Here is a 144,179-nt window from a genome sequence, read left to right as displayed (position 1 = left end):
CTGAGAGCTTTCTATGCCGATTGACCATTTTTGCTTTCGTATATCGTGTGGCAGGTACGATGATACTCTATGCCCAGGGGTGTCGAGAAAATTTCCAACCCGAAAAGATTCTGGACCGGTGGGATTCGAACCCACGACCCTCAGCTTGGTCTTGCTGAATAGCTGCGCGTTTGCCACTCCGGCTATCTGCCCCCCCTGGAGGTTATCAAAATCATTGATTATTAAAAATTGGCTGGAAAATTCGACAATCTATTTAAAAAAAGGCTTGTTTTAAGGAACCATTATCAATCAGAAATTTGCTCAAATATATCAAGTTATTTTTGGAGTAACAATTTTCTAGATGTCATTAAATCATTTTTACATCGACTTTTTTAGAGAAAAATATTAAAAATTTAAGTGTAACTGACATGAGTAGCATTTTAAGGTTTAAAGTGCGTCTTGAAGGAAGCAATAATATTGTATTAATATGAAAAATGACCTACGCCTTCATTAAGTTACTTATTCAGAACCCACGTCATATTTTAAACACAATAGAAAAACAAATGCTTAGAGAGCTCAGAAAATAAAAACACAAAGCCTTTTTATTTGGAAAATAAAAGAGCTGTGTGTGTTTATTTTCTTCGATTTTTCTATTTGAGAAGAGAAAACTGCTTTTTCAGTTTTGACTTTTGCACCATTTTTACTTGGGCCTCAATGCAATCGAATTTATTTTCCATGTATCATGTTCAAAATGTGTTATTCTGGGATTACCTATCAAAATATTCGGGGAAAAACAGTTACAGTTTGCTCTAGATCGATAAATATGCGTTAATGATTTTAAAAGTATGGGATTTTTAAATAAAACGACCAAAAAGAGCAAAATTTGGTACACACGGTTAAAACTCAAGAAATAGCTGTCTGTTATACAAATATAGTGACTTTAGTAATCTTAACCAATTTTTAACATGCTTTCTACTTAACTTTGTAGCTGGGAGTAAGAGGATGGTGTGTCAGCAAATTTGGCCTTAAGGAATATATCACTAAAGTGACCTTGCCTCAGAGAATGGTGGAATATTATTGATGTTTTCAAAGCTCTACCTTCAGAAGATTAGTAATGGGTACTGTTCGCGCCAACGCGAAGTTTATGATGAGTTTGTCTATGAGTCCTTCCCACCCCTGTTCCATATAACCTCGAGCCGCCGCGAGTATTTCGGCCTCTCATCCCGACAACTAACAAACATCCCAATTGACCCACACACACATGCCACAGTCGTTAGTTTTGCTTGTTTCCCTTTCCCATCCTTCCGAGCGACATGATCGAGCATGTACGCAATCCAGTCGATCAGCTATGTAAAGCGTGAAGAGCACCCCAGTGAGAAGCATCGCACTTCCACCACCACAACCATCACCAGTGAGCAGACCTAATACATAGCAGGCAGTGGAAGTTTCCATCGCAACCCCACCGCTGCATATGCAATGTTTTTGGCTACCTGTCACCTATATAAGGAGATTGCATGTGCAAGAATTTATTCAGTTTTCATTCAACCTTTGTACTATTAACATCGAAGAGAAGAAATACAGTAGTAGTTAAGTGATCAAACCGCCTTTCCCTCCACCAGTGGAAGCCAAACAGCCTTTTCCAAGGCTAGAGTTGCAAAAGCCCCCTCCAGTCGAGCTATCGGTCCTGTGCCCTGTTGCTCCCGGCAACAGGTGGACGGAAGATCAACAGATCTTTCCGTTCCCGCTCACCCGAGCCAAAGTCCCAGTTGCACGCCGCAACATATGGTCCTTCGAACCGGATAAGGAAATTCATCATATGGTCCAATCGAGCCGGATAGAGGAGCCAGTTCCTTGAAGGCTGCAACAGCAGCAGAGTCAGTCGTCAATCAACAGATTGAGACAAATCCATTCCAATTGCTATCGCCGATAGCAATCAGCTTTCCTACCAAAGGATTGCTGTTGTTCCTGCCCGGTAGCTCGACACAATAGCGAAAAGAATATTCCTGGTTTCCATTGGCGGAGAGGAGACGAAATTCCCCAAGTGAAGTGAACAGAGACAGTGAAAAAGTCCCGAAGTCCGAATCATTTCCACCCCGAAAGTAAGTCGCGCGCGTGTGAAGTGGTTCCAGAATGGCCGAAGTGAAAAGGCTGTTCGCCCAACGTAGCCTCGTCGAGGCAAAAGTGAAGCGGCTCCAGGAACAGTTGGTTGACAGGGATGGTACCAACCGACCAAGCTTTGCACGAGTGAAGCTTTATGGAAGTGAGCTCCAGTTCCTGTATCGAGAATACCAGAGAGTGTATGGCGAGTTGCTGTCTGCATTTCCAGCCGAGCGGTATGCAGATCTTGACGAGAATTATGAGCGCTTCGAGGACCTCCATTTTGATGCCTGCTTACTGGTGGAAACGTTGTTGCTATCCTTTCCGACCACCGGTAACAAGTACCAGCATAGTCGAGCGTTATCATACAACTATTTCGCTGCGACCACTGCGCCACGCTGGCGCACCCCGATTATACGAAGCCGATCACCGAATCCACCGACGGAACAGTCCGTTCCAGACGTGATGGAGAAGCCAAACACGTCGCCACCGAAAGAGTTGTCCCCAGAGCAGCTGTTCCCAGCCCAAGCGAACGAGTTGAAGGTGAGCCAGTTTGCCATCAACCCAATCCACTCCTTGCAGCCACCAAGCGCTGAAACTTCAGCCATGAAGTTAAATCCTGTGTGTGGAGCAGCCCTGATCCGTTCCGAGGGTGATCTCGCCGAGGTCATCAAGAGCAAGTCGGCACCAATGCCGATTGTCCCGCCTTCTGTTGCTCCAATAGCTCAGAAGTGCCATCGTGAAGAAGATTCCACCCACAGTGGAAAAATGCCAACGACGTGTGAAGAGGTGACAACCGTTGCCTACGAAGACGAGCCCAATCCTCCGTGCAAGCAGAGTGAGTATTCTGCTAATCCAGCAAAGACCAACCCAGAGGAATTCCATGTCGGCAATGCATCAACCCAATTTGTCAACAACGTGAACAACATTCCATCCTATGAAGTGACGAACCCGATTCCAATCAACCTGGTTGGAATCCATCCGAAGCTGACGTCGTTCCAGAGAACTACCGGATGTGGTGCGTTACCGAAGTCGTTTCTTATGCCACCCGGTTTCCATCCACCGCCCAGGTTGGCATCGATGCCAACTGACGTGCCCAAGATACTCCAGAATCCAGCAGCAAGTTCCCAGTCGTTCCAGTGCGCAACCGGTTCCCGTCCGGTGCTCCAACGGTTCCCTTGTGTGGGTGGATTCCGCACAATTCCCATCAAGTTCCCGAGTGCGATCGGATTGTGTTTCAGTCCAGCGCCGAAGCAGTCATTCCGATTGACCGGATTCCATCCAACGCCGCAGCGATTCCCGTGTGTGGCCGGATCCATTCCGGAATTGAAGCATTCCTCCAACTTGACCGAATCCAATTCGGTAGTGAAGCCTTTCCAGCGTGTGTTCCCGGATGTGGACGGATTCCCTCCGGTAATGAAGCAGCCGTCCAGTGTAATCGGATACCAGCCGGTGTCCCAGAGATTTCCAGCTGCAAGCGTGTTCCATTTGGTGGCCAAGAAGTTCCAATGTTTGGCCAGCATCCATCTGATTCGTGAGCAGCCATCTTGTGCGACCGGTCCTCGTTCGGTTCTGAAACAATTCCCGCCTAGTGTCGGATCCCATCCGGCACCAGAGAAGCCTCCAGATGTGACCGGTATCCCTCCTCCGGTTCCCAAGCCTCCAGGTGTGACCGGTATCCCTCCGGTATCCAAGCTAGCCATGCCGTCTACAGAAATGCCTGCGAGATTCAAGCCGATTCAGATGTCAGCCAGCATCCCTCCGATCAGCAAGCCAATCCTGAAGATGAGCGAGATATGTCCAGCAAAGCACCCGTGTCCAGTGTCAACCGGAAGCCATGCGGTATCCAAGTGGTTGCGGTGTTCAACCACGATTCCACCGATAGCGATGCCATTCCTAACAACAGCCGGAATCCATCCGGTAAAGGAGTCAACCCCAATGCCCACCGGAAAACGTCTGGTATTAAGCGAAGCCCGAAACCAGAGATTGACCAAGAAGATGATGCCGCCGGTCAACCCGACTGGTGATTCCAAGCAACCCCTTACCAAGTCCAGGCCGGAGAAACCACCAGATAAAGCCCCCATGCGACGTCGAGCCAGCGAAGCCATCCCGGAGTGCGTGTCCCGAGCGCATCCACCCAAAGTTGTTCATCAAGTGGTAAGCAAGCTTTCGATTTGTGGTGTGTGCCTATTCCCTATCCTGGCTCAAAGTGGTTTCCCCAGTCCACCTTTGAAGAATCCCATAGAAACATTAGTGTTGTTGAGTTTCCATTGCCAACTTGAAGTTTTGTTCCATTGAGTAAGATGTGTATCCATGTAAGATTTCCACCCACAATACAGTCCACTTGACGAGTCCTACAAGAAATGATAATTCCATCAAACGATCTTTCAAGTTTTGTGCCTTACCGAGTTTGTTTCCCTAATGTTGATTCCTTATCCTAATATGAGTATCTAGTATTGCAACAAGTAACATACGAATCCCTGTGAAGTGTTTGCCCATTAATTCCAAATTCCAAGATATGATTATTGTGATCCGTGAGTCCAAGTGAATTTTCCTCCCATTGAGTTTTTTATCGTTGAATCCTTCCCTACCAAGTTGTATGATGTATGATACCGTGCCCACTAAGAGAGTGTAGCCGATTCCCTCAAGTTACTAGTGTTCCATTTCGTGACAGTTAGATAGCGTCGTAACCAACCTTTTATCCAACCATGAATTTTACATCTGAAAGTTGTGTTCTCCTTATTTTGCCTCGATTCCTTATCCAGTGTTTGTTTAGCCCTTCCACCGAGTCAAGATAGTTCGCCAATCCTTATTGAAGCTTATGTACCCACAATGCCTAATAGTATCCAGTTATCCAAATACAGTCCACAAGTATTGATACATCCGTGTAAATCCCAACATTTGAGTTAGTATGGCAGTCTACCATAAACTGCCCACCAATGTTTTCTTCAACACCTGTGCCCTTTGTGTAATTAAAGGTTCCTTGCAGTGCCTTGAGTACAATTCCCTTTTATCTCGATTATTTCCCTTTGTGACATACAGCCACCAAAGTTGACCTATTCCAGAAGTGTGGAAAGAGTTTCTTCTGCCTCAAGTGTGTCGCCAGTTGATGATTCCGTTTTGTGATCTCCTGTGAAACAAGCAGTTCCTTCCGCATGTAAGTCCGTAGTTCCTTCCATCCCTTTGAGATTATATGTTAAATCGTAGAAAGCTATTGTTTCCACCCTGACAGTCCTTATGAGTAGAGTCCCTGAGTTCCCCATCACCGTGAATTTTTGTCGTCATACCAAGTCCTCCATTGAATCCATCCCTTTACCTCTTTTGGCCGGGGAGTATGTTCGCGCCAACGCGAAGTTTATGATGAGTTTGTCTATGAGTCCTTCCCACCCCTGTTCCATATAACCTCGAGCCGCCGCGAGTATTTCGGCCTCTCATCCCGACAACTAACAAACATCCCAATTGACCCACACACACATGCCACAGTCGTTAGTTTTGCTTGTTTCCCTTTCCCATCCTTCCGAGCGACATGATCGAGCATGTACGCAATCCAGTCGATCAGCTATGTAAAGCGTGAAGAGCACCCCAGTGAGAAGCATCGCACTTCCACCACCACAACCATCACCAGTGAGCAGACCTAATACATAGCAGGCAGTGGAAGTTTCCATCGCAACCCCACCGCTGCATATGCAATGTTTTTGGCTACCTGTCACCTATATAAGGAGATTGCATGTGCAAGAATTTATTCAGTTTTCATTCAACCTTTGTACTATTAACATCGAAGAGAAGAAATACAGTAGTAGTTAAGTGATCAAACCGCCTTTCCCTCCACCAGTGGAAGCCAAACAGCCTTTTCCAAGGCTAGAGTTGCAAAAGCCCCCTCCAGTCGAGCTATCGGTCCTGTGCCCTGTTGCTCCCGGCAACAGGTGGACGGAAGATCAACAGATCTTTCCGTTCCCGCTCACCCGAGCCAAAGTCCCAGTTGCACGCCGCAACAGGTACTATCATGCAAAATGTTAAAAAAATGGGATTTTTCATGCGAAAAATAATGCTTAACTTTGACGAACAGAGAAACTTAAAAGTAGATGGAGTACCGTGTACCTTTTAATTCCGCTCCTAAATACTTATCTTTGACAGATATGCGTATTTCGACTACCACTTGCAGTCTTCTCCAGTGTCAGTTATCACTACAGTCCAGTGGATACGAGGGGGGGGGGCAGATAGCCGTAGCGGTAAACGCGCAGCTATTCAGCAAGACTAAGCTGAGGGTCGTGGGCTCGAATCCCACAGGTCGAGGATCTTTTCGTAATGGAAATTTTCTCGACTTCCCAGGACATACAGTATCTTCGTACTTGCCACACGATATACACATGCAAAAATGGTCATTGGCATAGTAAGCTCTCAGTTAATAACTGTGGAAGTGCTCATAAGAACACTAAGCTGAGAAGCAGGCTCTGTTCCAGTGAGGACGTAACGCCAGAAAGAAGAAGAAGTATCTGTCAAAGATAAGCATTTAAGAGCGGAATTAAAAGGTACACGGTACTCCATCTACTTTTAAGTTTCTCTATTGAGATTCTGCTCAGAGGATTCGAATACATTAATAAGAGTTTGACGAACAATTTTTCTCAGGAGTTTGGAAAAACTATTTAGTTCTTAAACCAATAGCATTTTGTATGTTTTTATATTCTCGTAACATCATAGAACAATAGTTGAACGATGCACAGAAAACCGATTACGATTTTATCAATGAATAAATAAGATATAGAATAAACAAAGCGTTCACTTTATAAAATGAACAGTCCTTAATGTCAACATTCATATTCTTATTTTCAAATTTATGGGTTACAGGTTCACATAAAATCTATATTTTTTTCAATGTAAAGCAAACAATTTTTATGTTTTAACTTATAGTTACAGAAAAAAACTAAAATGTCTGCTTATATTTTGTGAAACTCAAACTACTAACTAGGTGATCGACATATAGCCTCGACACGTTATGTTTAGCTCTTAGATGCATCCCAAATAAATCTGATCAATTCATTGATTTTCTTTCACTTCAACTAAATACCATGATGGTCCTTCATATTTTAGGTTACGCCTCTAACTTCAGCAAACCGTTCAGCCAGATGTCATTGAGGTAGTAAGTAGAGATGGTCGGGTTTCACATTTTTCTAACCCGAACCCGACTTATTTTATTTCTTCAAACCCGGACCCGACCCGAACCCGAGACAATAATTGTAAAGCAAAACCGGACCCGACCCGAACCCGAAAAATTTTTGTTGTTCAAACCCGAACCCGACCCGAAACCCGAGAAAGTTTTCCAGGAAAAACCCGAATGAAACCCGAGTTCGAAAAGATGATAAATTCATGAATATGAAAGCTTTCAGGTTGTGACCAGGCTTCGAATTTATCCCTATCATTTATCATTATCACGTCTATCTTTTGATACTATCAAATGATACTATCCCTATGGGTAGTGATAGGGATACTATCACTTCTTGAAAAATGATGGATAGAAGATAGACTTTATTATCTCTATCAATTGATAGACGGGTGGAGATACTATCAGCATTTTTTCATCAATGATGGATCAAGCATATCATTATCAATTATCTTTGGGGAAAAATATACTATCAGCAAATTTCCATAGCTATCCCTATCTATCCTATCATTGAAACAAAAAAAACCAAACCAAAATCTTGCGCATAATGGGAAAAAGCTAATAGAAATAACTCAAAATATGTTCTCATGGGTATTTTCGGAACGGACGCGACGAGGGCATGACGAAAATCGATGTCCGACGCCATTTTGAAATCCAAGATGGCGGCCTCCGGAGTAGTAAAATCATTGAAAACCCATGCAATATGGGTATTTTCGGAACGGGCACGATGAGGGGATGACGGAAATCGATGTCCGACGCCATTTTGAAATCCAAGATGGCGGCCTCCGGAGTAGTAAAATCATTGAAAACCCATGCAATATGGGTATTTTCGGAACGGGCACGATGATGGGATGACGAAAATCGATGTCCGACGCCATTTTGAAATCCAAGATGGCGGCCTCCCGAGTAGTAAAATCATTGAAAACCCATGCAATATGGGTATTTTCGGAACGGGCACGATGAAGGGATGACGGAAATCGATGTCCGACGCCATTTTGAAATCCAAGATGGCGGCCTCCGGAGTAGTAAAACCATTGAAAACCCATGCAATATGGGTATTTTCGGAACGGGCACGATGAGGGGATGACGAAAATCGATGTCCGACGCAATTTTGAAATCCAAGATGGCGGCCTCCGGAGTAGTAAAATCATTGAAAACCCATGCAATATGGGTATTTTCGGAACGGGCACGATGAGGGGATGACGAAAATCGATGTCCGACGCAATTTTGAAATCCAAGATGGCGGCCTCCTGAGTAAAATCATTGAAAACCCATGCAATATGGGTATTTTCGGAACGGGCACGATGAGGGGATGACGGAAATCGATGTCCGACGCAATTTTGAAATCCAAGATGGCGGCCTCCGGAGTAGTAAAATCATTGAAAACCCATGCAATATGGGTATTTTCGGAACGGGCACGATGAGGGGATGACGGAAATCGATGTCCGACGCCATTTTGAAATCCAAGATGGCGGCCTCCCGAGTAGTAAAATCATTGAAAACCCATGCAATATGGGTATTTTCGGAACGGGCACGATGAAGGGATGACGGAAATCGATGTCCGACGCCATTTTGAAATCCAAGATGGCGGCCTCCGGAGTAGTAAAACCATTGAAAACCCATGCAATATGGGTATTTTCGGAACGGGCACGACGATGGGATGACGGAAATCGATGTCCGACGCCATTTTGAAATCCAAGATGGCGGCCTCCGGTGTAGTAAAATCATTGAAAACCCATGCAATATGGGTATTTTCGGAACGAGCGTGCCGAGGGGATGACGAAAATCGATGTCCGACGCAATTTTGAAATCCAAGATGGCGGCCTCCGGAGTAGTAAAATCATTGAAAACCCATGCAATATGGGTATTTTCGGAACGGGCACGATGAGGGGATGACGAAAATCGATGTCCGACGCAATTTTGAAATCCAAGATGGCGGCCTCCGGAGTAGTAAAATCATTGAAAACCCATGCAATATGGGTATTTTCGGAACGGGCACGATGAGGGGATGACGAAAATCGATGTCCGACGCAATTTTGAAATCCAAGATGGCGGCCTCCGGAGTAGTAAAATCATTGAAAACCCATGCAATATGGGTATTTTCGGAACGGGCACGATGAAGGGATGGCGGAAATCGATGTCCGACGCCATTTTGAAATCCAAGATGGCGGCCTCCGGAGTAGTAAAATCATTGAAAACCCATGCAATATGGGTATTTTCGGAACGGGCACGATGAGGGGATGACGAAAATCGATGTCCGACGCAATTTTGAAATCCAAGATGGCGGCCTCCTGAGTAGTAAAATCATTGAAAACCCATGCAATATGGGTATTTTCGGAACGGGCACGATGAGGGGATGACGGAAATCGATGTCCGACGCCATTTTGAAATCCAAGATGGCGGCCTCCCGAGTAGTAAAATCATTGAAAACCCATGCAATATGGGTATTTTCGGAACGGGCACGATGAAGGGATGACGGAAATCGATGTCCGACGCCATTTTGAAATCCAAGATGGCGGCCTCCGGAGTAGTAAAACCATTGAAAACCCATGCAATATGGGTATTTTCGGAACGGGCACGACGATGGGATGACGGAAATCGATGTCCGACGCCATTTTGAAATCCAAGATGGCGGCCTCCGGTGTAGTTAAATCATTGAAAACCCATGCAATATGGGTATTTTCGGAACGAGCGTGCCGAGGGGATGACGGAAATCGATGTCCGACGCCATTTTGAAATCCTAAATGGCGGCCTCCGGAATAGTAAAATCATTGAAAACCCATGCAATATGGGTATTCTCGGAACTGGCGCGACGAGGGAATGACGGAAATCGATGTCCGACGCCATTTTGAAATCCAAGATGGCGGCCTCCGGAGTAGTAAAATCATTGAAAACCCATGCAATATGGGCATTTTCGGAACGGGCGCGACAAGGGGATGACGGAAATCTATGTCCGACGCCATATTGGAATCCAAGATGGCGGCCTCCGAATAAGTAGAATAATTGAAAACCCATGCAATATGGGTATTTTCGGAACGGGCGCAACGAGGGGATGACGGAAATCGATGTCCGACGCCATTTTAAAATCCAAGATGGCGGCCTCCGGAGTAGTAAAATCATTGAAAACCCATGCAATATGGGTATTTTCGGAAAGGGCGCGATGAGAGGATGACGGAAATCGATGTCCGACGCCATTTTGAAATCCAAGATGGCGGCCTCCGGAATAGTAAAATCATTGAAAACCCATGCAATATGGGTATTCTCGGAACTGGCGCGACGAGGGAATGACGGAAATCGATGTCCGACGCCATTTTGAAATTCAATATGGTGGCCTCCGGATTAGTAAAATCATTGGAAACCCATGCAATATGGGTATTTTCGGAACGGGCACGACGAGGGCATGACGGAAATCGATGTCCGACGCCATTTTGAAATTCAATATGGTGGCCTCCGGATTAGTAAAATCATTGGAAACCCATGCAATATGGGTATTTTCGGAACGGGCACGACGAGGGCATGACGGAAATCGATGTCCGACGCCATTTTGAAATCCTAGATGGCGGCCTCCGGGATAGTAAAATCATTGGAAACCCATGCAATATGGGTATTCTCGGAACTGGCGCGACGAGGGAATGACGGAAATCGATGTCCGACGCCATTTTGAAATTCAATATGGCGGCCTCCGGATTAGTAAAATCATTGGAAACCCATGCAATATGGGTATTTTCGGAACGGGCACGACGAGGGCATGACGGAAATCGATGTCCGACGCCATTTTGAAATCCTAGATGGCGGCCTCCGGAATAGTAAAATCATTGGAAACCCATGCAATATGGGTATTCTCGGAACTGGCGCGACGAGGGAATGACGGAAATCGATGTCCGACGCCATTTTGAAATTCAATATGGTGGCCTCCGGATTAGTAAAATCATTGGAAACCCATGCAATATGGGTATTTTCGGAACGGGCACGACGAGGGAATGACGGAAATCGATGTCCGACGCCATTTTAAAATCCAAGATGGCGGCCTCCGGAGTAGTAAAATCATTGAAAACCCATGCAATATGGGTATTTTCGGAACGAGCGTGCCGAGGGGATGACGGAAATCGATGTCCGACGCCATTTTGAAATCCAAGATGGCGGCCTCCGGAGTAGTAAAATCATTGAAAACCCATGCAATATGGGTATTTTCGGAACGAGCGTGCCGAGGGGATGACGGAAATCGATGTCCGACGCCATTTTGAAATCCAAGATGGCGGCCTCCGGAGTAGTAAAATCATTGAAAACCCATGCAATATGGGCATTTTCGAAACGGGCGCGACGAGGGGATGACGGAAATCTATGTCCGACCCCATATTGGAATCCAAGGTGGCGGCCTCCGGAGTAGTAAAATCATTGAAAACCCATGCAATATGGGTATTTTCGGAACGAGCGTGCCGAGGGGATGACGGAAATCGATGTCCGACGCCATTTTGAAATCCAAGATGGCGGCCTCCGGAGTAGTAAAATCATTGAAAACCCATGCAATATGGGTATTTTCGGAACGAGCGTGCCGAGGGGATGACGGAAATCGATGTCCGACGCCATTTTGAAATCCAAGATGGCGGCCTCCGGAGTAGTAAAATCATTGAAAACCCATGCAATATGGGCATTTTCGAAACGGGCGCGACGAGGGGATGACGGAAATCTATGTCCGACCCCATATTGGAATCCAAGGTGGCGGCCTCCGGAATAAGTAGAATCATTGAAAACCCATGCAATATGGGTATTTTCGGAACGGGCACAACGAGGGGATGACGGAAATCGATGTCCGACGCCATTTTAAAATCCAAGATGGCGGCCTCCGGAGTAGTAAAATCATTGAAAACCCATGCAATATGGGTATTTTCGGAAAGGGCGCGATGAGAGGATGACGGAAATCGATGTCCGACGCCATTTTGAAATCCAAGATGGCGGCCTCCGGAGTAGTAAAATCATTGAAAACCCATGCAATGTGGGTATTTTCGAAACGGGCACGTCAAGGTGATGAAAAAAATCGATGTCCGACGCCATTTTGAAATCCAATGTTTTTGCTTCACACCGCTCAATCGATTCTAGATCAAATTCCTCCCAAAATTTGAGCTCATTCGGATGAAAACTGAGACTGCACAAGCCCTTCAAAGTTTATATGGGAAATGCTATGAAAAAAGCAAGCAATTCATTCAATGGGTCATAGAGTTTGCCCATGTGCTCTTGAGGATTGGAACTACGTTGATACCGTGAGATACATTCATCAGCTACAACTTTACCGAAAACCGTTTTCAAATCGAACGCCTCAGTAATCAGTTTTTGATTTATATACAGTCACAAATTCTTCAGCAGTGCTCATTCAACTTCTGAACAGGCAACATTGCTGCACTTGGTGCGAAAGATAGCACGTACAAATCATGGCTACCGTGTTTTACTGCATATATCTAGTGATGCTTGCAGAACAGTTCAATAATTATAGCCAAAGTTTAACAACTCATTCAAAAATCAATTACTAATTACTGGGGTGTCCGATTGAAAAACGGTCTTCGGCAAAGTTGTAGCTGGTTATGTATCTCACAGTATCAACGTAGCTCTAATCCCCAAGAGCACATGGGCAAACACTCTGTCCGATTGAATTAATTGCTTTATTTTCCCATAGCAATTCCCATATAAATTTTAAATGGCTTGTGCAGTCTGAGTTTTCACCCGAATGGGCTCAAATTTTGAGAGGACACTCAGAATTTTATCTAGAATCGAATGCGCGGTGTGGAACAAAAACAATTTTTTGAACCACGTCTAATACTCTAATCTAGGTACGACTGTATTATTATAATAATTATTGACAACACTTTTTCTTCAAAAAATTGTAAAAAGGGAGAAAGAAGTAGATCAATTCTTGACAATACTGTTCCTCGAATCAATCAGAATTCAATCGCCCGACTACACTCTCACCTACTCGAACTAGTTTTCTCCACAAAGTGACCATAATGTGTCACCTGTGCTTCCGACATTACGTTTAACATTCAGGAAATGCACCGCCAGTAGAAAATCGAAAAGTACTATTCGGATTAATGCCAGAACGTTTATATCTATTTACCTATATATGATCCACGAGAGCTTTAATTTACGTAAATGTATTATGGATCTGGTAGAAATCAAGACAAACACTTTTTTATATTATTATATTTTCGGTCCCCGAGCATCGACTAATATCTAAATATCACGTCTCCAGTTGAAAGCCGGAATCATCGACACGCGAAAACCGATTTTTCTCTGAATCTATGCGTTGAACTTAACGTTGGGCATAGTGCGCTGGGCAGCGGATCTGTTGTGCTACACAACGCACCTTACCCGACGTAGCTCCGATCCATGGGTTTGGAGAAAATCCGTTTTTAGCGTGTCGAAAACTCAGGTTTACAACAGTGCGAATAATAGTGTTCATTAAAACCGTAAGAATGCAGCGCCATGCTAAAAATCCGGCTGCAAAACGGGGTAATTTGAAGCACGTCGCGAGTGTGTTGTGCGCTGTGTCCAGTTTGGTGGCGGTGCGATAATATTTCGTGGTGCATGTTGATCCAAATATGCTTGAGTATGAAGAATTTTTGTTTAGTGTGTGTGTGATCTGTCAGTTTTGAAATCCGTGAAACAGTTTCGCAACCGGAGTAAGAGGCTTTACGAGTTGGTGACTTCCTGTTCAATGAACACAGAACTTTTTTACGGTGTTGTGAGTCGGTTTGTGATTCGTTGATCTGCGAATTTGAGAGCAGTGTGTTTTCTGGATTTTAATTGGAAGATTGTGAATTCGCGACACAAGTTAAATACATTTCGTGTCAGTGACTTCCCGTCGGGCGTGTAAAGTGTTGCTGTTGTGCTGTCGGTTTGTATTCCGTTTAGCTTCGAAACACCGGTTTCACCAGCAGTGTGTTCCAATCAACAGTGTAATTGAAAAAACAATCGGTAAGTATTTTATTGTTGCTGATATTGTCTTCCGGTATTCGCTCCCAATACGACGATTCGTCCGGTGGGGTGTGCTGCTGTCGTCATGATGATGGTTGACGAGAGCAATGTCAAACTCATTCATGGTTTCGAAACATTCGGAACAAAATATTGATTTTCACCGCTTACTTCACTTATGTATGAAATTGAATGAGATCCAATGGTAGAGAATTCATTTATCTACCCAAAGGTATTTTTAGGGGCAGCGGAGAATGTCCCGAAGCGTGTTTTATTCAAGCGCAAAAATCGCTCAGGCGAAACTTCCAATGAAACTAACCTCACATATCCTGGTTTTCCAACCTCAAACTAGTGCTCCTACCAGCCGGATCTCAATTTTTATGAAAGTAGTGCAATAATACAAAAAACAAACGTATGTATAACATAGAGAATGGATATTCCTACCTTTTCCGCTTAACTGTTTCACTGTGAACCGTCTTATATCAGGAAAATAAAACATTTTTCCCCACACCGGCATGTGATGGATGCGTGAAAAATCAAATCTCTCATCATCTGATTAGTTGCGCTACCCAAGTATAGACGGCTAACAGTATGTTGCGTTTTGCGATTGGGAGCGTATTGTGTTTACACCGATTTGTGCGCTAGGTATTTAAACTCTCACATAAACGTATTACAGTACTGACCGGATTTTGTCTATCCCCGATTTTGTGTCAGCTTTTTGACCCGATTTTGTCAGCCTATTTTAAATGCATCAAAAAATTGTCTTCGTCATGTTTACATTCATGAGTAATTCTCGCTGAAACCAGGCCACCATCGGCACCCATAGCTAGAATTCCAATTTGATGTCACTGATCGCTAGTTTTCGTTAAAACTTAAGGGTGGTCCTTTCGGTTTTCTCAAATTGGTGGACCCCTCGTACGCCAGGGGTATTTCTTCACGTGATATGTCTCATAGCAATCTTAGTGGCATCGTATCGAGAAAGGCTATGGCTTTCATTTGAAGTTAAAAAAAATGGTGGCCATTTTGAATATGGCCGCCATCTTGATTTTTGTTAGAAAAATCGTTTTTTCACCATTAGCACACCGCTAATTTTGAATCCTGAGATCACCAACAGAAAGCTGAGAAAAAATAGCGTAAGATAGGCTATAAAAACTAATTGAGCAATGGTATTTACCCTATGAAATAAACGATTCTCTAAATCATGTTCTACGATTTTGACGTATATGACGAGTGCAATCAAAGCAAACGTCATTTTTTGTACAGCAAAGAAACAAATTTTCAATCTAAGGTGTATTATTCGAGTCAGGTGAAAAATAGAAATTTTATTTTGAGTGAAAAAATCTGGCGGCTATCTTGGATTTTGACGCCATCTTGGTTTTAAGTAGTAGAATGAGTTTTCACCTTGTTAGCACTCAACATGTTGAATTTTAATGTTACCGTTACACTTACTCTTCTTCTTGTTCTTCTTTTTCCTGACGTTACGTTCCTACTGGAACAGAGTTAGCTCCTCAGTTTAACTAGCTTTAAAAACAAATAGGACTTTTTAACGCTCATATGCTACCTGAATGATTCTTGTGCATATCTTCGAGTTGCGAAATAGTATCAATTCTTTCATTTATTTGGTCTAAAACCATTAATAGAAATGAACAATGAGTTGAACAGCTGAGATTAGATAAGATGTTTTATTTTCAACGGAGGCCTCATAATTCAACAAGATGAGCGCTAAGATTGTAAAATATTATTCTATTACTAAAAACCAAGATGGCTTCGAAATCAAGGATGGCCACCAGATTTTCAGCCTCAAAATGATACACCTGCATTTCGGCATTCCGTCCACATTAAAAAAATGCTTCTCATCTTTCAATTGCGCTATTTTTCACATGTATGTTGGGCGGTAGTGAAATGTCTGTAAATTTCTGAAATAATTCTATATAAATCTTAAAAATACTTCTGGATGAATTTTAGAATATTTTTTAGGGAAATATAAACAGAAATCTTCAGTTAAAACATTCCATGAATGATACTTAAAAGAATTCCAAGATGAGCTTCGAGGCAATTACTAATGCCATTATGAAAAAATTTCTAGAAAACGGATTTAAAAGAATTTTCATATGATTACTTTTAGGAATTTCGGTGTCCTAAGAAAAAATCTTAGAGAATTCAACGGTCATATAGAACTGGGATTCAGATTGATTTTATAGTTCATGGAAAAAGTACAGAGGGCCGGTCTTCTCCCCCTGGTAAACAAAAAACCTGGTTACGCCCATGTCCCTCGCCCCCTTAACAGTATAGGTTGTAAACGTGGTTCATAAGCAAATATTAACACGTCAAAATTTGAAAAACAGAAACAAAAAAATATGACCCGAATTTGTCAGGTTCTCCATTGTGTTAGCCTAAAATTCATCAAGGGGCTGATGAAATCGGGTCCCTACTGTATTGGCAAATCAAGAGTGTGCTAGAAAAAATGTCAAATGTAACATGATCGATTTCTCTTAATCGATTCCCTATTTTGTTCACAAGAAATGATTAAATTATATTCTGAAATTGCTGTCCATTCGGGAGAGAACTGCTTTTTTAAATTCGAAAATTTTCAAACATAAATTGAACCTTCGAAACAGCTCTTGATTTTAACGTTGCAATTAAAAAAATAACACCTCGTTAAAATGGTTAAAAAACGTGTGAGATTTATAAACCTCCCGAGGGATAGGGTAAATGTACCAATAGTGGAGGTACTATGTAAGCACGATCGAACTTCATTTAACCGCCTTTTAATGTACATGTTAATGTTGTAACGGGAAGTGACGACCATTAACTTAATGAGAAAAATTATTTCATCGTAGTAACCCACGGCATGTCAGTGAAAAATAATACCTCCACTATTGATGCCCTGTTCCTTAAGCTGTGGCATATTTTTAATTTGTTTTCCTATAGTAGTGGTATCCGTGATTTTTTTTTATGGGATCCTCCACTATAGGAACACTTTACCGCAAATATTGGTACAAGTCAGAAAAGTTTTAGCAATTTTAGTGATATTTCATCAGTTTTTAAGCAATTTGAACGCTCTTACCGACTATTATGTGTATCAACAAACCAATACGTCATATACTACAGGAGCACTAGGGCAACTACTAGAACGCGTGTACCAATAGTGGCTCAAGCGATTTTATGCCCAAAAAATGAATTTATCATTCTTTTTATATTTTTTCTCCTATAGGAGATGTTGGAATCTTTCTCTGTGTCAATACTGTTCATTTGTCGAGTAAATCCTGAGATATTTCGAAATTCCTTGGGGGACCGACGTAAAGCTATATTCACTCTTCGGAACAATACATTAATGAAAGTATGTTGTGAAAAAATGAAGCAATTTGTTAAAGCCGTCTTTGAGTAATGAGTATTAATGTGTCTGGTACCATGATGGCCAAATAAAGTTCTTAGAAACTTCAAAAAATATAATATACTAATTTTCAGATATCTCCTAGAATACTTAATCGTTTTGTATTTTTCTTTTGAGTAGCTCCTTATCACCTAGCTTTGTGTCGTCCACATTTTATTATATGATAAATTAACTTAAAACAAAATGAACGGAATATCTTTAAAACCAGATCACCAATGATAGATATCGACATAGATTCTTAACCTAGAAAAGTTTTTTGAGAACTTGTGAAAAAATTGTGCAGAAACATTGAGAAACAAGAAAACGTCTACTTAAGAAGATACAGGGAACCCAAACTATATTCATAGACTCTCAGGGTGTCGACTCAATTTTGCAAATAAAATTCCCTGACTTTCCCTGACCGCCCAATCGTTTTCCAGAAAAAAAAAAAATCCAGACCACAAAATTGATTAATTTGAACCGAAATAAGTACGATTTATACAAGAAGCTACATATCCGACAATTTGTGTTATGTTTAGTTTATTTTATAGGTTGTATGATTAAAATGAGCAAAATCTTTTACTTTACTGATATATACCTGTAACATAACATTCTTCAGCGTTCATTCAACTTGATATGATAAAACTAGGCAATTAAGTAACAATACACTTTTCAAAAATAAAATCCGATGTGATCGGCTACTGAAGTACCTCAAATATAACTTCACAAAGTTTAGACACCTTCTTGATTATGCCTGATTATAACTTTTTATAAATGACGCAACACTATAACGATCATCCACCATTTTTTTTAGTAGACGAAAGTTATCCTGAAATTTGGCTTTCCAGGTAAAATTCTAGCCATTGGCAAAAAACTATCTTGGAGTATTGCTTCAAGGAATTCCACATAAATTTCTCGGAAATTCCTTTTGAAATCCTTTAACACATTGTTCCAGATATTCCTTCAATACTTCTCTATGAACTCTTCGAAGATTTCCCTTAGAAGCTCCTCAACTCCAAGTTCCCCCAAAAAATGTCAGAGAATTTATTTTAGTTTTGAATTTTTACAAGAATAGCATTTGGAATTCCTATGTTTATTTTTGGAATACTTGTAAAGATATTTTCCAGGAATCACATAGTTTTTTCTCTCAAAATGTTTTAATTGTTTTCTTGGAATACTTTGAATAATTCACGATGATTTGTTACTGATTGTTTAGTTTAGTTAATAATTTAGAATTCAGACATGAATTTCGCCTAGGTTTTCTCCCCTAGGAATTCATCTGAATATTCTTAAGGTGATTAAAACGAAGTCAAAGTTTGAACTTTCCGGTTCACAGATTTAGTTCGAGGAACTCCTCTAGAAATTCTTATATGAGTATCTCCAAGTAATCTCACAACATGTCAATAGATTATCGAGTAGATTAAATCAAAAAATAATCCTTATATAATTAAAAAAATAGAAAGCGTCCTGTGCATACCCGTACATCTGAAACATACGTATTTTCGACACAATTTAAGATTTTTCATGTATTTTCTCATGTTGCATTTTTACATCCAATATAACAAAAGTAAAACTGTGCAAAACATTCAACCGAAAATATGTATCATCATCAGGAGCACAAATCGAGAAAACTTAACAATGTTCAGAGCTGAATGATTGTTCAATTTATCACCCCCAGCGTGTAACCATTTTTTTTTTCAGAATAAACTCATGTTTGGTTCGCTAGATTTATGCTCTTTAAATTTTCACTTAAATATGAGAATCCTCATTTATTTTTTATACATAGTTTCGCAAGTTTTTCTTTGATATTTTGAGCAAACTTGTAAATTTACGTAAAAATTGACATGATTTGATGAAGTAAACTCCATTTTTTTCAAGATTTTGAGAAAACAAAATACGCGAAACTAGGCAAATGAGTTGATCTAGGAAATATTAGAAAAAAATATGTTTGATGCATTCCACGCCAACTTCGAAGAAGTTGTTTGGTAGTGCTTTTTTTTCAGAAAATTTGATTTCTGAGGAAGCAGTAAAGTACGGTTTACTCTATTACGCATAAGAGCATTTTCTCAATGTTGAACTGCTATTTTGAAAGTTTGGTTATTTATTTTTTCGATGCGATTAATGCGTCGAAAAAATTGAATTGCGATATGAATGTTAACATCATGATTAATAACTACAGTCGAAGCGCGTTATAACGACATCGCAAGGGACCGTCGCAATAGAGAAAAGTCGTTATAGAGAATAGATATAACATTGAAAGAATTTTCATAGGACCGAAAAATGTCGCTATAGAGAGCTTTTGTCGTTATAAAAGTTGTCGTTATAACGAGCTTCGACTGTATTGTATTATTGACTTAACCTGATCGATAAATTTGCAGACAATCAACTCTTTTGATGTTGTAGTATTGATATTTTCCCTGACCTCAAATGGAATTCCCTGACATTCCCTGACATTCCAGATCAAAAATTGAATTCCCTGACATTCCCTGACATTCCAGGTTTTTCCAGGTAGTCGACGCCCTGACTCTACGGGATAGGGATGTTGTAGGGTGTGTAAGAGGATCAGCTCAATTCGACAATTTAGAGCATTGTAGATAACATATGATAATAAGATCATAAATATTAATTTTTAGTTTACCTGATATATTCGAACCATTACTGAAAGAAAAGTTTTGATTAGGAGAGAATACATAATATCACTGCAGTACGCGAACAATACACTACCACTATGCCACAGCACTACGCAAACAACGCAACTAACTCGATCAATCCTGACCGATTCACCCGCCTCCGCAGGAGCAAGCGTCGCGGTCAAAGGATCACACACTTCTGATCAAATTTGTGTTTGTTATATTTTTATCAGCAAAAAAAAAACTTAAGGCCAACAGTGACTTCAAATGCATCTAATAGGCATAAATTAGCAGATATTTGTGAGATTTATAATTGTTAGCTGTTGGGTGTGCTAAGCTGATAAAATTGTTCATTTAAACTTATTTGGTATTGATTACGTTAAAGAATAGAACAACATTTTAATTCAAATACCGAACACTGTTGTCATTCACCTTGATTCAAATTCTGAACTGCACGAATAAATCGTATTCAAATGAATAATTTAGAAAATATTTTTTTCTCAGCTAGTTTTACTGGTCTCGAACTAGAGAATTAACACTACTCCCTAGGCATAAAATAGATTGTAAGATGTTGAAATTGAAATATGAGTCTGTTCGGAATTTCAGACAAAACGGTATATTTTTTACAACTAAGTGGTCTTCAATCTAGTATACATTAATATGTTCATTGTTTCGATCTTTCCGTATCTCGATGGTCCCTTCGATATCGCGATGTGGAGAATCGATTGTAATTGCTACATTTTGCTTTAAATTCTAGCCATGCCGAAGCGTTTGGCAAAGGATGCTGAAACTGTGGCTAACAAAGTGAGAAGATTAACAAAGCGCGTAAGCGAAGGATGGAAATGTGATGCTGGTGATCCTTGTGGATACGTTCAGTATGGTGAAACTTTCAACGCATATAACTTCGCACGTCACATCAAACTCAAGCATCCTGCTTCATACAATGAACACAGTTTGGGGGCAACTATCGAAGAAGCAAGTTCTGAACCAAAATCCGAACATTCCGTCAAGGTTTTTATGACAATTGAAAAGTTTCTCGGAGGCGCAGTTAAGATGGTCACTCAGCATAAAATGCCCTACAATTGCTTCTCGTGGGAAGGCATAAGGCAATGGGCGGCACCGTACGAACGAGCATTCAAAGTAAAGGTAAACCCTTCAAATATACCGAAACTTGTAAGGTTCACGGCAGAAGAAATTCATAAGATCATCGCTGAAGAAGTCAAGAACAAAATTGTTTCCATACAATTTGACACAACTACAAAATATGGACGCTGCATAATCGGAGTAACAATGCTGTACATTCACGAATCTACAGTTGTGAAAAGGACGTTAGGTAACTTTTATTATAATAATTGAAAATTTATCAACTTCAACTATGTAAAGAATGTAACACTATTTTCTTGAAGTCTCATATGGTTTGAATTCCATTTTATTGCAACGATGTGTTAATTAGATATGGTCTGGCTTTCCATTTTACAAACCCGACCCGTACTCAACCTACTTTAATTTTCCAAACCCGGATTCGGCCCGAACCCCAGATTTTCTTCTTCCCGAACTGAAACGCAAAATCGTTAGGCAGCGTCTAAAAATATCGTAGCATTTTTCGGGCAATTTTTGACACTCCTCTATCGTAGCATATTTTCCCATACCTAATACAAAATACTTCACAAAACCGTAGATCCCCCCCCTAAAATGCTACGTCATTTATGGACGGACCCTTACCTGGCTACGACATTTGGGTTTAAGGGGACACGGGAGACCGTGTTATTTTTCCTATCTTTCGTCTCACTCTAACAATAATCATCGAAACTTTGTGGAAGCAAATCTCGAGTTTTAGTGAACTGATGAAGCTGAAAATTTATCGGGTTGTGCACTACATATATAGAATCATAGTGATACATTTTTGCATCGATATATGGAGTGGTTCTTAGGATTTGCTTCTTGAAATGGATAGGGTGATTATGATGACGTCCCGTGCGGCCTTAAAAATCCGAAACCTGACCATCTCTAATGTTAACGTGAAACACATATTGATATTATGTCACATATATGCGAATTTACAATTTAAAAAAATAAACTTCGTGAAAGCTGATAAACTGTACTTTATAAAAGTAGTAAACCCGATTTTTGAACCACATAAATGTGGTTTGTTACAGATACAGATATTTGAAGTTAGATAAATGTCTTTTAGATATTGACACATTCCACGCCAAATCAAGCAGATATTGGCAGCGTCCTCTCAGATTTCAACGAATTTTTCTGGATGTGTTGACCATGACAAACTTACACACTACACTCTTAAAAAAAGGGATTAATAGAGTTATGTTTAAGGAAAAGCTACTAGTTGCACTTGAAGTGAAGTGAAGTGTTAGAGTTCAACTAGTAGCTTTTTCTTAAAATTAGATACTTAGTTTTTTTTTTAATTTATTTGTACCATCATTTGAAAAGGGCCAAATTTTTAACCCAATTTTGCAAAGTGGCTTATTTTATGAAGATGTACGCATCCAGGAAATTTCATTGAAATCTGAGAGAAGGCTGCCATCTCGGAATAAGATTTGGGGCGAAATGGGTCTATTGAAAGAATAATTGCATTCCCATATATTGGTTTGATATTTGGCCTTAGGTGCTGTTGAGTTGAGCCAGCGTCATACTGCCTTCAATTTGAAGATGAAAGTGGAAGAGATATACGCATCCTTTGGAATCCAGTCTTGGCAAATATATGCCGTAACTGTAGATAACGCTTCAAACGTTGTCAAGGCAGTGGATATGATGGCCGAAGACCAGTATACCGAGCCGGAGGAGGAAGAAGAGGGCAATGATGAGGAGGCAGAGGAGAAAGAAGAGGAGGATAAAGACTCCACTACAGATGAGGATGTGCAGCACTTTAAGGAAGTGATAAATGAATACGAAAGTAGTCTGGGAGGGCCACGTCTCTCATTACTCCGGTGTGCCGCACACACGTTAAACCTAGTGGTTAACGATGTGCTCAAAATCGAAGACATTGACGAGGAAATGAAATGTATAATCCGAGTTGCGAAGGCGTACCGGAAAACACATTACAGAAAATTCATGAAAACACATGGTATCAAAAAACCGCCGCTGCCTGGTGTTACCCGATGGAACAGGCATCAGGAGATGCTTGTTACCATGCAGGAAAACCAGAAGAGAATCGAGAAAGCGGGTGAAGAATTTTCAGAGTTGGGTAAGAACTAGTAAAATTTCATTATACTTTGACTTTTTTTATATACTTAAAATTTCTTAGCAGCAATAAATCGTAATTTGATTTTTATTTCAGATATAGCTCAACACTGGGAATATATAACAGAGTTCACAGATGCCTTTGAGCCTATTTATATATGTTCCAAGCGAGTACAAGCGGTGGACTGTGGACTCAGTGACATGTATTGTTTCTGGATGCGAGCTGTATTCACTCTGAAAGAGCTTCCGAACAAAAACAGATTCAAAACCCCTTTACTTGATGCCATGGAAAAGCGAGAGAGAGCACTAACGAACAACATGGCGTTCAAGAATGCCATGTTTATGGACCCCCGATTTAATTATGCGGGCTCAACATATTTTAAACCAGATGAAAGCGATTCCGCAGTGGTATATTTTTAAAACCTTTTTCTAAATTGCAGCTACATATTTATATTTTTCAGAAATTTCTTATGGAGTTGGCAAAATCCATCGATCGCAGAGCGGTGACGGTGATGGAGACCGCACAATCAACACCAACGAAAACGAATCTTTCTTCGGCGTTTGCCGAAAAATTCGGAGAATGCAGTTACACTGCGACGGCGAATCCAGCAGTTCCGAAACTGGAAAAGGCAATTCGCAATATACAACTACAAATTCGAAAAGACCCCATGGACGATGCGTTCAGAATTCTGGAGTATTGGAGATCACAAAGATCCCAATACCCAGAACTGTGGTCAATTGCGAAAATCGTTTTTGCCGCACCGGCGTCCCAATGTACTGTGGAGCGTGATTTTAGCACGTACAATGAGCTCTACAAGTCGTCCCGAACGAACTTGTCGGAGGAAAATCTGAACTCCACGTTGTTTGTTGCGCTCAACAACAATCTGATCGACAGGGTTCCAATGGATCCTGCCGGTCCAATTCTTTCGGATGAGTAAGAGCTGAGAGAAAACAGGAAACGTTATCTTACGTTATAAACAGAAGAAAAAGGCAGGGCTAAAAAGTGTCAACAATGTAAGAATCAAAAAACGCATACTAAGAAGGAGTATTGCAATGAAATACAGTGCCTTCCCGATTTTGGCAACACCCGCTTTTGTCTACCCCCGAATTTAGCAACACCCGTTTATGGCAACATTTTCTTCCCGATTTTGGCAACACAATTAAAAACATTTCAAATTGATTTTTAAGTACAGAAACCTAACATTTTGAACTAAAACAAAGTTAAGATAAATCCAAATGAAAGTGGTGGTGGCCATTACGAGCTGAAAAAGTTAATGTGGAACGTACCGTAAGGACGCCATTCACCGCTCATTTAACAGCAATTCAACATGTTAAATTCTGTCAAAAATCAGTCGTTTGATATTTTTCATAACTATTGCATTAGACGCAAGATAAACCATTTGATTTTGTAGAAAAAAAGTTGAAATGTGAAAAATGAATAATGGTACCGAAAGACATGTATGCCAATGATACAGGTTTAGGACGCCATTCACCGCTCATCCTAAGTATGAGGCCCTATACACTGCACTAGTTGGAATCAATTATTTTTAAGTTAGCTGATTGTTATCTTTGTACTATAGTACGACAACATATTTAACATTAGCAGCTAAGAAGCATTTTTTGATCTGCCATAGTAAAATTATTGTTGAACTCATATTTGCCTTAAACAGACTTAAATTATTTTCTAGAAAAAATGTTTCAGATAAAACCATATAAATTTCATTCTGATACAACCCTTTTTGATATACCAATTCAGTTTGTATGGGGAAAGGCAACTAACTTCAAAATTCTCATGAACACAAACTTTTGCATGGGAGTGTAATTCACTAATTGCTATAAAAAATGCAGAATTTCCTTGGGAAATTGTCTATCCTTAGGAGTAATTCAAAGTGTTCTTAATTTTGAAATAACTCAAAAAGTAAATAACTTGTAAGAGTTTGGATTTCATATTCGGTTTCAGGGACTATGATTTTAGTTAAAAATGATATTCTAAATATAACCGAACGTTGTTTCAATGGCTGATCAATGTTACCCCATATTAGATATATAAAAATCACTTGAAACATTTTTTAGACATGCTTTAAATTTTCAGAAAACAAAATACAGTTTATAGACACGAGCAATGGGTGTCAGTACTTGTTTAAAAAATATAAAACTTGCAACATATGCTATTTCAAATTCAATTTTTAAGAAATATCCAAAAAAAATGATCAATATTACCCCGGACCACGATAACCATATACCAAACTAATTCACCATGCGTGCTAATATAGTGCTATTATAGAGGTGACATGCACTATACTGTCCATAAAGGCATAACTATGAAAAAGTAGGCATTGAGAAAAAAGCGCTCAAAGTTTGAAGATTGTTCTCTTATACAAATGTTCATAATTTTCTAGTACATTTTTGCATGCCATATTTATTCAACACAACCGTACAGATAACCCATTTTGCTCCAATTCATCAGTAAAAAAAAACTTGAACATATTTCACGTTTTGTAATTGCTATTTGGGTTGAAAGTTCATATAGAGACTGTTATGCCTTTATTTTTCAATATGGGACTGCATCAACTTCATATTTTTCCACAACATTTTCAAACATAGTGTGTCTATTTTTATATGCATAGTATACATTGAAACTTGAATATTTCAATGAAAAAAGGTGTTGGCTCGGAAATCCATATGGGACAGTTATGCTTTTATGGGCAGTATATTAGCCGTACAATAGCCCTATAAGCCTAAAAAGGAAAATTAGCGGGCTAGTGGTTACTTGGGAAATGCATTTGTACACAAATTTGTAAAAAAATCTAACGGTTTTCTTGGGAGAAAAGTTACTCAATGAAATGAATGAAATTTGGAATTTCAGTAGTAAAACTTTCAACAATTTTCACTGATAATATTTCAAAATTACTAATAATGTTGCTTTAACAACTCCAACATAGTTACTTCTTTAACATGTTTTTTTAAGAAATATCGCCCAATCTTTTGGTTATTCATTTTGCTACTCTCAGCAAAATATTTCCCGAGTCTTGAATGAGCTAGCTTGATGAGATCTTGTCATTAACTCTATTGCTGGATGCGTGGCGGTGCCAGTCTCAATAAAAAGCCTCAAAAAAGTGCCATGATCCAAAGAAAGGCATGTAGTTTTTTAACCATTACATATTTGATAGATATTTTTCATTTTCTCTGTTTCTATTCATTTCTGATATTACATTTCAACTGTGATAACATTAATTTTAACAAAGTAATTTATAAGCACTTTTTACTTTTTCAACTAAGAACCTTGTTCACTATTTTTTCATAAGACGCGTGGTAATCATGTTTTTATCATAGGAAATCCTAATAATAAATCAATGAAATAAATTGTTCTGTATTTTAAATCTGTTACTTTTGATATGGTTGTACTTTAAACTTGCACATTTGCACTCCAGAACAGCCGCAAATGGCCACTGAAGGTAATACAACACTTGTGCTGTGTACAACAAGCGTGCTTTTTATATGGTACAAATAATCAGTATATGATGTCTATGATTATTAGTCAAAATCTGATATAAAAAAGGCTCCCAGAAATTGTTCACATCATTCGTGATAGTTGCCATACATTTTCTGATACTTTTAGAGAATAAAATGATAATAAATAAAAGCATTTCAAAATTCCCGATTTTGGCAACATCCCCAATTTGGCAACATAAAAATCACGCCTTGTTGCCAAAATCGGTAAGGCACTGTATATATTTTTTGTTCTAAAAATACCCATATTGCATGGGTTTTCAATGATTTTACTACTCCGGAGGCCGCCATCTTGGATTTCAAAATGGCGTCGGACATCGATTTCCGTCATCCCTTCATCGTGCCCGTTCCGAAAATACCCATATTGCATGGGTTTTCAATGGTTTTACTACTCCGGAGGCCGCCATCTTTGATTTCAAAATGGCGTCGGACATCGATTTCCGTCATCCCTTCATCGTGCCCGTTCCGAAAATACCCATATTGCATGGGTTTTCAATGGTTTTACTACTCCGGAGGCCGCCGTCTTTGATTTCAAAATGGCGTCGGACATCGATTTCCGTCATCCCTTCATCGTGCCCGTTCCGAAAATACCCATATTGCATGGGTTTTCAATGATTTTACTACTCCGGAGGCCGCCATCTTGGATTTCAAAATGGCGTCGGACATCGATTTCCGTCACCCCATCGTCGTGCCCGTTCCGAAAATACCCATATTGCATGGGTTTTCAATGGTTTTACTACTCCGGAGGCCGCCATCTTGGATTTCAAAATGGCGTCGGACATCGATTTCCGTCATCCTCTCATCGCGCCCTTTCCGAAAATACATGCCATATTGCATATTGCATATTACAACACTTGTGCTGTGTACAACAAGCGTGCTTTTTATATGGTACAAATAATCAGTATATGATGTCTATGATTATTAGTCAAAATCTGATATAAAAAAGGCTCCCAGAAATTGTTCACATCATTCGTGATAGTTGCCATACATTTTCTGATACTTTTAGAGAATAAAATGATAATAAATAAAAGCATTTCAAAATTCCCGATTTTGGCAACATCCCCAATTTGGCAACATAAAAATCACGCCTTGTTGCCAAAATCGGTAAGGCACTGTATATATTTTTTGTTCTAAAAATACCCATATTGCATGGGTTTTCAATGGTTTTACTACTCCGGAGGCCGCCATCTTGGATTTCAAAATGGCGCCGGACATCGATTTCCGTCATACCATCGTCGTGCCCGTTCCGAAAATACCCATATTGCATGGGTTTTCAATGGTTCTACTACTCCGGAGGCCGCCATCTTGGATTTCAAAATGGCGTCGGACATCGATTTCCGTCATCCCTTCATCGTGCCCGTTCCGAAAATACCCATATTGCATGGGTTTTCAATGATTTTACTACTCCGGAGGCCGCCATCTTGGATTTCAAAATGGCGTCGGACATCGATTTCCGTCATCCAATCATCGTGCCCGTTCCGAAAATACCCATATTGCATGGGTTTTCAATGATTTTACTACTCCGGAGGCCGCCATCTTGGATTTCAAAATGGCGTCGGACATCGATTTCCGTCACCCCATCGTCGTGCCCGTTCCGAAAATACCCATATTGCATGGGTTTTCAATGGTTTTACTACTCCGGAGGCCGCCATCTTGGATTTCAAAATGGCGTCGGACATCGATTTCCTTCATCCCTTCATCGTGCCCGTTCCGAAAATACCCATATTGCATGGGTTTTCAATGATTTTACTACTCCGGAGGCCGCCATCTTGGATTTCAAAATGGCGTCGGACATCGATTTCCGTCATCCTCTCATCGCGCCCTTTCCGAAAATACCCATATTGCATGGGTTTTCAATGATTTTACTACTCCGGAGGCCGCCATCTTGGATTTCAAAATGGCGTCGGACATCGATTTCCGTCACCCCATCGTCGTGCCCGTTCCGAAAATACCCATATTGCATGGGTTTTCAATGGTTTTACTACTCCGGAGGCCGCCATCTTGGATTTCAAAATGGCGTCGGACATCGATTTCCTTCATCCCTTCATCGTGCCCGTTCCGAAAATACCCATATTGCATGGGTTTTCAATGATTTTACTACTCCGGAGGCCGCCATCTTGGATTTCAAAATGGCGTCGGACATCGATTTCCGTCATCCTCTCATCGCGCCCTTTCCGAAAATACCCATATTGCATGGGTTTTCAATGATTTTACTACTCCGGAGGCCGCCATCTTGGATTTCAAAATGGCGTCGGACATCGATTTCCGTCACCCCATCGTCGTGCCCGTTCCGAAAATACCCATATTGCATGGGTTTTCAATGGTTTTACTACTCCGGAGGCCGCCATCTTGGATTTCAAAATGGCGTCGGACATCGATTTCCTTCATCCCTTCATCGTGCCCGTTCCGAAAATACCCATATTGCATGGGTTTTCAATGATTTTACTACTCCGGAGGCCGCCATCTTGGATTTCAAAATGGCGTCGGAAATCGATTTCCGCCATCCCTTCATCGTGCCCGTTCCGAAAATACCCATATTGCATGGGTTTTCAATGATTTAACTACTCCGGATGCCGCCATCTTGGATTTCAAAATGGCGTCGGACATCGATTTCCGTCATCCCCTCGGCACGCTCGTTCCGAAAATACCCATATTGCATGGGTTTTCAATGATTTTACTACTCCGGAGGCCGCCATCTTGGATTTCAAAATGGCGCCGGACATCGATTTCCGTCATACCATCGTCGTGCCCGTTCCGAAAATACCCATATTGCATGGGTTTTCAATGGTTCTACTACTCCGGAGGCCGCCATCTTGGATTTCAAAATGGCGTCGGACATCGATTTCCGTCATCCCTTCATCGTGCCCGTTCCGAAAATACCCATATTGCATGGGTTTTCAATGGTTCTACTACTCCGGAGGCCGCCATCTTGGATTTCAAAATGGCGTCGGACATCGATTTCCGCCATCCCTTCATCGTGCCCGTTCCGAAAATACCCATATTGCATGGGTTTTCAATGATTTAACTACTCCGGATGCCGCCATCTTGGATTTCAAAATGGCGTCGGACATCGATTTCCGTCATCCCCTCGGCACGCTCGTTCCGAAAATACCCATATTGCATGGGTTTTCAATGATTTTACTACTCCGGAGGCCGCCATCTTGGATTTCAAAATGGCGCCGGACATCGATTTCCGTCATACCATCGTCGTGCCCGTTCCGAAAATACCCATATTGCATGGGTTTTCAATGGTTCTACTACTCCGGAGGCCGCCATCTTGGATTTCAAAATGGCGTCGGACATCGATTTCCGTCATCCCTTCATCGTGCCCGTTCCGAAAATACCCATATTGCATGGGTTTTCAATGATTTAACTACTCCGGATGCCGCCATCTTGGATTTCAAAATGGCGTCGGACATCGATTTCCGTCATCCCCTCGGCACGCTCGTTCCGAAAATACCCATATTGCATGGGTTTTCAATGATTTTACTACTCCGGAGGCCGCCATCTTGGATTTCAAAATGGCGTCGGACATCGATTTCCGTCATCCCTTCATCGTGCCCGTTCCGAAAATACCCATATTGCATGGGTTTTCAATGATTTTACTACTCCGGAGGCCGCCATCTTGGATTTCAAAATGGCGTCGGACATCGATTTCCGTCATCCAATCATCGTGCCCGTTCCGAAAATACCCATATTGCATGGGTTTTCAATGATTTAACTACTCCGGATGCCGCCATCTTGGATTTCAAAATGGCGTCGGACATCGATTTCCGTCATCCCCTCGGCACGCTCGTTCCGAAAATACCCATATTGCATGGGTTTTCAATGATTTTACTACTCCGGAGGCCGCCATCTTGGATTTCAAAATGGCGTCGGAAATCGATTTCCGCCATCCCTTCATCGTGCCCGTTCCGAAAATACCCATATTGCATGGGTTTTCAATGATTTAACTACTCCGGATGCCGCCATCTTGGATTTCAAAATGGCGTCGGACATCGATTTCCGTCATCCCCTCGGCACGCTCGTTCCGAAAATACCCATATTGCATGGGTTTTCAATGATTTTACTACTCCGGAGGCCGCCATCTTGGATTTCAAAATGGCGCCGGACATCGATTTCCGTCATACCATCGTCGTGCCCGTTCCGAAAATACCCATATTGCATGGGTTTTCAATGGTTCTACTACTCCGGAGGCCGCCATCTTGGATTTCAAAATGGCGTCGGACATCGATTTCCGTCATCCCTTCATCGTGCCCGTTCCGAAAATACCCATATTGCATGGGTTTTCAATGGTTCTACTACTCCGGAGGCCGCCATCTTGGATTTCAAAATGGCGTCGGACATCGATTTCCGCCATCCCTTCATCGTGCCCGTTCCGAAAATACCCATATTGCATGGGTTTTCAATGATTTAACTACTCCGGATGCCGCCATCTTGGATTTCAAAATGGCGTCGGACATCGATTTCCGTCATCCCCTCGGCACGCTCGTTCCGAAAATACCCATATTGCATGGGTTTTCAATGATTTTACTACTCCGGAGGCCGCCATCTTGGATTTCAAAATGGCGCCGGACATCGATTTCCGTCATACCATCGTCGTGCCCGTTCCGAAAATACCCATATTGCATGGGTTTTCAATGGTTCTACTACTCCGGAGGCCGCCATCTTGGATTTCAAAATGGCGTCGGACATCGATTTCCGTCATCCCTTCATCGTGCCCGTTCCGAAAATACCCATATTGCATGGGTTTTCAATGATTTAACTACTCCGGATGCCGCCATCTTGGATTTCAAAATGGCGTCGGACATCGATTTCCGTCATCCCCTCGGCACGCTCGTTCCGAAAATACCCATATTGCATGGGTTTTCAATGATTTTACTACTCCGGAGGCCGCCATCTTGGATTTCAAAATGGCGTCGGACATCGATTTCCGTCATCCCTTCATCGTGCCCGTTCCGAAAATACCCATATTGCATGGGTTTTCAATGATTTTACTACTCCGGAGGCCGCCATCTTGGATTTCAAAATGGCGTCGGACATCGATTTCCGTCATCCTCTCATCGCGCCCTTTCCGAAAATACCCATATTGCATGGGTTTTCAATGATTTTACTACTCCGGAGGCCGCCATCTTGGATTTCAAAATGGCGTCGGACATCGATTTCCGTCACCCCATCGTCGTGCCCGTTCCGAAAATACCCATATTGCATGGGTTTTCAATGGTTTTACTACTCCGGAGGCCGCCATCTTGGATTTCAAAATGGCGTCGGACATCGATTTCCTTCATCCCTTCATCGTGCCCGTTCCGAAAATACCCATATTGCATGGGTTTTCAATGATTTTACTACTCCGGAGGCCGCCATCTTGGATTTCAAAATGGCGTCGGACATCGAATTCCGTCATCCCCTCGGCACGCTCGTTCCGAAAATACCCATATTGCATGGGTTTTCAATGATTTTACTACTCCGGAGGCCGCCATCTTGGATTTCAAAATGGCGTCGGACATCGATTTCCGTCATCCTCTCATCGCGCCCTTTCCGAAAATACCCATATTGCATGGGTTTTCAATGATTTTACTACTCCGGAGGCCGCCATCTTGGATTTCAAAATGGCGTCGGACATCGATTTCCGTCACCCCATCGTCGTGCCCGTTCCGAAAATACCCATATTGCATGGGTTTTCAATGGTTTTACTACTCCGGAGGCCGCCATCTTGGATTTCAAAATGGCGTCGGACATCGATTTCCGTCACCCCATCGTCGTGCCCGTTCCGAAAATACCCATATTGCATGGGTTTTCAATGGTTTTACTACTCCGGAGGCCGCCATCTTGGATTTCAAAATGGCGTCGGACATCGATTTCCGTCATCCCTTCATCGTGCCCGTTCCGAAAATACCCATATTGCATGGGTTTTCAATGATTTTACTACTCCGGAGGCCACCATATTGAATTTCAAAATAGCGTCGGACATCGATTTCCTTCATCTCCCCATCGTGCCCGTTCCGAAAATACCCATATTGCATGGGTTTTCAATGATTTTACTACTCCGGAGGCCGCCATCTTGGATTTCAAAATGGCGTCGGACATCGATTTCCGTCATCCCCTCGGCACGCTCGTTCCGAAAATACCCATATTGCATGGGTTTTCAATGATTTTACTACTCCGGAGGCCGCCATCTTGGATTTCAAAATGGCGTCGGACATCGATTTCCGTCATACCATCGTCGTGCCCGTTCCGAAAATACCCATATTGCATGGGTTTTCAATGGTTCTACTACTCCGGAGGCCGCCATCTTGGATTTCAAAATGGCGTCGGACATCGATTTCCGTCATCCCTTCATCGTGCCCGTTCCGAAAATACCCATATTGCATGGGTTTTCAATGATTTTACTACTCCGGAGGCCGCCATCTTGGATTTCAAAATGGCGTCGGAAATCGATTTCCGTCATCCCTTCATCGTGCCCGTTCCGAAAATACCCATATTGCATGGGTTGTCAATGATTTTACTACTCCGGAGGCCGCCATCTTGGATTTCAAAATGGCGTCGGACATCGATTTCCGTCATCCTCTCATCGCGCCCTTTCCGAAAATACCCATATTGCATGGGTTTTCAATGATTTTACTACTCCGGAGGCCGCCATCTTGGATTTCAAAATGGCGTCGGACATCGATTTCCGTCATCCCTTCATCGCGCCCTTTCCGAAAATACCCATATTGCATGGGTTTTCAATGATTTTACTACTCCGGAGGCCGCCATCTTGGATTTCAAAATGGCGTCGGACATGGATTTCCTTCATCCAATCATCGTGCCCGTTCCGAAAATACCCATATTGCATGGGTTTTCAATGGTTTTACTACTCCGGAGGCCGCCATCTTGGATTTCAAAATGGCGTCGGACATCGATTTCCGTCACCCCATCGTCGTGCCCGTTCCGAAAATACCCATATTGCATGGGTTTTCAATGGTTTTACTACTCCGGAGGCCGCCATCTTGGATTTCAAAATGGCGTCGGACATCGATTTCCGTCATCCCTTCATCGCGCCCTTTCCGAAAATACCCATATTGCATGGGTTTTCAATGATTTTACTACTCCGGAGGCCGCCATCTTGGATTTCAAAATGGCGTCGGACATCGATTTCCGTCATCCCCTCATCGTGCCCGTTCCGAAAATACCCATATTGCATGGGTTTTCAATGGTTTTACTACTCCGGAGGCCGCCATCTTGGATTTCAAAATGGCGTCGGACATCGATTTCCGTCATCCCTTCATCGTGCCCGTTCCGAAAATACCCATATTGCATGGGTTTTCAATGATTTTACTACACCGGAGGCCGCCATCTTGGATTTCAAAATGGCGTCGGACATCGATTTCCGTCATCCTCTCATCGCGCCCTTTCCGAAAATACCCATATTGCATGAGTTTTCAATGATTTTACTACTCCGGAGGCCGCCATCTTGGATTTCAAAATGGCGTCGGACATCGATTTCCGTCATCCTCTCATCGCGCCCTTTCCGAAAATACCCATATTGCATGGGTTTTCAATGATTTTACTACTCCGGAGGCCGCCATCTTGGATTTCAAAATGGCGTCGGACATCGATTTCCGTCATACCATTGTCGTGCCCGTTCCGAAAATACCCATATTGCATGGGTTTTCAATGATTTTACTAGTCCGGAGGCCGCCATCTTGGATTTCAAAATGGCGTCGGACATCGATTTCCGTCATACCATCGTCGTGCCCGTTCCGAAAATACCCATATTGCATGGGTTTTCAATGGTTTTACTATTCCGGAGGCCGCCATCTTGGATTTCAAAATGGCGTCGGACATCGATTTCCGTCATCCTCTCATCGTGCCCTTTCCGAAAATACCCATATTGCATGGGTTTTCAATGATTTTACTACTCCGGAGGCCGCCATCTTGTATTTCAAAATGGCGTCGGACATCGATTTCCGTCATCCCTTCATCGTGCCCGTTCCGAAAATACCCATATTGCATGGGTTTTCAATGATTTTACTACTCCGGAGGCCACCATATTGAATTTCAAAATTGCGTCGGACATCGATTTCCGTCATCCCCTCGTCGCGCTCGTTCCGAAAATACCCATATTGCATGGATTGCTAACAATTCTTACACTCCTGGAGCCGCTAAATATGGAATTTAGTTAATTTTCTATGCCCATAGTCCAACAATTTTTATTCTATAATATTATCAATTGATAGAGATAGAACCTCTATCATTATCAATTGAGAGATGTTGTACTGATAGTATCATCATGAGAATTTTTTGGGATAGGGATACTATCTCTCTATCCTCTATCTCTGATAGAAACCGTTCTCTCAGTGATACTATCAGAGATAGACAAGAAGTGATAGTATCATCTAGCTAAACTGATAGTATCCGTTGTCTATCAGATAGATGATAGTATCATCGGCTATCTGATAATTTTGATGCCTGGTTGTGACTCTGTTCACAATTCTTGTCCAACCCGAACCAAACCCGACTTAACCCGACTTTTTTCAAGCCCGAATCCGACCCGTACCCAATTATTTTATAGCCTTCAAACCTGACCCGAACCCGAAATATTTTAAATTTTCAAACCCGAGACCCGACCATCTCTAGTAATAAGGTATTCTGGACAAACGGCATAAAGCTTCACCACTTGAATATTCTTCTAAATTCTACCTGCCACATTTCCTAGATATTATGACGATTCTCAGCATAGTAAATTTTAAATACTGAGCATATCTTTTTCAACATCAGACATGCCAATAGAAGCTGTCATCAATTTTCTTCCAACTGTAATATCTCGACTCTTGATTAATGGTCTAAACCATACATAATAGAACCACTCATTGGAAACGATAATCAAACCCTATGAATTTCTTCTGTTATACCAATAAATCTGGAAAACTTCTTTGGAAAAAGCTTTCGTGGAACAGTATATTTCGACAAACAGTTTATTCGGGGGAATTGTTCATTCGGGAAAAATTAATTCGAGGAAATGACGGACAATCACTTGAATTAGGTCCATATTATACTAAAATACAATAATAAGTCAGCGATGAATCAAAGATAATTTTTGTCAAATTAGCTATACATTTGTATCACAAAAGATCAATCCATGGTCGCAGTGCTAATATACCCAAAAAAAAGCGTAGTTGAAATATTTTCGATACTTTCCGAGAATAAATTTGCCATTTTAAGTCCTCTTATACTCTCTTACAGCATCGTTCTTTCCTTTGATGTCATTGTTAAAAAAAATAATGGTCGAAGACGTGCATCGTTGATCGAACGCGTGATTTCGTTGGAAAATCCTCGCCAATATAGACTCCCAATCTCTAGGCATTTGAAGCCTTTGCGCCGGGAAAAGATTTCGTCCTTTTATTTTGCATACAAGAAATGAAAATATTCTCCTCACAAGGAAAGTGAGCGACTCAAAAGGCGCCCAGCCAGGTGATGGCACAATAGCCGATTTGTTTCCGCCAAATGCGCACGCAACAAAGGATCCGAACGTGAATCCGTCACAATGGATTACCTCTCCCGACTCCCCGGCTAGAGAATAATAAAATGTCACGACAACGGCGAATCGACTAAACGACGAAACGACGGCGGCGACTGCTGTTCCTCAAAAGTTGAAAGTTGTTCCTTTTGTGTTTCGTCGACGGGCCGCCATTGTGTAGCTGGAAATAAAACTGAGAAGACGACAAACATCAAACAGAGTGCAGCCGTTCGGCAGAACAAATGCAAAAAGGTCACTCCACAGAAGCCAACCGGGGAGCAAACTAATAAAATCTTCAAAAGGTCATGAAATTACATAACTAGAGCACTCGAGACCTAATTGGCGGTTGACTTTGCAGCATGCTGGAACCAATTAGTAGGACGATTTCGTCCTTCTGAATTGGGATACCACTAGAACATTCAACCATCCATCCGGGAATTCACAGCCTAAAAGATGAAATTGATTCCGACAATCAACTTGCAACTGAAATTTCTTTCTAGAAAAGAAATCCGTTAAACCACTTGTGAAATTAAGATGTAAACCCATCATCTCCAGCACCGTGTCATGCAAATTTGACTCCTTTCTCTCGCTCGGCATATCCATTTCACTTCGGGATACGAATGTGCATTGAAAATTAGCGCAACAAAAGCTGCGAAAATGGGCTTGTTCATAATTGGTAGATTACAATGTACCCTGTGGGTTCCTGGTTGGTATCGGCTGGATGTTAAGTGGCCTATTTGAAGAAATGGATTTCTGATTCAAAACTTTAATGCTCTATCCAGTAATATTTTTTTATTAAGAAAGTTATAGGGTTGTAATGTACAAAATACTAATTTCTGCTCTGTAAAGTGTTAAACGCGATAAACAAACTCATAAAAACAAGGTTTTATTTTTTTGTTTTATGAATTCAGAGCAAATTACTGTTTATTTCTTAAAAAAAAAATAGAAAAACTGTTTGGATGGGCATCTAATTCTTCCGAAAGAGGTGCACTTTGCGAAAAAGGACCACATGATTATTGAGCTGAAATCGAATTCAGGTTAACTTCTGCGTTCATGAGTCCTCTCATGGCGTAGTGGTAACGCGCCCCAACTAGAGATCGGGGAGTCGTGAGTTCGATTCTCACTGAGAAGACGTGTAACTTTTTCGCAAATCTTTACATCAATTTGTCAATCTAATCCAATTGCAAATTATATGTAATGTTTAGCTTTTCGGTAGTTGTTAAACTTCCACTCGGCTGGTTGGCCGTAAACCACGATTCATAATTAAAAACAAGTAGAAAAACTATATTTAAAGCCTTGAATTACGATTTTTTAATGCTCAAAAATCATGACCAGCCCTTCCTTTCAAAAATGAATGATATCATTTCTCCAACAATATATTTTCTATTTGTAATCTAGCTTAAGCATCAAAATCAAGAATATTGAATTGGTACATTGATCATCAATACTGTAGAATGTGAATATCAATTATCGATTCACTCTCTCAGTTCAGACATTTATAAAAAGGTTTTATTTAGTCGCTGCTGAGATAGTTAGTACCAAGTGTTTATTTTTTTTTATTTATTTCAGGAAAACAATTGGATTATCAAAATATTTGCCTTATATGCTGTAATATAGGAGCTAAGTAATCTATTTGATGAAACAACTGTTTTAAAATAAGACAGAAAAAAAAAACTTTTGGAGTCCTTGACTGTAACTTATAAGAATAAAATATTATCTACCTAATTTCTTCTTTCTGTACACCGAACATGTTGATGTTGTTCACTGATGGACTTCAGAAGCTATTTAATGGAGATACACTCTGACCTCTTTTTTCGACCGTTGAGGCATATTTGACACATTGATTAAGAATTTTCAAGTTTTCAAATTCTGACTATAGATGGTAACAACTAGTGATCCTTTATAAGAGATATTCGCGGATGCTGACATTTCTGTCGAAATGTGGGCCAATCGTGCAGCGAGAGCTGTCAAAGCGTGAGCCAGATGATCATGAATTATATTTGTTTCGTGCTTTTCCTTGTGGAGGGATTCCACGGAGGCATGCAAGTCGATTCTGATCGACCACTTCAAAAATATCTGAAACTTTGCACAGTTTTTCAGTTCCATCTAAATCGTCATTTTCCGATATCAAATCTTCAAGTTGAGTCACGACTAACTTTTCAAAAGGGTGTATGTGAAAATGGTTCAAAAATATTCAAAAAGCTGCACAGCAAAAACGGTTCGTTCGATTGTTAGACAACTAAAGAAACAAAGTTAGACAACTAAATAAAGATTCCAAAAAAAATACACACAGTAAAAAAAAAATTTTGCATTAAAAAACATCATTTTTGTCACAAAAACTCAAATATCTCAAAACCCTATCGGAATACCAACGTAATTTTTCGAGGCAAAACGGTCCATTATATTAGCTATCTGCCATAAAAATTTGGTGATGGTAAGCCAATAAACAAAAAAGTAATGACATTTCAAATATTTCACAAATTTGACACTTAGTGAAAAATTTTTTTTCATTGTTATTTTTTTTTAGGACCGCAGTTTGTTGCTGAATTTTTTGTTAAGGGTACCACATGAGGTTAACAAGTTGTTTTCATGATATTTTATTTAATTATTCATAACTATTATAGCATCTATTAGAAAGTTAGACGCGATCTAGTGTTGTGATCTAAAGTCTTGATAGTGTCATATTTTTTATTGTACGTAACTGAAGAAAAATTCTCTCAATAGTGTTGAAACCTTTTGATAAAAGAAACCTATAAGAAATCTAATATTGAAGACAAAAGCTACAAAAAAAGTTTTCTATACAGGTATACGACTAGTTTACCTGCAAAAAGTTTACCTCGTAGAGAACAAGGCGGTTCTATACCCAGGTGATCTAGTATACGTGAAGCAGGCCGGTTTTCTCGGCGCTGGTTTTCTCCACAAAGTTAAAATCTGATTACATCTGGGTATAGACCCGCCTTGGTAGAAAATAGACTTTGTTAATCATATTTGGGAGAAAGCGAGTAACTTCAACAACATCAAAAACATGATAGGTACATACCATGAACATACTCACGAAAAAGCTAAAAATATACTACCACTATGGTTATAAAAGATTTAATTGTAAAATTTTTCTTCAGTCAAGCAAACGACACCAAACTAGTCAGTGAAAACTTAAAAGTGATTTTGTTTATTAAAATCTAACGAGCAACATGAGTAGTCGCTTTCTCAACTCTAGCAGGCCGTTTGCAGAAAAAAGTGTTCGAAAGAGCTACGAAATCTCACCGAAAGCACCATAGATAAACTGAAAGCGGCTGGTTATGCTCCAATGTCTACATTGAATACAAATTTACGCATTTGTACGCCCTGCCGTTTAAACGTTGACAAACGGGCAATCTGTATATCATCGGTGGATCAGGTTGCAGGAAATTCGAAACCAACAACAACTGAGGAATTACTAGATGCACCGACAACAACTGAGGAGTTACCAGAAGTACCAAGTGCAGATAGTCTTGCCACGGTACCATCAGCGACATCTGTTTCAACAAATCAATCAGAAGATGAGTGCATCCAGAAGGTCAACATCGAACGCTTCAACGAAGGGATAGCTGGAATAAAAGTGACTCCGATTAAATGGACGAAGATGGGTTACGTCAATTATCCCGAGAAAAAATACCGTGAAATCAACGAAGCTGTACGAAGAAACCTCTTCAAATTAGGACCTGAGGATGTGGAAAATACAGACTACGATGAGGTAATTATGAATATGAAGGAAAGGTTCTCGAATCTAGCCACGACAAGGAAAGAAAAATTATTGATTTTGTCGATGCTGCCAAGCTCGTGGTCTATTCAAGACGCCATTGATGAATTCAAAACCAATAAAAAAAACAGCAAAAGAGGCAAAGCAATTAAAAAATAACTGTCTTGCAACCAAAAATGCTAGGTCGAGTACTTCATTAACAGATGAGACAAAAGAAAAAATAATTCAATATTTTGAAGACTATAAAGTAAGTAGAGCTATGCCTGGCCAAAAAGATTATGTATCTGTAAAAAAAGATGGAAAGCGTCAAGCAATCCAAAAACGATCAATGATGACTACTTTGAAAGAAGCGTATACACGCTTCAAGGAAATTAACGAAAATATTAAGGTAGGTTTTTCCTCATTTGCAAGCCTTCGTCCAAGGCAATGCAAGCTTCTATCCAATTCAGGAACACATAATGTTTGTGTGTGCACAACACACGAAAATATTAACCTAATCTTACATAGTTTGAAAAGAATCAATTTATCAAAGGATATTAAAATGTTAACTGGTAGTCTTTTGTGTGAAAATACAACATCAAATTGCTATCTACGATCTTGTTCGGATTGTCCAGATTCTTCATCATTGGAAAATACTTTGTTCGCTGAGTTTGAAGAAAATTATATTGATCAGTTATCATTTGAGCAATGGGTGACCACGGATAGGTGTGACCTAGAAACTATTGTAAAACCTGTAGATGAGTTTGTGTCATTTTTTTGCTTGGAATTAGAAAGTTTAATTCCTCACGACTTTATTAAAACAGAGCAATCCCGCTTTTTAAAAAATACGAAAAATACATTACAAGTTGGTGAATTTTTAGTCATTTGTGATTTTTCTGAAAACTATAGCTTTGTATTGCAAGATGAAGTGCAGTCCCATCACTGGAACGTACAACAAGCTACAATTCATCCATTCGTTATTTATTTCAATGGAAGTACGCAAATTGAACATTTTAGTTTTATTGTAATTTCCGAAGATTTAAGACACGACTCAGTATCTGTAAATTTGTTCATTGCCAAAATGATTAACTTTTTACGCGTTGATAAGGATAAAGAAATCAGAAAGATATATTTCATGTCTGATGGAGCAGCATCGCAGTACAAAAACCGTAAGAATTTTTCGAGCCTATGTCAATTTAAATCAAAGTACGGAATTGATGCAGAATGGCATTTCTTTGCTACGTCACATGGCAAAGGTCCTTGTGATGCTATTGGAGGAACCATAAAGCGCATGGCCACAAGAGCAAGTTTAGCCAAAGAACGTGAGCATCCAATTAAAACTGCAAAAGAACTATTTGATTGGGCGAATCGCAGAAAAGAAGAAGATTTTACAAAATTATCATTTTGTTTTACTACTACTGAAGAGTACGAATTAACGGCATCAGAGCTCAGCGAGCAATATAATAACGCGAAAACGATCCAAGGAACCCAAAAATTTCACTGTTTCATTCCATTGTCAGAAAATAAAATTAAAGCAAAACTATACTCGAACTGTACTGATAATGATGCAAAAGTGTTCGATATTGTAAAAAAATTGAATAACAATAAATAAATAAATAAGTATTAATAAAATGTTTTCATGATCTCATAACGCATACCCAAATCCAAAACTTTTAAAGTTTATATATAACATTTAGAAACTCATCGATCATACTCTAAAAAAATATCCTGGTAAAAAAAAAATTATTTTCGTGTAATCTGTTAATTCATTTTAATTTATACATATATACATATACATATAATATTTATACATATACATAATATTTATACATATACATAATATTTATACATATAATATACATAATACTAATAAATACATGAAAACGACTTGTTTAATTCACGCAAGGCCCTTCAATAAAATCAGCAACAAACTGCGGTTCCCGTAATAATTTACACCGAAAAAAAAAATTTTTTTTTCTACTAAATGTGAAAATTGTGACATGTTTGAAATGTCATAACTTTTTTGTTTATTGGTTTACCATCACCAAATTTTTATGGTAGATAGCTAATATAATGGACCGTTTTCCCTGAAAAAAATATTGGTTGGTATTCCGATAGGGTTTTGAGATATTTGAGTTTTTGTGTCAAAAATTATGTTTTTTTAATGCAAAAAAAATTTTTTTTTTCTTGTGTGTATTTTTTTTTTGGAATCTTTATTTAGTTGTCTAACTTTGTTTCTTTAGTTGTCTAACAATCGAACGAACCGTTTTTGCTGTGCAGCTTTTTGAATATTTTTGAACCATTTTCACATACACCCTTTTGAAAAGTTAGTCGTGACTCAACTTGAAGATTTGTTATCGGAAAATGACGATTTAGATGGAACTGGAAACCTGTGCAAAGTTTCAGCTCAATAGAAAAAAATGAATTAAAAAATTTACCAAATTTTGGTGCTGTTGCTTGGAATCACTCTGTGGAGTAATGTAATCCGTTTGGTATTTTTATTTCGGTAAAAGTTGTTTTGCATAGCAAAAGATATTGAACTATTTGCCTTTTTAAATTTTTGTTGGTCCGATAATATGTTGTTGATTCTGTTCTGCTGTATATAAGTTTTAAAATGTAGATCAAAAATCTATGTAGAAACAAAATACATTTTATGCAATGAGAAAGTCACGTCCGTGATACATTATTATTCTCAATGCTGAGCAAACTCAGCACTGCTGATCTGTTGCCAAATCATTCGATTTTACTTTCGCTAATCTCTCATCAAAAAGGATCCTATGTAACAACGCTCGATTGTTACAAAATAGCCAATTATATGGGGGTTTTATATGCAGATACCATTAATTTTTGGAGATATCGAATGTTCGCCAAAGCTGAAAGAAGTGTTGCATGCCATAGGGGGAGATTCCCCAGTACCGGACACTTAAGCCACTATATTCATAATTCGAAAAATATTGATTTTATGGGCTCGTGTTACCCGTTTATGATAAATATTATCATTTTTATTGTGCACAAAAATAAATTTGAAAATATAAATATGAATTTTGACATAACATTTTGATGATGTATTTTAGTACCAAATTGATCGATCTTGAAAGGTGGCACCCAATACCGGACACGATCTGGAAATGCCTCGAATTCTGTAAATTTGAACATTATTGAATGTGTACACTATAGGAATAGTTCATAATTACCAATTAAATGCATTTGCAACATTTACAAGAAAAATTTGAGTTTTTCTTAGTTTGCAAGATGCCTATCAAAAACCTCTTCCATATATGATGAAAAATAGCACATTTTATGATGTTGTTCTGCATGTTCTTTCTTCTTAATTTTATTGCATTTTTTGAAACCATGATCGACGGAACCCATGAAAAATGAAAGTATTTTGAGACACTGACGCAATAATTACAAAGATATCATATAATAAATCAAGTTGTCCGAAACTGAAGGACAGGAGGTGCTTTACGAAAGTTGTAAATTGTCCATATTTAGTTCAATTATGGTACAAAAAACATTCATACTTTCAAATACGGATTATGTTCGATCATGCTTGCGTGAGCCAAAGTATTTTTTCATATTCGAAATAATTACTAAATAGGCACAACATTAAGGAGATACGTCAATTTTTTAAAGATTTTCAAACTCTTCTACTTTTTTGAACAGACATGCATATTTCAAGGATGTGTCATTCTACGCAAACATTAGTCTACATAATAGCTTTCCTTTCTACTAATACACCATCTTGATTGAACCATGATTTCTCAATATTCCGACTTTGTCCGGTATTGGGTGCTGTCCGGCACTGGGGGATCTCCCCCTACATATACTTTCGCACAAATATTCTCGTTGGTGGCAAAACTGTTTCAGAAGAATTTACCGAAAATTCAAAATCCAAAAATTACAAAAAGTTAGATAACCAAACAGATTCACTGATCAGCAAGGAACGAAAAAACTTCCAAATTTATCCAATTTTACATAAAGAATTCAAAATTATGTATTTGGTAGCTGGCAACACTGCTCAAGTAAAAAGCAGATTTCTGCAGGTTATTGAGTTCGAATTATGAGCAAAGTTGAAGTATGCATTTTACGTTCGTGAAAGCGAAACAAAATAATGTTGAAAGCAGGTAGCTCTAGTAAATCATTTACCATTATTTAGGTATGTGTTTTTTCTTGTTTCTTGTGTTGCATTCCAACTGCGATAGAGCCTGCTTCGTAATGTTCCTATGAGCACTTTCACAGTTATTAACTGAGAGGTGTATTTGTCGATAGACTATTTTTGCATGTGTCTATCGCAGTGATTCACAACCGGTGGTCCACGATTCCCTAGGAGGCCGTGACAAATTACTAGGGGCAGCAAAGCCATTGAAAATATGTGTCGTTTCGCGCATCCATTCTTTTTATATCCAGTGTGATCTTAAAAATTGAAAACTATGATTATTTCAAGAGGTATCAGTAGGAAACGGTTAAAATATTCGCGGCTAAATTCTTGGCAGATTTAGCCAGCTTGTTGACGAGATTCCTCTCAAGTTCTCCAGAACTCTGGTAGTTATTATTAAAAGCGAATTTTTTCACTGCTTCCACAAAAACCTAGACTATTTGAAATTACCATTGAGTTTGTTCAGTACAATTTTAGGCTGATATCTGTCACAGCTGCTAAGAAATCCGCTAGCAAGCCTCTTGAAATATTCAATGCAGAGCTTCCAGGCCTGATGATTTCTGGTTATATTCTTGGGAAATACCTCGATGAAATCCTCAATTGGTAATATTTTAAAAACATTTGTTGCGCGATCAGGAATGTACGAGCACAATTTTAGGTACAATATGCGTAGTTTTGAAATGCTTCTTATTAGAAAGTTTCCAACGACTCAGCCGAAAAAAAATCTCCAATGTCAAAGCAAATCGTGGAAGTACCCAAGTTCTACTTTACTTTATTACTGAAACAGCGCATAAATTTCAGACAGTTAAATCGTTACATATGTTTCAGACAATTGGATGATGAAAACATCCAATGTTAATGTGTATGGAAGTCATTCTACTTGCACTACATGATTTTTGTTGAATTTTGTCAAGATTGTTTACGGAAGTTTCTTGTCGTAGTCATGGAAAGATACTAAGTAGCTCAATTATTAGTGGACTCCTTAAAAGGATTATAGCAGAATTCTTGCACTGACTAGTTCACCATTGAGATATGTGGTATATTGCAGACGTGATTTTTAGAGTGCGTGCCGAGTATATCAGAACACTTTAGTAGCCGCGTTACTTATTTTGCACAACACAGAAAACCTCGCTTTTCGTACACATCATCAACGTATTGCTTCTGACGGTTGTCAACCACGTGAAGGCTTAAAGGTTGAATCGTTCAAAAAATTCGGTAGGTTTCCTTAAACATTTATTTCAAGATGGTCTTTAATTTATCTTTAGGGCTCCACGAGACGTTCGTAAAGCTTCAAAGGGGTTTGTGGCTCAGTAAAAATTATCAATAGGTCTAGAGCTTTCATTGCCATAACTATCATATTTTACCACAAGGCGGCACCAGTTAGCATGATACTTTTGTTTTCGGATATTTCAGAAACATGACCGCTTGAAAAGGTTGATCAGTAGCTCAAAGACTATAATTATTTGAAATGAGATTCCAGGTGGCACTAGTGAGCATCAAACTGATTAAAATTTTATGCGAACTAGAGCCGCCTGGCAACAGAATTCTTAATTTAATTTCTCAATCTAGCTCTTGATCAACTTAACTAGTGGTAAGGATCCTGAGATATCATCGAAACAAAAATTTGATGTTCACATGTTGTCTGAATGGCAACCGCAATCGGTATCACATTGGCTTCTGAATTTCTTCATTTCTGTAGCACATTGCCGAATAAGCCAGTATACACCATCAGACAAGACGAGATTGGTATTCCCGGGAAACTGACTAGACTGATCAAAGCAACGATGGATAGTTTACAGTGCTGTGTGAAGATATCGGGTGCGGTATCGAACCCGTTTGAAATACGCAAAAGACTTTGACAAGGTGTCGGTCTTTCATGTCTCCTGTTCAATATTGCGCTTCAAAGTGTTACGAAGCGGGCGGGTTTCAACATGCGGGACACGATCTTCAATAAATCCATCCAGTTTATCTGTTTCGCTGACAACGTGGACATTGTCGGAAGAACGTTCCAACTGCAGCAGAGAAATGTGAAGAGGTATCATTGCCGGAGGTCGTGCATACTACGGACTCCACAAGATCTTGCGGTCTGGTAAACTTCACTTCCGTACTAAGTGTACCATGTACAAGACGTTGATAAGACCGGTAGTTCTCTACGGGCATGAGACGTGGACTATGCTCGAAGAGGACCTGCAAGCGCTAGGAGTTTTTGATGTTCCCCTCGTATCTGGTCTGTACAAGACGAAGAGGAGCGCAACGAGCTAGGTGGTTTTGGAAGAGTGGGGTGATCGAAAAATTGGAGGTTAGCAGCAATGGACCGAGTTAGTTGGCGTAACATTGTGGCGCAGGCCTTGTTTTGAAGGACGTGGCGCCATCAAAAGTAAAGCTATCATCTTTCAGCAGAACGTTTAAAGTTCACCACAGATGTCTCTCTTCTCAAGATGTCTCCAATGTTTTCATAGAGATTTGCACATAAATCTACAAAGAGGCTACACAGAAGTCCTTTAAGATGTCTTTACAGAAGCGTTCACATAAGAATCCGAAGATATTTGTTGGATATTTAACAAAAGATATACTCAGTTGATTCAACATAGGTCTCCCCAACTATTTCAAGGAGCTTCACAGGAATATTCACATAAAATAAATATCCTATATAGGTCTCAAAAACTTCTCTCAGAGGTCTTAGCCAGCAAAGTGATCTATACAGGGCCTTCACAGAGCTCTCTAAATGCGTCTCTACAGAGGTCTTTCTAGGAAATTTCGTAGAAGTCTCCAAATAAGTCTCTACAGGATTTCTCACAGAACTACGTAAAGTTTTTTGAATTGTACACGAATAAACATTCAACCATATCCATATCCAATCATTTAAGGTGAAGCATCTCGGAATCCAAAGTTGGCCGCTACAATGGCCGACTTGTGCCCCTACTCATTTCAAAAGCTAAAACTGGAGAAACAGTTGGCAAACGTTTCTGATCTTCTTATATTAAGCTTTCTTCTAGTGAACAAAACCAAAATAAAAAGTGAACCGTTGTTTTGGCGATCAGAACGATAGCTTTTTTCCTATTGCAGTACTTGGTGATTACTTCGACATTTTAATTAAGGTGACTATAGAACGAAGCCATACCTCAAATTTTCAAGAGCACAAGACTTGAGAACCAAATGAAAATGAAAATTTTTCCCACTGGTCACCACCAGCAAGCAAGTAATGTGATTGATTTTCAACGCAAACTGTTGTCAGATTCTCCAGTCTTGTGCACTTGAACATTCAAAGTTTGGCTTTGTTTTATAATCACCTTAACTCAAACGAACAAACATAGGCAACTGACAGCTCTATCAAATAGGAATGGAGTTTGAAAGGTAATTCTTCAAGCTAATAATAATGCATTAGATACATCGTTGAAAGGCAAATGTACAATTACAATTTCTTAAACTTAAAAACGAGAAAACTTTCAAAAGTATTACAACGGATGATAATATGAGAATCACTATAAAGGAGCTAAAACATCGAAAGTGTCCTTTTTTTTCTTTAGGAATACAATTTAGATGCCACCTAGACAAAAAATATGTTCCATGATGGATTCAACTCATATTTTGCATATTTATTATAAACACATGGAATTTATATGCAAAAGTTTCAAAATCTTTGGATAGTTTTCAGAGTACCACGTTCTTAAAGTAGAGGAAATTAAAAAAAAAGAATCAAAAGAAGCCCCGTCTGGTGGTTCAAAATCATTTTCAATATTATTGAAAGTCTGCTAGTGCACTAAACATGGATGTAAATTTTAATATCCATTCGTCTTTGTGAACCCAATTGCATAACATCACTATAAATGTTGCATCTACCCATAATGCCACCATTCCATTCCATTTCCATGAGTCAAAAAATTAATATTCGATTCGCCATCTGCCACACATCGAAGCACATGTTCGTTTGCAAACATGTTCCCTGTCGGTTATTGATACAGTTTCACACCCTTCCCGGAATTTTCACGGTCGTGGCTCATCGCAGCCCCGTACAACATATGCAAATCGATACAGTTAATTCATTTATTATATGCCAATTTTTTATTGACTGGATCCGATCCCGAACTGCAAAATCGTAAAAAAACGGATTCCGCTCCTCAGTCGATTAACGCACAATGGGACCGTCAATCGATATAGTTTACTTTGTATTATCCAGGAGATCGGAGCCAGTTCGGTTCCCGCGCTGCACAGAGGAGTTACTAAAATAAGTTCATGGTCAAAACTTCAAACTTGACGATCCCACTACATTTGTTGAACTTAGTCATACCATTCCGCATGTTGTGAAGGAGACACCAAAAAACTTAGAAAAAAGTAAGGAGATTACATAAAGTTTTTTTTCATTTGAGTTATTGTTTTTTTTTTCTGAATTGAGTTTTCAGAAAAAGATAATGATTTTTAGAACATGTTTTGTTTGTGAGCACAAGAACAGCTTATAGGCAAAATTTTTGGACTAAATCAAAACTACTCACAATTGCGACCGAAATGAAAATGAATACGATGAATAAAACCTTTTTTTTTAATTCATATCGAGCAAAAAAAAAAATACCGTTTAGTACATAACAAAATTTTGGCCATAATTGGTCCAAATTACTCCTGTGAGCGCTGCTGCCGAATCTGCCGTTGACCCCAAAGAAACCAGAAGAAAACTAGAGCGCCCCTTTCTTCGGGTCCCAAACAATAAATATTGATGAACGGGTTCTGGTGCCTCATCTGCCGGGTCTGAGAATGGAGATGTTTGTTCTCACCATTCGAAAAAACGCGCTTTCATAGGTGAGAAAAGAATCGGCTGGCGTGCGCACAAACCCAATCAAATTCAACTCCCATTACATGCCGGATTACATGGCCAATCTTCTTGCTCCGGGATGCTACATGTTTACGGATTGAACTGATCTACATCTGAATCTTGGGAAGTTTATGAAGGTGATTTACATTTCGCGCGTTTCAGCAATATATTCAAGTATGAAAATGAAGCAATTCAATTGATACGCATTATTTCGGCTGGTGTAGGCCAAATACATTGCTGGCAGATCTATTGATCGTATGCAAATGGGATTTCTTGCAAACAGTAGCCGCCAATTCGGTACGGTTTCAGCTGGTGGGAAACAAGTTCATTCTTTGAGAAATGGTTTTGGTGCGATCTTTGATTGGGATTGGTCGGATCAATGAACTGGTTTTACGGTTCTCTGTTATATGTTGGGGAGTGAGAAAACGGAATTTTGATGGTGTTGTTTATAGATTGATTTTTATGGCGATGATGCTCTCATTGTGGAACCGGTAACAAAAATGTGGATAACATTTTCCAAGTGTAATTTTGTGAAAGCAGTTATGATTCATACATTTGTACACCAAAAAATGCAATAAAACAACTGTATTTCGATAAAAAACTTCAGTTCAATTATACACTTTGCACTTTTTCACCGAAATCGCATGGACGAACACGATTTGATCGATTGACGGCACTTCTCCGACATAACCGACGTCAGAACCTATCGTGGCGCTAAAATTGACTCCGACCACTACCTGGTGATGGTGAAACTGCGCCCAAAACTATCCGTCATCAATGATGTACGGTACCGACGCCCGCCCCGGTACAATCTCGAGCGGCTGAAACAACCGGATGTCGCCAATGCGTACGCGCAGCATCTTGAGGCAGCGTTGCCGGATGAGGGCGAGCTCGATAGGGTCCCTCTTGAGGACTGCTGGAGGACAGTCAAAGCAACCATTAACGACGCTGCCGAAAGCATTGTCGGATATGTGGAACGGAGCTCAAGAAACGATTGGTTCGACGAGGAGTGCCAGGAGGTTTTAGAGAAGAAGAATGCAGCGCAGGCTGCAATCCTGCAGCATGGTACGCGGCAGAACGTGGAACGCTACAGACTGAAGCGGAAACAGCAAACCCGCCTATTCCGGGACAAAAAGCGCCGCCTGGAAGAGGTGGAATGCCAAGAGATGGAGTTGCTGTACCGTTCTCAAGAAACGTGGAAGTTCTATCATAAGCTCAAAACATCCCGCAAAAGCTTCGTGCCGCGAGCTGAAATGTGCCAGGAAAAGGATGGGAGCATCTTGACGGACGAACGCGAGGTGATCGAAAGGTGGAAGCAGCACTACGATGAACTCCTGAATGGTGCAGAGAACACAGGCACAGAAGGTCAGGATAGCGAAAGCGATGGCTACATCAGCACAGCGGACAGGGGAAACCAACCAGCTCCCACGATGGGGGAGGTTGAGGATGCCATTCAACAGCTCAAGAACAACAAAGCCGCTGGCAAGGATGGTATCAGAGCCGAACTCATCAAGATGGGCCCAAACAGGTTGGCCGCTTGTCTCCATCGGCTGAAAGTCAGAATCTGAGAAACGGAACAGCTACCGGAGGAGTGGAAGCAAGGCGTTATATGCCCTATCTACAAAAAGGGCGACAAACTGGAGTGTGAAAATTATCGTGCAATCACCATCCTAAACGCCGCCTATAAAGTGCTATCCCAGATTCTTTTCCGTCTTCTATCACCTATAGCAAACGAGTTTGTGGGAAGTTATCAAGCAGGTTTCATCGATGGCCGCTCGACAACGGACCAGATCTTTTCCGTGCGGCAAATCCTCCAGAAATGCCTTAAGTACCAGGTCCCTACGCACCATTTGTTCATCGATTTCACGGCGGCATACGACAGTATTGACCGTGTAGAGCTATGGAAGATCATGGACGAGAACAGCTTTCCCGGGAAGCTCACGATTGATCAGAGCAACGATGGACGGTGTACAAAACTGCGTGAAGATCTCGGGCGAACACTCAATTTCGTTTGAGTCTCGGCGGGGACTACGACAGGGCGATGGACTTTCGTGTCTGCTGTTCAATATTGCGCTTGAAGGTTTCATGCGGAGAGCTGGACTTAACAGTCGAGGCACGATTTTCACGAGATCTGGACAATTTGTTTGCTTCGCGGACGACATGGATATTATTGGGAGAAAATTCAGAACGGTGGCAGATTTGTTGACCCGCCTTAAACGCGAAGCAACAAAAGTCGGGCTAATGGTGAATGCGTCGAAAGCAAAGCACATGCTGGTTGGCGGAACTGAGCGCGACAGGGCCCGCCTAGGAAGCAGTGTCACGATTGACGGGGATACCTTCGAGGTGGTGGACGAGTTCGTCTACCTCGAATCCTTGTTGACGGCTGACAACAATGTTAGTCGGGAAATACGAAGGCGCATCATCAGTAGAAGTCGTGCCTACTATGGGCTTTAGAAGAAACTGCGGTCAAGAAAGATTCACCCCCGCACCAAATGCACGATGTATTAAACGCTCATAAGACTGTTAGTTCTCTATGGGCATGAGACGTGGACTATGCTCGAGGAGGACTTGCAAGCTCTTGGGGTTTTCGAACGCCAAGTGCCAAGTGGGGCGCAGCGAGCTGGGTGGATTGACCAGGTGGGACCTGGAGAGCATGGGTCGCAGTAGAGGATGGAGAGAAGCGGCCATGAACCGAGTGAATTGGCGAAATGTTGTTGGCAAGGTTTTATCAAGATAATTGATGTAAAACCAAATTAATAAAATAAATAATACAGGAGACTGTGCTGGAAGTAGATACTACGTATCGCCAGGTTTATAGAGGCGGCGAAATCAATCATGAAAACTTCATCAATGTTTGTTTAGACAACCTTTGTCCATTTCTGCACCATTGCACTGTGTTTTATTTTCTCGATTTCATGCGCTTTTTGAATAACGCCCAAACCGTTGATTTTAGCGATATAGTTTGTTCGGAGAAGTTTCTTGGTTTATTAAAGCGCAACTTTTGACGAAAAAAGTTTTGTGATCAATCCACCTAGCAGTGAGATAGAAAAACTATTTTTTCAAAACATTTAGATAAACATATGGTGTCTTCGGCAAAGTTGTAGAATTGGCAATTTGAAACAGCTTTAACGAAGACTCAATATTTCTATCTTTTATACTTTTTGAGATATATGCCGTTGTATGTGAATGGCCCCTTAAAATCATATTTTTTATCATAACTTTTTTCCTAGATTTTTAACATTTTTTGTGTTTTCTACAAAGTTGTTTGTCATGAAAAAAACCCGTGTTTTTGCTGAACATATTATCACCCTATCTTTTGAAATAACAAAGTTATTCATCAATTACTCTTTTTCAAGGGGTAGTTTAGGCCTCTATAACTGGTTCGGCGCAAAATGGCGCAGACAACTCTTACAAATTATGAAAGTACCATATCTCCTCTTTCGGCAGTTGATTAAAACTTTTGTCTATAAGCGTCTTTGCATGGGTTTTTACTATCAAACAAATATGCTTTATTAAAACGAACTCGACTGATAATTCTTTTTCCTTAAGAGATAGAGAGGTGCGATGTTCAGCAAAAACACGCGTTTTAAGATATTTAACAACTTTGTAGAAGACATGGAACATGTTAAAAATTTTAGTAAAAAGTTATGAACAAAAATGATTTTAAACGAGTTTTTTCATACAAATTTGTGTACTTTATGTTAAAAAATTCGTAACTCTTTTACAAGATTTTTAACATTTTTCATGTTCTCTACAAAGTTGTTAATCATATTAAAACGCGTGTTTTTTCTGAACATCGCACCTCTCTATCTCTTAAGGAAAAAGAATTATCAGTCGAGTTCGTTTTAATAAGGCTTATTTGTTCGATAGTAAAAACCCATGCAAAGACGCTTATAGACACAAGTTTTTATCAACTGCCGAAAGGGGAGATATGGTACTTTCATGATTTGTAAGAGTTGTCTGCGCCATTTTGCTCCGAAGCCAGTTATAGAGGCCTAAACTACCCCTTGAAAAATGTAATTCATGAATAACTTTGTAATTTCAAAAGATAGGGTGATGATATATTCAGCAAAAACACGGGTTTTTTCATGACAAACAACTTTGTAGAAAACACAAAAAAATGTTAAAAATCTTGGAAAAAGTTATGATAAAATGTATGATTTTAAGAGGCCATTCACATACAACGGCATATTAGCTTAGCTTAGCTTAGCTTAGACTGACTACACACATCAATGGTTGCTATTCCGTGATTGACCGAAGTCAGTGAAAATGCACAAAGAATCGACTAGAAGTTCAGCTGGGATTGGCCATAATCTTCTTCAGTGTGCATAATTCAGTGCATCTATTTATACAAGGTCAATAACGGCGCCGGCCACGTCCTTGCAGTCAGGTGGGATTGAGGGAAGGAATGTTAGTGTGTAACCTTTGCTATTTGGAGACCGTGTTTGCCTCTGCATCTCCACAAAGGTTACTGGGAGGGATATTTGTTAATGGGGAGGATCGTTGGATCAAAGGATTCACTTTGATAAGCGATTAGACCATGATAAACAATGATTTGTTAGATATATACATGCTTATACGTAAATATAATTGTTCATATAATTTCTATGTAGAGGAAAATTATGCCGACACTTGAGGTGACGAACCATTCAAAGTTTGTTGAACAAATACCTAAATGTAACATTCCTACAGCTGTCAGTACGAAAGCATGTGTTATTATATTTTACTCATTTGAAAAGAAACAAAAGACTCAATTGGTTGGGACATCATAGAACACTTTTATTCTTATGCCGACACTTACAGTGGCGAACCATCCAAAGTTTGTTGAATAAAGTGAACCTTTCGAAAGTCTACACTTGTAGTGTCGAACCATTCAAAGTTTTTTTAATTACAAAAATAAAGGTATATAAGAGATGTTCTGAAAAAAAAAATTTAAACATAAATAAATCATGAATCAGAGTTTGTGTCGACACTCACAGTGACGAACCATCCATAGTTTGTTGAAACATCATATTTACATCCCACCATTGTAACGATTAAATGTACAGTCATACATATTTTATAGATTAGAAATAGTAGCATGAAACGAGCTCACCAATTGATCCGTTATCCTTGACTGAGCAGCCACAATCCACTTTCAGCTTCACTCGTTTGCTTGGCTAGCACTCAGAGAAAAAAAAAAAAAAAAAAATAGGCGCGCGACCCGAAAAAAAACACGGACGACAGCTCGGGCTTTCTTGACGCACTGCCCAGGAGCAAGCGTCAAGGTCGTCGAAAGATCAAAAAGAACGAACCGATCGCGGCACTTTTTAACTTACTCCAACCGAACTCCCCGATCACGCCACTTTTTCACTTACGAGATCGACGCGCGACATGTTTGATCCTGCCCTCGTCGCTCGCTCCGGCAAAAGCAAGCGTCAAGGTCGAAAGATCAAACAGAACTAACCGATCGCGGCACTTTTTCACTTACTCCAACCGAACTCCCCGATCACGCCACTTTTTCACTTACGAGACCCGCCATTCACATACAACGGCATATATCACAAAAAGTATAAGAGATAAGAATATCGTGTCTTCGACAAAGTTTCAAATTGCCAATTCTACAACTTTGCCGAAGACACCATATGTCTATCTAAATGTTTTGAAAAAATAGTTTTTCTTTCTCACTGCTAGGTGGATTGATCACAAAACTTTTTTCGTCAAAAGTTGCGCTTAAATATAAGGACTGTTCATTTTATAAAGTGGACACTTTGGACATGCAATATCTTTTTAATTTATCAATGAAATCGAAATCGGTTTTCTGTACATCGTTCGACTAATATTGTGCAATGCTGTGGTAATAAAAAAGTAATCAAAATTATATGATTTCACACTAATAAGGCACAACGTTTAGAACGGTCGATTTTTGGAGGTTATCAAAATCAAGGATTAATAAAAATCGGCAGGAAAATTCGACAATTTATATTTTTTATTTTCAAAAAATGGTTGTACTTAGAAAGCATCATCAATTAGAAGCTTGCTAAAAAATATCAAGTTATTTTTGGAGAAGCAATTTTGCAGATATCATAAAATCATTTTTTATCAATTTTTTTTAAAGAAAAATATCTTAAATTTAAATGGAACTGATATGAGTAGAATTTTAAGGTTTAAAGTACGTCCAGACGGAAGTAATAATATAGTATTTATAATAAAAATAACTTACGCCTTCATAGAGTTGCTGATTTAGTCCCCACGTCATATTTTAAGCACAATAGAAAAACAAATAATTTATTTTCAGAAAACCACTCAAAGCACAATGACAATTATCAAGATTGGGAACACTGCTTGAATTAAATCAAATTTATTTTGCATGTATTATTTTCAGAATGTGTTATTCTGAGACTACCTATCAAAATATTTTGAGAAAAACGCTTACAGTTTGCTCTAGATCGATAAACATGCGTATATAATTTTAAAAGTATGGGATTTTTCAATAAAACGACCATAAAGAGTAAATTTGGTACCCAAGAATGCGGTTAAAACTCAAGATTTTGCTTTTTTTATACATATATAGTTTCTTTAGTAATCTTAACCAGTTTTGAGCACGCTTATTACTTTACTTTTTTGCTGGTAGTAAAAAGATGGTGTATCAGCAAATTTGACCATAAGGAATAGATCACTAAAGTAACTCAGCGTCAGGAACTGATGTAATATTATTGATGTTTTTAAAAGCTCTACCTTAAGTTGAATAGTAAAGGATACCAACATACAATTTGTTCATTTAATTTATGATTTTTTTCATACGAAAAATAATGCTTAAACTTGACGAACAGTTTTTCTTAGAAGTTTTTGCAAAACCTATTTAGTTCTTCAACCGAAAGCATTTTGTAAGTTTCTGTATTTTCATAACATTGTAGAATAATAGTTGAACGATACACAGAAAACCGTTTACGATTTCATCAATAAATAAAAAAGATACAGCCGAAGCGCGTTATAACGACATCGCAAGGGACCGTCGCAATAGAGAAAAGTCGTAATGAAGAATAGTTATAACATCGAAATGTTTTTCAGGGGACCGAAAAATGTCGCTATAGAGAGCTTTTGTCGTTATAAAAGTTGTCGTTATAACGAGCTTCGACTGTATAGCATAAACAAGGTGTCCACTTTATAAAATGAACAGTCCTTACCAAGAAACTTCTCCGAACAAACTATATCGCTAAAATCAACGGTTTGGACGCTATTCAAAAAGCGCATGAAATCGAGGAAATAAAACACAGTGCATTGCCTTCTATGCAATTTGTAAGCAATTGTGCACGATAAACCAAAACCGATTGTACCCCGTTTGTCATAATAAGCGTTTGGCATAATGAGTGATTTAAAATGAGCAGATTAAAACACAATATAATATAATTAGAGATTTCTTCTACACCTTTAACAAACAGATTTTTAATTTCCTTGAATATCGGCATTTTTTAAACATCATATCGTGATTGACACCACCGAGCACATTGCAAAAGCACAAGGCAGTGACAACAAATGTCGAACGCAATTAAGGATGTGTTTGCATCATAATGTCATAACCATCTTCTTCTTGGCTTTACGTTCTCACTGGAACAGAGCCTGCTTCTCAGCTTAGTGTTCTTATGAGCACTTCCACAGTTATTAAATGAGGGCTTTCCCTGCCAAACTTGCCATTTTCGCATTCGTATATTGTGTGGCAGGTAATAGTCTATGCCCAGGGAATCAAGGATATTTTCATTACGAAAAGATCCTGGACCAAATTGGTATCGAATCCAGACATCTTCAGCATGGCTTTGCTTTGTAGCCGCGAACTCTAAACACTCGGCTAAGGAAGGCCCCAAATGTTTCAACCTTATCGAATTGAAAAAGTATTATAAACAGCCAATGTGAAAAAATAAAGAAAATGAGATGCTGAGAAGCGTTCAACAGTGGTTGTCAAGATTTGTTGTAATTTAACAGTTTCATGAAAAACAATTAGATTGTGAGCAGGTTTATGTATGACTAAAATATACACGAACAGTGATAATATTTGAATGGCTTCAGTGCTAAAAATTATTCTGATATCTTAAATCAAAAAATAAGTTGTACTTGAAAAGAAGCGGAATCTGAGCTAATAATTAAAAATGCTTGCAATATTTTTTCTCGGTAATTCATTTGTTTATCCAAAAGCATGGGATTGTTGAATAAAGAGTAATTTTGCCTAAATTCTAAAATAAGCCTGATGTCGTCAGTAGGATTCACGTCTATGGGTACGTAAAAACGAATGTTACCTTTAGACTCACTATGCCAAACGATTTTTATGCTAAACGACTTTCTGTTAAATGACCATTATGCCAATCGAATTTATGCTACCCAAACCAATCAAACATCTGGTAAAAAGTGAGTTGTCATTATATTATACGTCTTTCAATGAGTCAAATTTGAATTTTGCGTTTTTTTTTTAATAATTTCACGATTTATATGCGCGAAAAATATGAAAAAAATGCTGATGTGCTCAGAAAACGTCACCATCTGGAAACGAAATTTGACAACTCGTGAACAACTTAAAGGGGGGTAGGGTGTACGAGAAATTTAACACAAATCCATGGAGAGGGGGAAGGAGTAGAATAAATATCCACGTTCAGTTTTTAAGTTGACAATCAAAAAAATGAAATCATTTATTTAAACTTCCAGCCATATTATGATTCTGGTAGCTGAAATTTTTCTTTCTTCAATAAATGAATGTTTTAAATTTACTCCATAATATTAAAAAGAATAAAATAAAATGAAAACATTATTTCTAATTTCATAACTTATGTGATTACAAAATATTATCTATCAACAGTTACTGACTTTTGTTAGTCAATCTAAAAATTCAAATACATTTCTAAATCGTGTCTTCTTCCTAAGTATCCTACAGATCTTCTTCAACTTCTAATTTTACCTGTGCGCAATGAAGCATAGCATCGAACCGCACTCAAACGGTCCAACAAAATTCGTTACACTTCCAAATGCTTTACTATGTGCAAGATAAAATTTCGCGCCATGCAAATGAGAGATTTATGGGAACGGAATCGACCGAGATGGCAGAAACGAAGCAACGTTTAAAATAGGAAAATGTGGAAACGCACTGAATAGGGTTAAAACCAATTGAGATTACAATCGCGAAATGGGTAAGGTACGGCTGAATCGGACATAACAATGCCTAGTTTTGGAAGCTGAGGTAGGAAAAACGGCGCTTGGACTAGCGGAATCGTCTTGGACCATTGTTATTTTAATTTTCTTTTGATTGGTTGCAGGTATTTGAAATCGATACTTTTTTCGCGGTCCATAGATAGGGTATACAGCGATCGGTCTAATACGGTTGCATAAAGGAAGCTGAGCATTATGGAAGAGTAAATGTGTAATGGATACCTCCGTACAACTGCCTACTCGGAATTAGCCATGGTTGTGACAAATATTGCCAACAAACGGCATTTTCCTCTTCCTGGGGTCTGATTTTGTCCACGCTGTCATCCTCTCCGATCCGCAAAATCAACTTTATGACCCCATCTTAAGAGACACTGCCGCGCAATAATTGCCCCGGACAGGATTTATAAACGCGATGTGCGATGCCTCTCTTTACTCTCATCCACAAACCCAAAGGAATTGATTCCACACATCGGGATCACCATCTCCACTATGGGCAGATGTCGAAATTTCTGATCAAAATTCAAACGAAACAAAAAGCTACTTAAAAGTAATACAAGCTTAAATATACATAAAAATAAAGATAATTCGTCTCATATAAATCATTATTGAAAAAAACTTCTTTCGCAAAATTTAGAGTTCTGGCCCATAGTTCGCACTTCGGAGCCAAAGAAAGCTCACCCCGAAGCACGGAGCCGACAGGGAGGAAAAAAGTTTGCCACACATCAGGCTAATTCCAATTTATGGACCAATATTACAGTTTTATTTTATTGACTTGATGGTCCATAGAAACATTGTTATATATCTTATTCACTTGTCGGATTAAGAAAATTGAGTATGGTTTATGTTCGCTTCGCGCGATGGCTGTCCAACACAAGTCATTGGGAGGTGGAGGTCCGTCCATCTTGGGCTTCGTCGCTTCTTCCTCGGGAAGCGAGAAGAAGCGAACCACTTTTTGCCGCAGATCAATATCCATCCTACAAAAGGGTACAAAACCCATCGTATCGATTTGATACCGTCGATATCGTCTCGAGGCAAATAGGATTAAGCCGATCGTTTCCCCTTCAGCAGCATCACACCCCTCAACTCAGAAATCCGTCACGAAACAGATAGGATGTGTACTGTGGATGGATGTTTAGGCTCTTGCCGGTACCCAGTCCTAATCTCGCCTCGTCTACATCATAACACATAAAATATCGTAATTTTATTATGTTTACGAGTGTTGTTTCTCCGGATGATGAGTATTTTTATTTGCCCGAGATTGATGGCACATTAGAGCCAGCCAAGAGCGCATCATACACGCATCAATACGGCGGCAGCAGCATTTGCAGTCGAGTTTGACGGTGTGAGGTCCGGACTGAGCTGCCCTTGGGGTATTTGGGTATTCGTTGTTGTTACTTTCTCGAGATGGTTCTGCACAGCTTTCAACGCAAACAATCGTGATGGTTCAATTAGGCTATCGGTTGCTCTTTTGCAATCGATTTAGGACCGACTCTAGCTTGAGGTCTTTATGTGCTGTGCATCGAATTGTTCGGGCGTTTTTCGAACAAAATTAGTTTAGATGAAAATAAATACGGAAAATCTTGCTAATACATTTTTCAAACAAGGGCTTACATAATTTCACTCTACCAGAATTTGAGCTCGACGACTATTTAAGGTTGCCCGAAAACTACTTGGAGTATAGATCATTAGATCTACAAGCGTAACGAGGGACCTTTCGAAATCATACAAACTATGGCAATTTCCTTGCAGGCTTATATAGTTCGGTTGTACCATCTTTTGAGTTCAACGACCATTCAAGGTTATCCATAACCTTCATTAAATACAGCCATTCCATGAAAAAACCGATCTAGTGGGTTACCGAATTCCGTGAAAATTTGCTATTTTGTTCCTTATCCGATATAAGGATACACGTGGTTTTGGATTTTTTGATTAGGGTGACCATTTCCGTAATAGGGTGACCAGTAAAACCACGATTTTGCATTTTTTTTTATTTTTATAAAAAAATCACTTTTGAACCGCTTGACCGATTTTCAATTTTCTTGGACGAAATGAAAGCTTAAGATTTTCAAGAAAAATATAAAACTTTACAAAAAATGGTGTTGGGGAGAACTTTTAGTTCGGACGGGAATGAACAATCCTGATAGCGAGTCCGTTAGAAACAGCTTCAAGCTAGAATCTTTATTTTGCATGTTAGTTTTAGACAAATTTATAGTTGTTTCAAATTTAGGATATATATCTACCTGGCTATAGCACAAATTGTACATAAATTCAATTATAATACGAATTCAACAAATTTTACTTTAGGATTAACTTTAGCTTTGATAAATCGACCTTCTATCTTCACTTTCTATTGTTCGAATGTTTGCTTTTGAACGATCATGAACATATCTTCCCAGTGACATTTCCCCAAAGCTGTCAACGCAAGACGGACAATTAAAACGAGTGGCGTACTCAGGAACTCACTTCAACGGGTTAGAAAACAGCTCAGTGGTTTCGCCAACATCCCCCGGCCCGTGTAGTTCCGGTACGCCATATCTGGATGTCCCTGAGTCTTATGTTGGCGGTCCTTGAACTTCCAGTAAGGCCAGCTTAGTGGCCGGCCGGGTAATTGATCCATGACCCGTCTGAAATACTGCTCTACGTACTTGTCCGTCTTTTCCAGGTAGAACTTCTATTACTCTTCCGCGAATCCATCCATTCAGCTTCCCCTCTTCGACCACCACAACCAGATCACCCGGTTTCAATGGTCTAACAGGCTGGAACCACTTGGTGCGTCTCGTAAGGGTTGGGAGATATTCGCGCACCCAACGAGTCCAGAAGGTATCGACGAGGTACTTTGCCAGCTTTCAACTATCTCTCAGCAGTACGTGTTCTTCAGTTAATTCCTGACATGGTTGATTGATTCCTTGTGTCCCGTACAACAGAAAATGGTTTGCACGCTCAAAAAAGAATTCTGAAAAACGAGAACTGTCAAAAATACACCATGAACTACCACAAATGGTCACATAAACATGATCTAGTTCACGGTGTATTTTTGTTGTTGACAAGTTCACGTCTGCTGTTCACGGATACGAGAACGGATTTTTTTCTGTGTGGAGACAATGCTTCCTGATTCTCATGTTCCAGCGGCACGTAGGTTAGTGGCCTGGAGTTCACTATTTTTTTTTTCATGCATCTCTAGGAGTTAAAAAAATCTTCTCATGACTGGCCTGTATTTGTTCATGCTCATGCCATAGTGTATGGTTTGGCACTGGGTGGGATTCGCAATGGGGCGCCCACCCACTAAAAAACAGTCTCCTAGGTACACCGTCACCGTAAAGAATTCTTCTCCGGCACCACCTTGCGGTATTACTTCGAAGAAGAGGCGACACATGCTACGCGCACCCTTCATTAAGCCCTTCGGCTCCATCATTAATTTGTTAGTTCCTAATCCATGCCATGCTGAGCCCTTCGGCTCCCATTAATAATTTGTTAGTATTCCTAGTTTGTGATCTAAACATGCCATATTCAGCCATTCGGCTCACGATACCATGGGTGCCAGAAACTCCCTGACGAAGGAAGTTCTCTCGGTGCTGGACGCATGCCATTTGGCACTCCAGGTTCTCGCGCACTATTCGGATAGTCCCCGGCGGTGAATCTACCCTACCCCTACGAAGACTTCCCCGGAGGTGGAAGTTCTTCCGGTACCGATGCTGCCCGGATAGGTGCCAAGGTCGGTCCTGCGATTCCGGTTGGCGGATGACTTCCGGTTCACAGGTGCCCTGACGACCAATTTGACAAGACAATTTACACCGTCTTCAGCTCAAGGCTGCACAGACTGAACAATCACAAACATTAGGCAACGGACAACACGAAACACCCAGTAGCCCAATGATGAATTTTTCGTTTGACGAAAAGTTTCCACCGACTGGAGTGGGAATCGAACCCACACTTCATGGCACAATATGCCTAAACGACTGACGCCGCTAACCGCACGGCAACGAAGCCTACAATTTCCGGTGCTTTTCCACGATCTACTCGGTCTTGTCCCCGACGGTGGATCAAGCTTAGGTTGGGTGCCGAGGTCGGTTCGGCGATTCCGGTTGGAGACTGACTTCCGGTTCACCGGCTTGTTCCTCCCTCCACTTCCGCTGAAGCAATGACATTATTTTCGTCACCGCCATGTTCACCGCGTTCCACATCACCTCATCGCTACACATTCTATCCACTACGTTGTCTACGGTTACGTCAGCACCGCAGACCGCTGTCATCTCGCTACGTTCCGCAGCAAAACGTGGACACTCGAAAATGACGTGTTCCGGCGACTCCTCTACGACTGGGCACTCAGCGCAGAGCGGCGACTCTGCGTGGCCGAACTTGTGCAGATATTTCTTGAAGCAGCCGTGACCTGACAAGAACTGCGTCAAGTGGAAGTTGACTTCTCCATGGGATCTGCTCACCCATTTCGCCAGATTTGAAATAAGGCGATAAGTCCACCTTCCCTTCTCGCGTTGCCATTTCACCATCGTGTCGGCTCGGGCAATCTTCCGGGCTCCTCTAGTAATACTAGCTACGTAGCACTCCTTATCCTCTTCCAAAACGTAGCCGATAGGGACCATTCCGGCAATCACGCATACTGCCTCCGAAGATATGGTTCGGTAGGCACTCGCTACCCGCATGGCCATCAGCCTATACGTGCTACTAAGCTTGACTCGGTTCCTCTTCGTCTTCATTGCGGTTCCCCACGCCGGGCTAGCGTACCTCAGGATCGACGTAGCCACGCTAGACAATAGCCTCCGCTTACTGCTGCAAATCGCCGAGTTATTCGGCATGATCCTGGACAGCGCCGTGACTGCCCTTGCTGCTTTCTCGCACGCGTAATCGACATGGCAGTTGAAGTTCAGCCGATCGTCGATCATTACGCCGAGGTGTTTTAGCTCCCGCTTTGAGGCTATGGTGTGTTCTCCCACTGTAATCTCAGCCTTCTGCACCACTTTTCGGTTGCTGATAAGCAACAGCTCCGTTTTTTGGTGGGCTATCACCAGTTTCTTCTCGTACATCCAGTTTTCGACTGCGTCCACTGCTTCTGTAGCGAGAACCTCCACCCTTTCCAGTGAGTCACCAATGACCACAAGCGTGATGTCGTCTGCAAATCCAACGATTTTGACGCCTGTTGGCAGCCTAAGCGTCAGCACTCCGTCGTACATAGCATTCCACAACGTTGGACCCAGGATAGAGCCCTGTGGAACTCCCGCATTTACCGACCTCGTCTTCTGTCCTTCGCTAGTGCTGTAGCTCAAGACCCGGTTTTCAAAGTAGCTTCCTAGTATCTTGCACAGATAATCCTGAACCTTCATTTTATGTAACGCCACAGCAATGGCTTCCCAGCTTGCACTGTTAAAGGCGTTTCTCACATCTATCGTCACGACAGCACAGTAACGGTTACCTCTTCTTTTTTTGTCCTTGCTTTGTCGGCTGTGTCAATCACTGTTTTGATGGCATCTACCGTTGACTTTCCTTTCCGGAATCCATACTGCCACTCCGACAGTCCACGCTCTCCCTCAGTGAACGCCATCAGTCTATTGTGGATGATCCTCTCCAACAGCTTTCCGAGTGTGTCAAGCAAACATATCGGCCGAAACGAGCCTGGTTCACCGGAGGGCTTACCCGGTTTCGGTAGCAGAACCAGTTTTTGCCTTTTCCACTGTGCTGGGAAATGTCCCTCATCTAAGCAGATCTGGAGTGATGTCCGGAACATATCTGGGTTGGCCGTGATAGCTGCTTTCAACGCTACGTTGGGGATACCATCAGGGCCAGGCGCTTTCTTCGGCTTCATTTTCTTGGTTTCGGCTCGACCTTCCGTGGCATGGTAATGTCGCATGCTCGTACCAGCGCAGCCGTTAACTCCTCCGATCTCAAGTTCAGAACCTGCTCTTCTCTTCTGAGGGCTTCCACGAAAAGCTCTTCGTTGAAACGTTGCGTTTTCCACATCTGCTCGTGAGGTGTACTCGCTCTCTGTGAGCATTGTGTTCTTCCACCAATTCTATACCGGACCTCCTGATGATCGCTATGAGTGTACCCATCGCAGACTCTCCAGTTCAGGCCTCCCGTCAACACAGGACTACAGAAAGTGATGTCGATTATTGATTCCCGGCCATCTCTACGGTAGGTGCTGGTTGTTCCTTCGTTACCCAAGTCTACGTCCAGCCTTGCCAGCGCTTCTAGTAGACTACGCCCTCTTGGGTTGGTGAGACGGCTGCCCCACTCAACTGCCCAAGCATTGAAGTCGCCAGCGATGACGACTGGTCTCCGGTCGGCTAGCTTATCGGTTAGCTCGTCCAGCATCTCGTTGAACTGGTCCAATGTCCAGCGGGGGGGTGCGTAGCAGCTACACACGTACACATCGTTAACCTTTGCAACAACGAAGCCTTCGTCCGCCTGGAACACTATTTCCTGGATAGGAGACCTCCCCATCGTCCAGATTGCCGCTGTCTTCGCCTTATCAGCGATCCTGTTACCGTTTCCAGCTGGTACTCGATACGGCTCGGCAAGGATAGCTACGTCGCACTTCGATTCCGATACGGACTTCCACAGCAGCTGTTGCGCTGTGTCACAGTGGTTGAGGTTTAGCTGAGTTACCTCCACTGCGGTTTAGAATTTCTCGCTTGCTTGAAGGCCGGACACTTAGGGCCTCCCGTCGCGTGTCTGTTGCGACTTTTGTCCTTGCAGATCAGGCACCTTTGCTTATTGTTGCAATCTTGCGCCTTGTGACCTTCGTCGCCACACCATCTACAGAGCTTACTTCTGTCTGGTCCTTCGCAGTTCCGTGCCAGGTGGCCGTATTCCAGGCACCTGTAGCATCCCTCCGGTCTCTGGGAGATCTTCAGTGGACATACTGAACAACCGACTCGAATTTTCCCGACTTCCAGCGCTTTGTTGGCTGCGTCTACTGGGAGCTTTATCGACGCCGCCTGTGTACCAAGCGGTGCTCTTCTTAGCCGTACTGTCATCTGCACCGTTTCCAGATCGCACTGCTCCTTTATGGCGGTCCTCACTTCCTCTTCGGTGGTGATCCAATCCAGATCCCGCAATTGGAGTGTCACTTCAGGGCACATGGCTTTCACCTGCACCTTTTCGCCCATGACTCTCTCGGTTAGCTCTTTGTATGTCGAGCTTTTGTTCACCGAGTCTTTTTTAGCTCGATGAGCATGTCTCCCGTCTGGGTGCGTCTGATCTTCTGAACGTCGGCACTAAACTCCTTTAGTTGAGGGTCCGTCCTCATGGCCCGCAAGACTTCAGCATAAGTGTCCTCGCTAGTTTTGACGACAACAGCTTCGCATTTTGCCTTCTTCCTGATTGGCCTTTGCTTTCTAGCACTCTCCTGTTTGCCTCTCTTCTTCTTGTTCCGGACCTCTTGCCATGGGATATCGCCAGGTCCCCCTCTGAGCACTTCATCCGCCGGTTTTGGATTTACGTTTTTCGGCTTCTTGGATACAGCCTGTCTTTCGTCTCCTGGTGACAACCTATGTCTTTTGGGGGTGAAACTTGGCGTAGTTCCTATTCCCGCTGACCTTTCTTTCCCCTTGCTGTCTTTCCGAGGGCTATGCCGGTTTTTTCCGGCTGTACTACCGCAGCTGCCAGGGCCTTTTTGGTCGCCGCTAACTCGGTTTCAACAGCTTCAATCCTCTGCATCACTTTCCTCCAGTCCTTGATGGCGGATCCGAGGGTTCCTTGAATCCTTGCCACGAGGTCCTTAATGTCTTTGTGCACGTTGTGCCTCTTATCGACGAATTCCCGAAGCTCATCTACGACAGTTTTCGCCGCTTCCACCTTCGATTGCCTCGGGGGTAACTTCCACGCACTTTGCAGCTGATGTTGCTGCTGTCTCTCACGCTGCTCCTGCTCACTTTGCGACCTATCCCGCCGCTCCTGTTCACGTGTTCGCTGCTCGTGCAGCTCATCTTCGCCCTGCTGGTGTTCCAGCTCCTGCTGTTGGCATTGCTTCGGTGGCGACCTCGGCAAGCCACTTTTTGCGAACGGATTCGCTGCTTCACCTACGTTGATGTTGTTCACTTCCATGCTTAAGGGTCCCCCCTCCAAGCCGCTATCTCCACCCGTCGTAAGTAGTCGTCCTTGTGATCCCATGGGTACCTTTGCTTGCAGTGAGGTCCACGCGAGGGCTGACACGGTCCTTCATGGGGTACCGGGTTCAGAGCCAGATCGACGCTAGTCAGGAATATCCATCTGAGCCTACTTCCACCAGCTAAGGTGGCGAGCTTTGAACGTACTAGGAGGCCTGCCACGGTTTTAACGGGACGGGGGCAACCGTTCCATTAGCCCACCTGCCGTTTCAGAATAGTGTCACCCATTCTTACTAAGGAAGTGGAATAGAGCGATTGTCAGCTCTATAGCGTCGTGTTGATACAGTCCTTGACCTTGTCCTTGTCCTTGCAGCCAGTATGCCGTAATTAGGATCTTACTGGCATCGATCCTAATGTGCCGGTTGGCACTCCAATGGTTGGGCTAAGGCACTTTGAAAGCGGTACCAGGTCGCTTGTTCAGGGTTACTTACAGATATGTGGTTTTTTGTAGAGATTCACCAGAGCCCACTGATGAACCCCCGCCACATCCTAGGTAGACCATGCTTGAGCCCCTGGTCAGATGGACCAGACGCTCGGCCACCTCCCGAAGGAAGTACTAAAGGTGGTATTCCATACGGCTGTATGTATGAGTTTCGCTTGGAAAGGGTAAAAATCCCAAGCTTCCACCTGGCACCTCCTCACTCTAGCTGATGTCAGAAGGACAACAGTGCCCAGGTTGCACTACCAGCTAAGTACGCAACCCTTAGCTGGCGGTCTTTGTCATCGTTAGACCCGTGGAAGCGTGAGGTAGGGGCTTGTGAGGACCAGAGCTATGTTGGACGCTCCTTCCTGGTTGTCGACTCACCATTTTGCAACCCGAGTTCACTATGGCCTCAGCCTCCAGTACTATGGTCTCCAGAACTTCATCACTGGGATGTCGATGATGATCTGCAATTGCCGACATTGCGACCTTCACTGACCTTACCATGCGCTCCCATGGCTAGAACACATGACTGTGTTGATAAGCTGTGAACTACCTCAAGATGCATTGCCCTGATAGACAGGCACGTGAAAAGGGCTATTAATCGTTTGACCGTACTGCGTCCTTGTTTCACGAAAATTGGACCGAATTAGTCCACTCCAGTGTGCGTGAACGGCCGGATGAAGGGCGTTAGCCGAATTGTGGGTAGAGGTGCCATCATTGGCACTTGAGGAGTCGCCTTCCATACACGACAATGCTGACACTGTTTTGCAATCTTGGACACAACCGAACGAAGCTGAGGGATGAAGAAACGCTGCCTCAGTTCGTTGAGCACCGTCTCGTTGTTTCTATGCAGGAAACGTTTATGGTAGCTTTCCACAAGCAACGCAGTTACCCTGTGTTCTTTAGGAAGAAAAACAGGATACTTTAAATCCCTGGATACTATTGGTGCTCTGGTTATTCGGCTGTTCATCCGCAATACTCCATTGTCGTCCAGTATCGGTAACATCTTGTACAGCGGGCTTGTTTTCTCCAACCGCCTAGGTTCTTCCTTTGGATGTTCCTTGGTATACACTAGCGTTAAATATTCATCCGGGTAAACCTGCATCTGCACATGCATTTGCCAACTCTTCCTGTATCAACGACAGTTGCCCAGTAGATCTCATCAGAAGCGGACGCTTAGACGAATCACTGGTAGTTTTTTGTGCAAAGTGTGAACAATAGTATTTGTTCATAATAATAAAACGGATCTCTCAATTGTGTATTGAGCAGAAGAAATGGAGTCAACAAAGAAAAATACGTTGGTGTTTGAGTTCCCAAAGGATGCCATGGGGCCATCTCTGTTCGAGATGAGTCGATTTGGCAAAAAATTTACCGCAGACCGAACGATGATGGACACGTGCTACAGGAATGCAGATGAAAAAAGCATTTACATCAGATTCAAAACAGCAGAGGCTTTCAACGATGCAGTGTTGTACAATGAAGAGATACACACATTCGAATACAATGACGGCTCGACGGTGCAGGTAAAGATGGCGGTAGCTGGAGGAATGTTCAAGTACGTAAGAATCTTCAACCTCCCTCCGGAGGTCAGCGATGATGACATTGGAAGGGTATTGGCACGATATGGGAAAATCAGGAAGCAAGTGAGGGAAAAATTTCCCCCAGAGTGTGAATTTGATGTCTACTCCGGTATTCGCGGGGTATATATGGATATTCAGAAGCCGATCCTAGCATCTCTGTTCATCCGGAACAGCAAGACTAGGATTTATTACGAGGGTTTCAAAAATCGATGTTTTCACTGCAAGGCAGATGATCACCTAAAAGTCAACTGCCCGCAGCTTCAGGAAGGGCAGAAGGGAGCTGCTGCGGAACTAAAAAAGGGGAACAGTTCCAATAAGGCTGGGCATACGTCGTACTCAGATGTGGCAGCGGGTGCGAGTAGCCTTTTGGCGCAACGGCTAGAGCAGGCAAGGAAGATTGAAAGCAGTGAGGTTATTCCCCACGACGACTCAAACGATCCAGCGAAAGAAGCCGACAAACCAGATGACAATGTGGAAGCAGCGTGCAAGGGAGAAATCAGTTTTACAGATGACCAGCAAAGTACCGACATGGAGCTCGAACGAACCACTGACGAGGCAAGCAATGGAACCAAACGTGCTTTGAGAGCGCTACGGTCGACATCGGATGAATCAAACGATGAGCAGGAGAGGGCGAATAAGCTGAAAAGCTTACCGAAACGACAGAAGAATGATAGCGCGGGATCTAGCGGAAATGAGAGCATTTTGGAGGTTATCCAGAACCTACCGAAGGACAAGGAAGCAGGGAAGAATGGGAAAGACTGGACTGAATGGAGCACGGTCACTCAAAAAAATCCGAACGGGAAACGAGGGGGTAAAAAGTAAGCTGAAACTGATATCTCACTGACGATGAACTACATCAGGAAAGTAGCCTCGATCAATATTAATGCATTGGAAATCGCTTCGAAAAAGCATCTGCTTAAAGACTTTGTGATTGCCTCTGATTTGGACATTGTTTTCATTCAGGAAGTGCACTTCGAAAATTTTTCGTTTTTACCACAATACGTGGCGTATATTAACATTAGTGAGTTCAACAAAGGAACAGCAATACTCGTACGAAAATCTTTAGGACCAACGGTGCCACTGTTTGACCCTACTGGCAGAATCACATCAGTGGAAGTTGGAGATGTAAATTTCATAAATATTTATGGACATTCCGGCAGCCAATATCGTGCCGAACGAGATGACCTTTTCCGCAATAGGATTGCGGTACATTTCAACAAAACTACAGCTAGGAATCATGTTTTGGGGGGAGATTTTAACTGTGTAGTTGATGAACGAGACACTAAGAACCGCGCATACAATATTTGCCATGGCTTACGTTCTTTAGTAGGACTTTTCGACCTGAAAGACTTGGAATTGGAAAGTAATGGGTTCTCCAACAGAAAATTCACCTTTGTGAGAAACGAATCAGCCTCACGGTTGGATCGTTTCTACTCAAATAAAGATTTTATTAAAAGAGTATCGAAGTTTGAGACAGTCCCGGTTCCATTCTCCGATCACCATGCAATACGATTTCAGTTCAGCATAGATAGCAATCAATCTCCAATGCCACATGGACGTGGATATTGGAAAATTAATTCAGCATTTCTCCAGGACGATGTTGTATCCAATGATTTTAAACTAGAGTATGAAAAATTAAAACTAAGGAAAAAGTATACTAACAATTTTTCAGAATGGTGGAGTATTGATTTTAAAGCAAAAGTAAGACAGTTTTATGAGTCAAAATCTGTCAGTTTCAATAAAAATATTTCAATAATCAAGGAATGCTTACACACAAAGCTTATGCGTTGCATTGAAAAACAACAAGCTGGAGAAAATGTAGATACTGAAATAGGAGTTATCAAATCGAGGATTTTAGAAATCGAGCAAAACCGTCTTCAATATTATGCAACCCGATGTGATGAAGCGGCGTTATTAGAAGAAGAAAGAGTTAGTATTTTTCAAGTTTCGAAAAACATGAAACATCAGAGTTCAGCATCGTTTACGGTAGAGCCCGATGGCAATAAGGAAGTTTCACCAACAAAAGTAGCTTATGAATATTTCAAAAATAGTTTCACTGATAATGGAGAACTCCACATCGATTATGATGGGTTTGACGCATTGAAATCGCTTGAAAAATGTTTAGATGAAGATAAGCGGAATAATTTAGTTGACAGCATCGAAGAAGACGAATTAAAAACGATTATTACGAATGCCACCAAGAAGAAATCCCCCGGTCCGGACGGGATCAACTACGAATTCTATGCAACACATTTTGAAATGTTAAAAGGGGATTTATTGAAGTTATTCAACGGCCTTTTATCTGGTTCAATGAAACCAATGGATAACTTTTCTTCAGGAATTATTACACTAATTCATAAAAAAGGTAATCATTCAAATCTAGACAACTTTAGGCCTATTAGCCTTTTGAATACGGATTATAAAATTTTGATGAAAATAATTGCAAGCAGATTTTCAAAAATTATGGATTTTCTACTTCATGTAGGACAAACGGCAGGAAAACAAAGCCAATCATGCATTAATATTCTATTATGAGTCTTGTAGTGAAAGCACAACAATCGAAGAAGTTCAAATTCGTACTTTTGACTATTGATTTAGAAAAGGCCTTCGACTCAGTAAGCCACAGTTGCTTATGGGAAATTCTCGATGTTTTCAAAGTTCCGGAAAAAGTAATTAATATGACCAAAACAATGAACAGAAACGCATCTTCCAGAGTTCTAGTGAATTTTTTTTTTGTCAGAGTCTTTTCAAATTAGTCGATCCGTAAGGCAAGGATTTCCGATGTCTATGATTTTGTTTCGTTGTATCTGGAACCTCTGATAAGAACGTTATACAAAAATTTAAATGGAATATTGATTTGAGAAAGATTTTTTAAAATATTTGGTTACGCGGACGATCTAACCTTAGTAATCAGAAAGGAACAGGAGCTAGACTTGATTCTCAAATTGATTGAAGATTTTTCAATATTCGCAAAAATTAAGATGAATTTTAAAAAATCAGGATTTTTGAGATTCAATGGATGTAAAATGGGTCCAAGTCAGATTGAAGAAGAAACGAAAATTAAGATTTTGGGATTGATTATTGAGACCAATTATAAATCTATGATTTCTAGTAACTATGAAGATTTGATTAGGAAAATTCAGGCTTCTCTAGCAGTAAATTTTTCCAGAAACTTAAATTTAGTTTAAAGAACATGGATATTAAATGTTTTCATATTTTCAAAATTATGGTACATTTCTCAAATTTTGCCAATTGAAAATAAACATGTAGCAAAAATCAGAATAATAACTGGAAGGTTTTTCTGGGCTAGGAGTCCCATATACAAAGTACCAAGAAATCAGCTATATAAACCACAAGAAAAAGGTGGTATAAATCTGGTGGATGTTGAAAGTAAAACAAAAGCTTTATTTGTAAATTGTCTTATTAATTTGACAAATTCTGAAAGTGGTAAAAACCATTTTCTCTTGCAAACTTCCGGCTTGAAAAATGTTACAAGTAACACTAATAGGTTGATACAAAAAGCAAAAGAATCAATGAATGATCCCTTTTATGATTCGTGTAAAAAAATTTACAATTTGTTTTTGAGTACGTTGGATGAAATAAATACAATACAAAGGAAATATCCATGTGAAGGGTGGAATCAAGTATGGGAAAACATTAGTAAAAACTATATCTCTTCGGAGACTAAATCTGTTCTCTTTGAAGTGTTTAATGACATAATTCCCAATAAAGTTAAAATGTACAATCATAGAATAAATGGGTTAGAAAATTACTGGTGTGAAAAATGTGGACAAATTGATAACAATATTCATAGAATTGAAAAATGCACAGAATCAAAAAACATATGGAGTTGGATAGAGAGTATAGCTGAAAAAAATCAATTAAAGTAAAGCGTTCCTGAACAAGTTTTGATGGATGAAACAGTAGATAAATGTAATAATAAAAAGGCATTGCTTTTCATAGTAGGAGAAGCCATTAGCTACAACATTAAACATTTCAAAAACGGCAGTTTATTTGACTTTCACAGGCGATTACGAAACATTCGATGGAATAATAGAAAATTTTTAGTGAAACAATTTGGTTCTGCTCTCAATGCATTTTGGTAAAATGTCTTTTTGGAGGAAGAACAATCGGAAACTATGTAGGTTACTTACAAAATATTTTGTAAAGTAAATAGTACTGTAAGTAGTTGTAAGAAGTATTATAACGTTTTGTAGAGAATGATTTTACATAAATAAAAAAAAAACGGGCCCGTTGCTCTGAGTCCAAGGAATAGTTTGGCTGCTCTGATAACGTATGCAGTAGCTCGCAGCAACCTTTGCCAGCTAGAAAATCTGTCTACAGCTATGAGAGGCTGTTGATGCACTATGGGCGGTTTCCATACAGACTGGCGGCCAAAAATATTTTTTCCATCTCATGTCGTATTTATGAGTTTTATGATACAAATTTGATGTTTTATTTTCAAAAATAAGTTTTCGAGACTAACTTTTGAATAGGGCCTATAGCGAAATATTAAACTTTGTTACTTATAATGCATATAAGCCATTTATGCGATTAACGTTGTGCAAACCATTATAAATATTAAAACTTACATAGAAATAATGATTTGAATGATTTAGCGAAATCCAGTTTTTTTGTGAATTAGTTTTTAGCTGTTTTCAATAGAAAATGGTTGAAAATATTGGAAAAATTCAAAAAGCCTTGAATCAAAAAAGTGCAAATTTGTGCAGCTAAATTCTTCACGATCCTTTAGTTTACATCTCAAAGTACCCTTGGAACTGAATTTAAGCCTGGGACAACTTGGGACAAAAAAGTACTCGATGTGTTAACTATAAGCTTATTCGATTTTTTTAACCGCTATATAAAAAACCATCATAAAAGCCACTATTTTGAACCTTTTTTTAATTTTTTTTATTGTTTCTAGGAAGCCTTTTTTGTAAGCTTTCAAATGGTGAAAAACATTTTACGTAAGTATTATAGAAAAAAAGTTATATTTATTTAAGTAAACCATAGTTTTTGTTAATAAAAACAAATTTTTCACCATAGGCTCAACTTTGGCACCTCATATCTGAGTGTGCAATGCAAATCATGCCCTAATATTTTGGGGATTTCTGAACAGACATGTTTACAATGAAATGGCGAACAAGAATTGAAATTTGGGGCACATCACTTTTTTGATTATTGGCCACCTGATAAGCCATAGTGTGATGTGGAGATCGATGGTGCATGAATGAAGAACGAAGATCTACCGTTGTCGCAAGTTCCTCAGACGAATCCATCTCTCTGCAGGATCGGATAGAAATCTTGGTCCGGAATACCACCAATCTTCCGGGTCAAAACTAGGTCCGTCCTTCCACTTTGTCGCCTGATCAGCTACATTTAGTTTGGTTTGAACCTTCCTCCATTCGTCGATTGTTGTCGTGGTAAGAATCTCTCCAACTCGAAAGCCGACAAACTGGTGCTATCGCCGTGTTTGGGATCTTAGCCATGCTAAAACAGTTGTAGAGTCGGTCCAAAGCTATCGCGTGGTAATTGGGATGGTTAAAGCCTTGCAAATTGTCGCTAGTAAACGGCTCCCGATAAGAGCCGCTTGCAATTCAAGCCTCTGAATCGATAGCGGTTTTAGAGGTGCTACTTTTGTCTTCGCCGCTATCAGGGTACATTGTGGAGCCCCGTTGCCTTAACTTCTAAGGTACGCTACGCAAGCATACGCGTTTTTGCTAGCATCCACGAACATGTGAATCTGCGCTTCGTTGTGAGCTCTACCGTTTCCAGAAAAGAAGCATCTTGGAACAGTGACTTCGTTAAGTTTCGTCAACAATCTGCTCAATTTACACCAGTCTTCTAGTATTTTGCCGCTTATTTGTCCATCCCAGTCTAGTCCTTCCCTCCATTTTCGCTGCATGATAAGCTTTCCGTGCACAACAAAATGCGCCACCAGACCCAACGGATCAAATAGGGACATCACTGTTCGCAAAACTTGTCGCTTCGTTGGTGCTATTTTGTTTGCTACGATGTTCTGCACTTCTTCCTTCAGGTCCAGCTCGAACGTGAACGTATCTTCGGACGGATTCCATACCATGCCAAGAACCCTTTCCACATTCGTTTCAAGATTGATCGACTTCTGTTGAGTTCTGCTGGCTTCTCCAATACGCTCAAGAACCTTGGAAGAATTGGATGCAAAGTTCCGAATTTCCATCCCTGCTTGGGCGTGAACATGCTTCACATCGTCGATGAGCTCCACTGCTTCATCCACCGTGTCAACACTATCTAGAAAATTATCTACATAGTGGTTTTCGATGATGGCACGAGCTGCTTCCGGATACTGCTCTTTGTAGTCTTCAGCATTTTTGTTTTTTCAATACTGCGCAATGCAATGTGAGCACGCAGCGCCAAACGTGGCAACATCCATCACAAAGATCTGTGGTGGTTTTCCAGGGTTTTGCCGATATATGAATCTTTGCGCTTGTCTGTCCTCCTTCCGAATCTGAAACTGATGAAACATTTATTTAATATCTCCACTGAATGCCAGGCTTTTCTGACGGAAGCGTGATAGCACAACTGGAAGAGCAGTCAACAGATCCGGTCCTTTCAACACCATATCGTTGAACGAAATTCCTTTGGCTCGGGCTGCAGCAGCCCAAATCAGACGGGCCTTTTCTGGTTTGCGTGGATTCCTTACTACCCCCAGGGGCAAGTACCACACACGTCCTGGTTCCATAGTATCCAGCTCTGCCGTTGTAATCCGATTAGAATATCCGCTCGCAAGGTACTACTCCTCAATCAACCCTCTGACTTTTTCCCGCAGTTGGTCATCCTTCGACAATTTACGCTCAAGGGCTTCCATTCTACGGACAGCCATATCGTAGCTATCTGGAAGAGAAGGCTCATCGCTTCGCCACAACAGTCCAGTTTCCAGTCTTCCGTCTACTCTTCTGGTGGTTTTCTGTAGAATATCCAAAGCTCTCTTATCCTCGTTTGAAAGTGGACTCCGTTTGACGGTTGCTTCATCGACCGCCATAAATTGCCTGAACAGATTGTGCAAATCTGTGTCTGCTTCGTGCAACTCCATATGTAGTCTACAAGGCTGCTGTCAGTAGTGACATGTCGTCCATTTAGGCACCATCCTAGTCGAGTTCTAACTGCAACTAGTTGTCCTGCTTTCACGGCTTTTAAGAGCACTGGTTAGCTTAGCGTTGTCTACGCCAATAATAAGTCGGGGTGCGGCATTGGTCTAGCTGGACAGAGGTAACTTCCTAAGTTATGGATGATCCAAACAAAGTTCCTCGTAGTTCACAGTTTGGCTCGGGAGTTTTATTTGTCCTACAGTCCTGGCTTTCAGTGGCCCTCCTCCTTGGCCATGTTGAATCCGGATATCGCGACTCTTATATGCTGGGAGTCTTTTTTTCGTTCTCGATATGTCGTTTGTCCAGCCTGAATACAACGATTCAGCAAGTCCTACTGCACCTAGCTGTTCCGCTACCTCCGCATCCATCATTGTTGACGAAGATCCATCATCTAAGAACGCGAATATTTTCACACTCTTTCCATTGTAGTGCAATGTCACAGGCAGATAGCGCAGCAGAGCACAAGAAGTAACTGAATGGTGATTCTGGTGGACGACGTTCCTTTCCGTTGCTTCCATCTTTCATCCACAGTCAGTCGTTTGAATACTGGACATTCGGCAATACGATGATCTGTTTTGGAGCAGTTGATGCAAGGTTTAGAGATGGAGCTTGATTCGGCCCCAGACATGTCGGTTGAAGCGGGGGATTGTTGATGGATAAAAAGCTTTTCCTTAGAGGATTTGTCGCGTCTTCCCCTGTCGTGTTTTTCTGCTGGCAGCTGCCCTACACTGGTCAGTAGAGTGACGTCGCTGGCCATCGTAACTAGATCCTTCATGAAATCGTTGAACGTTGCCATGTTCACTGGATTGTAGTTGCGGTTGTAGGACGCCCACTGTAGCTTCAGGTTAGGCGGAAGCCTATTAAGGGTATGCGAAATACCGAATGATTCCGTCAAATACGCTTCGAAACGAAATTCCGCGGAATTCCACGGAACTCGCACTGGCGAAATTTGTATTTTGCTATTTCGTTTCGTTTCGCCAAATTGTTAAAATATTTCCACGGAAAATTGAAAACAAACGGAATAAAACGGAATTTCGCGAAATTCGAGTTTAATTTCGAACAAAAAAAAGCAAAACGTTCGCTTCTACTCCTAGCAGCTACAGTTAAAAATAGGTCCATATTATGGATCAAATCGACTCATATCATGGATCAGAACACTATAACAGCAAATTATCTGCGAGGCAAACGAATGGTGTGCTAATGAATACATACGTTTTGGCGTTTCTTTAGGAATCGTCTTATCTTAGATTCATAACTGTGGTATGGGTTTCAATGCCCCACAAATAGGAATCAACACTTCTAGGCATATGTATGACATTTTATTTCCTACGAATGGAACAAATGTGTTTAAGCATGTTATTGTTGATTGCGATGCTGTATAGATTTAAGGTTCGCGTAGGTAAAATGGGTTCTGCGTAATTGCAACTCTATTTGATGAGATATTCTCCGTTTAATCCAACTTTGATCCATATCTGTGTGCTATCCATAACTGTGGGATGACTGTAGTATTGACTGGTCCGCAGGATATGATAAACTGCACTGCCGTTGTAAAGTTTCCAAAAACGCCAATTTGTCCTAAATTCCTCGCGGCGAATAGCCCAGGAAAGGAACAACTGCATTTGATGAACTACCGCAATGTTATCTTCCATAAGAATGAAGAGAGCAAAACCACGGTTTCCTCCGGGGAACATTGCGTGTCCTTTTGAGCAAATCCGTTAATATATCGCAAAAATTGTTTGTACACAAATGTTAAAAAAAAGCTGCGGAGCGTCCCTGGTGTTCTGGATTTGCTCAGGTGGTGCAGATTATTGATGCGCGCATTAGTTCTCTCTCTTGCTTTCCCGCTGTGACGTCACTTTTAACTCTGCATAAGAACAGCGGGAGGATAGAAGAGAAAACTAATAGCACGCATCAATGAGTTAAGACTCTCCGCGATTTCGTTGTTGTGTCATAAAACTACATGTAGCAGCGAAATCGCAGCGATTGTTTATCGCTGTTGCCGTAAAAAATCGCGTTGATTTTGGTGATCCAAAGCCACACTATATCTTCAAAAGCACAAATATAAAGAACCGGACGTCCATTCAAGCTGAAAACACTATCGATTGGTTACTCATGGTCAATCGATCCGTTAGATTTGTGCTCTTAAAATTCTGAGGTATGCCTTCGATTTATATTCACCTTAAACAAGGAAGATGCATACATTATTTTATATCGAAAAATGAGGTTTATTCACGCTGTACCACACCACCAACTCCTCTCTCCTCTTATAACGTGACATAATTTTCTCACGACCCCCAATAAAAAAAATGCGAATATTGATAACATATCATTACAAGTATTGGAAGCCAAATGCCGCAAGGGAAAGGTCTTAACCTTTTCAATACCGACATCAAGTTTCAAAATTCTCTAGTTTCGCCATCTTTCGATCGATTTTGATGATTTGTTTTAGTAAAAATCACAAATCAGTTATAAATTTGATTCATGCATTGCAAGCACCATCAAAATTGGTTCCGGATTTAGATTCAAGTTTGGTGGGGTACCTAGGGTCCCAAGCAGCACAGTTTGTTGCAACTCAAGAATAAAATTATCTCTTAAAACTAATCAGAGTTGTCAATTGTTGAAACTTTGACCTACAATTGCACTGAATAGCAACGCAAAAAGCGCAAGAGGCGGAGTCTGTTTGCAACATATTTGAGTTATATCGAAATTGCTTATTTGTTGCAAAATACTCAAAAAAAAAACAAACAATGAAAACAAAAATATGAACGAAAATCGAACTTCCGACCTCAAGATCACCAATCTTTTTCTCTACTCACTACTCCACCAGCTCTTCGAACAACTGCTTCGCCAATGCACTATAAAAGCGACCACATGGCCCATTAATCAAAGCTTGTTGCTGATAACTTGACTGCACCCTTCGGAAGACAAGTTCATTACTGGCGAAATTAGGCCACGCCTGAAATAATCTGAACTTTTTGCAAAAAACTTCCACGCAACACATGAGAAACACGTTTTAAACAAACAAACTGTTGCTAGACCATGTTTTCTTTGTTAAATGATACGTAAGGTGCAAATCAACCATATTGCAACTGAATTGAAACAAACAAATTTCTAGCTGTCATACACGATGTTTAGTGCAACTTTCTCGCAACTGGGATGAATCTTCTTGAGTTGAGGGTATGGGAACGAAAATTGAATGCAAGTTGCGGATGCCTTAAATGAAATTTGAAACATAACATTAAAACCGGCATTTTGGGAGAAGTTTCAAGAGTTTGTTTGAAAAGTTGCTGAAAACATCTTGATAAATATTACTTTCTTGCTATTTGTAAGAGACATTTGCAGCAAATCTAGTCGTTTCAAAAATGTTGAACGTCAAACAAGGAGTGAAATGCATGTTCATTGGAACGGCAATTAAACTTTATGAGCCTTGATATTGATATGCAACCAAACTAGAACCGGGTAAGTTACAGATGTCTTTATTGATACGCGATTGAAACCATTTTTGAAAAGCATTTCTTTGGAAGATGTTTCGCGTGCTACTTGGGGTATTTCACTATACAAAAGCGCAACAATTTTTTTTTCGATTTTCGCACATATAGATCTCGAGAAAAAAATATAAGCCAAACATTAAATTTAGCTCATTGAAAGACGGATTGTCTGAACGAACATGGGTGAACTCGTCAATCTTATTTGCGGTTCCTCTTTGCTATGTAGTCCAAGTTCAAAACTTTTTTTTTTCGAAATTTTCAAATATTTTTTACAATACTCTCGAGGCTCAAAATTCAGTGAAAATGTGATTTTTTAGTCAGTTTTAAACCAAGAATCTGAAAGTGAGATAAAATCAACAATCCTTAATTCTTCCAGAAATCGTCCAGAAATTCCTTCACAAATCTTGGAATAGGATCATTTCTCCAGTATTTGCTCTACAAAATAATAGAAATACCTTCAGTATTTTCTACAAGGTTTACTCTAAAAGTTTGCATTCATCCAGATTTGATCCCTCCAAGAATTAATTCACAGTTTATGCAAGGCTTTTCCAGAAAATGTATTAAGAACTTCTAAATTAACCCCAACAGGCAATCCTGGTTAAGTTGCTGTCGCAATATCTCTTGGAGTTTATTACTTTTGCAGTTCTTTTAAATTAATCTTGATTGATTTCTTGATTGATTGAACACATACCTGTTGATGGAATTTTTAAAATTTAACTTAATTCAATACTCCAGCAAATACTAAAGCAAAAATTCCAGTGATTCATCTGTTCAACTTATTATTCTTCTTCTTTCTTGCGTTGTGTTCCAACTGGGACAGAGTCTGCTCTTCAGTTTAGTGTTTTCATGATCACTTATCGACTTGTGTCCCCAATCACACTCATTCAAGCCACAAAGCATAAAGTGCAGCAAAAAAAATTAATATCATTATTCCATGTTTTATGGTATATATTAGCATAACATCACATCATCATGATTAAAAGAATGTAAGGCGTTTCTAAGAATCAAATTAATTTTGGACTCCTCTCAATATTTTTGAGATTGTTTTAAATGTTTGTAACTGGCTTTCGACCCACTTCTTAGTTGTTACATATATATTAAACCCACTCATTGCCTTGTGTTAGTGTCAGATCGTCCCCTTGATGCTACAACTAGATAACTTGAAATTTGAAATTTTTGACTTCAATATGTCAAAACATTATTATCAATTAAATCGGCAAAATATCCACAGCTCATAAGCGTGTGATTCAAAATACATAAGTTGAAGTTTATTTTCTAATTATATTCTCTACGATTAGTCATCACCTTGTACAACGAACATATTTTCAATGTTGCACATCTCAAAATTTTGATTTTCGAGTTATCTAGTTGTAGCATTAAGGGGACGAGATATGTTGAAATGAAACCTTTTAAAGTTATTAAGAAGATTTCAAACAAACAGAAAAGTGTTTTGCCAAAACATGTAAGGATTCCGCTGAGTAACGCTAAGGTTTCTATATTGTAGAGTATTTAAAAAGACGTTTTTATGCCTTTTGCCAAATTTCCAGCTTTTGACAAGAAAAAAAACTTAAACGTGTATTCCGCGAAACAAATTCAAAAATTTCGTTTCGTTTCGAAAAATTCCGTGAGATATTTGATTTCGTATCGAGTTACACGAAACATTTTTAAATTTCGTTTCGTTTCGTCATTATCAGCGTAAGATATTCCGCGTATCGTTTCGTTTCGTATCGACATGGAAAAAATCCATATCGCATACCCTTAAAGCCTATCTACCATCTCTTGGAGCAACATGGGGTTGCTGATGTGCTGGAATTGTTGGGCAAGAATCATGTGCTCCACCAAGTTCTCAACACCCATTCCAAATTTGATAGGCGTTTTCAGATCATCGCCACGAGGCGAGGGAATTTCCCGCATTCGTTTCAGAAGTGCATTGATAATCACTTCCGGTCTGTCGTATAAACGCTCTAGCGTCGCAAGTACGTACGGTACTGACTCCGGAATCAGCAATCGACTTCTCACGCTCTCTAACGCATGTCCACGTAAACAGCGTTGGAGCCTTGCCAAATTTTCGGCATCGTTGTACCCGCATGCTTCCGTCGAGTTATTGAAGGAACTCAGGAACAGAGGCCAATTTGGGATGACTTGCCGAGCAGCCATTTGCTATGCTGTGGGCCCTGCTCGACGTGATTGATTTGGCTGATCTGGTACGTACTGATGACTAAACCGTGACAGTGGTTCCGAGTACATCTGTTGTTCAGGTTAACTGGGATGACTTGGTGTATGCAATGACGTTGATGACTTGTTGACGACATGTACTCAGTCGAATTCAGCTTATACCCCGGATACCCGTATCCTGGTTGATGTGGCAATGATGGCTGGAGATTGCTTGTTCCAGGCTGAGGAACTGATGACCACGGCTGAAACCCAGATGCTGCAGTCGGTTTCCTCACGAAATTTTCGTATCCAGGAGGTGGTTGAATCACTGATTGATGTTTAGCACTTGTCACTGTATACTGCTCACGGCCCGATGTTGGTGGTAATTCTTGGCGATTTGACGCACTAAAGTGCTGGTAACCCGTTGGTGGTAAATATAACAGGGTTGACTCATTACACTGACCGGGTATAATAGCGGACGAATTCGGATCGTTTAAACGCTTTCGCTCTAATGGCGGTTGGAGCACAGCCTTATTCGATTTGCCTAACTGCGCGAATGTTGACAGCGGTATTTGCCCTGTTACGTTCAACCCTGGAGGAGGTTCCCCCGATTCTGCCCTAGGAACCGTGTTAGCATTTCGTGTTAGTTGGCCCTGAACTACTCCTAACTGATTCTTGCTTGGCTGGGCAATAATTTTGTGGTGTGCCTTATACCCTGACTGACTATCTACGCTTCGTTTTAATGATGGTATTACAGGTGTACTAGTTTGGACAGCCTCAGCTATAGACTGTAACCTTACGTGCAACGTACTGACACTAGTTCTCACCTGACTCTCCGTAGACAAACCTGCACTGATAGGGTTCTCAATACGTGCTCCATCCGCGAGAGATGGCGTCTCCATGTTGACCCTCATCAGAGATTCTGATGTTTTTTGCTGTACAAACGCATTTGTCTTCGGCACCCCAGTATGCCTATAAGATGATGGAACGGTTTCGACTGGCATGTCTGTCCTTGGGTCGATGATAGCTGGCGATGCCTCTCCCTGGTATTCGATAATCTGAGTGGTTTGTTGCTCGCTAAATGCACCGATTGCGCTCGTCGACGTAATAGGCGCCCTTCCTTGCTGTGCCTCTGTCGGCGATGTTCGGATTACCTCTTTTGCTTGCTCGGTATTAGTTGCTGTTGATGCGATCTGATCTATGGATGCGACATCTGCATTCTGCTGGGTTCCACCCAACTGGGAGGAACATAAGTGAGTCGACGTCGTAGCTATCTGGGCATTCACTACATCAGTCGGTTTCGACGCACCAACCCACTCCCTGGTACTATCTCGGATCTGCTTAGAACTCACTCTACTTCTAAAGCTGCGATGTTCATCTTCCTCTTGTAGCTGTGCATCTAGAATGGCAAATTGTTGCTGCTCAAATTCCATCTCGACCTGACTTCGCAACCTCTGGAACTTCTCTGCGTCTTCAAGTTCTCGGAAGCGGTTTTCCTTCTCCTTCTCTAGCTGTTGTAGTCGTAATGCTATCCGTGCTGAGTTACTACTACGAGAGGTTCGTAAGGAGTTTCCATGGCTCGTGCGATGTGAGGAAACAGTGACGATATCATCGTTTTCGACGCACCTCTTACAGGTGAAACTCCGATCAGGGTCGGCAATCGAATCTTCCACCTCTGCACACGAGTAATGCACGTATCCATCACAACGGTCACACTGCACCAGGTTGTCGACGTTGTTTGGTCGATTGCACAACATACAGTGGCTCTCCGAAGGATCCATTCCTATGCCGGATGACTACCACGTGGACATCGAATCAATCACAAATCTTGAAGATTTTGTTGGGGAGAACTTTCAGTTCGGACGGGAATGAACAATCCTGATAGCGAGTCCGTTAGAAACAGCTTCAAGCTAGAATTTTTATTTTGCATGTTAGTTTTGTACAAATTTATAATTGTTTTAGTTTTACTTACATTTGGTGTTCTTTATTACTTTTAGGTTATATTCAATCTGTGATAGTAGTTTATAGGTTTAGAGTAATGCATTTCTAATTTAGTATATATATATATATATCTACCTGGCTATTGCACAAATTGTACATAAATTCAATTATAATACGAATTCAATAAATTTTACTTTAGGATTAACTTTAGCTTTAATAAATCGACCTTCTATCTTCACTTTCTATTGTTCGAATGTTTGCTTTTGAACGATCATGAACATATCTTCCCAGTGACATTTCCCCAAAGCTGTCAACGCAAGACGGACAATTAAAGCGAGTGGCGTACTCAGGAACTCACTTCAACGGGTTAGAAAACAGCCCAGTGGTTTCGCCAACAATTGGTTTTTCACATGGAAAAAATCAAAATCTAAAATAGAAGAAAACGCTATATAAACAACGGCTTGAATTTTTGAAAATATGTGTGAATTATTTCGTAGTGGAATCTTTGGAGATTTTTTGAGGCATCCCTGGAAAAACTCCTGAGAGAAATCGTGTATGAATCTCTGCATGAACGTCAACAGTAGTTCTTGGGAAAACATGTAGAAATACCTGGGAAGGTTCTTTAGAGTATTTTCTAAAGTTATCTTCAAGGAAAACCCCAAAAACATCCAGAGGAATCCCAAGAGAAATAACTACAGGAATTTCTGGTAAAATTCCCTGGTGATATCGTTGGAGTAATTTCTGGCCAGATTTTCCGAGGAATAAGGCAGTATTTCAAGGATTTTTCCAGTAATTCCTCTAGTAACTATCCCAGGGATTCCTCCAAAAATTCCTTCAGGAATTCATCCAAGGATATCTGCAAAAAAAAAACTCCAAAAATTCCTTCAAAAATTGATCTTTAGGTTCCTTTATGTATTTTTCCAGGAGCCGTGAGGAGATAATTTGAAATTACTGAGTTGCATCCCTGAGAAATGTCTAAAGGAACCCCTCAAGAATTTCACGAGGGAATCCCTTCAAGAGTTACTGGAGAAATCTTTGGAGAAATTGATGTAGTTATTTATGGAAAAATCTTTGTGGGAATCCCTTTAGAAATTACTAGTGCAATATCTGTAGAAGTTCAAGAAGGAATTTTCAATAGGATTTCCAGAAGAAAATTCTGGGGAACAAGACAGAGACGAGCTTCTGATGGATTTCTTTGAAGAAACTGGCGATGAATTTCTGATGAATGTCTGGAATGCCTGGAAAAGCCGTGGAGAAATGCTAAAGAAAGTCCTGAATATATTCATGGAGAAATCGTTTGGAAACTGGATGAATTTCTAGAGGAAATCATGATGGAATTCCTTAAGAAAATCCCAAACGGAAACTTCAAAAATGTCTCTATGAATCAGTGTAACAATTTCTGGAGGAATCCCTGTAAAAATCTCGTCAAACAATCATGGAGAAATCCCTGAAAATGTTCTAAGGTATCCCTGGAGGAGTGCTTTGAAAAACCTCCACAGAAATCATTGGAGCTATTATTTGAGAAATCTCGTGAGAAATTTCTAAAACAAACCTTGAGAAATCCTCGAGAAATTATTGGAGCAAAATCCATATAAGAATTCTTGATAAATTCCTGGATGAATTCCTAGAGCAACCCTTGAAAGAATATTCGGAAGAATTCTAGAAAAATCGTGGAAAAAACCCAGGGGGAGTTCGTGCAGAGAGATAGCGACATCTTTGAAGACATTTTCGGAGTAATTTTTCCAGACATCCCTGGATAAGTTCCTGGGAAAATCCCCGGATGAATTTTTGGAAGAATTTCTTGAGTAATCTTGAAGAAAATTTCTGGAGAAATGATTGGATAAACTCCTGAAGGGATCATATGTCAAATTCCTGGAAGGAATTCATAGAGTATCTTTTGAGAAAACATTTAGAGGGTTCTTGGGATCTCTGGACAAATTTCTGAACAAATCTTTTGGAAAATTTCTTGGACTTACCCTGTAGGCATTCCTGGAGAAATTTCTGGGAAGATCCTTACAGATATTTCTGAAAGAATTTTCTGAAAAATGCGTAGAGAAATTATTGGATGAGCTTTTGGAAAAATCACTTAGAAAATTCTTTAAGGAACACTAACCTAAGACGGGCCCAGTTGGGACGTTACGCCAGATAGAAGAAGAAAACTATTTCAGATTATCATAAAAGTTATTCACTTGCTTCACCATTAGACAGGAGAGCTGCTACCAAAGTAATGTAAAGTTAATTTGATTTTGAAATTAAAACAAACTGCGGTGAACGTGCATGATCATTGGTCTATTTTTGATGGTCTACAAATTTGGACCAGAAAAATGGATCACCGGTGGATATGACCTAACTGCTAATCTCAGGTTGTTGATCTCTGAAGAAAACTTACTTCTCTGAATACTTTTTTCGGTACAAGAATGTGGGTTTTCTCTTATTTAGATTGTTGAACTGAAGATTTTTAAAGATAAATCATCGAACTTTTTTTATAGATTCTACTTCTTCTTTATGATTTAATGTTCTACTATGATAAAGCTTGCGTCTCAGTTTATTGTTGTTCTAAAGACACTTTAAGCTTTCTGCAGTAGAATATCTTTGGTTGTTTTTTTTTAGTGAAATATCGGCAGGTAAATAAAAAATTGAAGTCATGTCTAGTACAAATTCCAACTAAAGTTTGTAATTAGATGGCACAGAACTCAATTCGATTTTTCATTAAGTAAATGTCCATATCTCTTTTTCGCAATATTGCTTCCCCAATATTTACGGCGTTCATACATAAGTGTATATACAGTAAGGACCCGATTTTGTCAGCCCCTCGATGAATTTAAGGCTGACAAAATGGGAAACCTGACAAAATCGGGTCATTTTATTTTGTTTCTGTTTTTCAAATTTTTACGTGTCACATGGTTTCATGGAATTTTAAGAAGGCAATAGACATGGGCGTAGCTAGATTTTTTATCAGGGGCTCCCCCTTCCCTCATATTTGTAATATCGATTTTTTCACTTTTAATAAAAGGCATTGCCATTGCCTCCTTTGGCTACGCCCATACGTGCATGACCTCAAGCATCATCATTAACTTCAATGTTAACGTGGTAAAACATGACGATTACAATTTTTTGACAAATTGAAAATAGGCTGACAAAATCGGGTCAAAAAGCTGACAAAATCGGGGGTAGACAAAATCGGGAGCAGACAAAATCGGGGGCTGACAAAATCGGGACAGTACTGTAATTTAAAGTTCCACTTTGAAACTCGACAGTTGCAAACTGTCGTTAATGTTGCTCGGAGTTAAAACCTATTAGAGGAAATGTTATTATTTTACAACTCAATCAGACGATGAAAAACGACTGTAGACCTTAGTTGCAACCCATGAAACCATTAAACGAGTAAACGCCCCAAATTTCACAAATCCAATTCCTTTCGATTGAACTAGTTAAATGCAAGCTACAACTCATGCCAAGGGAAAGGGTTCAATTGCAACCGCTTTCGCGCGCAACTGTTGCACCAAATCGGATCGAACTGATTTTTGTGGACCAAACAAAGGATTACCAAATTAGCATATGTGATAAATTTAACCCCTTTGAAAACTCTAAACTTTCTCCCTAACGATCGTTGCATACGCTGAAACGCCTACCGAAGTACCATCCCAGCAGCGGTTTTTAACTTCTTTCCATTGAATTTCTCGGGGCGTTTGGATGCAATTTTTATGAGCACTACATCGTTCCGCACATTTCATATTTTGCAACACGCGGCAGAAAGTCAAGCAATGCGCAGTGGTCCAGTTTTATACAGAGTTGAACGAAACCTCATAAGTGACCCAAATCGATTGGAAACGATAATTTGTAAACTTTACGTGATGTTCAAAATAACTTCCAGAGAAATGAGCACTACGGACACTAGTCACGATTGTTGATCTCAAGGTCAGGTTCCTACGGAATTGTTGGCTGAACTAGACCATCAAGGTAAATTAGCATTTAGCAATATTTATTTGAGAAATTTCATACAAAATGAATTTTGTAAGCATGAATTCCATTTACGTGCCCCTGACTCATTTTCATTAAGAACTTCAATTTTCGAGTGTTTCTTCGGCCATGAGCAACTGTGCAAAGTTTTTTCCTCCTCATAGTCGTTGGTTGCAGTGTTCCAGTTATGGCTCACTATTTTTTGCGACCCTCGTTTTCCATCAATGTGACGGCATTAAAATTATTGATTTGGGAAATGATTCTCCGGGGCCGAACTGCGAACCAAACCTCGTTCGAGCGCATCATAAATAATTTAAATTTGTGTTTTTTGTTCGCCAAAGCACTGACTCTGGCTGGCACCGTCAACATTTGCACCCCATTACCGAACCGTTTATGATGGTTGTTCGACTTGAAACTGTAACAATTTACAACGATCGCGCTCCCTTCCGTTTGCCTGCGATGCTGGTGCCGCAAAAAAAGGAATCCGTAACGAAATGAACAATTCTTTTTAAATTGAATCTTAATCTTGATTCGATTGTCATTCGAATTTGCACCGCTCGCTCGGTGACATACTTTCTCCTAGGTCGACGTGTTCCTGCCTTTTGTCAAGGAATTTTCCATTTATGAAATACAAGCAAAAACTAAATTTCGCCAGAGAAAAGAAAATGACAATTGATAGAAATTGATGGAATTGTGCGATTCTTTTGGAAGAAAAGGGGTGATATGGATTCAGATTTTCTCAGCTCGCATTTTGCGACTTAACGAAACATAGCAGAGGGCTGTAAGATATGAATTTTTAATAAAGGTGAAGAGAAAACTTAACAATCCTTGATCAAGATTTTGATTAATCGACAAACCGTTGCCACTGAAGGAGAGTAGGAAATGTTAAACCGAAAAAGGTTTTCGAACTTTCCAATCGATTAACTGTCAATCTTTCGAAATGTTCTTATTTTGAAACGATTGTCATATCAAAGGGTTCACTGTTAACAATGCACTGCAAAAGCTATGGAATTTCATGGCTTCATTGGCTGCGGAAGTCCTTTGTGACGTTTAGTTAGTCAACTGTGAATGAGTATACGCTAAGGTTCGTTCTGAATATTTCACAGTGTTAAAATAGACTGAAAACCATGCTTCTTTCCCATATGCTTTTTTGCATGAATATTCTACTAATGTTGTAAAAGCCGTGAAATGCACGGTTAAGGATGGGAGCATTTTGACGGACGAGCGTGAGGTGAACGAAAGGTGGAAGCAGCACTTCGACGAGCACCTGAATGGCGCTGAGAGCACAGGCAATGAAGGACGGGACAATTGAAGAAACACTCCAGTTCGTATCGATCCCGCCGGGGACTACGACAAGGTGATGGACTTTCATGCCTGTTGTTCAATATTGCGCTAGAAGGTGTTAAGCGGAGAGCCGGGCTTAACAGCCGGGGTACGATTTTTACGAGATCCAGTCAATTTGTTTGCTTCGCGGATGATATGGACATTGTCAACCGAACATTTGAAAAGGTTGCAGACCTGAACATCCACCTAAAACGCAAGGCAGCAAAAGCTGGACTGGTGGTGAATGCGACCAAGACAAAGTACATGCTAGTTGGTGAGTCCGAGCGCGACAGAGCTCGCCTAGGTAGCAGTGTTACGATAGACGGGGATACGTTCGAAGTGGACGACGAGTTCGTCTACCTTGGATCCTTGCTGACGGCTGACAATAACGTTAGCCGTGAAATACGGAAGCGCATCATCAGTGGAAGTCGGGCCCAATATGGCCTTCACAAGAAGCTGCGCTCAAAAAAGATTCACACTCGCACCAAATGTATCATGTACAAACGCGAGGTGGACCCTCAAGCACTTGGAATCTTCAAACGCCGGGTTCTTAGGACGATCTTTGGCGGTGTGCAGGAAAACGGTGTGTGACGGCGAAGGATGAACCACGAGCGACGGCGAACCCAGTATCCAGAAGGTGGCCAAAGCTGGAAGGATACAATGGGCAGGGCATGTTGCATCAGGTTGGTACAAGAAAGCGTGGAGCGCAGCGAGCTAGGTGAGCGGATCAAGTGCGCATCGATTTGGCGAGCATGGGGCAGAGTCAAGGATAGAGAGATGTGGCCACGAACCTTGAAAATGTGGCGAGAAATTGTTCATTCAGTGTTATCCGTTTATATGTTAACTAAATAAATGAAATAAAACACAAAAAGAAAACTCAATAACTAAAGGTTCATCCGGAATTGATCCATATCGGATCCGCCGTAATCATCACGAGGGTCCTTTTGCATCCAAGTAAAAATAAACGTAGGGATTGATGAAACCAAGGCAAACACTTTACCTTTGAACAAATAGAATAAAAATAACGTCCTGTATCACATGTATTCCAAGAAATTTAAAAAATATTCATTGAATGTTGTTTCAAACTTATAAAAGTATTCATATGGATAAAATACTCGATTATTAATTTTTCCACGAGAAATACATAATTGTGCTAAGCTGTGTTCAGTACCAGAGATATAACAATGTGTAGAAACCCAAACAAATTTTATGATGAATCCTTTGAAAAACTAATCTTTCAATGGTATTTTAATAGATAAAATAGTATTCCTGTTTTTTTCAAATTAAAAATGACAGTATTCCAACCATGAAGACTACTTAAACTATCAAAGCACACCTATATATGTTGGGGAAACAATGCAAAATGAAGAACTGTTAATCCACTTACACTCCCGTGCATAAGTTTGGGTTGACAACCCTAAAAAAAACATAAAAAAGTATTCAGTCCATTTCTTTGGGATTACACGTCCACTTGAAACTCTCTAAGCCGCATTCGAAAGGCAAAGAGTTATTCTTACATTGTATATATTTTTCCAAACACGTTTTTTTTGATTTTGTATACTAAATTTTTATTTAGAGTTGTGGCATTTTTCAAAAAACGTACCGAAAAAACATAGCTAATTTCCTCAGCATTGGATGGACAAAATGTTAAAACAAGGTGTTATAAGAATCGTAATCTCATATTCTTTGAAGAGCACTCACAAAATTTTTGCGAAAAAATCTGAAAACTATTCAAAAGCAATGATACAGTCATTTTTATGGGGCCTTCCTTTGCCGAGTGGTTAGAGTCCGCGGCTTCAATTGCCGTTCGGTCCAGGATCTTTTCGTAATGGAAATAACCTTGACTTCCCTGGGCATAAAGTATCATTGTACTTGCCACACGATATACGTATGCGAAAATGGCAAGTTTGGCAAAGAAAGCTCTCAGTTAACAACTGTAGAAGTGCACATAAGAACACTAAGCTGAGAAGCAGGCTCTGTTCCAGTGGGGACGTAATGGCAAGAAGAAGAAGAAGAAGAAGAAGAAGAAGAAGAAGAAGAAGAAACAGTCATTCAAGTCATCGTGCAAAAGTTTGGGTTTATCTGAACTTACTTGAAACGCGAAAAATCTTTTAAATCTCTAACCAATCATGTACGCGCCATTATTTGCATTTTATAAAGCTATGAATTATTAAAATCGGTTGAAAAATGGTAGAGATATTGACAAACATGATTTTCGTGAGGCTCAGGTGAACCCAATCTTTTACACGATGACTTAAATGACTGTTTCATTGATTTTGAATAGTTTTCAGATTTTTAAGGCAAAAATTTTGTAAGTACTCTTTAAAGAATATTAGGTTATGATTCTAATGACTCCTTGTTTTAAAATTTTGGTCGATCCAATGCTGAGGAAATTAGCTATGTTTTTTCAGTGTGTTTTTTGAAAAATGTCACAACTTTAATCAAAAATTAAGTATACAAAATTCAAAAAAAGTTTTGGAATTCTTTGAATTCCACGTTCCGTCTTCCATCTGCACTCCGCCGTAGATGGTCCGCAACACCTTCCGTTCGAAAACACCAAGGGTGCGTTGATCCTCTGCACGTAGGGTCCAAAGTAGGCACGATTTCCAGCAACAATGCGTCTCTGGATTTCTCTGCTGGTGTCGTTGTCGGCGGTCACCAGTGAGCCCAAGTACACGAATTCGTCGACAACCTCGATTTCATCACCGTCAATATGAACTCGAGGTGGGGGGCGTGCCGTGTCTTCTCTTGAGCCCCTCGCTATCATGTACTTCGTCTTTGACACATTGATGTTTAGTCCCATTCGCCTAGCTTCAGCCCTTAGTCGGATGTATGTATCCGCCATCGTCTCAAACTTGCGTGCAACAATATCAATGTCGTTGGTGAAACCAAGTAACTGAACGGACTTTCTGAAAATCGTGCCACTCGTGTCTATCCCCGCTCTTCTTATCACACCCTCTAAAGCAATGTTGAACAGTAAACACGAAAGGCCATCACCTTGCCGTAACCCTCTGCGAGATTCGAAGGGACTCGAGAGTGTCCCTGATACTCGAACTACGCACAATCCTGCCTGATATTGCCCAACGAATTCTTTAGCAATTGGTGATAGACGGCGGCATAGAATTTTGGAGAGTACCTTGTAGGCGGCGCTCAAAATTGTGATCGCACGATAATTGGCGCAATCCAACTTGTCGCCCTTTTTGTAGATGGGACACACGACACCTTCCATCCACTCCTCCGGCAATACTTCCCCCTCCCAAATCTTGGAAATAACCTAGTGCAGCGCTCTTGCCAGTGCATCACCACCGTATTTTAGCAACTCGCTCTGAAGTTGGTCCAACCGTCTAATCTCCGTTTCTACCTCTTGGCGATCTGGAGGCGGAAGTCTTTCGTCGTCCGCGCGTGCTCCCAAAGTTATTTCCGTGCCACCTCCGCTACTGGCCACATCACCATTAAGATGCTCGTCGTAGTGCTGCCGCCACCTTTCGACCACCTCACATTCTTTCGTGAGAAGATTTCCGTCACGGTCTCTGCACATGTCGGCTTGTGGCACAAAGCCTTTGCGCGAACGGTTAAGCTTCTCGTAGAATTTCCGTGTGTCGCTTCGAGATCTCGTTCTTCTTGATGGCGCTTTTTTCTTCGGAAGATCGAGTTTTGTCTGTTCCGTGCCTGTTTATACCGTGCCTCGTTCGCTCTCGTGCGGTGTTGCTGCATTCTTGCCCATGCTGCATTATTCTCATTCTTCAACTGCTCGCATTCGCCGTCGTACCAGTCGTTTCTCTGATTCGGGGCCGCTGGACCTAGTGCTGCTGTTGCGGTGCTACCTATGGCGGATCTTATGTGCCTCCAGCCATCTTCAAGAGTGGCGGCGACAAGCTGCTCTTCCGTTGGTAGGGCCACTTCCAACTGCTGCGCGTATTCTTGGGCTACTTCTGAGTCCCGTAGCCGCTCGATGTTAAGCCGCGGCGTTTGGCTTCGACGCGAGTTGTTCACCGTCGAAAGTTTTGAGCGTATACATACAGCAACTAGGTAGTGATCCGAAGCTATAATCGCACTGCGGTATGTGCGAACATTGGTAATGTCAGAGAAGAATTTTCCGTCGATTAGAACGTGGTCGATTTGGTTCTCGGTTAGGTTATCGGGTGATCTCCAGGTGGTCTTATGGATATCTTTGCGGGGGAAGAAGGTGCTTCGGACTACCATACCATGAGAGGCTGCAAAGTTGACGGAGCGTTGGCCATTGTCGTTAGATACGGCGTGCAGACTGTTCCGCCCGATCACCGGTCTGTACATCTCCTCTTGTCCTAAATGTGCGTTCATGTCGTCAGCAACGATTTTCACGTCACGCGGTGAGCATCCGTTATAAATCTGCTCCAGCTGCGCGTAAAACGTCTCCTTCTCGTCGTCGTGTGGGCAGTGTACGTTGATGATGCTATAATTGAAGAAACGGCCTTTTATCCTCATCTTGCACATCCTTGCGTTGATCGGCTGCCACCCGATAACGCGTTGTCGCATCTTGCCCAACACTATGAAGCCAATTCCTAGCTCATTTGTGGTGTCACAGCTTTGGTAGAAGGTAGCCGCTCGATGCCCGCTTTCCCACACCTTCTGTCCAGTCCAACAAAGTTCCTGAAGCGCTACGATATCGAAGTTACGGGGATGTAGTTCGTCATAGAAAATCCTGTCGCAACCTGCGAAACCAAGTGACTTGCAGTTCCATGTTCCAAGTTTCCAATCGTAATCCTTATCTTGTCGCGTGGGTCTTTGCCGATTGTTCCGGGTCGTATTATCTCCTATGTTATTCGCAATAAGGTTTTTTTTTACGGGTGGCTTATTGGGCCTACGTCAACACTCCTGTCTCGTCGGAGCGCCATCGTGCCAGCTATGTTTAACGTCCCAACTAACACTAGGACGATCGTGCTGATGGGGCTACCACCTTGGATTTAGCTGTGCGCGATTCAACATTTCTTGCTCAGCCGCTGGATACCAGGACAGACCCTGTTTGAGCCGCACAAACGCTCGAAAAGTACCTCGTCAATCTAGCTGATGTCAGAAGGACAACAGCGCTCAGGCTGCACTACCAGCTAAGTACGCAACCCTTAGCTGGCGGTCTTTGTCATCGTTTTGAGGACCAGAGCTGTGTTAAACGCTCCTTCCTAGTTGTCGACTCACAGTTTTGCAGCCCTACGTTACTCAAAACAGTTACGAAATGAAAAAGCGTTGCGTAATGAACATCAAAACAAAACTAAAACACTCACAAGTAGATGAAAATACCGAATTTAGTACTATATCATTTATTCCACTAGAGTTATTATTTAATTAGTATAGTATTAAATTAGTTTTTTTCATCCACTTATAGGTATTTTACTGAACAGCTCGAAGATTTATTAAAACACACACATTTTGAGAGAGTTCCATAAACACTTCTTACATCACCAAAGAGCTGTTTGACTCATTTTCAATTAATTTTTGAATATATTTAAAGGCACATTTTTCTCCATATCCAATGGTGTCCAGCTTTTGAAGCAGCCGAGAATCATGCTTCGCATCATCGCATTCAATATAACAGAAACAAATATTGGATATCAAATCTAAAGGTGTTTTGACCAGGCACCAATCTTAACAAATTGTTTACCAGAGATTAAAATCCACGAACGATTAGACACGCACAACATTTTTATTATTTTTTTACGATTTCAAAGCCTACTGCGATGCATTAACATTTACAATAAACTTGTTAATCCAAAGAAGCGATCTGTTAATAAGGGTCACGTTATTAATTGCTTAAACATTACATAAATCATGAAAACTTTCAACGTGTCCGGCTTTCGAAGCGTCCGGCAATTCGATGCAAAACGGTACTGCATCCGTTTTACCATTACCAAGAAAGTTTGCTGGTAAATTCATTTCATGAATAGGTTCATTTCTTTGGTACAGCCATGGACAAGAATAGCGTTCGAAACTCTCATCACATGTGCTCTCATTCTTCCAAAACCAAAGGGTGGTCTCAACTTGCACCATCACTCGTCACTATCAATCAAGGCTAAAGCGTTACTGGTTAACAGGATAATGCATATTGCTCGTGATCTACCCTTTTTATGGTCGTTTCTTGAGAGTAATGCAAATCCTCCCAACATCATACAAGTTCTTCGGCGATATGAGCATGTTAAAACAGTAGTTCAAGAAACGGCTTTCGTATGAAAGCTCCAAAGACAATTCGGGAAAACCCTAACCGTGTTTGGATAAAAATTTTCAAAAACGTACACTCCAAGTACTTGAAATCATCTCATCGGTCAACATGGTATGCGATAAAACATGGGAAAGTGTTAACCAATGAAACACTATTCAAACGGAACAGGCGCATGGATCCTTTTTGCAATAACTGTCCTGGAGAACCTGAGACATGTAGTAGAAACAATCACATCTGGGTGCATCAACGAAATCTGTTTGTACAAGCGAACCATCGTTTGCGAGCCCTCAGCTTCGAAGACTGGATGTTTCCCGTTTTCAACAATGTCAGCAGATCATTTAGCACATTTTTGCTAAAATCTTTTTCGATTCTGTTTAATTATTTAACTAAAAATAATGCAAACAAAACAGTCGATGATTATGAATTCAACAAACAATGTAATTATATGTAATAGAATTTTTCCACTAGACAATGATTTAAAAAAAAGTAAGCAAGTCGTGATTGTTCGTAGTGTCCGTGTCCGTGTCCAGCAAAATACATAAATTAACAAAAAAAAAAACATTATCTGTATCAACTTTTCAGCAAAGAACGTAAAAGATGTTGAAGTTTTGCCGTGGTCGGAAGAGTATCATGATTAATGTACTTACTTACTTATTTGGCTTTACATCAATTATCTTGATAAAGCCTCGCCAACAATATTTCGCCAATTCCCTCGGTTCATGGCCGCTTCTCTCCATCCTCGACTGTGACCCACGCTCTCCAGGTCCTGGTGTACCTGGTCAATCCACCTAGCTCGCTGCGCCCCACGCCTTCTTGTTCCGACCGGATTTGTGGCGAACACCATCTTTACAGGGTTGTTGTCCGGCATTCTTGCAACATGCCCTGCCCAGCGTATCCTTCCAGCTTTAGCTACCTTCACGATACTGGGTTCGCCGTAGAGTTGAGCGAGCTCGTGGTTCATCCTTCGCCGCCACACGCCGTTCTCCTGCACGCCGCCGAAGATCGTCCTTAGCACTCGGCGTTCGAAAACCCCAAGAGCTTGCAAGTCCTCCTCGAGCATAGTCCACGCCTCATGCCCATAGAGGACTACCGGTCTTATGAGCGTTTTGTACATCGTGCATTTGGTGCGGGGGTGAATCTTTCTTGACCGCAGTTTCTTCTGGAGCCCATAGTAGGCACGACTTCCGCTGATGATGCGCCTTCGTATTTCCCGACTAACATTGTTGTCAGCCGTCAACAAGGATCCGAGGTAGACGAACTCGTCCACCACCTCGAAGGTATCTCCGTCTATCGTAACACTGCTTCCTAGGCGGGCCCTGTCGCGCTCAGTTCCGCCAACCAGCATGTACTTTGTTTTCGACGCATTCACCATTAGCCCGACTCTTATTGCTTCGCGTTTCAGGCGGGTGAACAAATCTGCCACCGTTTCAAATTTTCTCCCAATAATATCCATGTCGTCCGCGAAGCAAACAAATTGTCCGGATCTCGTGAAAATCGTGCCTCGACTGTTAAGTCCGGCTCTCCGCATGACACCTTCAAGCGCAATATTGAACAACAGGCACGAAAGTCCGTCGCCCTGTCGTAGTCCCCGCCGAGACTCAAACGAACTGGAGTGTTCGCCCGAGATCTTCACGCAGTTTTGCACACCGTCCATCGTTGCTCTGATCAATCTTGTGAGCTTCCCGGGAAAGCTGTTCTCGTCCATGATTTTCCATAGCTCTATGCGGTCGATACTATCGTATGCCGCCTTGAAATCGATGAACAAATGGTGCGTAGGGACCTGGTACTCACGGCATTTCTGGAGGATTTGCCGCACGGAAAAGATCTGGTCCATTGTCGAGCGGCCGTCGATGAAACCTGCTTGATAACTTCCCACGAACTCGTTTGCTATAGGTGATAGACGACGGAAGAGAATCTGGGATAGCACTTTATAGGCGGCGTTTAGGATGGTGATTGCACGATAATTTTCACACTCCAGTTTGTCGCCCTTTTTGTAGATAGGGCATATAACGCCTTGCTTCCACTCCTCCGGTAGCTGTTCCGATTCCCAGATTCTGATAATCAGCCGATGCAGACAAGCGGCCAACCTGTCCGGGCCCATCTTGATGAGTTCGGCTCCGATACCATCCTTGCCAGCGGCCTTGTTGTTCTTGAGCTGTTGAATGGCATCCTTAACTTCCCCCATCGTGGGAGCTGGTTGATTTCCGCTGTCCGCTGTGCTGACGTAGCCATCGCCTTCGCTGTCCTGACCTTCTGTGCCTGTGTTCTCTGCGCCATTCAGGTGTTCATCGTAGTGCTGCTTCCACCTTTCGATCACCTCGCGTCCGTCCGTCAAGATGCTCCCATCCTTATCCCGGCACATCTCAGTTCGCGGCACGAAGCCTTTGCGGGATGTGTTGAGCTTCTGATAGAACTTCCGCGTTTCTTGAGAACGGTACAGCAACTCCATCTCTTGGCATTCCACCTCTTCCAGGCGGCGCTTTTTGTCCCGGAATAGGCGGGTTTGCTGTTTCCGCTTCAGTCTGTATCGTTCCACGTTTTGCCGCGTACCATGCTGCAGCATTGCAGCCCGCGCTGCATTCTTCTCCTCTAAAACCTCCTGGCACTCCTCGTCGAACCAATCGTTTCTTGAGCTCCGTTCCACATATCCGACAACGCTTTCGGCAGCGTCGTTAATGGCTGCTTTTACTGTCCTCCAGCAGTCCTCAAGAGGGGCCCTATCGAGCTCGCCCTCATCCGGCAACGCTGCCTCAAGATGCTGCGCGTACGCATTGGCGACATCCGGTTGTTTCAGCCGCTCGAGATTGTACCGGGGCGGGAGTCGATACCGTACATTGTTGATGACGGATAGTTTTGGGCGCAGTTTCACCATCACCAGGTAGTGGTCGGAGTCAATGTTAGCGCCACGATAGGTTCTGACGTCGGTTATGTCGGAGAAGTGCCGTCCATCGATCAAAACGTGGTCGATTTGCGATTCTGTCTGCTGAGGTGATCTCCAGGTGTACCGATACGGGAGGCTGTGCTGGAAATAGGTGCTACGAATGGCCATTTTCTTGGAGGCGGCAAAATCTATCAGTCGTAGGCCGTTCTCGTTCGTCAGCCGGTGGGCGCTGAACTTTCCAATCGTCGGTCTGAACTCCTCCTCCTGGCCAACCTGAGCGTTAAAATCTACTATGATGATCTTGACGTCGTGGCTTGGGCAGCGGTCGTACTCACGTTCGAGCTGCGCGTAAAATGCGTCCTTGTCATCATCAGTGCTTCCGGAGTGTGGGCTATGCACGTTGATTATGCTGAAGTTAAAGAATCGGCCTTTGATTCTTAACTTGCACATTCGTTCATTGATCGGCCACCACCCGATCACGCGCCTTTGCATATCACCCATCACTATGAAAGCTGTTCCCAGCTCGCGTGTGTTGCCGCAGCTCTGGTAGATGGTATGATTACCTCTAAACGTTCGCACCAATGCTCCTGTCCAGCACACCTCCTGCAGCGCTACGATGTCGAAACCGCGGGTCTTCAGTACATCGGAGAGTATGCGAGTACTTCCAAAGAAGTTGAGAGATTTGCAGTTCCACGTACCGAGTTTCCAATCGCTAGTCCATTTTCGTCGCTGTGGTCTTTGTCGATTGTTCCGGTCCGTATTCTCTCGTTGACGTTCCTGTGCTGATGTGTTTTTACGGTTGGCTTGCAGGGCCTGACACCAACCCCCTAGATTTCCGGAGGACCATTCCCCCTAAATGTTCGGAGGGCCATAGTGCGCAGTTTAGCTTAGAGTCCTTCTCTGGCACTCGGACGATGATCAGCCGCCCCTGACATGGGGAACAGACGCTGTTGTGAGCCGCTCCTAACATGGAGTACAGACGCTCAAGGTTTGAAGAAGCAAACCCCCCTTCCCTGTCAGCATACGACCAAAGTTCCCACCGGGGGTTGGTTACCCGATCTTCCCCAAGGTTACTCGTACCCCTGCCAGTACCACGAAGAGGTAGGGATAGGAGTTGCTGGGCAAGAGGCTAAGGACCGCACAAAGGGGTCTATTTTATTCCTGCAGGTACGCGAGGTACCAATGGTACGCCATGCCCAGCCATTTACCGCGCCATCATGATTAATGTATGCTTGCAATATACATACAGACGTAACTCAAATATAAAAGAACTAGAACAGGGAAGGATAGTAACATCACACATATAGGAGAACATACAGGAAGACATCCAGTGGCGTCTGACACGAGAATGATTTTTAGCATAGACGCAAATTTTGCCGCTTCTCTCACTGGACTTGAGTGACATGGTGTCAACGAAATGAAATCGTGCTCGCAACTTAATATCGTTGAGCAACGGGTTACTTCCGAAGAGATCAAAAAGTTTTTGAAGGAACGCATGGCATTCCATAGATTCCTTCACCATGATTCACTCTTAATTCTACTTTGCACACCAGAGGTAACCTATCAAGATTATTTACATTGTCCGTTTCTTATTTTTGCTCACTGGTGAATGAAATCTAAATTTGTAGCCCAACTTGACAGCTATTTCGAACCACCAAAGAAACACAGCATTGCTTTCGGACGCTGGAAACCGTCCCAGACACGACGGAGCCCATCGTTTGCTCACCTATCCTAAATTTCTCCTAATGGACAGCATGATGCTGGACTTTTTTCTTTCTCTTCAGCGACCTTTATTCATTCATTCATTTCGAACCCCGGTGAAAGAAATTTTATCATTTATTTCCATTCCATGACGGTGCGAACCTTTGTTTGGAATCGGACTTTTGCATCCTTCGGGAGATACGTATAAAAAATGCACCCATAAGAGCTATGAGAGGGACCTGTACCCCGGTTACATTCATCATCTGTGGTTCTTCTTTGCCGGGGTTTCCGCTTGGTGCGTCGTCATCTCCGAGTAGAATGATGTATCAGAATACTGATCAAGTTGTGATCGAAATTTTAAGGGAAATCTCTTTGACAAGAGAAGGTGCAATTCTGTTGAAATTATAGCTTGACCATTTCCAACGGGACAGTACCCTTTTTGAGACCTCGACGATTTCGCCAGTATTTTTTAAGAAAATTCTTAATATGTGACATTATATGAACAACGGATATAATCTGATCGCAAATAGTTTTGAGTTTGTTCCCCATTGCCACTCGGGTTCATTATCGGTGACCGAGGTGTGTGAGAGGAATGCGCTCATTTGCGTTCATTTCTGACACCTTCGATAATGGCAGCATATTAGCAGTGATATTCTTTTCCGTTCGTTTGACGGAAGGTATTCAATTGTGTTGTGCCTCAACTGAATCGAATCGGATCGAATGAAATGTTTGCTGCGTGAGTTGTCAAAAAACTTGGGGATATGTAGATTGGTTCGCAGTGTGGAACGTTGCACAGTGGCGCATGACCGGACAAAACCTCAAAAATTCATGTTCTCAAAATCGCTTGTTAATATTTTGACTTCTATACTATTGAGCGACGATTTCTCATAATTTGAGATTGATCTGTTTTGGTTTCACCAAGCAAACTTCAAACAGCTGTATCTCAACGAAATCAAAATCAATTTAAGCTCAATAGACTTCATTCGAAAACGTAGTCTTAAGCCTTTGATTTGGCTATACTAACATTAATTTTAACACATTAAGTTGTAAGTTGTAGCAAAAAATGTTTTTTTCTTCTACTTCTTTCTGGCGTTACGTCCCAACTGGGACAAAGCCTGCTTCTCAGATTAGTGTTCTCATGAGCACTTCCAAAGTTATTAACTGAGAGCTTTCTTAGCCAATTGGCCATTTTGCATGTGTATATCGTGTGGCAGGTACGAAGATACTCTATGCCCTGGGAATCGAGAAAATTTCCTTTACGAAAAGATCCTCGACCAGTGGGATTCGAACCCACGACCCTCAGCATGGTCATGCTGAATAGCTGCGCGTTTACCGCTACGGCTATCTGGGCCCCTTTTGTTTTTTGCAATCCTTTTATAAAATTATAATAAATTTTCAAAACTTCGTCCGTTTTATGTGAAGTGTTTCGAGAAAATGAGTTACTCACTATGAAGCAGCCAATCATCCATATTTTCTGAAGTGCAATATTTTTTCTTGCCCCTCCTTGCCCCAAGAGGTAAAAAATCCATTTTCATTTTTCATTTTAATTTATCTATTTCATCATTAAAATATGTATATTGTATCAAAACGCGTTTAAAACTATATTGCAATTGCTACAAGGAACTTGGATATGATTTTTGTAATAATAGCCTTTTTATTCGATTGGATGACAAAACTTAATTTGGACAAATTTCACTAGAAAATCTAATTTTCATTTTGGCAGTTATTTCAAACGGGATGATATCAGGTATCCAAGATCGTCAATAGATTACCATTATCAAGCGATTTGGGACGTATTTGAGGTTTTGTCCGACCTTTGTATGAAGACCCGCCACTGTGCGTTGTTTTTGGTTTGAGTAAGTATCGGAATCGAACGAACGGACTGGTAAATATTACAGATTTCATTAACATTCCGGTATTTAGCTACAAACGTTGTAATTGTAATAAAATTGCTGTAGCTATCAGGGTACAATATAAATGGGACAGTGTAGATTTGAGTAAAGGTCTCAGGCGATCACTTCAGTTCATTCAGATCCCATTTAGAACAAAATGGCAGTCTTATGTGCCTGCTGTTCAACATTGCCAGTCAGTTTGTCTGCTTCACAAAACTCACGCTTGAGATGTTTATGCAAAATCACTCAATCAACTCAAACCGTAAAAAAATGATTCAGTCACAAAACCCGTCAGAAACAGGTGAAACCCGAATGTTGTTGTTTATGTTAGAAAGTATTACTGTAATTGGACCAGACTAACAACAAATTATTACCGTGTGTGAGTAAACTGTTGAAATACGTGAGAATGAGTCAAAAAAGTGAGCCAACTCATTCATGATTTTTAGATTGCTGAGTTGCGTGATTGACAACTCACACATGAAAAATCTCAAGTATGAGTTATGAGAAATTGAGTTTTTCACAACACTGGACGTAGAGGAGTTCATACACTGATAGGACAATTCGTAATCAACACAGAATATGCACTTTTTAAACCTAACTCTTCCCTTCCAAAGAAACTTTATGGTCTCTTATGGTGAATATAATTCCATAACACGGCTCGGCTTTCAATTGGGAGCATATTTACGTTTCGTTTGTTTCCAGCAACAACAACGTGATAAAAACCAAACGAAACACAGAGCGCTCAGTGCAAAAAAAGAAGGTATTGAATTCATTAGAATTGTTGCCGCTTGTTTGGACGCATTTCCGCAATTTGGTCTGCGTCTGCTGTGCCTTTACCCACATTAGAAACATCATCAGGTCGCTTTCTACGGCAACGATGAAATCTGGCTCATGTTGGCACGTAAACATAATTGCAAAATTCATTCATCAAACAAGGGACCCGAGCTTCCTTGTTCCGTTTGTTCGGGGTTTTTTTGGCACGGTGAGCTCTAGGGGGAAAATGATTTATACACTTCCCGGTATTGGTAATGCCACATTCAGGTACCGGGATTTTAGTTTTGCACACACAATTACGCACCGAAGGCGAAATGTGAACTCTAGCCGAGCATAAAAGCAGCAAAAGTTTTGGCAGGTGAGAGAAGAGAGACGGGATCGGAATTCGTGTGACACATTTGGGGCAACTATTGAAAGGGTTCAATCAATATTCGCTTGTTTCATAATATGACCTATTTATATGAGGGTGAATCATGAGTGTGCGTTTTTGAGATTAGGGATTTTAATTTAATATTGGTTCAGTAGAGATTTTGAGTTTGAACTTTCGAAGATTGAACGTATTTAGTGTACTTCGTCGATGCGCGCAATTGAGTTGCTTATCGATAATTGAAAGTTACAGTCTTTCGCAGCTTGATCAAACGAGCACATGTTCCCATTCAAAACAGAATTTTATAGTGCTTCAAAATCTTAACTTTGACATTATAAATGATAAATGAAAATATAAATCTCTAGACTCAATGACATTTCAATCTACATTATGACAGCTCGTCTCGTAGTAAAATTTTCTGAAATACTAATTAAAAGTAATTTCCAGACTAACTTCAGACGTGTTTTAAAATAGTTTCAGGGCACGAAACATTATGAAACTGTGGAATCTGGCTCAATACGTTAACGTAAAATCAGAACGGGAGTGTGGGTCGGTTATCGAACCAGAATCAATCGTGTCCGGTTTCTATGCTAAAATATACTAGTGTGCAGTCGATGATGGATTTCCAACTGGTGAGCTCGTTCTATTCTAATAATAACATAGTTGTAAAACACACTATGGACGGTTCATCATCACATGTGTCAGCATGAACCCTTATTCCTGTTCAATATAATTTTGAATTACAGACATCTTTTTTCCGTCATCACTAAAATTTTATTTATTTAGTTAACATCTTAACAGATGACACTGAATCAACAATTTCTGGCTACAATACTCGGTTCGTGGCGGCATCTCTTCCTTCTTGGTTCTGCCCCACGCTTGTCAAATTGTTGTGCTCTTGATCCGCCCACCTAGCTCGCTGCGCTCCACGTCTTCTTGTATCTAACGGATCCGAAGCGATCACCATCTTTGCAGGGTTTCTGTCCAGCGTTCTTACAACATGCCCTGCCCACAGGGTTGCCACATATACAGATTTATCTGTATTTTACAGATTTTTCCAAATATTTTCTGACCAAGAATCTGTATATACAGATTACAGATATTTTGGAAAAATACAGATACACAGATTCTGTACCCAAAAATCCACCAAAATTATACAGATTTATACAGATTTTTGAACAAAAATGAAAATACATGCTTTTGAAAACATTTAAATTCAAGCTAACATGTGACGATTCAGTATTGTAGTTGCAAAGGATTGGCATTTCCTTGAATTTCATGTGTAATTGTCATGGCTATCCCAAGTTTTAGTGAAACAGATACAAAATACAGAAGTTTTGCTCCAGAATACCGAAAATTAGATAATTTAAAGAACATATACAGATTTTAATGTGGCAACCCTGCCTGCCCATCGTATCCTTCCAGCTTTGGCCACCTTCTGGATACTGGGTTTGCCGTAGAATTGGGTGACATCCTTTGACGCCACACATCGTTTTCCTACACACCGCGAAATATAGTCCTAAGCACCCGGCGTTCGAAGACTCCAAGTGCTTGCAGGTCCTCCTCGTGCATCGTCCATATTTCATGCCCGTAGAGGACTACCGGTCCTATGTGCGTTTTGTACATGGTACATCTGGTGCGGGTGTGATTTTTTTTTGACCGCAGCTTCTTGGGGGAGGCCATACTTACACTGATGATGTACCTTATTTCACGGTAAACGTTGTGATCAGCCATCATCAAGGATCCAAGGTAGATAAACTCGTCGACCACCTCGAACGTATCCCCGTCTATCGTAACACTGCTTCTTAGGCGAGTCATGTCACTACTTACTAGCATGTACTTTGTCTTGATCGCAATCACCACACCACCAGTTCAACTTTTGCTGCCTCGCGTTTCAGGTGGGTGCACAGGTCGGTCACCTTTTCAAATGTACGGCCGACAATGTCCCTATCATCCGCGAAGCAAACAAATAGACTGGACCTTCTAGCGAAATATTGAACAACAGGCACAAGAGTCCATCACCTTGTCGTAGTCCCCGGCGGGATCCAAACGGAATGTTCGCCTGAAACCTTCACACAATTTTGCACACCTTCCATCGTCACTCTTATCAGTCTCGTGAGCTTCCCGGGAAAGCTGTTCTCGTCCATGATTTTCCATAGCTCTACGCGGTCGATACTGTCGTATGTCGCCTTGAAATCGATGAAAAGGTGATGCGTTGGGACCTGGTATTCACGACATTTTTGGAGGATTTGCCGTACAGTAAAGATCTGGTCCGTTGTCGATCGGCCGTCAACGAAGCCGGCTTGATAACTTTCCACGAACTTGTTTACTACAGGTGGCAGACGACGGAAGATGATCTGGGATCATACTTTGTAGGCCGCATTTAGAATGGTGATCGCTCGAAAGTTCTCAGAATCTAACTTGTCGCCGATGCCGATAAATGACCAGCCTCTCCGGGCCCATCTTTATGAGTTCAGCTCCATCCTTACCAGCAGCTTCCTCCCTCAAAGTGGGGGTTGGTTTGTGTCCATCGTCCGCAGTACTAACGAAGGCATTTCCTTTTTTTCTTTATTTTTGTGTTTTTCAACTTAGAGCTAGTTCAACACTCGTCATGAGAGGTCACCGTAATGGTGCCTCAAAAAATAGAAGAGGACCCTTAAGGAGTGCCCCTTTCGATCTCAACCAAAGGGTCTCGTCAAACACAGGGTAAAGCTATTTTAGCTGCCTCACTGGCCATTCGTCCCGTCGTTGTTATTCATGTTACACCCACAGACAGTCTTGAAATATCCTTATTGTAAATGCGCACCGCATAATGCGAAACTACCTTATTTTGAAAAAAAAAAAAAAAAGACAACCTAATTGCGTGTAGGCGCCGAGATTGGCGGTGAACATCTACTTAGCAAGACTAAGATGTGATTATTGGCTTGAAGTGTTGGGTCAGATTTGTCCGTACAGGTTAAAAGCTTTTAGGAACCCTATTAAAGTTGATACGGTGGCCGCATCGTTTTCTAGGGCGTTGCGGATACTTCCCGAAGTTCCGAAGGATCTCCGGGCTGATTCGTATTTTGGACCTGTACAAATAAAGTGCTCGAAGGAGTTCTGAACACCACAACATCCGTCTGACCACGTCCATCCATGTTATGAGAAACCCGCCTATGCCCGGTTCTCAAACAGGAGATGACTCGTTGATCGTGGAGAATAGGACAATCGGAGAATAAACCTGAGCCCATTCAGTACCCCATACGTTCTTGAAGGTTTTCGAAACCCATCTTGTGACGTCATCGAAAGGAAGTGTTTCTTCGGAACGAGGAGCAGAATTTCCAAACCCGGCAGCTACAAATTCGGGTATACCACAATGTCTGGGAATCCATGCGTATGTTGTGTTCGGCAGAGCATTCTCCAGCGTCCCCTGAATCCATGGATGTGTGGGACTTTCAGATTGCAAGGCAGAAACCACGCTTGCTGAATCTGTAAGGATTAATACTGGTCGGCCGGATGGTATGGTGGGTGCTATGAAAATAGCGGCTTCCGCGGAAAAAAAACGGAGCATGTAGGAGTTAGACTAAGGCTTAGTGAAATGTCGGAGGCTGAAAATCCCAAACCGACGCCAAGGTTCGAGAGTGACCCATCGATGTAGCGTTTTTCGTGTCAGGGATACTTGTTATGTAGCCAATCGAGGACGGAAGCCCTAAGAAACGATGCCTTGGTATACTGGAGCGAGAGTGCTAACGTGTCAGTCTAACACTATGCAAGTGAGTTCTAACCCGTATGTTAACCTACTATCGATTATGGCTTGCGCAACCCGGAAGCACACTGCCCGATTGTTCGTTCGGTGGGGGCTCGAGATCGTCCGGATTATATTAAGACAGGTTCGACAACTCTGCTTCACCGAGTCAAAGTGATGCCGGAAGGTGAGCCCATGGTGAACAGTGACTCCAAGCGCCTTGACGTTTTTTTTTTGTTAGGAATATCTGCCCCATTGACCTTAATTGGGACGGGGTTACGATGATTAGATGGACACACGTGACATATAACGCGTTTCGATGCGGACAGCTCGAAGCCGACTGCAGAAGCCCACTCATATACCGCATTGACAGCTGCTTGGGTTTTAATTCTGACACGAACTGGTGTATTCCCGCTAACGACAAGAAGGATATCGTCAGCGTATATGCCACTGGGAAGGTAGCTAAACACTCCGTCCTTTGACACCAGAAATAAGGTGACAGCTAACACGGAACCCTGTGGAACGCCGGTCTCTTCCCGATATGAGTCAGATAGGAAGTCGCCAACAAAGACTCGGAAGGAACGCTTTAGTAAATAATTCTACACGAAACGCATGATGTGCCCCGAATAGATTTCATTGAACTAGTTGACGGAGACCTAATGGACCTCATGTCCGGTTGAACGCCTTCGATAGAAGGAAACGATCTCGGTATGCAAGCCACTGGAGTAAACCGCATATAGGACATCACTGAGTTAGGAAAAATGGGTTGAAGCCCCATGCCCTGCTCTAAAGGTATGTTGTCTATGGTCCAAGAGGTCATGAGATTCTAGGAACTGTTTCAGTCGATGGTTCACCATTCGCTCCATCACCTTTGACATACAGTACGTGAGTGCAACTGGCCGGACGGGCCACGGGAGTCACTGTTAGTCTTCGGTATGGGGACGGAGGAGCCGGCAGGGATACTGGAGGGAAATAAGGCTACAAAATTGCTGGTCTTGGTCGATTTGGCATTCGTTTGGAGAATGAGGGATTGACTTCCCACGTTGTCCATTGGGGTAGCGGGACGTTGGTAGTCGAGGCTGTCAAGAGAGGTGAGAGTACTGATACGTTGGGCATGATGCCGGAGTCGGGCGATGCTGGTTGGGGTAAGGCATCCAGTTCGCCGGCGCTCCGACGATCAGAGCCATGAAATCGATGTTGGGATGTATGCTGCTATTTACGGTATCATGAAGGAAGGCACTGTCGACATTTCCTCCATTGTCCCGTCCTTCATGATTCTACCCCATTACCTCGAATGCCATTTCCCAGAATGCCACCACCCCGAATTCCATTACCCCCAATGTACCATTACCCCGAATTCCATCACCCCGAATGCTTTTTCCCAGAATTTACAATTATCTTCACATGATGATATTGATGACATTTCTCCATGATATTGGAATTCGGGGTAATGTCATTCGGGGTGATGAATCATTCGGGGTTTTGGAATTCGGGGTAATGGCGTTCGGGTTAATGGTATTTGGGGTAATGGGATTCGGGGTAATGGGGTAGAATCGTCCTTCATTGCCTGTGCTCTCAGTGCCATTCAGGCGCTCATCGAAGTTCTGCGTCCGTCAAAATGCTCCCATCCTTATCCCAGCACATCTCGGCCCGCGGCACGAAGCCGTTGCGGGATGCGTTGAGCTTCTGATAGAACTTATGTGTTTCTTGAGATCGGCATAGCTGTTCCATCTCCTCGCACTTCGTCTCCTCCATGCAACGTTTTTCCTCCCGAAAGAGGCGAATCTTCTATACAGCCTCCAAGTACGGCGTGTCATCCGGTTGCTTAAGCCACTCTAGGTCGTACCAGGGCGGCCGTCGGTACCGTACGCTGTTAACGACGGATATTTTTGGGGCGCAGTTTAACCATCACCAGATAGTGGTCAGAGACGATGTTAGCGCCACGAGGGGTCCTGACGTCGATAATGTCGGAGAAAAGCCGTCCATCAATCAGAACGTGATCGATTTGTGATTCTGTTTGCTGTGGTTATCTACAGGTGTATCGGTATGGAGGGCTGTGCTGGAAGTAAGTGCTACGAATTCCCATATTATTGGAGGCGGTGAAATCAATTAGCCGAAAGCCGTTTTCGTTCGTTAGCCAGTGAGCACTTAAGTTTCCAATAGCCGGTCTGAATTCCTACTTCTGATCTCCTATGATGCTGGGCAGGAGGTACACAAAAAGGATTTATTTTATTTACTAAAAATAACCTTTGAATAGTTCGACATTATGAATGTCGATGTACTTTCTCTTAATTTTCTACCAACATATCGGGAGATAAGAGTGCGAAACAAGTATTAAATAAGATTCGTATTTTCCCCTTTATCTATGGATCGCATCACTGACCAAAGGTGGCTCCCAGATCTTTTTCCGCCCTCAATAATTATTGTTAGTATATGTGAGAAATAGCAGCAATGGAAAATATTCCGATAGCTTAGTTTGAAATCGAAGAAAGCTGGGTAATGAAGTCGAAGAAAAACAAACTGAATTGTCAGTCGGTTTCTTTTGTGAAATAGACAACAATGAAAATAACTCTGTTGCAGTAGTCCGTTTTACGAAACGTTTTTGAACAGCTGATCGTTTATTTTATGAATGAAATTTTGACAGTAGACGGTGTCGTAACGTGTGAAAGTAACAGCAATATCATCAGTGTTGCCGTTTCGTAAAACGGACTATACCTGTTGTATTTGATTTGGCTAACAAGTTATGGGTCTAGCAACAGGGAAATTGCAAAAGTAAGTAAATAAATAATGAGTAAAATAAAAATGATGCATTCTGACCCCTTCGAGGGGGTGACAAGTGGTCAAAAAAGCTGGAGTTAGTACGCTTCAGGAACAAAGCAGAAATATCGTCCTCTATTCAAGCTTGATATTACTTACCAATAGCAATGAATATGATGGACAATAAATATAAAATTTTAAAATACTGTAAGTCCTTCTACAAGTTCGATGTCTAAAATGAGCAATTTGAAAAGGTTTTATTCTCAAGTTGTTTTCTATGATTTATTTAAAATTAACCCCTCTACCGGCAGCTTCATTTTAAAAACTAAGAAATTTTCAAATGAAGATAACTTTTTTATTTCTTGATATTTATGCACCATTTTTTCACAAACTCTCAAAAAACTCTTTTAGTTTTAGAATATGTGTTGATATTGATAATTGGTCATCTGGATCGGGAGATATTCCAAAATTCCTTGGGGGACCGACGCTCTGCCATAACCTATGTAAATTTCTCAGACTACAGAATTTTTATCGTATTCGGATATTCATTCCCCGGAATGAATGAAGCAATTTGGTGCAGCCGTTTTCGAGTAATGAGCATTTATGTTTCTGGTACCATGATGGACAAATAAAGATCCTGAAAACTCTAAAAAACCTCATATCACAATTTTCAGATTTCTCTAATAATACTGAACCGGTATGTATGATTTTTTCAGAGTAGCTCCTGCCATTGTGTAGTACACATTTTATTTTTTTGATAAATTGGCCAAAAACAAAATGGCCGCCATAGAAATTTTATATGGAAAATGTCGGTCCCCCAAGGAACATCGAAATATCTTCAAAACTAGATCACCAGTGATTAATATCGACACGAATTCTTAAACAAGAAGAGTTTTTTGAGATCTTGTGAAAAAATATCGAGAAACAAAAACACTTATCCCAGAGATCTAATTTTCTGAAGATAGCTTTTGACATCTGGACATTTTTTATCAATGTTTCAACTATTTGTTGAAATATTTCAAATTGTGTTATGACTCATTCTCACCCCTCTGACCCATTATCATCTTCTTCGATGGAATATTTATATGAACCTGTATGAGTATGAATCTTCTTTCAAAAAATTATTGGTTGTACTTGTAGATCATGTACTCAAAGAAGCTTTTATATAACTTGTAACAATCATGGGGTCTGTCTATATATTTAAGAGGTGTAAACTACAATTGGGTACATGAGGTTTATGAATCTTATTGTATCGTTTAGATTGAAATTGGCAATTTTTGTATTAAATATTTTGCCACAAAGAATAGACAATAGAATCATCTATTGAATTCTGGCGAATACAAGATACATTATTTCTGCAGTTATGAATCATCAGACAATCTCTTATCATGGTAAGAAAAGTTTCGTTACAATACTACGTTCTTACAGTTACGTTCCCTATTATCTAAAAAATAATTATCGAAGAGATTGATCCTGAATGCGAGAAACGCGAAAAAATAGAACAAAATCAGAGACAGCCAAGGGAGAAAATCATTGCAATCAGCCCAGTAGCCAAGGCCACACAGACACTCAAACTAATCAAAACCGATCATCCGCGCATGGAAGTGTAGCAACAAAGGCGCAGAAGATTTGCCCGTCGCGATTACGTATAGGGTTTTGTTCTACTTCGTCGTAAGCACTACTATTCGTCGTATCAAACTTTAAATGTTCCTCTCCGACGGATATTCAAACTGTGAAAGCTGTTATGGTTTGTACACTTGTACACCAAAAATGCAATAAAACTACTGTATTTCGGTAAATAACTTCAGTTCAATTATCCACTTTGCACTTTCTCACCGAAATCGCATGGACGAACACGATTTGAGAGAAATGCTTAGCGATCGACTGAGCCACACCACTTTCCAACACTAGTATCTCCCCGCCCCCGTGGGTGACTTACTTCGCCGGGAACTTATTTTCACTATGAAAAACCTTCGTACTTCTTCACTGAAGGGTTTCATTCCAATCACACGCCGTAAATTTTCAATAAATCACCAAATTTTACGAAATTTCCTCAACCGCCGCGTATAATTAAGAATGTAAACAAAGTTCAATCCGTCGTACTGAGAAAAAAAAGCTCGACGTAAAAATACGGTTCCTTTGATTGTGTTGTTTTCGCTGTACTGTGAGCAAATGCCATAATTGTACGGTCAAAAGGAATTGTGTTCATATGTTTAGGCTGAATTATGATGACAAACAATTAATTTTAAAGGAAATTAGTATATTCCATCATGCTGAAGGAATGGAGGGAAATGCCCGTAGATCTATATATTCTAGTAAAACATTTTATTATAGCGTTGATATGTTGTGTTTTAACCATTCAATACACACAGTGAACCGTAAGTTGTGAGACGAATCTGGAAACTGATTGCGACGGAGTTGAAAACGATACGACGGATTGAGAATACGGTAAGATGCATTTTCTTTGCATTATTTCCAAAAAAAAGATCAAGATTTATCAAAATGTTATTGTACAATGCTAAAGCCGTTTTGAGAAAGAATTGTTTGGCATCGGTTTGTATCAGCATCATTCACTGCAATACTGCGAAAATTACAGTTCTCACTGATCAATGCTTAATACGATGGATACTAGCACATCACCCTACCAACTTCAGCTTGAACGAATTTGACGCACAATCTGCACTCTGGCGGATCGGAACAAAAGAGGTCACAAAAAGGGTTCAATTGTTCGACGGCGACAACAAAGCTGCAGGGGTCGATTTCCGTTCCTGTTCTAGTTTCCTTTTTTTTGCGATGTCCTTTGTTCTATGATTATTTCTGTCTGTTGCGCTTTGCCCTTTTCCCCTTTCGCCGTGGTGAGGTTCCTTGATTAACCGGGAATCCTTTTCAAGAGTGATTTTGATTAGATGTGTTCCTTTTCCGGGTGACGAACATTGTGCAATAGTGTCTTCGTGTCTTCCTCGACTTGGTGAGATTTGGCGAAGGGAATGAAACCAGTGGAACTCAGACTGGAGTTTCATCGGAGTAGACTATGTAGCGATTCAAGATTTCCTTAGATCATAGTCTTCCAGAAACGAGCGTTCAAGAGCTGAATCAGTTTTCTATTTCTTTCACTTTCAACAGTGCAGAGCCTTAAAGTTCTAGTCCTCACAAGTTCTTGCTTCTTGGTATTATGTGTTAATCGAAGGCAAAATACTTTGAATACGCATCAACATTGTTTCATTTCGAACGGTCGATATTTCCAATAACGTTTATAAACAGAACATAAAGAGTCCTTAAATAACATTGTTTGTTTTTTTTTAATTTTGAATTTGCTTTTAAATGCTGGGTGATAATGTTCCTCAGTGTCCTGAGAATTGTGCCAAAGAGTATATTGACACGTACATACTATAACTCTCTATCCGTCGAATTGTTTAACTCTCTTCACCGTTGCTTATTTTATAATAACCCTGCTACTACTAGGTGTACTAATCGTTTCTTTTTTTTTCACACAACAAACGCACTCGTCAATCAGCGCGAAAGCTGCTGAGAACATTTATGCGTTCCATTCTTGTGCCTTTTATAAACTGTTCCATCCGATAAATTTCCCGCTCATTGTTCCCGGTACACAGTGTGTGCTTTTGTACCTTTGTTACCCCGGTCGACTATTTCGATTGGACACACACAGAATGGAAATAATCTAACTATAATGTGCAACATGAATTGTAACAATGACTTCAATCTGGCTGATGATGATGCTGCTGCCGCTGAATGGCGATGACCAGAAGAGACCATTGTCAATCTGCGGAGGAAATGTATGGGCGCGTGAAGCGGCATTTAATTTTTTGTTTTCGGCGGCCCCCCTCTACCTCTGACTGGTCATCACGCTCACCTGTAGGAGAAGATGTTTCAAAATGCCTGCTTTAGCTCAATCGCATTTGACAGAGACGTAACATAGTTTCACGAGAAACTAGTAACGCATTAGGCGGCATCCACAAATAACGTAACGCTCTAGGGGGATGGGAGGAGTCGACTCAAGCGTTACGGTTCATACAAAATTTTGAAATTTTTCATACAAAAAGCGTTACGGGGGGGGGGGGGTTCGGTTGTTAAAAAATTCCAATTTTAGCGTTACGTAATAAATGGACGCTGGCTTACAGAAGTTCACAATATTTCCTATCATGGAATCAAATATGTTTTCCTTCCTAGGTCGTGTGGTTAGAGTCCACGCCTACAAAGCATGCTGAAGGTGTCTGGGTTCGATTCCCGGTCGGTCCAAGATCTTTTCATAATGGAAATTTCCTTGACTTCGCTGGGCATAGAATATCAACTTTCCTGCCACACTATATACGAATTCGAAAATGGCTACTTTGACACAGAAAGCTCTCAATTATTAGCTGTGGAAGTGCTCATAAGAACACTATGCTGAGAATTATTATTATTATAGCTTTATTAAGCTTTATTATCCGCACATCATCTCCAGCTCATCGCAATCTATCCCAGGACGCCCGCAACTAAGCAGTATGGAAGCCTCGGGTCCGCCTAGCTCAGTCGTGCCTTCTGTACGTGCCGCCATCGCAAACCAGTCGCAACATACACGTTCCTGTCGTCAAAGTCGTCCCGGCCCTGAGTCTAGTGATGAGGTCTTCCAGACTGCCATTCATGGCATGTATCCTATTACTATTGGTAATTCTCGTCCTGATGAAACTTTAACCCATAGGTCCTCATCACCCGAAGTGAACGTTGCGAATGCAGATTCAAATATTCTGATGTACTACCAAAATGTTGGCGGAATTAACAGCTCCATTGCCGAATACCAGCTGGCACTTAGTGATGGCTGTTATGATGTTTATGCCATCTCCGAAACATGGCTGAACGGATCTACTTCGTCTAGCCAACTGTTCGATTCACCGTTTTCGGTTTATCGTCAAGACCAGTGGCGCGGGAAGTGGGTAGGATAGGTAGGACATGTACTACGCACAAAAATACCTGGGTAAGACAGTCAAAGGGTTGTCCTACCCGCGATCTTACAAAAAAAAAATCAGCAGAAAGCCTAAAAATTAATTAAATTATTTATCTTCTGTTGAATATACATATAAACTTGATCATCTTTTGGAATTCTCATAATTTTATTTTGAATACTTTCAGGGTCTCCTATTGGGATCTTTTCAGAAATTCTTCCAGATATTTCTCTACCAATTTTTGCTAAGAAGAATTTCTCCAGAATTTGCTCCAAGAAATCCTTGATAACTCCAAAGGTAGCAGCTTCTAGTTATTTGCTCAGTTATTACTTTAATATTTTTTCCAAAACTGTCCTAGAATCTCATACCGATAATTTTCCACTAATTCTTCATAATTCCTCCAATCTAGGAGATCTGCCAAAGATTTCTACATGTGTATTCCTTCAAGAATTCATCCACGTTTCTTCGCGGAAATCCAAAATTTATTGTGGGTTTTTCGAACAAATCATCCAAGTATTACTCTTGAAGTTTTACCAAACATTTCTTAAAAAGTTAATAACAAAATGCCCATTCAATCTCCATTTATTTTTAAGTTTTGTCACCAATTTATACTGCAGTAGTTTTTCCAATTATTTCTCCGATCATTTGTACACAAATTTCTATAGAGATTCTGTCGAATGTTTTTCGAATTTTCTTTGAAAAGTCCTGTGGAATACTATCCCGAGATTCGATGATTTATTTCGATCATGTTAGCAAATTATCTAGCAAATCTTCTAAAATTTCCTCAAGAGTCCAGGTGCTATTTCAGAAATCCTTGTTTATTTAGGGAGATTTTAAAAATTAGACTAGTTTTATCAAATGATTTTCTTTATAAATATCTCACGGGTTTAATTTTTAACAAAAATTTCCTTGGCATTCCCGAAAAAATTTACGATAAAATGTTTCCAAGACTTGCTCGAAAAAATTTCAAAGAATTACTGGAGGAAGTTTTGTGGAAATATTAGAAGAAATCTCTGGAGCATTTGCTGAAGGTATCTTTAAAGAAATTCATATTTGAAATCTTAGATAAATCTTGAGAGACAATTAAATAGAAAACCTGAGAAGTTTCTGGAGAAGTTTTTCATTTAATTAGAAGATGTTTTGACCGGGAATCTTGGAGGATGTTCCAGGGAAATCGATGGATCAATCACTCAATAAAATCTTGAAATCAGGACTTTCTTGAAAAACTTCACAAGGATTTTTTGAAAAAAAAAAGATGATGATCGTCTTTGAAGAAATTCAATTTCTATGATTCTCCTTGGAAAACTTCAGGTTGAATTCTTGAGTTATCCTGAACAAAATTCTTTGAAAAATTCCCTAGGATAGTTGGTGGAAAAAATCCTTGGGAAATTGGTATATGAATCAATTTCTGATGAAATTCTTAGAGAAAACAAGAAACAACACAACAGTAATACTTGTCGTAATATCGCGAGGGAAAAGGTCTTAGGGGCCGTCCATAAATGACGTAGCATTTTTTCACTGATTTTTACACCCCCCCCCCTCGTAGCATTTCGTTACAAATGCTGATACCCCCCTTGGAAAATACGTAGCATATCAAGCAACAACCACCCCCCCCCCCCCCTCCCCACTATTTATATTTTTATTTGTTTTCCTTAGCAATTGGGTTAAAACAAAAAAAAATTGAATTCAGAAGTTCAATAAAAAGTTGGATATTAATTACTGACTGAAACGTAAGGATAATCTAACGAATAAAAGTTTGATTTGCAGTAGTGCTCAAGAGTAATTTGGAAGACAGATTTAAATAAACTTTTCCCTGTTTAAGTTGTTGGCTACATTGTATTAATTTTGCTGTTGTTACAATGAAAACAAGTTTACAGCTGAAAATATAGAAAAATGGATAAATCTTTGATTGGATTGATGAAGCTAACAGTAACGAGTTAGGGTACAATAGATTTTATAATATGTTGAAAACAAATTTCTTTATATTAGAAAACTGTTTTTTGATTAATCGTTTTTAGGAAATAGATTTCAATGAAAATAATCAACAATATAGCTTAATTTGAAATGGATATTCGTCATTATTATCCAAATTGAAATCCATTTAGCAATTAGGTGCCAGATGTAGAAAAGATTACACTTGTAATATTTGGAAGGTTCAGAAAATCTTAGCGATTATTATACAAATTATTTATCTTTATTAATATTTCAGCTTAACTTCATTATCGTTCCCCATACTGAAATAATCTTACATAACCTATAACAAACCAATTGAATACTAAAAATAATCTTTCTTCATATTGAATGATAGAACATTTTCGATAACACTCGAATCTGTTGTCCAGGCTTCTCCACCAAGTTGTATTCAGGCTATTCCATCAAGAACATTGTTATTTAAAAACAAATAGATAGGTTGATTGAATGGAAATCTTCTGCAACATTGAGAGCATAATTCACGGAATAAATATCTTTTTTAGTGTAATATTTGCCAAACCGAACAAATTGTTTTTTTTTTAAGAAATAAGCTCTTACAGAAAATATCAATAAAGCTAAAACCATCCAAGTTGTTAAAGCATTGATTTTTAATTAATTTATTCATCTTTTAGTTTGTTTATTTATAAATTATTTTATTAAGACATGCATATTATGTTCACATAATTATTAAAAGCATTAAAAATATCTGTTTGATTGTACTACAGAAAATCTAAACTTTCTTAGATTTTTTTCAATCTTGTCATACGAATGTTTTGAAGCTGAATTATCATTTCATAACCAAACTTTATTAGTCAAACAAAGAAAAAAGCAGTTTGATAAAAAATAATTGTATATTATTTTTTTTAGCGCCTCTCATTTTACCGACGTGATTCAAAATGCTACGTCCACCCCTCCCTCCCCCTCGTCACACATCGTCACAAATTCGTGAAGCCCCCCCTCCCCCCTAAAAAGCTACGTAATTTATGGACGACCCCTTAGATGTTAGATAAAAGTCTGCTCTGATGCTATGAAGAATCAAGTTCGTATCTCCTGGCTCCTATTAGGTTGAGCTTTGTTTTCTTGGTTCCAATTTGGTCTCTTTTTGGCCTCATTTTGGCTCCTTTTAGTTTTTTTTTCTGGCAAGACGTCTTAAATTTCCTATTTTTAAGGCACTCAGTCGCTACCAGCTTACTAAAGACGAAAAGCTTTTTTAGTCTTGTGGTGAAGATTGGCAGGAAATGAGAGGTTATACAAAAAGGTGTTAGTGACAAAAAAAACTAGTTTTAAGCAAATCTCTTTTGAAGTCTTTTTTGCCTTTTTTCAATCTACACAAATTGTATGGGAGTCAGTACAATAAGCCAGTCTTCTAAGAATTATGGTATTTTTTCTGTTCAGTGGTACTTGCAAGTATCGTTACAACGCTCGGAATCAGTAGAGTTTGCTAAACTCAACTCAACTCAAAATTGACCGGAATTTCACTTACGTTACTTGCGTTTCAGCCTCTTAAATATAGTAATTTTCAAATCCAGGGTTGAAAGTTTTCTTAGCTTCACTGTGCACAAATTATTTGCCAACGTTTGTCCTACCCACGATTTCAAACGTGGACGCGCCTCTGGTCAAGACCGATCGGCTTCTAATAGCAACAAGAGCATAGGAGGTGGTGTGTTGTTGGCTGTGCGCTCTAGGATAAAATCCCGTATTATCAATCCTCCCAATAGCTCTGCAATCGAACAAATCTGGGTTGCAATTTCAACTGTTGACGCAACACTGTACGTTTGCGTTATCTACATCCCTCCCGATCGTGTTAATGATGCCGTTTTGGTTGAGCGCCACATTGAATCGGTTAATTGGATAGTATCACAAATGGGACCTAGGGACAATGTTGTCATCCTCGGTGACTTCAATTTGAGCACGACCACCTGGCATCGCAATCCATCTGGAGTCCTCTTCCCGAACATTTCACGATCCTCAATCGGTCTAACTTCGCGTGAGCTGCTTGATGGATATAGTACCGCCAGACTCAACCAAATGAACGGAGTTGAAAATGAATATAATCGAACTCTTGATCTGTGCTATGTGAGTGAAGAACTGTGTGCGAACTGCACGACTTTACAAGCTCCTGCACCTCTCGTGAAGATTGCCAGGCATCATCCACCTCTGCTGATAAAACTGGAGATTGATCCTTTTCGTTGTTGTCACGACAGTTCTGAAAGCGTTTCCTACGATTTCAGTCGGGCTAATTTCGATGGTATGAACGACTTCTTTTCACGTATGAACTGGGATGAAATACTTTGCGACTCCGACGCGAACCTCGCTGCATCAACACTTTCTGGTGTATTGTTGTATGCTATTGATCAGTTCGTTCCCGTTAAATCAAAATGCCAGCCAACCAAACCAGTATGGTCAAATTCTGTCCTGAAGAACCTCAAAAGAGTCAAACAGGCAGCTTTGAGGCGTCACAGCAAAAATCGCACAGATTCTACAAGACTTGAATATTTAGAAGCAAATACTGCGTATAAGCAGCTCAATGACCGACTCTACAATGCCTATATGGATCGTCTGCAAAGCCGGCTCAAAACTAACCCGAAAAGTTTCTGGCATTACGTCAACGATCAACGTAAGGAATCTGGATTGCCTTCTACAATGTCTAACGGATTAATTGATGCTGACTCCACCACCTCTATCGCCGATATGTTTCGTTCCCAATTTAGTAATGTTTTTACCAATGAGCAGCTTGGATCGGACGATGTAGTAACTGCCACTCAGAACGTTCCTCATTTTCCAGCTGTGGGACTGCAGTTCGCCATCACGAACGATGCAGTAGTTTCTGCCGGTAAAGAAATGAAATGCTCCACAGGATGTGGGCCGGACGGTATTCCCTCGCTAGTTATCAAACGTTGTATTAATTCGCTTGCTGCACCGCTAACAACAGTATTCAATCTCTCTCTAGAAAGCGGTGTTTTTTCGTATTGTTGGAAGCAGTCGTATGTAATTCCAGTGTTTAAGAAAGGCTGTAAAAGGACCGTCTCGAACTACCGGGGTGTAGCATCTTTGAGCGCTACCTCAAAGTTGCTGGAATTGATCGTTTTGAAGAACTTAGTGCAATGCTACTCGCATTACATATCTCAAGATCAGCACGGATTTATTCCTAAACGCTCGACGACCTCCAACCTAACGTGCTTTACTTCTTACTTGATACGCCAAATTGAATGTGGGCATCAGGTAGATGCAATCTTCACCGACCTTTCCGCAGCCTTCGATAAAATGAATCATCAAATTGCTCTGGCTAAGTTCGACAAATTAGGCATGAATGCAGGGTCCTATGCTGGCTTCGATCCTATCTAACTGGCCGTAGTATGTCTGTGAAAATCGGCGATTATGTTTCTCCTGCGTTCCAAGTTTGGTCCGGTTTACCCCAAGGCAGTCATCTTGGACCGTTCCTGCCTGTTCTTGCTATACATGAATGACGTAAACTTCATTATTAAATGTATGAAACTTTCGTATGCCGATGACCTGAAGCTATACTTCACGATAAAGCAACCGCGTGATGCTATTTTTCTGCAACATCAGCTGGAATCTTTTGCCGAATGGTGTCGTGTAAATCGTATGTCACTAAATGTATCGAAGCGCTCTGTTATTTCATTCGGCCGCAAGCATTCACTCGTGCACTTTGATTATGCATTAGGAGACGAGCAGTTAAAGCGTGAATCAACAGTTAAGGATTTGGGAGTTCTGATCGACTCTAAATTGATCTTCAAAGACCATATTGCTTACATCATTGCTAAAGCTTCATCTCAGTAAGGTTTCCTCTTTCGGTTTGCTAAGAAGTTCAAGGATGCCTACTGCTTGAAATCGTTGTATTGTTGGATCGTGCGTCCCATACTGGAATATTCTTCAGTTGTCTGGGCCCCTTTTTATCAAAATGAAGTACACCGCATTGAACGGATCCAGCGAAAATTTATTCGTTTTGCATTACGACACCTAAATTGGAGAAACCCGCTCAACCTACCAAGTTATGAGAGCCGCTGCCAGCTCATCGATTTGGAACCACTCGTAGCGAGGCGTAATGTGGCGAAAGCTTGTTTTATTGGAGACCTTCTGCAAGGGAATATAGACTGTTCTACATTACTCGGCATGCTTGATATAAACATACGCAGCAGAAATCTTCGGTCACACTCGTTCTTCAGCATTCCTTCTGCGAGGACGAACTATGGTCAGCATGTACCAATACGCAGAATGTCCCGTCTATTCAATAAGTTTTATTTTGTGTTTGATTTTAATGTGTCACGGGAAGCTAATAAGCGTAGTTTTAAACGTGTATTCTGTTATTAAGATTTTTTCTATATTGTACGTTTAGCTTAAGTTTTGTCATTGGGGTGATTTCTTACCTGTTGACTAAATCAATAAATAAATTAAGGAGATTTTCAGCCCTAGGCTTAATAACTATGCTGAGAAGCAGGCTCTGTGCCAGAGCATTTTGAACCACTTTGCCCTAATCTGGATCTGTCTGCAATTGTGATTGTACCACATTTTTTCGAGTTTTATAATTCTGCCCTTTGTTCCGGCTTTGGGCGTCAGATTTCATTCATGCCGGGCAACTGGCGGCTATTCGGAACTATTTGCCCAACAATCGTCGAAAAGAATGCGGGAGAGGATTTACTCTCAATTAGGCGTGTGTGCATGATGATTACATTTTTTTCTTCTATGCTGAACGATTACAAGTACCTACCTACCTGCTGTTTGTGGATATGCTGTCATGCTGCACCGCCTGCGTCCCGGGAGGAAAACATAAACGATTGTTATCGGAATTAGCGATGATTACTTCCTCTTTGTTCCGGGTGTGTTCAGCTGCCTTTGCCGTTGTTGATGATTTTGCTGTTGGGTTCACAATTTCCATTGTTGGACACCTGTTGTGTAGTTTTCGGTGCGCGATGATGGGTGCGTTTTTAATCGCGAGATGCGCATTGATTGACGGTTGTCGTGAATCAAATTCTGTGATTAGTTTGGGTAGGTATGAATGGGGGATACTGTGTAGACTTGATCATCGACATTTCCTTCAGCTCTTGTTGCAAGATTTATCAAGTCATTTAGATAGTTGTTTATATGAAAGGAGTAGATTTCGCAGGGTGATGTGCTAGTTTTCATAGTAGAATCTGCAATTTTCCCAGTTTTGCAATGCATGATGTTGATTCAAACCGATGCCAAACAAAAATTTCACGGTACGGATTTCACATTGTGTAATAAGATTTTGATAAATATATTTCATTTATTGTAAACAATGCAACGAAATGTTTACTTACCTATATTCGTCGTACCCATTTTCATTTTGGTCACAATCAGTTTTGATTCGTCTCACAACTAGAAGTGAGTGATCGAAATACAATACTTCAACATTATAATAAAATGTTTTGCTAGAATAATCAGATCTATTGGTCTATTCCTACAGCAGTTGCTCACTGTGCAGCGAAAATAATCATTCACATCACAATTGAAGGAACCGTTTTCTACGCCAAAAATCACACACACACATTGATGCGTACAAGTTCTTTTTCTTAGTCCGGACGATGGAAAACTTTATTTACGTTCTCAATTATGGGCGGCAGTTGAGGGAATGGAGGTTTTCCACAGTATAAATAAGTGCGCGATGGAGTAAGTCGCACAGGCTGGCGAGAAGAAATTTGAGTCGTAATGTGCCGAGGCTCAGTCGATCGCTAATAAGATCTCGCTTGGTAAGTCTTCGTCAATGAAATTTCGGTGAAAAATTATCTTATAGTACCATAACAGCTTTCACAAAATTACACTCGGAATATGTATCATTATTGTTGGAGAAAGTATCGACCGTGATTGTTTTTATTTTAATTGTTTTATGGCTTTAGCGGTCATGCGACTCAAAGCTAAAGGGAGTCAATAGAAGCAAATGATGGAAATAAATAGCTTTGAGCCAACCCTTTTCTAGTAGAGAAGATATGCAAAATACAGGGCGCGTCGATGCTTACTGACTTTAAAATGGCTTGCTCAACTTTCACCACCTAATTAAATTTCAAACTTGTCACTCCCTTGCGACGCCTATCCACCTATTCATTTCCATCATTTGCTTCTATCGACTCCCTTTAGCTTTGAGTCGGATGACCGCTAAAGCCATAAAACAATTAAATTTATTGTTGGTAAGCTCAAATATCCGCTATAGTGGAACATTTTAAGGTTGATATAAATAATAAGAGCACTTGCGACGAAGTAGTCTGAAACCCTATAACGTTTGGGTATACCGTGTACCCTCGCTAATTTGAACGATACCGCGTGCAGACCATCGGGGTTTATTTTCAATTTGAATTGCTAGTCACCCTATGTACAACAGAAAAATGGGTCTCTGATAACCTCTTTGCCTGTTTTGTTTTAATCGGTTCCATTTCACGACGTTCCATTTCATTTTACTCCATTCCACGAGCTGGATGAAGTTTGAACCAATTTGAATTTGAACGATGTGCAGATTAGCAAGGTACAAATCAAATACTGTTCAGATTAAATATAGTAAAATTAACGCCGTGTGTTTGAACTAAGCTCATAAAATATGAATATGTGCACAGTTACGTTGACTTCGTGAGAAAAAAAAATCTTTCACGGAAGCGCTACCCTCCTAACAAAAATCATTCTTGAAACCTTTTTTTTTTTTTGAAAAAAAAATACCGATCCTGAATTACGCTTCGCTCGCTTCCTGCTTTCTAGCAAACCAAAGAGTGATTTGCTAGATTTTGTGTACAGGGTGTCCGCAAATTATCCGAACAGCAAAATATTGGAAAGATGATCTCGCATTGAGTACAATGAAAAATCAATGTCCATGTACCATTTATAATACATCTATATGTTAACACAAAATACAACTTTAAAAAATTTCGAAATAATTGCTTGTTACTGAGATAGGCAAATTTAAATTTTTCGGAGACGTTTTTCCTGAGGGCCGCTAATCATACTGGTGATGTGTTATCCCTAAAACCTAAAAGAGAAGAATTCAAATGTCCTATTATTATTTAAAGTAATCTACAGGCTAGTGACTTCAAGTAAAACTGGGAATAGAAAATTGTGCGGTTCAAATCCAGTGATAGAACTCACTTTCTTTTTCCGTCATAAAGCTCGGAAAACAGCTCCTTTTAAGACACCTCAACACATTTGGGTTGGTTTTGCGATTATTTGAAATCTGAAATGTATCAAACTTACTTCTTAAGAATATAATAAGTCAATGTTTAAAACCATGCATGAATATTGAATTTATTATGCTTGATTGAACAGAGCCATGTCTTCAAAGTTTGTACGGATAATTTGCGGACACCCTGTATCCCAAAAGAAAGAAGCATCATTAAACTCCAAAAAGAACTCTATTTTTCTTTCTCGTCCTGTTCAAACAAAGAGGGTCGAGTCGATCTCAAGAAGCGCATTTTTTCCACTTATTCTACTCGGTCACTCTAAGCGTTTACAATCCGATCATGAGGTGTTGTTTGACCATTCATAAGATTTCCCGAAACTACCTGACCCTTGGCTTATTGTTGTCGAAGGAAAAAAAATGTATCAAGGTAAGGAGGTCCTTTTTCCCGGTAAGAGGTCAATCTTTCTTCCGCGCTGCATCTCGCTCCTTCCAATATTCATATGCTTTGGAAGATTTTTTTCGGATGATTCTAGACGACCTGACGGTGACGCTCTGTCTGGTGTCTTCTGTCCGAGGCAGACTGCTTGTCGCCGATGTCCCGCTGGGAAACGAAAAACTATTATTTTCTATACAAATTCCTGCCGGGTAAGCGTTGGTCTCGCTTTGGTGCGTTTTTGTCGAGAAACGGATTTCTTGCTTCACGGATCAGATAGTGGTGAAGATGGATGTTTGGTTGGTTTTTGTCGTAGAGGTGGTCATCAATAATGGGAGATGCTAGACTAAATGAGGAAAAGTTTTTTTTTTAATTCTACGAGTAACACAATTTTTAATGTGTGTTAAAAAGTTATCATCAAAAATTCAATGCAATTATTCAAATTTATCAAATTTTCGAAAGCAATATGTTGGCGTAGAGTAATCGGCTTCAGTGTTGTTCAGACTCATTTCCCCGAAAACAACATTTTCCGAACTACGAAGCCACGAACTACTACAACCGTGCTCTATCCTCCTAAGATAGAAAAGCAGATGGTTAAGCTTGAGTACTGCACACAAAATCGATCAATTTTGATCCCAGAGAGCCACAATTCAAGTTTCGGTGAAATGAAATGAGTGAGTGAGTGAGTGCGAATCATTTCACCGAAACTTGAATTGCGACCAACCGAGATCGAAAATGTCGGATCCTATGTGCAACACTCAAGCCCAACCACCTCCCCCTCCATCTCAGGAATACAACGCACAGTTCATGGCTTTCCAATTTGAATTTCGGGGAAATGATTCTGGTCAACACTGATCGGCTTCTTTTAAGCAATATCACTAATGATGTTGGTTAAATAAGCACTAAAAGCTTAGTTCATATCATTAGTTGTTAATTACATTTTTATGATAATTACGTTACCTTACATATTTGAACCGCTATTCCACTCGTGGGCAGCAAATAATATAATTTTAGTTATTCTTCATAAGATTCGGAATTGAATTAAAAATATTCATATTTTTAATAATATTACTGACAATGAAGAAAATTCAATATTTGTTGCCAAAAACTGCTTTTAAACTAAATTCAACGTTAAAATAACTTCTCCTGATTTTTCGTTAGTTACAACCGATTCATAGAGGTGTTGATATCTGTTTTCATTATTTGCTAAGTCTACATGGTTTCATCCTAGCTTCGTAAAGTATTAATACTTAGATGTCAAAAACTAGCGCACTACGTTCAGACCGATGGATACCCAAAGGAACGGTGCTACCCACTGTATAACATCTCTCCAACCCGTAAGCTGCTCCAGTATGTCCGATTCAGTCTTACCCTTCGGTATATCTAGTCGCACCAACTTAGCAATCAGTCGTCGAACTAGTCCTGCAGCTGTTTTCACCACGGCATGACAAATGCGACCGTCAATTCCTTCATGTAATTCGGTGAGAAGGCCTCGGGTCCATCCGTTGCGTACGCTAGCATTTACGATAATCACCAAATCACCTGATTGAAAAGGGGCTACACCGTCGAACCACTTGGTGTGACGTGTCAATGCTTGGGCCCATCTTCGCCAGTATGTGTTCCACTAGTTCCAGTCGATTTCCCTGGAGTCTGCTAGTGTCGTGTAGTTTCAATTACTCCGTTGGAACTCAGCAGGAGAAAGTGGTTAGGAGTTAATGCCTTCTGTTGCTCCTCCTCCAACGGGATACGTTCGTGGTCTCGAGTTTACCACTCCCTCAGCTTCTGCCACCTAAGTTGCCAGCGTCTCTTCGTTTGGAACTCTTGATAAGCGCTCCCAAGCTCCGTCGAAGTGAGGAGCAGCTGGCGGGTTGAATATCTATATGGTGTTTGCGTTGGTGAAGGTTGCGGCAAGCTGTTGGTCAATAGCGTTCATCTCCTGTTGCAATTCTTAACTGGATCCCACAAAGTTGGTTCCTTGATCGCTGTAGACTTCTACCGGTGATCCTCTTCATGCCATAAATCTACGAAAAGTCATTTCGCAGGATTCCGCGGATAATGAATGGACGATTTCCAAAAGAACGACCCTGATGGTAGACAAGTGAACAAAGCCACCCATCTTTGGCACTTGTTCGATTCACAAGAACGGCAATCGGCCCAAAATAGTCCACTCCAATGTATGAACATGGACGCTCGATTTCCTTTTATCTGGCTGCAGGAAGTGGAACCATCCGAGGAATTGCTGGGACCGCCAACATTATCTTGCACCATACACACTTCTTCTTCTCTTTGCAGACTACCATACGAAGACTTGGCACATGGAAACATTGCCTAACCTCGTTGACGACGGTCTCTCCCGTCTCTCCATTTCCATGGAGATATTTTTGGTGATACAATCCAATCACGGCATAAAAATTAACAAGGCAGGCTCTTTACTGATGTAAATATCAAGTTTGATTGTAAACATGTGACGTCACGTTCACTAATTTGACATTTGAGCGGTGCCGAATTCATTCGTTGTCATGGTCACGTAAATAATACGGCACCGCTCAAACGTCAAATAGTGAACTCGTGCATTGGTCCATCGCACCATATACCTTCCGGACCACTAGATCATTTATTTTGCAAATTTGTTCGAGGTGCTTAGGAGTGACGTCGTCAGGTAGTTGTCAGTCTTCAGAATATATCACCTTCTTAATATAGTACACCGTGCCATCCAATCAACAGTTCAATCACAACCTGCTCTTTCGGCAAGACCAAGGTATCTAGAGGAAAGGTAATCCAATCTGCCAGATTCTTCATTTCGCCATTTTGAAACAACAAGTGACAGCTGGCAACTTTGTTTTGGTTGAAGTTCAATCCGCGACAAGAAGGCTCATGGACGCGCGAGAAAATTTTCACTCAACTGCTGTTACTAGCAGTAAACAACCCCTTACAATTCCATAGAAACGGTAGATAGAAGAGCAGAATACACAAACCCGCCAGCTAACCACACACTCCGAAAAAATCATGTGATTTTACGCCTTTTGGATGCACATAAGAGAAGCGAGCCAAATGACTTGAATTTGTGTCATATTTTAAATACGATGGCGTCAGATTCGGCAAATGTCAATCATAGTGGCATCGTTTTCATGTCCTTCATCATGCAACATTACATTTTTCGTTCAATACATCTTTCAGACCACATTTTTACGTCATTTCATCACTTACATCATGTGTCATTCAGTCATAATGTGAATTACGTCCGCAGTGATTTTCATTATTTTTAAGAGTGCAGCTCGCCAGCTGTCACTTCCACTTTCCCTGCAGCTGACCACACTTCGCACCCACTGACTGCTTAGATCGCTGATCCTCCCTTCAATAAATCTTGGGCAAGACAATTGGTCGGTATTAAGTCAGAGTGGACCAAGTGACATGTTTTATATTTTGACAAAAATGGGCTTAAAGTGTAACACTTTGTAATTTTTTGACTCGTTTATATTTTTGTTCAATATTTCTTTACATCTTTGTGTTGCCTTCGAAGAATATAATGTGAAGTGATAATCATGAAAAAACATAATCCAAACCTCTAATAGAGCGATTTTTTGATGGACTATGTGTACTTGGTCCACTCTGACTTAACTAAAGAGCACCGTTTAGTGATTCGGTTCACTCTAACTGAACAATTTTCAGGAAAATAGCAATCATTATAGGATTGCATAATCAATTAGGGTGCATATATCTAAGATAAACAGATTATCAACATTCTTCGACATCAGTATCGTAAACTCTTCTATAATCCATATCTTCAATCCCAAAATCAGTGGCATTACAATAGCTTGAAAATTAAAGTTTTGCAGGGTCAGGGCATTGAAGACCACAAATATTGAAATATGCGTTCAGTCAAAGTGGACCAAGTGAAAATCTTGAGTACTGGCCAAAATATACTAGTCCTATAAGCGGGTTCCAGAACATTCTTTACAGGCACCATAGAACAACCAAAAAAAAAATCCATTTGGAGTTTAATAACGACTCAAAATATGCAATAATCAATCAGTTTATTGCTTTTTGATACTTGGTCCGTTCTGTCTGCAAAGACATTGTAGCCATTTCTGACCACCCACCCAAATGTGGTAGATGGTCAAAAATCAAAATCAAATGTATCGAATTAAATAATATTCATGAATTTCTATTGATGGATGAGAAGATGAATCATTAGATGTAAAAAAAACCTGAAAAACTTGACATGTCTTTCAATTATGTCCTCGCATTTCTCTGCGCGCTGATCATTTTCGCTGTTATGGTAAAAAGCACTTGGTCCATTCTGACTGCTTACTTTTATGGATTTTTGTTGATCATCCAAAGTAAATCTGTTACATATCTCTCGTAGTTTACAACATTAATCAAATCTGATCAAAGTGAAATGGAGGTAAGTTAATTTCGCATCTAGTGAAAGAATATTAAAATTTTCCCATGTTTTGTACTTGGTCCACTCTAACTTAACGCCGACCAATTGAAAATCGAGTGTCGAAAGACGCGAAAGTTGCTGCCGCAATTCGACTGTTCATGCGTATTAGACAAGTCTCGTTCATAAACGACGACAGTTTCCGAAGTTTGCTGGTTCGATCCAGTCTCATCAATCCTTCAGAAACTCCTTCTGGAATTCTTCTAGAAGTTGCTCTAATTTTTAAAGAGGTTCCTCCGAGGATTCTTCAATCAGTTTTCCTGACATTACATCAGAAATTCCTCCAGAAATCCTCCAAGGATTCCTTCAGGAATATCTCTGCACCTTGTAGAGATTTAGCTAAGACTTTCTCCATAGATTCCTCCTGAAGATATACTAGGATAAACTCATCAAAGATTGCTCCAGATATTTCCCCAGTTCACCAAGGAATTCCTCCAAAGGTATTTGCAGGAATTTCCCAAGGTAGTACTCTTGAGCTTTCTTCAAAAAATATACCGGACATTTCTTTTGGGATTTATCAAGGGATTTTACCAGGAGTTCTTCCAGGGATTCTATTATGCATTACTCCAGGAATTCTACAAGAAATTTCTCCACGGAATTCACAAGGGAATCCTTAAGAGTTTCCTCCTAGAATTCTCACAGGGATACCTCCAGAAAAATCGCTGGATGAGTTGCTGCAAGCATTTTCCAAATAATTCTTCAGGGATTCCCCCGGAAATTTCGCCAGAGGTTTGTTCTCTGCTCTTAAAAAATCCTCCAGAGATACTTCAATAATTTTTCCAAAATTTTTTCAAGGAATTCCTACAGTAACCCTTTTGTGGGCTTCATGCTCGTGCAAAGGAAGAAATCCCTGTAGGATCTTATGAATGAATTCCGAGAGTAATCTCTATTGAAATCTCGAAGACGTATTCAAACAGACTCAAGTAAAAAAAGTATGTAAACTTGCTTTATTGATTATATGTGTTTCGCAGACGAAATTCTACACATTCCGCTCTAAACCAACTTGATTTTTCACTTTTAGAACGTTTAATTTCCGAATTTACAAAACGACGAAAGTAAGATTCTTCACTTTCGCAACCTAACCGCTACTTTCGCCGCTCCGTTGTATGGGAGACAAAGTGACTTAACCACGAATCAAAACAAAACACTACTTGAGTCGATTTTACACTGGTACAAAAACGTCGTAAGTAACTGATTGAAACGGCTTATCATTTTCTCATACATTTTTTGTGGGAAATGATAGAAACTATCTAGTGTTTTAACGCGAGCTGATTGCATGCAAAATTCGAGCGATGTACACTGTAAAAAAATGTTAAAAATGGGATTAATTTTAAAACAGTTTTAGAAGAGAGGTTGTGATTCTTCTTAATTAACGTTCTCAAAACCGTATGAAAGTTACTTACGTCGATTTGAAAAAGTAATCGAGAAATCCCTGGAAGAATCCCTAGAGAAATACCTGCAGGAGTCTCTGAAGGGATACCCGAATAAATTTAGAAACTAGTAAGCAGATTTTAATGCAGTAAGCTGTGCATAAATTGTTGTAGCAATCTCTGGTGGAGTTCCTAGAAAGATTTTCCTGGAATAAACTCTACCGATATTACTTCAGGAATCCATGATCCTTCCTGAATAAATTGCTCAAGAACACAAACTTTTCTCTGTTCTTTGAAGTTCTCACAAATTCTCTCTGTTCTTGGAAGTTTTTTTTAACTATCTAAAGGAATAAAACAGTGCTTCTCGAAGCTATATAAACAGTACTTTTCAGTACTATTTTTCTACTATTGATCCCTTTACGATCCTTATTAGGACCCGTACCTTCGATTCGTGGTTGGACCCGTTAGTGAAAGCCAGTGATGGAAAGTGGCGAACATTTCTGCTGAACTGGAACAAAAACAAAACCAAACGCTCCCGAGCGTCAGAGCGCTGGTTAACTCGCATCTGTCGTGCTCCCGAGTAACTGAAGCTAAAAGTGATTCGCGAACGTGTTCGGAGCTATTCAGAGTCATATTGGGCTTTTGGGAAAAAAGCTGCTTCCCCTCCGAGATTTATGGTTTCCAAGGGTTTTTGACTACATACTAGTAGTTTACTGTCGATTTGATGGTTATACAATTAATTTGTCTGTCAAAACCATAATAAATCACACCTTGCTCGGTTACTCGCGAGAAAACGCTCCCGAGCTTGTTACTACTTCTTTTGACATGTTCTCTCAAACAGACGGGTGCGGACTTACTCACACCTAGCCAGTTCCCGAGTCTATGATATGTATTATGCGTTGTTATACACTAGTTAGCGGCTTCGTGATGCGAACTTTTCCACCACTGGTGAAAGCTAGCGGTGGTGTTTCTTCTTGGACACCGTATTGGAAAAAAACCTCTTAGAAGGTCACGTATTCTTTCGTTTATTCACTAAACATAGTTGACACCACGAATAATAGGATGGGTGAATAACTGAATTCACAACTTCGTTCTACAAAAGCTGAATTGAAAACTGTAACTGAACGTGGCAAAAATTGGAGAACGAACGTTTCTCCGGAATGCGCGCTTTCTATAATGTTGATAATTGTATCGAAATGAGCAAGTTCGATGTTTTTCACAAATTTCCGAACACCCAATCGAAGCAGTTTCCAGATCAGGCTCTTTAATTCAAGTGAGAAAGCAAAGAGTGCCGCCTATCGTGGTCAGTTGTTCCGAATTTGGGGGATTCAGGCAGGAGATCTTGAACTCCATTAGGGAAATCAAGGTTTCCTTCCCAATCGTAAAGAAAGGAGACTGTCGGGTATGACCGAAAACTCTTAAAGATTGCGAACCTCTTCTCAAACATCTTGAAGAGAACAACCACTTTTTTTACTTATTGCGGCAAAACTGAACGTTTGTTCAAATTCGTCTTGAAAGGTCTCTCAAGTGACTAAAACTCAGCTGAAGAAATCAAACATTTATTAAATGATTTACTTGGATTTTCACCAGTCCAGTCATTATGAAAAGAGAGCACAATTTGGCATTTTTTGGAGAACATATTCTCAAGAATATTATTTAATTCACTTCAACAAAAGTGATCTAAATAATATTAAAACTTTAGAAAAAAGCTTGCCTTATGTTCGTTGTCCGTGTAACATGGGGACAATTCCAGAAATTTCCAGAACCCCACTCAGTGCCGTCTGTGCGAAAAGTGGGGTCATGATACAAAACATTGCCCTATGAACGCTAATTGTATGATTTGCAGAGGTTCTTCTTACGCTAAGGACGTCTGTCCTGTGAGGGAAGATACCAAAAAGTTTGTATGCGCATCTTATTCTTCTTTCTGGCATTAACGTCCCCACTGGGACAGAGCCTGCTTCTCAGCTTAGTGTTCTTATGAGCACTTCCACAGTTATTAACTGAGAGCTTACTGTGCCAATGACCATTGTTGCATGTGTATATCGTGTGGCAGGTACGAAGATACTCTTATGCCCTGGGAAGTCGAGAAAATTTCCAATCCGAAAAGATCCTCGACCGGTGGGATTCGAACCCACGACCCTCAGCATGGTCATGCTGAATAGCTGCGCGTTTACCGCTACGGCTGTCTGGGCTGTATGCGCATATTGCGGGGGAAACCATAAGTCTAATTTTTGGGATTGCCCTTCGCGTAGGTGACTCGTTGAGGTTTGTACCAGGCAAATGAACGATTACCTTTTTTCGTTTCTGGAATTTCCCAGGCAGAATCTTCTTAAAAAGGTCATTTTAACAGCATGATGGTTCACACCAATGCAAATTCAATTTTTGCCAATGAACAGTTCGGATTCCGCCATGGACATTCGACCACTCATCAACTTTTACGTGTCACAAATTTGATTCGTTCCAAGAAATCTGAAGGCTATTCTACTTGTTTTGCTCTTCTAGACATAGAAAAAGCATTCAACAGTGTTTGGCATGATGGCTTGATTGAAAAATTAAAAAACTTAAATTTTCCAACATACATTGTTAGAATAATCCAAAGTTATCTGTCAAATCGTACACTACATGTAAGTTATCAGAACTCCAAGTCTGAAAGACTTCCTGTGAGAGCTGGTGTTCCTCGAGGCAGCATTTTGGGGGCAAAATCGTACAATATTTATCAGTGGCGCGGGAAGTGGGTAGGACAGGTAGGACATTAGCCTGGGACACCGTTATATGAAAAATTTAGATTCTTGCTCCAGTCCACTTTTTGGATTGCAATTAGGTCCCATAACATCTGTGCAAAATTTCAGCTCGATCGGTGAAACTATAATTATGCGCCAGCCGTTCAAAGCTTGTATGGAATTTACTATGGAAAAACTTACTTTTGCAAAGAAAAATCGCCAGAGGTCGCCCATTGACCTCTATAAAAATTCTGAACACAGATCTCGATAGGTATTTTACGCTACGATGAACAACATTGTCGAAGACCGCAAAGCAATCCGATGCTTGTGAAAAAAGTTATTAAGCGTATACTATTCGGAAATTTTGCCCGATTTTTTTATTACACTCCAACCTCTTTTTACGACCGTTTTTTACCGACGGTTCTTTTTCCGACCACTTTTTCACGATCGAAATTCAGATTAACGATCGTTTTTATACATGATCATTATCTTAAAAAGTATTCAAAATAGAGGATCATTATGTGCAGCAGCGTCTGTTCTGGTATCCAGCGGCTGAGTACGAAACGCTGTATCACGTCAGCTACACCTAAGATGTAGGTAGCGCGACCCCGGTAAGGTAGCATACCGAATTCATTATCCACCACGAAAAATGGAGAAAGAAGAAGAAACGAACGTTATTTTCGGCAACCGACCTGGCAACGAAATAAGGACTATGATTGGAAACTCGGTACCTGGAACGTCAGGACCTTAAATGAACCTGGACGAGTGAGCCTTTTGGCTCGTGAATTGCGAAAAGTTGGCGTGTACGTGGCTGCTATTCAGGAAGTGCGTTGGCTAAGATCTGGAGAACGTGAATTCAGAGCGGTAGATCCCGTCGCTAACACCGCTTTCAAATACAACATCTATTACAGCGGTGGCGATAAAGCTGAACACGGAGTCGGTTTCATAGTGATCGGGAAGCAGATGAAGCGCGTTATTAGGTGGAGGCCGATCAACGAGCGGATCTGCGTATTGAGGATTCGGGGCAAGTTCTTCAACTACAGCCTGATCAACGTATATGCACCGACTAACGACAAACCCGATGACGTGAAGGACGCGTTTTACGATTGTCTAGACAAGACCTATGGAGAATGCCCAAAACACGACGTGAAAATTGTCATCGGCGACGCTAATGCGCAGGTCGGAAAAGAGGACTTCTTCCGCCCTATCATTGGTAAAGAGAGCCTTCACTCTGTTACCAACGACAACGGCCTACGTTTAGTGAACTTTGCTGCCACCAGGGGGATGGCCATCAGTAGCACTTACTTTGTACGCAAGGATATCCGCAAGCACACCTGGCAACACCCAAATGGCGAACTTTGCAACCAAATCGACCATGTTCTGGTAGACGGCCGACATTTTTCCGACGTCATCGATGTTAGAACTTTCAGGGGTCCTAATATCGACTCAGACCACTATCTCGTTGTAAGCAAAATTCGAGCGCGATTATCAACCGTCTCGAGTTCTAGAAATCGACAATCGTTGCGTTTCAATATCCAACGCCTGTCAGCAGATGGTGTAGCAGCGGACTACCATCAAAAGCTCGACGAGCGGATTAGCGAAATCGACGAAAGCGTCAACCTCAGCGATCTGTGGGAGTCAGTCCACGGAGCAGTGAGCACAGTAGCGCGAGAAGTGGTAGGTACTGCTCAACGAAGACCAAGGAACGGTTGGTTCGACGAGGAGTGCCAGAGAATGACGAACGAGAAGAACATGGCTAGAAGCCGGATGCTGGTGTCTGGTACCCGTCAGAGCAGAGAGCGGTACAAGGAAGCAAGGGCAGCCGAAAAACGGATCCATCGCAGAAAGAAAAAGGAGCATGAAGAGGCAGTAATTGCTCAGGCGCAAGAAGCTATGGAAGAGAACAACATGCGACGGTTCTACGAGTCCGTAAATGGTGTGCGGAGAAAAACAGCGCCGTCTCCCGCCATGTGCAACGACCGCGAAGGAAACTTGCTGACGGATAAGACAATGGTGGCCGCCAGGTGGAAAGAGTACTTTGAGTCATTGTTGAATGGAAATAATGGAAGTGGATCTGGTAGCAGAATTCAAATCGATGACGATGGACAGGCTGTGGAACCTCCAACGCTAGATGAGGTAAAAAAAGCTATCAATGGGCTGAAGAACAACAAGGCTGCTGGGAAGGACGAGCTCCCGGCCGAACTTCTCAAACACGGAAGCGAGCAGCTGCACGAACTCCTTCACCGTATCATATCGAGGATATGGGAGGAAGAACAAATGCCTACTAGTTGGTTGGAAGGTCTCATTTCCCCTTTGTACAAGAAAGGGCATCGACTGGAGTGCGCCAATTACCGAGGGATAACACTCCTTAATTCGGCGTACAAAATCATGTCTGGAGTTCTGTTCAACAGATTGAGACCGTATGAGGAGTCCTTTGTCGGCGAATACCAAGCTGGTTTTCGAGAGGGCCGATCAACGACGGATCAAATGTTTACCCTGCGTCAAATCCTAGATAAATTCCGGGAGTACAACTTGCAGACTCATCATCTGTTTGTAGATTTCAAAGCAGCGTACGATTCAGTGAAGAGAAACGAGTTGTGGCAAATTATGTCCGAACATGGCTTTCCGGCGAAGCTGATTAGACTGATTCGTGCAACGCTTGATGGATCAAAATCAAGTGTGCGGGTGGTGGACGAGATTTCATCATCGTTCGTAACCTTAGATGGATTGAAACAGGGTGACGCTCTTTCTAACTTGCTGTTTAACATAGCGCTCGAAGGTGCTATCAGGAGAGCCGGTGTGCAGAGAAGCGGTACCATTATCACACGTTCTCATATGCTCCTTGGCTTCGCGGACGATATCGACATCATCGGGATTGACCGTCGGGCAGTGGAAGAGGTGTTCGTGCCTTTCAAGAGGGAGACAGCGAGAATCGGGCTCACGATCAACACCACAAAAACGAAGTACATGATAGCTGGTGGTCAACGTGGGTCCGGACGTGTTAGTGGTAGCGAAATGGTGCTAGGTGGTGATAAGTTTGAAGTGGTGGAAGAATTTGTGTATCTTGGAACACTAGTGACATGCGATAATGATGTTACCCGCGAGGTGAAAAGACGTATTGCAGCTGCGAGTCGGGCTTTCTACGGGCTCCGTAACCAGCTGAAGTCCCGTAGCCTGCAAACGAAAACAAAACTCGCGTTATACAAGACACTGATCCTTCCGGTTGTCCTTTATGGCCATGAATCATGGACATTGAAGGAAGTCGACCGGAGAGCTTTCGGGGTGTTTGAACGTAAAGTGCTGCGAACAATACTCGGCGGTAAACTAGAAAACGGCATCTGGCGGCGTCGCATGAATCACGAGTTGTACCAAGTGTATAAAGAGGTGGATATTGTCAAGCGCATAAAACACGGCAGGCTGCGTTGGGCTGGTCACGTTGCCCGTATGCCGGAAGAACGACAAGCAAAGATAATATTCAACAGAGAACCCGGACGAGGCCGCCGACTTCGTGGTAGGCCGCGCACACGATGGCTTTTTGCGGTTGAGGAGGACTTAAGGGCACTTAACGTTCAGGGCGACTGGAAGCGATTGGCCCAGGACCGAGCCCAGTGGAGAAGACTCATCCATTCGGCGCAGATTCATCGTAGCGAATTGTAGCCCATCAAGTATCAAGTAAGTATGTGCAGCAAAATTGTTCAGTAGTCCAAGGGCTAACATATGGTGGTCATTCAATTGCGGAATTCTGCCACTAGGCGGCGCTAGTGAGCATAGAACTTTTGTTTTGCGGATAGCTCACGATCCTGACCACTTAGAAAGATGGCGTATTCGGCAAAGTTGTTCAGTAGCTCAAGCACTATCATTATAAACGCTATGAGGTTCAAAATTTTGCCACCAGGCGGTGCTAGTGAGCATGAAACTTTTGCTTTGCGGATATCTCAATCCTGGCCACTTAGAAAGATGGCACCTTCGGCAAAGTTGTTCAGTAGCTCAAGTGCTATCATTATACAAGTTATGAGATTCGAAATTTTGCCACCAGACGGCGCTAGTGAGCATAGACTTTTTGTTTTGCGGTTATCTTAGGATCCTGACCACTAAGAGAGATGGCGTCTTCGGCAAAGTTGTTAAGTAGCTCAAGGGCTATCAGTATAGAAGCTATGAGATTTAAAATTTTGCCACCAGACGGCGCTAGTGAGCATAAAACTTTCGTTTTGCGGATAGCTCAGGATCCTGGCCACTTAGAAAGATGTCGCCTTCGGCAAAGTTGTTCAGTAGCTCAAGGACTGTCATTATTCTAGCCAAGAGATTCGACCCCCCCGATAACGGTCGTAAAAAGAGGTTGGGGTATATTGTTATTCTTTTACGTGTTAATCAACGTCACCTTGAATAACTTTTTGCACAAGTGTCGGATTGTTTCGCGTTCTTCGGCAATATTCTTCATCGTAGATATACCTATCGAGGACTGTATTCAGCATTTTATAGATGTCAATGGGTGACCTCTGGCAATTTTTCTTTGCAAAAGTAAGTTTTCCCATAGTAAATCCCATACAAACTTTGAATGGCTGGCGCGTAAATATAGTTTCACCGATCGAGCTGAAATTTTGCACAGATGTTATGGGACCTAAATGCAATCCAAAAAGTGGACTGGAGCGAGAATCCAAATTTTGTCCCACACTTGTAGGACATGTACTACACACAAAAACACCTGGTTAGCCTACCAACGATTCAACGATAAAAAAATATTGAAAAATAAATTATAGTCATAGTCGTACGTATTCTTATAGAGGATTTAAGACACGATAAGGTTTTTCATGCTATTCGCATAGTAAAGCGTGACATGGTTTGCACATAACCCCTAAAAGTTCTGAATTAGAGAAGAAGGTCTCTGAAGTATGTATTTCAACCATAATGGTCTCTAAAGTCTCTTCTCTCCTTATTTTGCTTGCATTGAATCCTGATGCAAAATTGTACAGGCTCCAAAGAAACTTCCAGAGGCTAAAACGGGTTCAACCAACTTTTTCAGAATTTCGTCTCTGATTCCCCGAGGAAAAACTTTAAGAATTGTCATAATGTTTTCTATCGAAAACTTCAGGGACTCCTACAAGGATCTCTCCCGAAACTCTTCCAGCGATGTTTCATCTGATGTTTAAAATAATTTTCCCCAGCTACTACTCCAGTAATTTCCTGAGGTATTATTTTTTTTATTTCCAAAATTATCCTATAATTTTCTACAGATATTCATTCACTAATCCTTCATTCGAATTCTCCAGTTGGTACTCTAGGAGATCATCCAAAGATTTCTACAGAATTCCGAGGAAATCTTCAAAAGTTTGTGTTTGTGAAAAAAAATAGCATAAGGGTTTTTTTCTTCAATAAATCAAGCAAGAATTCCTGTTCCTGTTCATGTGAAATCCTTCAAGAATTCTTTCACGACAAAAGATGATTTTTTTTCTTAGAATTTCTCCAGCATTCCATCCCAGAAATACTTATGCAGTTTTAGCATACATTTATTCAAAAGTTTTTCAAAAAACCCCATGCAATCTTCAAAAGTTTATTTAAGTTTTCACACCAGTTCAAACTACAACAATTTTCCCAATAACTCCTCCGGTCATTCCAACAAAAATTTCCATAGAGATTCTGTTCAACGTTTTTTGAGAAATTTCTTTTGAAAATCCTGCGGAATCCTATCCTGAGATTCGATTGATTTTTTCTTTGATTATCGTAGCAAATTATCTAGGAAATCTTCTAAAACTTCATCAAGAGGCCAGGAATTATTTCAGAGATCCTTGTTTATTAAGGGTGATTTCAAAACTTACACTAGTTTTATAAGAGATTACTCAAGTGTATTCTAAAGTAAAACCTCACGGATTCAAATTTCACAAATAAAATGTTCGGTCCTGGAAATATTCCTGAAAGAAATCCTAAAATAATATTCACAACACTTGAAAATCTCAAAGAATTATTGGAGGAATTGCTGTAGACATCTTTGAAGGAATCTCTAAAGCAATTGCTGAAGATATATTTAGTGTAATATCTAGTTGAAATCTTGTATGAGTCCTGAAAGACAATTTTAAAGGAAATCCCTGGAAATTTCTGGAAGCAGTATTTATTGAAGAAAACGTTTTGGTGGGAAGGGTTGGAGGATGTTCCAGGGAAATCGATGTATGAATCACTGGATAAAATCTTGGAGGAGTTAGAGTTAGGAGTTACTTTCTTCAAAAAAATTCTCAGAGTTTATGCCCACTTACTTACTTTACTTTTGCTGGCTCTACGTCCTTGAAGACATGACCTGCGCCACAATGTAACGCCAACTAACTCGGTCCATGGCTGCTAACCTCCAATTCCACGATCGCCCCACACTTCCAAGATCCTGCTCCACTTGGTCAAACCACCTAGCTCGTTGCGCTCCCCTTCGTCTTGTACCGGCCGGATTTGAATTGAACACCATTTTTGCGGGATTGTTGTCCGGCATTCTCACAACGTGTCCCGCCCATCGTACCCTTCCAGCTTTGGCGACTTTCGTGATACTGGGTTCACCGTAGAGTTGCGCAAGCTCGTGGTTCATTCTTCTCCTCCATACGCCGTTCTCACAAACTCCACCGAAGATCGTCCTAAGCACACGTCGTTCAAAAACTCCTAGCGCTTGCATGGCATTGTCTTCGAGCATTGTCCACGTCTCATGCCCGTAGAGGACTACCGGTCTTATCAGCATCTTGTACATGGTACACTTAGTACGGAAGTGAAGTTTACCAGACCGCAAGGTCTTGTGGAGTCCATAGTAAGCACGACTTCCGGCGATGATACGTCTTCGAATTTCTCTGCTGTAGTTGTTATCCGACGTTATCAATGATCCGAGGTCGACGAATTCGTCCACCACCTCGAACTCATCCCCGTCGATCGTCACGCGTCTGCCTATGCGAGCTCTATCGCGCTCGGTTCCTCCAGCCAGCAGATATTTCGTCTTCGACGTATTTACCTTCAATCCAACCCGATCTGCTTCACGTTTCAGCCTGGTATACTGTTCAGCAACCACCTGGAACGTTCTTCCGACAATGTCCACGTCGTCAGCGAAACAAATGAACTGGCTGGATTTATTGAAGATCGTGCCTCGCATGTTGAAGCCCGCCCATTTCATAGCACCTTCTAGCGCAATATTGAACAGGAGGCAGGAAAGACCATCGCCTTGTCGAAGTCCTTTGCGTGTTTCAAACGGGTCCGATAAAGCACCCGATATCTAAACACAGCACTGTACACTATCCATGCCCACTTAATAACAGAAAATAGAAACTTTGTACTTAGAACAAGCTTTTGATCTACAAACACATTTTCAGGCCAACCAATATGAACTAGCTGTTGTAATATCTGGAACAAAGAACTGCAGAGGACTCAAAATAAAATTGTGAAAATGCTTTTGAAGCTCCGTTTCTGGTATAGCACTTGATTACTAAATGAGTCACAAATAATATCCAATGTAGAAACAATGGAGTATATACTGTTCCGAATAATAAATTAGTCATCTTGAAACATTTTATTAAAACTTGTTCAGTCGTATCTTGGTAAGAAAATTGCGCGGAAAGTATATGCAATTAAACGTAACATTTCTCATTGCACACGGTACGATAGAATAGGTCGCCTAAATAACTATTCATTGATTTACAGAACAAAACATCTTTACAAACAGTCCATGCACAAATCCCTTTCCCTGAAATTCCCGATTCAATCAAGATTGTCCATGACCAAGAAACATCCGCTCTCAGCCACTCCATAGGCACTTAATAAAACGTTTAAAGGAAGAGACAGTTGCCCGAAATCGACTTTAGAAGTTTGATAGTTTTTGTGCTACATATTCCCAAAGAATACCTCCACACAAATGACCTACCTCAGCCATTATTGAACCGGGAAGAATGAGCAAAAGAATTTAATCGTCTTTAGTGAGCCCGCCCGTTAAAGAGTGACATCCTCCACAATGACACAAGCACAAAGCACATATAGCTAGTCGTCGTTCGGCATCCTATTCGAAGAGAAAGGCATTTGATCTTTGAACGGAGATCAAAACCTTTTCTGTCGTCTTCGGGTCCGCCTCTGATGATTGTGCGTGTGTATGGTTTCTCTCTTCTTCTGTCTCTCTAATCTAATGCCTCTATTCATCCATCGAGGAGAGATATCATCTATTATTGGGCGAGATTGTCATCCGATTGTATCCATCGTCGTCGGAATAATGCCCGAAAAGATCTCTCGACGACAAAGGGCGACTTATTTCACGGTTCATTTTGTTCAGTGAGCTTTTGGGCAAATTTATGCAAATCGCTGCAATCTCTCGAAAATTGTTTCTTTTTCATTTTTCTCGGAAGAAAAGACGCTTACGACGATGAAAGGGATTTTCAATCGCTCAAAAACCATGACCTACACCGAGGAAACTGATAACCGTGGCAAATCTGCGTGCTCTAGCGAAATTGATTAATTTTGCAACGTAACCTCAAATTGGCTCCCTTTCAGGAGGATGTCCCAGCCAAAGATGAATGCAAATTTAATTGAAACTTAATCTTGCGTGTAACTCAATTAAAATGTAAAACACGACTGGAAAGGGGTGTACGCTGGGAAACAACGGTGTCCCTTAATCTTGTATCAAAAGAAAGGAGGCTTCTAAGAAAATTGATTGATTTCCGAGATTAGCATGGTTGGGTTCGGAGATCGAACCCGATTGATCCCTGTGCTCGTCTTGTGAAAAGAAACGCTTTTTTTTTGCATGCGATTTCGATTCGATTGAGCGTAGAGAAGATGACGACCCTAGATTTTGTGCAATGACAAACCTGCCAATCGATGTGTGTCACTTTTGGGTTTGTCATACGTTTGCATATTGATGGATTTCGATTTGATTAACTTACGTTGGAAGGTTTTTTTTCTTAGCCGGCAAACTGCAGACCCAGTAGATATTTGCAGTTTTGTATAAACGTTTGCTATTTGCGAGAAGGTTCGTTATATGCACCCGTTTTATATGGGAATTATATGTTCCACACAAGGACAATTCATGAATGATTTTGACAAGATCAAGAGACTCTCCAGTTGGGTTGAGTGTGGGAAAATCAATTTGTAATTGATAGCATGAAGTGAAGATACCCAGAGAGTGGTTCTGAGTTTGAGAAAGACGTTTTAAATCAAGATCGACAAATAAAACACCAAAAGTCTTGTGATGCACTTTTCAGCAAGAGAACGCCAATATATTGTAGTTAATCCAAAGCGTTCGTTTTATAATTGTTTATTTTGACGCAAATTTGGATAAAATTCCTTTATTCTACATGATGACAATATCTTTCGTACTTGTTTTTAATTATGAATCGTGGTTTACGGCTAACCAGCCGAGTGGAAGTTTAACAACTACCGAAAAGCTAAACATTACATATAATTTGCAGGCGCTGCAGGGGGCCCAGATAGCCGTAGCGGTAAACGCGCAGCTATTCAGCAAGACCAAGCTGAGGGTCGTGGGTTCGAATCCCACCGGTCGAGGATCTTTTCGGGTTGGAAATTTTCTCGACTTCCCAGGGCATAGAGTATCTTCGTACCTGCCACACGATATACACATGCAAAAATGGTCATCGGCATAGTAAGCCCTTAGTTAATAACTGTGGAAGCGCTCATAAGAACACTAAGCTGAGAAGCAGGCTCTGTCCCAGTGGGGACGTAACGCCAGAAAGAAGAAGATAATTTGCAATTGGATTAGATGGACAAATTGATGTGAAGATTTGCGAAAAAGTTACACGTCTTCTCAGTGAGAATCGAACCCACGACTCCCCGATCTCTAGTTGGGGCGCGTTACCACTACGCCATGAGAGGACTCATGAACGCAGAAGTTAACCTGAATTCGATTTCAGCTCAATAATCACGTAGTCCTTTTTCGCAAAGTGCACCTCTTTCGGAAGAATTAGATGCCCATCCAAACACAACGCTAGTGACCGTAACCGGTCGTTTGAGAACGTCGCGACCCATTGGAAGCCCACACAATAGATACCTCAGCCAGCGCAGTTGCTGGCTAGTGTAGTGTGCTATTCCTGTACCTAAAAAACAATGCGCTCTCGGGCTAGGCATTGGATATATATAGAAAGCGTTGTGTTTGGATGGGCATATAATTCTTCCGAAAGAGGTGCACTTTGCGAAAAAGGACCACGTGATTATTGAGCTGAAATTGAATTCAGGTTAACTTCTGCGTTCATGAGTCCTCTCATGGCGTAGTGGTAACGCGCCCCAACTAGAGATCGGGGAGTCGTGGGTTCGATTCTCACTGAGAAGACGTGTAACTTTTTCGCAAATCTCCACATCAATTTGTCCAACTAATCCAATTGCAAATTATATGTAATGTTTATCTTTCGTAGTTTTGACTTTAAACAAAATAGAGGCCATAGAAGAATGAATGTCCCTCAATGAACATCGGATATAGAGCTATTAGAGTGTTTCAGATCTCTGTCAAATTTTTTTTAGAAAATAATAGTTATTTCTCAGAATCTACGTGAACTTCTAGGTTATTTGAGGTCATTAAGTAGAAATGAAGTTAATTTGTTGAGTATTCATTTACGATCTAGCGTATCCTAATCCATCAGCCTAATGCGACCAGAATATGACGGCAGATTCTGCTGATCTCATCAGCAGTAGTGCAAGTTGCATGCTTTCTAGTCTCGAGCTCCAACTTAGCTCACACCATAATCGACACCAATCCATTGAAGTCTTCCGTACTTCACACTTTAGTTCCAGTATAAAAAAAAACTCAACTAGACCTACCTCTATACCTACCTGCAATCATGTACTCCGTTTTGGTCGGCCAATCCGATGTATCGCTCTTCAGAGGCACGAAGGCCTCCTTCACTGATTTGTGATCGATTCCAATGAGCTCCATATCGTCCCGAAAGCCAAGGAGCATATATACCTATGTGAAAGTGTGTCGTGTGATGATAGTGCCGTTTCTCTGCATGCCAGATCTCTTAACCTTCCTTAGTCCCTAAGAAAAAGTTACAAATTGTGACTTAGGGTCGTTTTCGACCCGGAAATTCAAACTGTTCGCTAAAATCAATGCGTTGACCGATTTTGGTTCTTCGGTTGGGCTTAATTGAAAGACTCATATGCCTAGCTCCAGATATCCTTCGGGAGATCCAGAGTTGGTCAGCGTGGCCACCGGAAACCTGCTACATCTTTAAAAAAAAGTCACCTTAGAAACCCTTACATTGACAATCTGTAGTTTCTTAACCAAACAAGTAATCTGGACCGTCCATATATGGTTGACTAGGTATTCATGTGGACTATGAATAGAGATCCTCAAATCATGTCTGCATTTAAACCCGGAACATCCTAAAGGTAAGATTCATTATTTTATATGTGTCATTCACATCGGTACTATTCAGTTCGATATTTTGCATTGAAAATTCTCTAGAAACAAGTTACCGAATTACATCCCCTTAGAATCTCAGTGCATTATGATTCATGCGGAACCGCTATCCTGGTATCCCGGAATGTGGCCAAACTGGATAATTCGATGAAATTTCTCGGATGTATGCCCCAAAACCAAATAAACCCAACAAACATTTTTGCTGAATAAGAGTTGAACGAATCACGCTAAAGCTTATTTCAGTTTAATAAACTATTGTTCAGCTACTAATGTTACTTGGGAATGTCATCCAAATCTTCATGTTTTTTATGTTTTGATGTTTTTTTTTTGCTAAAAGGATGAATGGGTGGTTATTCTGATACTTTTGAAGCACCGGAATTGCCACCGGGATACCGCATTACGAGACCATTAAGTTTCAGCATCAAATCTATGTATGTGACGGCTCAATCTTCATGATATTGAATACTTGTGACTCTTCTACTTCAATAGGTTCATAAAGCCCTGTCTCAATTTAAGTGCCAAACGCTTAAGTTTAGGTCAAACACACATGTTAACTCAATTTTTAAAGTTTTTCATTTGTTTGAGTTCAAAAAACATTTTTTTAGATTTATTTAAGATTTTATCACACCACTTGGCTTGAACTCAAAATTTGAGTGTATTTTGTTTTCCGTCTCCCTTCTGAAATGTCAGACAGGAACAACCCCAGTGTTGAAACTAAAACCCCTGTGATGTTCTTGCCAACTACGCGGACGTCAAACATGATCAAAAGTGTCAAGGTTCATTTATGAATGCAATTTTTCAAATTAAAGTTTAAATATGATACAGCCGTTTTTTGAGTTGGAAAATTTGCTAAAGTCGTTGCAGTAACATGCTCTTTCGTGTTATTAAATAAAAACAAGATTTCATTAAACATTTTAGGACCCTATTATGAATGACCACTTTGATTCTCTTTGACTACCAATATAACCTAGAAGCGACCACCAGACCCAAGTAACCAGTAAGCACGATAATGCGGCACGGTAACAGCATTATATGCGTATATAGGGTAATCATTTGATGCATGTCAGATTTATATACGCATACAATGCTATTATATTGCCAGAAAAGGCGAAATAGCGTGCCATTATAGTGCCAAA

The sequence above is a fragment of the Aedes aegypti genome, chromosome 3 (assembly GCF_002204515.2).
Source record: "Aedes aegypti strain LVP_AGWG chromosome 3, AaegL5.0 Primary Assembly, whole genome shotgun sequence".
In the NCBI taxonomy this organism is placed as follows: domain Eukaryota; kingdom Metazoa; phylum Arthropoda; class Insecta; order Diptera; family Culicidae; genus Aedes; species Aedes aegypti.
Note: the sequence above shows the minus strand (reverse complement) of the source record.